This window comes from Zingiber officinale, chromosome 4A (assembly GCF_018446385.1).
Source record: "Zingiber officinale cultivar Zhangliang chromosome 4A, Zo_v1.1, whole genome shotgun sequence".
In the NCBI taxonomy this organism is placed as follows: domain Eukaryota; kingdom Viridiplantae; phylum Streptophyta; class Magnoliopsida; order Zingiberales; family Zingiberaceae; genus Zingiber; species Zingiber officinale.
Window position 1 is genome coordinate 158,567,879 of NC_055992.1, and position 144,179 is coordinate 158,712,057.

Here is a 144,179-nt window from a genome sequence, read left to right on the forward strand (position 1 = left end):
TTCCCTCCAAGATTCTAGCTTAGTATTTACTCCTTCACGTGTCTCATCTACCAAAATAATATCATCTGCAAACAACATGCACCACGGTACTGTGTCTTGAATGTGCGCAGAGAGTTCGTCCATAATTAGTGTAAAAAGATAGAGACTTAGGGTTGATCCTTGATGTAACCCTATCTTTATTGGAAATGCTTCAGTTACTCCGCCTGAAGTCTTTACTCAGGTCGTTACATCCTCATATATATCCTTAATTAGTTCAATATATGTTACGCTAACACCTCTCTTTTCTAAATTTCTCCATATAAGTTCTCTTGAGACTCTATCATAAGCTTTTTCTAAGTTAATGAATACCATGTGTAGATCTTGTTTTTGCTCCTGATATTTTTCAATTAATTGTCTAAGGAGATGGATAGCTTCTATTGTCGACCTTCCGGGCGTGAACCCAAATTGATTTTCTGTCACTGTGGTCTCCTTCCTTAATCTTTTTTTATTACTTTTTCCCAAAGTTTTATAGTATAACTCATTAGTTTAATACCCTTATAGTTTGCACAATTTTGTATGTCTCCCTTGTTCTTATATAAGAGAACTAGAGTACTTATCCTCCATTGATCAGACATTCTTTTCGTTTTCAATATCATGTTAAATAATTTTGTAAGTCATTCAATACCTTGTTTCCCTAAGCACTTCCATACCTTTATCGGAATATCATCTGGTCCAACGGCTTTTCCATTGTGCATCTCATTTAAAGTTTGTTTCTTTAAGTTTAAATTAAAATTAAAATTTCTATGCTCATTTGACCTAATTAAATTACCTAAGTTAAGTTGGTCACCTAAACCTTCATTAAAAAGTTGATGAAAATACCTCTTCCACCGCTCTTTTATTTCTCTATCATTTACTAATACCCTATTATATTCATCTTTAATACATTTTATTTGGCTAAGATCTCTTGTTTTCCTTTCCCTCACTTTAGCTATTCTATAAATGTCTCTTTCCCCTTCTTTTGTATCCAATTTTTGATATAACCGTTCAAAAGTTTCATTTTTTGTTTCACTCACTACTTTCTTAGCTTCTTTCTTGGCTATTGTATATTTTTTTAAGTTTTTCTCGTTCTTACAAATATATAATTCCTTATAAACTATTCATTTTTCCTTCTCTTTCTCTTGTACTTTCTCATTCCACCACCAAGATTCTTTATTTAGTGGTGCATGCCCCTTTGACTCACCGAGAACACTCTTAGCTACTATTTCAACTTTGATATCATTTTATCCCATGTTGTATTAGAGTCATCGTATATTTCACTTAATCTTGTATTTCTACCTTCTCCTTAAATATATTTTATTTCTCATCCTTTAACTTCCACCACTTAATTCTAGGAATTGTATATATTTTCTTTCTATTGATACTATGTTTGAGGCGTATATCCAACACTACTACCCTATGTTGGGTAGTTAAGCTTTCTCCAGGGATGACTTTGCAATCTTTACAAATCTTTCTATCCTTTTTCCTAGCCATAAGAAAGTCAATTTGTGATTTATTATTCCCACTTTTGAATGTGATTAAGTGTTCTTCTCTTTTCTTAAAAAACGTATTAGCTAATATAAGGTCACATGCTATCGCAAAATCTAATATAGTTTTCCCTTCCTCATTCCTCATTCCAAACCCATAACTCCCATGTACTCTCTCATATTCCTGAGTTTTCACTCCGACATGCTCATTTAGATCACCTCCTATTAAAATCATTTCATTTGGTGAAATATTTTGTAATATTTCATCTAAGTCCTCCCAAAACCTTGATTTGGTAGCTTCATCTAATCCTACCTGTGGTGCATATACGCTAATTATGTTCATAGTTTCTTTCACCACTATTATCTTAAGGGCTATAATTCTATCCCCTTTTCTAACTACTCCTACAACTTCATCCTTTAACAAACTATCTACAATGATACCCACTCCATTTCTTGCTTTACTCTTTCCAGTGTACCATAACTTAAAACCCGAGTTCTCTATCATCTTTGCCTTCTCACCTGTCCATTTTGTCTCTTGTACACACAAAATACTAATTTTTCTCCTAATTATCATATCTACTACCTCCATTGATTTACCAGTGAGAGCTCCTATATTCCATGTTCCAAATCTTAGATTATTAGTTTTCCTGTCATATTTGTTCTTATCTAACCTATGGTGTGAGAACTTTTGCCTATTTAACACTACACCCAAGTTCTCATGGAGATGTAGCGGTCTTTGCTGAGATATTACAGTCGGACCTTGTAACGCGAACTCTTGCATATTTATCACTACACCCGAGTTCTGGAGATGTACTGGTCCTTGCCAAGACGTTACAATAGGACCCTGCAACGCGTTCCTTCCGGGGAACAACCTAGCATTAACATAATAGTTTAATGGATTCATTCATTGAATATTTGCCATTATTTGATGCTGGCTGGCAAACTAACGCAACCTCCCTCCTTTATCCAGGCTTGGGACCGTCTATGATCGGTCATCATGGGCGGAGTTAAGGGAAAATATTCTTAGACATATCAAATTTAAATCCTAAGACATAATAGTAACACCTTATATCTTAACTATTGTATCATCTCGAAGGGACATAAGTTGAATCAAAGTAACATCCCGATTGCTTAGTTGTAATAATAAAATAATTGTCACAATTGTGGCTAGGTTAGGGGATTGCTTAGTTGTAATAATAGATAATATAACTAGCGAAATACTTGGAGGGAAAATTTGCTTGTATTCTATCAGAACTTAACTTTTGCATGCATTCCTCCATCATAACTTAACTTTTGTATGAGTAATTTAAATTTACAGAATGAGAAAATATTACTTGGGTTAGGTATGACGTAATCAGCCTAGTAGGAACTGACACATAGATCATGTCCTAAACCAAGTGAGTATAAAACGAGTGAAAGGGACGAGACAAGACTAACTGTAACTGTTGAAGGGTTCACTTATGATCAATCCATAATTAAGGGTTATTATGGACGACCAACATAACTGAAAACTTATAAAGTCACACATACTACGAGTTTATTTAAGAGACATAAAACGAGTTTGAGAATTAAGTTCTCAAATCGAGAGAGAGACAAATTTTGGTTGGACCAAATAAAAGACATATGGAAAGATATTTATCGGAACGGAAGCACGGATAAGTCATGACTATTGTAGGATATATGAATTTATTGTGATTTGATAATAAACCAAAAAGGATTTGGTTTATTTATGAAAAAAATTGGTTTAATAATAAATCAAAAAAAGTTTGGTTTAATTATAAATCAAGATGATTTAGTTATGAATCAAACTTAATCTTAATAGTAATGGATCGAGTTAGCTTTACTTATTAGGTTTGGGAGATGACTTGCTCCCAAAGTCATGTAAAGGTGTGTAAATATTCCTCCATGAGGAGAAGAGATAAGTAATTTTATTCTTTGAGAGAAAACTCTAATTTGATTAGGGCACACAACTTCTTCTCATCCACTTTTCCCTCTCCCTCTCTCTAGCTGCCGCTCAAGCTTTTGTCGTCCAAAAGTTACCACCGGCCATCTCCAGCCACCAAAATTTGGTGCCGACGAATTCGGTGCTGATGATTTCGGTGTTGACGATTTCGGTGCCGACGAGTTCGGTGCTGACGAATTCGGTATTGATGATTTCGATGCTACTGACAACATGTTGCTATCGCCCATCGAATCGTACCGTGATCACTCTCTCAGACCGTTCCGTCTCCCCACTTTGGTTAGTACCGAAGCGGAGACGCAACTTGAGTTTTGGAAGTCGTCTTGATGATAGACCCGACCCCGGGCCGGGTCTGGCCCGGACCCGGCCCGGGCCCGTAACCGGGTTGACGGGCCGGTTGCTCGTTGACCCGGTTCGCCGGGTCGAACCGGAACTGGGCCGGTTCCGGTTCATGGGGTGTAAAAACCGGCGAACCGCCGGGTTGAACCGACGGTTCAGCTGCAAATTTTTTTTTTTTTTTTAAACGGCTTGAACCGCCGGTTAACCGGCGGTTCATAGCCATTGGAACCGCCGGTAACCAGCGGTTCGTAGCCGTTGGGAGGATTTTTTAGGTATTTTTTTTCAACGGTTAGGATCATTTGATCGTTTTTTGATCAATGGCTATGATTTAGTGTCCGTTACTATCAAAACTCTATAAATAGAGAGCTTATTTCATTATTTTTCACACACATCTTCTCTACTCTTAATCTCATTTTCGTATTCTCTAATCTCTACACGCTTTCGTTTTCAATTTTCAATTACAATGGAAGGAGGCCGCGGAGGTGCATCATCTCGAGCTCGGAAGGGAAAGCAAATAATGAATCCGCGGGAGGAGGACCCCAACATTCAATCCACCGATGATGAGATCGAGCATCTTCCGAATCCGACACCCGACACACAAGGAAGTACCGATGCAATTACTTCTAAGGTTCGGGAACTTCCTCCTCTAAAGTCTTCTATTTTTACTAAACATTTTGAGAAGGTCACTCTTCCGTCGGGAGAAATGCGTGCAAAATGTAAGCACTGCAATGCTTCCTACAAATTCCGCGGCGGCTATGGGTCGTTGAAACGACATGTAGAAACGAAGCACCCGACGGATATGGGCTCGACCGTTCTCAAACACAATTATCAAGATTTTCTTCAACTAGCGGTAGTACCGATTCCGGTTTATTTTTATATTCGGATAATAAATTAAGAGAATCATTAGCTAAATTTGTTTCCGTAGAACATCTTTCTTTTAGTTTTGGATCTAAATGCACATTTGAAGATTTTTGTAAAGAATCTCTTAATCCATGTGCTAAACGTGTTCCTAGGACTACACTTACTCGTACAATTAAAAAATTAGTAAAACAAGGAAAAAAGAATTTAATTGATGAATTTAGTAAATTAGATAATAAAGTTTCTTTATGTTTCGATATTTGGAGTGATCATTGGCAAACACATTCGTATATGGGTGTGACTTGCCATTGGATCGATAACTCTTGGAACCTCCAAAAAAGATTATTAGCTTATAGAGTTTTTGATGAATCACATAATGCTCATAATATCGCACAATTATTATGTTTAATTTTAGAAGAATATGGTTTAACTCATAAAATATTTTCAATATCATTAGATAATGCTAGTTCTAATACCGCTTGTATAGATGATCTAAAATTTGTTTGTCAACCTATTATTGGAGGTTTGTTTTTTCATATTCGTTATGTATGTCATGTTTTAAATTTATGTGTTCAAGATGGTTTAAAAATTTTAGAAAGTTATATTAAACCAATTAGAATTGTAATTTCTTATTTATGGTCTCATCCATCTATAATGAAACAATGGGGTAGGTTTTGTAAAATTAATGAAATGAGACCTAAAAAATTTTCACGTGATGTACCAACACGTTGGAATTCAACATACCAATTATTACAAGATTCATTTCAATATAAAGAATTATTATGTTCATTTTTTGCACAAAACACTAATACTAATATATATTTATTTTCATAACAATGGAATATTTGTAGTAGTATTTGTGAAATTTTAAAAGTATTTAATGATGCAACCGAACAACTTTCCGGTGTTTATTATCCCACTGCTCAATTAGTTTTAGAAAATTTTTCTAATATAGTATTAGTTTTAAATGAACATATTAATAATGAATCTTTATCTCCTTGCATCTTAGCTATGAAAACTAAATGGGAAAAATATTTTTATTTAATTCCTAAAATTTATTTAATTGCATTTGCTTTAGATCCTAGATTTAAATTAGAAGTTTTACAAGAAATGTTAACTTTATATTATGATGCTTTAATTCCAATTAAAGATTCTTCTTCCCCTGATCCAGCTAATATTATATATAATGTTAGAATTTATTTATATGATATTTATAATCAATATTATGCAAAATATGGAACACAAATTAATATTTCTGAAATTCAACAAACTACTAGTAGTAATTTAAAACTTACAAAAGCACAACTCTTATTAAAAGAACGGACAAAACGTCCACGGGGATCCTCAAGTTCCACACAGGAACTTGAGAATTATTTTACGACTTCTTTTGATTTTAATGAAGCAGATAGCGAAAACTTCGATATCTTAAAGTGGTGGTCACAGAAGGCTCAAAGCTTTCCCGTTCTCTCCGTAAAAGAAATTTTAGCTTGTCCAGTGTCAACTGTTGCTGTGGAGCAGACGTTCAGTGCCGGCGGCAACATATTAGATGAACGACGATCAACTTTGTCTCCCGACTCATTGGAAGCCCAAGCATTACTGGACGATTGGACCAGAGCGGAGAAAAGAATCCAAGGAATGCAACTTTCAGATGATGAAGTTGAAGATTTTGATACAAATACGACAGGAACAGGAAATGGAAGTGAATGAAAATGTAAAAGGATAAAAATGTAAAAGAACTACGTGAGCTTTGATTCCCCTAAAGGGATACGTAGGCAACTTAAATAAGTGCAAGCCCTTTTTTTAATAAATTTTAATTTCTAATTTTTAATGTTTAATGTTTAATTTTTAATTTTTAATTTTTTTAACATATTAATCTTGAACCGTGACGAACCGTGAACCGGCGGTTCTGAACAATGAACCGTAACCGTCTTGGGCGGTTAAGGTTAAGGGTTGACCTGCCTGGAACCGTCGAACCGGCGGTTCCGAACCGTCGGTTCCGAACCGTGGTCAGGTCTACTTGATGAAAGCTCGACGTGGATACGAATAGAGACGAGACTTCCGAGTGTTGCTTGGTTGATTCAATTCCACTCCTCATCGATCGACCACTTCCTCGTTAATTCCGAATGAGGCTTGCCTTGCGAGGCTAGCAAACGTTCTCTACAAGGTTTGTTAACGAATCTTTAAGGTCTGCTTAGCGTAAATTTACTTTTCGTAAATTTTATATTACGATCATGTCTGCATAAGATGTATTTTATATGCGTATAGTATGTATGCTATAATAATTATGAATTATTATTGTTTATGCCTTCAGCTGTGTATGTTTACGAAACGTGTTTTAGCATGTAACCATATTGGACATTCCCCAACATGTGGTGAACTGAGAGGTACTCAATTGTTATCATGAGCAAACTACTGAGCGAAAATGTACGATGGAGAGAAGATTTGGGGGAACGTAGATGGAGGAAAATATTTGCTACTAGCTTTCGCTAAAAACCAAAACAAAACTTCTTTTGCTCAAGATCTAATCTCCTTATATAAGAGTGTCTCCCCTTTGGCTGTGTTGAATGACCGATTAAAGGTCATTTATTTCCATTACCATTCAGATCAAAACACCAGTCATTTCTCCTGAGGCATTACAAATATGCCATTAACCTTAATTAATGCATCCATTATTCACTTGAGCAGGTAGCAAAAATGTATTCGTATGGCAAAATGTTGGTTGTTCCACTTGGACAAATTTGCCTGTCTGGCATTCGATGCGCGCAAGTCATGCTTGTACATGAGTCAATTTGGTTCAGTGTAAATACGGAGTTAGATTTACACCCCGTCCTACGCACCCATGTGTGAGAGAGAGTCTCTCCTCATACATTTGTTCATAGCTACAGTTCTTGTGAATCAATATAAATCAAATAATATGCCTTAAAACTCCTAATATGAGACTAAAATCTCATTCACAATGGAGTCTTTTTCCTCTCTACATTTTTTCCATTCATATATGTCCAATAATCCCTACATGAATAGAAACATTGTATATGATAGCATTCAACAGTTGACTCTAGTATATAATAAGTAGTTTTAGCATTTGAACTTTCCCTTGTGAAGATTTGTTTACTTACTAGCTTTCAGTAGACATGATGTTCTTATACTATTCTATCGTTTGTATAAATATTGACATATTTCACCCATGATTCTTCCTGATACAACTCATTTCTCATGGGTGTGTTCGTTCTTGGCCATGAATACGTTTGGTTCTATGAGAAGTTTTAAGAATTGTACCTCCAATTCTCTTCGAAATGACCTCACTTCTTTTTCACATAGATGATCTCTTAAGCGTATTCCACATTACTTTACTGAATCATTAAAAATTATGTACTTAACCTCTATTCTTCACTGATCTATTGGGTTATTCCCCTATATTGAGCAACTTTGCCATTGCAATTAGGTTGTCCCATTGAACTTATTTTTTGGGATCTCCAGTCTATATATGTTGGGTTTCCTTTGTACTAAAATTTCTCATCTCAAGCTTATCTCTCTTAATGAGCTTACAACTAACTCTCTGTTTAACCCTTTAATTAGCGGATATGCTAGGTTATCCTTTGACTCACATAGTCAATAGTGATAACTCTCGTTAAAAGTAGTTGTCTAATAGTATTATATTTACGATGTATATATATCTAGACTTATCATTATATAGATGACTCAGTGCTTGATCAATTTTTGATTGACTATCACAATATATACAAATTGCCAACATTAATTTCGATCATCTAGTAGCTTCTTCTAAAAATTGTCATAACCATTCAATTTCTTCATTATATTTGTCAAGAGTTACAAACTTAGATTCTATCATAAATCTGATTATTATGGTTCACTTAGAAGATTTTTATGAAATTATTGTACTTCAAAGTGAATATATATCCATTTGTAGGCTTCAAGTCCCTCATGTCAAATATCTAGTTTACATCATTATATCCTTCGATCACAATAGGATATTTCGTATAATACTGTCCATATTCACCAGTACATCTCAATATACTTGTTATCCCTTTTTTAGTGCTTAGCATCGGGATTACTCATGTATCTACTCAGTTTACTTACTACATAAGCTAAGTCTAATCGTGTATAACTTATCAGGTACATTAGACTTCCAATTACTTGAGAGTACTATATCTGAGAGATACTTTCTCCTTAATTTTTCAGTAAATGTTAACTTGTATCTATCGACGTTCATGCAAATGTAGTATCACCATTGGTAAATTTCTTAAGAATATTATTTTTAATGAGACTGATTAAGAACAAATCCTTCTGTTATTTTAAAAATTTTGATTCCTAGAATTACATCAGCTAGATTCATATCTTTCATATTAAATCTTGATTTTAACATGTCTTTAGTGGATTTGATTATCTTATCACTACTCCCAATGATAAATATATTATCTACATATAGACAAAAGATGATATAATCTGTGATTTTGATGTAAACACATTTATCACATTCATTGATTTTGAATCTACATTCCTTCATGACATTATTAAATTTCTCATGTTACTACTTTGGTGATTGTTTCAAGTCATATAATGACTTTATCAATATGCAAACCTTGTTTTCCTGCCTTGGAATGGAAAACCCTTCAAGTTGTTCCATGTAGATTTTTTTTCTTCTATATCTTCATTTAGAAAGATTATCTTTACATCCATCTGTTATATTTTCAGATTTCATAGAGTAGTAATAGTCAATAATACTTTAATGAAAGTTATTCTCGATACCAGAGAATACATATCAAAGTAATTAAAGTCTTCTCGTTGTCAGTAACCTTTAATTATCAATTTGGCATTATACTTATCAATTATACCATCTGACTTCATTTTCTTTTTGAAGATCCACTTGCACCCTAGTGGTTTATTCCCGGAGGAAAATCCATAAGTTTCTAGTGTAAGTTTATAAGATAGTGTCTATCTCATATGCAATTGTCTCTTTCCAGTGAGGTCCATAAAAAGACTTACATCTTCTAAGTAACTTTGGGGCTCACTTTCCAATATGAAAGTAATAAAATCCATTCTGTAAGATTTTTCTACCTAGGTTCTTTTACTTCGTTTGAGCTCAACCTCCTCTGATTCATTATTTTCTTCTTCCTCTTGTGTTTCAAATACATGTTTAGAGGAACTTGCTTCCTCTCGGTTCTTATCAGAAACACATGCTTGAAAAATGAAGCATTTCTTAATTCTATTATCGAGTTCTTATGTATATCCAGTTTTTTTTTACCCATACATAAAAAATTGATGTGCACTATTATTATGTGCATATATAATAAATATACAATCAACAGTTTTTTATTTTAGCTTAATCCTTTTGAAATCATATACTAAAAATTTGGCAAGACACCCCCACATTCACAAATATTTATAGGACAGTTATTTTCTATTCCATAACTTATAATGACTTTTATCTATTTTCTTTTGGGGTACCTTATTTAAAAATAATTAGCTGTTAACATAGCTTACCCCACATGAACTTTGGCAATCCAAAGTTCAATAGAAGTGCATTCACCATCTCCTTTAGAGTGTGTTTTTTTCGCTCAACAACTTCATTTCATTGAGAAGTATACAGAGTTGTTGTCTCATGTCTGATCTCATGTTCAAAATACAACTCAGCGAATGATGATACATATTCACTGTTTTAACCACTTCAAACCACCTTAATTTTTTTATTAAGATGGTTCTCAACCTCATTCTTATATAAAATAATATTCTCTATAGTTTCATCTTTATTTTTAAGAAGATGCACATAATAATATTTTGTGTTATCATCTAAAAAATGATGAAGTATTTATTCCCATCACGTATCGATGTTCCTTTTAGGTCACACACATTGGTGTAAATTAGGCTGAGTGGTTCATTGCTTCTTTCAACATGTTGAAAAGATGATCTTGTTAATTTTACTTCAACACAAATCCTCACATTTGTGTTTCAAGTCAAGGTGAAAAGGTAGGTATGTTTTGCATGCTAATAATCTATGCAATACATCATAGTTAAAATGTCCTAGTCTACTATGCCACAAACATGGAACTCAAGCATGTAAATGAAAGGGTTTGTAATTTTATTAATTGTAATAGCATTATATTAAGCTTAAACAGCTCGTCGATTACATAACTCTTTCCTAAAAATACTCTAATTTTAGACAGAATAACTCTGTCTGACTCTAACATAATGCAGAAGTCATGCTTACTTAACAGTGATCCAGATACTAGATTTCTTTGAATCTCTGAAACATATAGTACATTATTGATAGTCAACTCCTTATCCGAGGTTAGCTTCAACACTACTTTTCTTTGGCCAATGATGTCCAAGGTTGTTGAGTTCTGTATAAATAATTTCTCTCCATCTTTGATTTTTTTTTTAAAGTTGTAGATTATAGTAGATATGTCTGGTGACACACCAATATCGATCCACCATTATTGCGGGTTTGACTCATCAGGTTCAGTTCAAAGACTATAGTGCAAAGGTTATCTATTTCTCATCCCTCATTCAAGTTGACCTCTTGCTTCTTTTTTAGCTTTTTGCATTCCGAAGATTTATGCCCGATTCGGTCATAATTGAAACACTTCCCTAAGAATTTTTCCTTACTTATGCCTCCTCTGGGTCCTATCTTAAAAGTTTTGAGATTCTTCCATTTCGAGTTTTTACCGTGCTCAACTACATTAACTTTTATAGTAGCATGAGAGAACAAATTTCTCTCTTAATTTTTATTGACTTCTTCGATACGAATTCTAACAACAAGTTCCTCCACATTCATCTCCTTCCCCTTGTGCTTCAAGTAATTTTTAAAGTCTTTTCAATCAGGAGGTAACTTTTTAATGATTCTTGCCACCTGGAAGGTTTCACTCAGAATCATACCTTTTGAGTAGATCTCGTACAAGATCACCTGAAACTCCTAAACATGGCTCAGGCCCGGCTCAAGGCATAGACCATTAAGACCTATGCCTAGGGCCCCAATATTACTGGGGCCCATTGATTAAATAATTAAGTAGACATTAAAAAAATTAAATTGGGTCATTAATATTAATTAATGATAGTATACACATTAATAAATATCATGCTAACTCATTAATTGCATCTTATCAATTAATTCATTATTCCTATTTATACTTACACGTATCCTTATTTCCTCATCATTACAATTAGCTAAGATTTTATTTTATTTAATCTTATTTCCTCATAATTGCACTTAGCCAAGATTTTATTCTATTTAATTATATATCTTATAAAACTAATAAACTCTTTCCTTCTCAATATCTCTAAAAAATCCTAATTATTCTCTCACCAGTGTTCCGTGCCTATTCCTTTTCTAATCATTAATTTTATATGTTTATGCTCTCGTCGGTATTTTTTTTCTTTTCTCATCAGTAATTCTGTAAGTTTATGCTCTCTCGTCGATGATACTCTCAGAACGCTCTTCTCCTCCCTCGCCGATAATATTTCTTTCTTACTCTTTCTTTTTCTTCCTCGATAATAACATGAATCAGAGATTTTTTTTTATCCAGACAACGTAAAATAAAATGCTTCATTAGAAAAAAAAATTAAAATTAATAAAGTTTTCTTTACGTTCAACGATGTCTCAAAAAGATTAAATAATTTAACAATGTTAAAAAAAAAATCTAAATATTAGCGAGAAAACTAAATTTTATATAAAAATAATATTTTATTTTTTAAACTGGTCATTCTTAATCCCAAATTCAAATGAAAAAAACTTGAGCAAAAAATTTAAAAATATATTAAAGGGATTTTATTATTATTATTATTATTATTATTATTGCCTAGGGCCTCGGGCAATCTTGAGATGACCCTGACTTGGCTGATCACTATCTTGGAGTTAACCATCTTGTAATTCAGGAATTGACCCACGATGAACTTCTTGATCCCCGCCTCCTCCATTTTATACTTCTTGTCCAAGGATTCCCACAGGTCCTTTGTCGTTCTCTTTGTCCTATACACAACATATAATGAGTCAGCAAGATAGTCTAGAATGTAGTTTTAACATAAGAATTCAGAATGAGTCCATGTCTCTATTGCACTTATGGTCTTGACATCAGTATCATTCTCAGCATGCTTGGGAGGGTCGTCGGTCAAGAATCGAGCTAGATTGAGCGTGGTCAAGTAGTATATCATCTTCTACTGTCACCTATTAAAGTTCAACCTAATGAACTTCTCTGGCCTTTCTCCATAGTTGATTTGAACATTTCCAAGTAGGGCAGAGGGGGCTATCACGTGTTGAGTCTGTTGCATCTCAACCTTTTCCATGGTCATCTCAACAAATCCAATCTATTTTAAGATTGCTAGGCAATCTTACCGAAGATAGAGGGAGAATGTTCTAAATTTATAAAACAAAATTTAGACTTATCTATTTAATAATTTGAACTAATAATTTTATACTGCCAAACAGGGAAGGAGGAGCTGATTGGGATGACTTATTTGATTAAAAATTGGTGTGCCTTGTGTGGCTGACTACCATCTGTCGAATGTTGACTGCTGAATGCACTACCTAGTGCTGAGTGTCGAACCCGAGTGCCAACTCTAAGTCATCGAATGCTGACTCTTAGTCACTAACTACCAACTTTGAGTCACTGAATACAAAGTCGCTGGTTGTTGACTCCAAGTCACCAAATGCCGAGTCGTCGACTACCAACTCCAAATCACCAAATGCCAACTCTGACTCATCGACTGTAGACTACCGATTCTGAGTCACCGAATTAGAAGAAAGAGTTGTTAAGACCTACGTGATATAGTTTCCTTAAAATAGATGTATCCTCCTCTGGCTATGCTTTGAGATTATGATGAATATTTATTTCCCAAGATGTAACGATAAAACCATGTACACAACCAAACGTTGATTGTTCGTGGTAAATTGAGAGTTACTCGGTGGAGAGAAGATTTGGGGGGACGAAGGTGGAAGAAAATCTTTGCTACTAGCTCTCGCTAAAAACCAAAAAAGTCTCTTTTTACTCAAGATCTAGCCTCCTTATATAGAAGCATCTCCCCTCTGACTGCATTAAATGGCCGATTAAAGACCATTTACTACTATTACCGTCCAGATCAAAACATAAATCATTTCACCCTAGAGGTTACGGATACACTAGCAACCTTAGTTAATACATTCGTTATTCACTCGAGCATGTAGCAAAAATGTATTAATGTGGCAAAATATTAGTGTTCTACTTGGGTAAATTTTATCTCGACTGGTTTGGCATTCGACGCGCATAAGTCATGCTGTACACAAGTCAATTTAGTTTAGTACAAATTCGGGTCCTAGATTTACACCCCCTCTTGCACACTTACATATGAGAGAGTGTCTCACCCCATGTATTTATTCACAACTACAATGCTCGTGAGTCAATATAAACCAACCAATATATCTTGAAACTTTCACCGTGGGACTAAAGTCTCATTCAGAATAGAGCATATCGCCTCTCCACCTTTTTTCATTCACATATATCTAACATATGCAACCTTTGGTCCAACATAGAAGTGTTATGAAAGAACAAATCCTATGTTGTATGAATTCTAAGAGCTGAATAATAATTCAAATAGGAAATATAACAATAAGTGATCAATTGACAGATCTTGTTTCTACGAATCATGGAATTACAAAATAATGTAAACTACAATGACAAGGAACCTGCATGTAGCAAAATAGCCTTGTCATGTAGCATCATCATAGTATCCAACATCCCTAAGGAAGAAGAAGAAACAAAAACAAACAAGGGGAGCTCTTCTGAGAGAATTAGGGATGACGACGTCGCACAAACTCTTGTCAATGGGAATGAGTATTCTGTTAAGATACCTAATCTATTAGGGATCTCTTCATTGTATAGTAAACTTATCTATTATCAACCCATAGATCATAACGGATCTCGCTAAAGGGCTCTACACATCGAATTCATATTTGATGACCCAAAACCCAATGAACTCAAGTTTGATCACTTAAATAAGTTCAGTTTGTATTCATATGTACAACTTACAAATAAGCCCACACTTAGACTATGTGTGAATTGTAAATGAAATACATATATAACTTTAGTTGATATCAAACTTTATGGGTACAGAATATCCCTATAAACAATCTAGTTCATTAACTTTATTGGTATAAGACTAAAGAAGTTATATCTACTATATATACCTATAACAAGCCTCAACAGTAATCACAATACTAATGTCATTAACGACATAGATCAAGATATGAATGTGTAGAGTGAAAATTATATGAAATGTGATCAATACATGTCAATTTCCAACTGGTCCAAAATGACCCAAAAATGTCTGATCATATTTGCAAATACCTTATGCTAAACTGTAATTGCAAAGCATGATCCAAACTTTATAATTTCAAAAGGAATCTGTATTATATTTATAAATATCAAATGCTAAACAACAGTAGTAAATCATGATACCATATGTGTTAAACAAACATATAAATTTCTATTAATATTTTAAACTTTAAGTACGTACAATAATTAAAATAAAATACTTATCTTTATTAACATAGAGCAATAAATAAATACTCATTCCAACTAAATGAATTCTTCTTTTATCAGAAAAACTCTTATATCCACAATATGTGCATGAATCACCTTAGGCACCAAGCCCTTAGTGAGTGGATCTACTAACATGAAATCTGTGTTGATATACTCTATCATAATTTGACGACTCTAAACTCTTTCTTTAACTTCTAGAAACTTGATGTCGATATTCTTGGACTTCGATGAACTGTGGTTGTTCTTGACAAATAATTTTGCAGTTTTATTATCACAGTTAATCATTAGTGGTCTATCAATGTCATCAACGATATGTAACGTTGTGATGAAGTTCTATAGCCAAATCCCATGATAGAATGCTTCATAACATGCTATCAACTCTGCCTTCATAGTAGAAGTAGTTATTAGTGTCTGCTTGATGCTCTTTCAAAATATAGTGTCTCCAATTAGCATGAAAATATAGCTTGAAGTGGACCTTCTGATATCCAAGCATCCAGTAAATCAGAGTCTGAATATCTAATCACCTCCAAGTGATCTAACCTCTGATACGTGAGCATATGTCCTTTAGTTTTCTAGAAATACTGCTTTACTCTCTTTACAGCTTTCCAGTGCGATGGTCTTGATTACTAATATATTTGCCTAACATCCTCACTATAAATGTTATATCGAGTTGAGACTTCAAACATGAGACTTCCCACTGCCGATGCATATGGGAATTGTTTCATCTTCTTTATTTCAAGTTCAAGTCGTTAATACTACTACAAACTGAATCTGTCGCCTTTAGACTTTGGTGTGTCACCGGGTGCATAATTCTGTATGTCATACCTTATAAGCGCCTAATATAGGACAGTTGTGAAAGTCTAAGAATGTCTCTTGAACGATCATGATATATCTGTATGCCTAAAACAAAAGACACTACAACAATATCTTTCATTTCGAAATTACTAGATAGAAATGACTTGGTATCATATAGCAGACTTTTATTATTGCTCGCAAGTAATATGTTATCTACATATAGAACAAGCATTTTCTATAAATGAACTTGACATATATGTACCGATCAACAGGATTTTCTCTAAATCTAAATGAGATGATCACTTAATCAAATTTTTTGTACCATTGATGGGACACATATTTCAAACTATAAATGAACTTCTTTAATTTACATACTAGGTTCTTAGATTACACCATATATATATTCCTCTATATCTCCATTGAGGAATGCAATCTTTATATTTGGTGTAGCTTCAAATCAAAATAAGCTACAAGTGTCATGATTACTCTAAGGGAGTCTTTTATCGACGTAGATGAGAAAGTCTCTTTATAATCAATGTTTTTCTTCTGAGTGAATCCTTTGGCAATAAACTGAGTCTTATACTTTTCGACATTGCCTCTTGAATCTCGCTTAGTTTTAAATATTCATTTACAACCTACGGATTTTATACCTTCAGATAATTCGACAAATTCCCAAACGTCATTATTTGTCATAGACTTCAATTCTTCTTTTATGGCGATAATCCACTTTTCAGGGTTAGAATATTGTTTGACCTCTTGAAAAGATATAGGATCACTTTCCAACCTAATATTAAACTCATGCTCTTGAAGATAAATATAAATCACGAGAAATTATGGATCTCCTATCTCTTGTGGATCGCCTCAAAGACACTTATGCTTGAGGCGGTTAAGGTATTTGTTCATCAATATGAGACAATATCTCACTTTGAGTGATAGGTTCCTCCAATTGTATTAGAGATGTCACAAAAATATCTTGGTTCACTACACTCACTAGATGTGCGATATACATAATGTGCGGTATGACAACTACACCGCTACTGATCGCACTAGTACTGACCATAAGAGGATCGTCAATGCTTTCCTTAAAAGATATTTTCCTGACCTATAAATTTGGCATATTCTATTTCAATGAAAGAATTATTAGAGGAATCATAAAATTTATACCCTCTTCACTTTTTAGAGTAACCTACAAAATTGCAACTAACAATCCTTGAGTTTAGTTTCCTTCCATTAGGTCTATAAGATCTAGCTTTAGCCAGACAAGGCCCAACATGTAAATGCCTAATTCTAGGTTGTCTACTCGTCCACATCTTGAATGCGGTTTTAATTACTGTTTTACTAGATACTATATTGAGTAGGTTAACTACAATCTTGAGTGTTTCACCCCACAAAGACTCCATTGGAGAAGTGAAAATCATCATACTTCTTATTGTATCTTTTAGGGTATGATTACGACGTTTAGTTACACCATTTTGAATAGGAGTACCAGGCATGGTATACTGAAGTACATTCTCACACTCAGTAAAGTAATTCATAAAAGGTTCTAGACATTGTTCACCTGATCCATCATATCGACCGTAATATTCACCTTCATGGTCAAATCGAATGACTTTAATTTTCTTACCTAATTGAATTTCAACTTCAGCTTTAAAAATTTTAAACATGTCTAAATTTTACTACTTCTCATGAATAAGGTATAGATAGTTAAATCTGAAGTAGTTGTTTATGAAGCTAATAAAATATATATGTCCATTCCAAATTAATGCCTTATGGAATATCCCACAAATGTCTGTATATATTAACTCCAAAACATCACTGCAACAGTTAGCCCCTTTATTCCTTTTGTTAATAATCTTTCCCTTAACACACTCTATGCAGACATTAAAGTATGACATGTCAAGAGAATCGAGAATTTCATATGACATTAACCTTTCTAGGCGTTATTTGGATATATATCATAAATGTCTATGCCATAATATAGAAGAATTCTTGTCGATCAATTTACGTTTCATACCTATACTATGCATTATTATGTTGTCAACTATAGGAGTTATAGTGTTCAATTTATAAAGTTTATCAACCAAGAAACCATTACCAATCAATACTAAATTTAAGAAAATACTGAAAATTGTATTCTAAATGAACAAGAATAACTTGATTTGTCAAAATAAGAAATTGAAATTAAATTTCATCAAAAAGATGGTATAATGAATGTATTTTCTAAATCAAAATAGACATAAAGTTTTTAAACAAAGTCTAAAAATACTAATTAACTTGACTTTAGCATTATTTTTATTCCCCATATAGATGTATCTTTCACCATCATGCGGAAGATGACTCATAAGATAATCTTGCATAGTGATTCTTCTATGAGTAGTAGCACCAGTATTTATTCATCAAGTATCTGTGGGTATAATAACCAAATTAACTTCTGAATTAATAAAGTTGAGAAATTTATCTTTCTTTACACGTCAGTTGGCGTATTTTGGACCGTCTTTCTTCATATAACCTTTCTTCTTATAGAAGAAATAAGTGAGCTCCTTATCGTATTTCTTTTGCACCTTATAGTCATAGCCCCCATAATCTAAAATTTGCTTTTTTTCCCCCTTTATCGATCCTTTTCCTTTTATTGCTCGAATCTTGGGATCCAGATGTTAAGTGAGCACTTATATGTGTCTCCCTTATGTTTCCTTTGCCATTATACCGCATGGTTTCCAACTTCAAAAGAAGTGTGATAGTTTCAACCTTTTTTGTTTGCTACGAAATGATATGTTAATTGGCTAAAGAAACTCCTAACATCCTATCCCCCAGTTATTGCGTCTTTAAGTTGTGCCAGTATAGAAAACCTCATGATACTTAGACACATGCAATTTTTCTCTCCTATAGTTGAAATTCAGCCCTCTGCTCTATAGTGTTAGCACTGGTTAGGGGTACGGGACAATCATTCCTTAATGAATAGACTGAGTCCATGTTGCCTAAGACTATTATCACGTATTCTTTCCACTCAATAAAATTCGAGTCTGTTAGTGTGGAGATGTTATTAAAACTAGCAGTTGTTGATTGCATTAAAATAATAAAAGTGAGAAATTTATTTAAGCTCACGATTTAATTAAAGCCAAGAACATATAAATATATAATAACATAAGATTATGTAAATAAAATAAAATTTAAATGTGTATAATAGACTCATTATGAGATACAAAATACAACATTGTATTTTTATTTGTGGACTAAAATATAATTTGTTAGTCATATTTTTTTTATATCACTCAAACTTTAATTGGTTACATAATGTGTCTTCTTTTAAGTCAATATATTGTGCGCATAATATAATATAATATTTTATATGAGTTATATTATGGTTCATAGCTCTCAATAACCTTAATCAGCCATATAATATGTCTTCCTTTGGACCGACATATTTTTGTGCATGATCTGAATAAAATAAAATTTTATTACATAGTTGTAAGCTATTTTGAGTATATATTTGACATAAAAGTAACTTTCCTTTTTCTTTGGGCTGATTACTTTTAGCATATATATACGTCTATCAACACAAAATGCACTAAACCTACCTAAGATATCTTCCTTTGGGCCGACACAATAACTCAACTTAGTAGCATGTTGTGTAGATAGACCCAAGAAAATATTAGAAACTTTATCCGAACAAATAATCACTTAATCGGTCTTAATAACTCCAAATTAAGCTTATCAATTGATTGATACCTTATGACAATCGATTGATTTTACCCGATTGATTATCACAATCGATTTGAAATCCTATTGTATGCGACTACATGATCATATATAAAACTCACCCTTAAGAAGCTAAAGTTGTAAATCCTGTGTAAACTGGCTAGAGGAGGGTGAATAGCCCTGCAATTAAATTAACACTTCTCTGGCTATTGAACTTAGCAAGGACACACTTTAGTTAATTAAAAACTAAACATAAAATAAAGTAAGAAGCGAGGAGTTATTTGGTTATAACCTAGGTGATTCTTAATCCAAGACAAATGTAAGCTCACTAAAAATGACTCCTTCGACGAAGGCGGAGTAACCTCTTACAAACGTTGAAAGCACTAACAATTGAACCGAAGATTACAGAAGTTAAAACAAATGTGTTGTTTATAAACTTTGAGGGCCAAGGCTCTATTTATACCCTACTAGTTGAAGTTAGTCATTAGCTGACGTGGCAGCTCCCAGACACCTAGACCCAGTATGGGCGCCTGGACATGGCCGCCACAATCCACTTAACAACTACTCTTCATCAACGACGTATTGGTTCCCGGGCACCTGGATCTAGTTCGGGTGCTTAGAGTTGGCTGTCATGGACTCCAGTTCTAATCCTCGTCGTAACGACTCAAACTCGCTGACTGGGCCAGGACTACTCCGGGCGTATGGACCTGGTCAGGCACCTGGACCTTGTCCAAGCGCCTGGACAAAGTCAACTTAGCGTTGATTTTTGTCTGGTCGCTTAGGTGATGTTCCAGACATCTAGAGTTGAATTCACTCAAACCTTACTCTAGTGTTCTCCTCGAGCAGCGCACATCATTCTCGTCTGCCGATGTACTCTTCTGCAGCTTCTTGTCCTTTGGATGCACTGAGCCCGTCGACTCGCTTCTCGTGCTATCCTTCTCGCTTGCTGCATTTTCCGCTCGACTTTTTGTATTCCTAAGTCCCTACACACTTAGGCATAAGATATCAAAAAATATGAAGTCTAACTTAACTCAGTTGATCACATCAAAATTAACCCAGGGTACTTATAAAAAACTTCCTTCAAGTTCTATAATTTAATCATTATAATTCAAATTAATCCAATCTTTTAATGAAATAATATTTAATGGCATCTAGTATCATACATGCAAATCCTAATCAATTAAAAGTTGTGAAAAAGTTTAATCGATTAGAAATATTTTAATCAATTACAAACTTTTAATCGATTAGAAAACTCTTAATCGATTAGAAACTAGTGAAATTGACCAATAAAGTTTTCAATCGATTAAAAACAAACTTAATCGATTAAAAACAGTCTTAATCAATTAAATAACAATTCTAATTGATTAAAAACTGATTCAATCAGTGGTTAATCGATTGGACTTCAATCTTAATCGATTGAATTAATTAATTAATTAAGCTAATCGATTCCAATTGATTTTATCATAATTTTTTTTCTATTAATCGATTGGAAACTGTTCCTGATCGATTGAAGGCATCAATCGATTAAGCTAATCGATTTCAATTGATTAAGCTAATGGATTTCAATCAATTTTATCACGATTTTGAGCTGGTATCATCTAATTGATTGACCTGATCGTTTAAAAAAATCTCGTATTTGATCCATCGTCCCAATCGATTTGTCAAATTCACTAATTGATTGATATTAATTGAATCGATCAATTCCCATCAATTCTCTTAGTAATCGATTGGTCGACCAAATTTTAGATCAAACATAACAGTTTTCAATAAAAAAGTAGTAGTTCGCTCGCTGTTATTCATGTTTCTATTACAGTAATTCAATGATCAAATTGCTAGAATAAAAGTGTTGGTGTAATATCCCTAGATCAAGGTTGATCAGGTTGACTGAGCTTGAGTTAATTCAAGCTTGAGTCTTGATGTTTAGGTTTCGATATTTGACAATGTATGGAGATTAGAGGAGCAATCATCCGATTGGAGAGATTGTTTGAGCAATTCTCCTCGGGTCAAGGTTTGACCAGTCTAATGTGAAGAAGAGTCAAGTAGGCCAAAGAGTTGACTGGATACTTGACTGGGAAAGTCCTAACTAGAGGTTAGACAGTTGGAAATCCTGGTGAGTGAAGCCAAGTGAAAGACCTAGTGAGTGAAACTAGGCAGTTGGGAAATCCTGGTGAGTGAAGCAGGTGAAAGACCTAGTGAGAGAAACTAGGCAGGTTAAAGCCCCGGTGAGTGAAGCCGGGCAGTGGGAAAATCCTAGTGAGTGAAGCTAGGTGAAAACCCTGGTGAGTGAAGCCAGGCAGATGGAATGTCTTGGTGAGTGAAGCCAGGTAGATGAAAAGTCTTAGTGAGTGAAGCTAGGCAGATGTAAAGACTTGGTGAGTGAAGCCAGACATGTGGAGATCTAGGTGGGTCAAGGTTGACCGAACACCTAGTGTTGGGAAGCCCAAGTAGGTCAAAAGATTGACCGGATACTTGACACGAGAAAATTCAGATGGGTCAAGGATGACTGGACATCTGGTGGAATTCTAAGTAGGTCATGGAGGATTGGACACTTGGCACGAGACGGTAAGTCCAAGTGGGTCAAGGTTGATCGGACACTTGGCACAAGGAGAAAAGTCCAAGTGGGTCAAAGGATTGATTGGACACTTGGTGAAGAAGTTCCAGCAGATCAAGGTTGATTGAATGCTAGGCACGAGAAGTTCCAACAGGTCATAGTTGGTCGGATGTTGGATTTGGGGACCCTTAAGCTTGAGTTAAGTAAGTCAAGGGTGGTCAATCGATCAGTTGATATATTGGACCAAAGCCCAATTGATCAACCGATTGATTGGGAGAATGTTGCCATAAACATCACCCTAATCGATCGGGCAATCGATTGGAGGTGTTTATCATGCAAACAGAAGCCTCTCCAATCGATCAGTCGATCTATTGGGGGTTGGAAATTGTGTGTGACGTGGAAAGTTGAATCGATTGATCGATCGATTCAGACTTTTCCATCAAAGAGTACAGAGGCGCTCTGAATCGATCAATCGATCAATTCAAGCCTCCCCAATCGATTGACCAATGGATTGGGATACGACCGTTGCGTAGGAAGCAGATTTTAGACGATCGAGATTGCTGGGATCTGACGTAGCAATCAATTGGGAGGAGCCCCAATCGATTGGAAGCCCTAAAAGGGCAGATATAAAGGCGACAAAGCATTCAAATGTGGAAATCCTTCTTCCCAATCTTCATGTGATCTTCTCCGACACTTCTGGCCAGTTCTTGGAAGCTTTTGGGGACAAGTGCTGGTGCACTTCCAAGGTTCAAGAGGCAACTACAAGTAACAAGTGAGCAAGAAGAGAGTTTTTCATTTATATTCATTGTATTTTTCTTCTTGCGTTGAGTTGTTGTATGAGGTTTCTCCACCTCCGGTAGTTACCGAGAAGGAGAGTTTTATTAGTGGAGTTAGCGTCGTGTGTAAATCCTTGGATTAGTCACCTCTTCTTAAGGTGGATACTAAGTAAATCCTCTTGTTAACGTTGTGAGTGTTTGCTTCGAGTTCTTTTCTGTTACACATCATCACGAAGCATCAAGACAATGAACGCGATGAGTTATTCACCTCCCCTTAGCTACAAATCGATCATAACAAAAAGATCGACGAAAAACCCTAACTTTAAACTATGAAATTCGAAGAAACATAGCTGTGACTCTGGTACCAATTAAAAGAACTTGAAATCTTATGTTGTATGAATTCTAAGAGCCGAATAAGAATTCAAATAGAAAATACAACAACAAGAGACTAATTAACAAATCTTATTTCTACAAATCATGGCATAATAAAATAATGTAAACTGTAAAGACAAGGAACCTAAATGTAGTGACATAGTCGTCCTATAACGTCGTCACAGTATCCAACATCCTTGAGAAAGAAGAAGAAGTGGAAGCAAACAAGGGGAGCTCTTTCGAGGGAATTAAGGATGATGGTGCAGTATAAACTTTCGTCAATGGGGAATGAGGGTTCTATAAAGATACCTAATCCATTGAGGACCCTTCCATTATATAGTAAATTAATCTGATCACACATCGAATCTACATCCGATAACCCGAAATCTAATGAACTCAAATTTGATCACTTAAACGGGTTCAGTTCATATTCATATGCACAACTTACAAATAAATACACCTAAAGGAAATATCTAACATGTTAAACTATATGTCGCACCCCTTATGTTGCACACCTTATGAACACCTATTCTTTTTCGTTCCTAATTTTTTTTTGCTTAATATAATAACTCAACTTCACAAAATCTGATTACCTAATTGGGAGTTCAAAAAAATAAAATAAAAATTAATGATACACCAGGCTTGCACAGCAGCAGCGACCAATATATATATATATAAACTAGTGATCGTGTACATGCATTGCGTGAGCTATATCTTTATACCAGGTGGAGTAATACAGTGAGAGATCTAAGGGAAGAAGAATTGACCTATAAAAATAGTTTTAATTTTTGAGAATTGTCCCTATTTTTATTTTTTATAATGAGGTAAAATTCTAATATTTTTATAATTTTATATACCTCTAGGGGTATTTATAAAAAATTACGTGTGGGTAACCGACTTTTCTTTATAAAAAATTAATTTAATTTTTTATATCAGATATTAAACTGTTAGAAATAAATACTACACTGTATGAAAATTAACTTAATTTAACTAAAAAGTCGAGAAAAGTATGCTTTCTAATCTCGTCGGATCCAAAGTATTTAAGCTTCTCTGCTCGCAGTGTTACCAATTCTAAGATGTGGGACTAAAAAAAAACTCTAGATTTCTAATTGATTAATGAAAAAAATAATAATATGCTGCAGCTGAATCTCGAACTTTAGATTTCTGTTTGATTAATGAGAAAAATTTCTAATAATACGCCTCAATTAAGTCCCGAACTTTAGATATGTGCATTTATAGAAATTACTAATAAATTTTAAAATTATTTTGTGAATAAAAAAAAGACATTAATGTAAATTTATTTTAGGTTTTACCAAAATTAATTAGTAGAAGGATAGATTCTTAATAAAATAACAAAAATAGTAAGATATATATAATTAATCATATCCGGTGACAACAAATGAAATCGTCGCCCCTTCAAGACTGTCGCAAATATTATGAAAGGGAATAAATCATAAACAAGGACATCCAATAACTTAAAGTAGTATTTATATCTATCAGAAATTAAATTATACCTAGTTGATGATAAGCACTACTTAAATACCAACTCGACTACACTGCCGAGCAAGTGTTAAACCATATGGATCTCTATAAGATGGTCGCGATAATTTTCCGGTATAATGAAAAAAAAAACTCGAAAACGCCTTATAGCTATCGAATATATAAGTAGCATTATACTTATATATGTAATAATTTATATCGCTATCTTTATTATGTCCAATCTCCCGTTGTTACGTCGATGCTTCTTCCCAGCACTTAAAAGTCTTCTTAAAGTATTTCGCATAATTTATTATAATAATCCAGATATTTGACCCCTTAATAAGATCAACCAGATATTTCGCATAATTTATTATAATAATCCAGATATTTAGTCTGATATTTTTAGATCAACCTCTATTAAATAAAATTTACCCCTTAATAAGATCCATCAGAGTAAAAGTCTTCTGGATCATTGCATAAGTTCATTATATATATATATATATATATATATAAATTAACATTATTATATAAATAATTTAAATGTTTTTAATGAAATAGTATTTTGAACAAATTAGAATTTAAAATTATGAACCAATTTTGATTCCTTCTGAATCAATTCTTGAGCCCAATTTAAATCTATGAATCTAAATTCCACCATAAAATTCAAGAATAATATTTATAAAAAATTTAAAATATTAGAATGATTCCAATGTATTTAAAAGGGATAAATATTGTTTTAAAATTAAAAAATAGAAAATTAAGAAGCGATAAAGATATTATAACTAAAAGTGTTTGAAAGTAGATTTTTTTTTTATGAATTAGAATTTTCAACCAAAAAATAGTAAATAAATAAATATAAAAATCAAATAAAATAAAAGGAAGTTAAAAAAAAAAGAATTAAACTTTGGCGGGCCGGCAGCTTTGCTAGCTAGCCTTATTGCCGCGCACGTTAGCGTGTGGGTATGGAGGACCTATGGCCTTCCGACACGTCATCGGTACGACCTTCCTCCGACACTGCCGCCTCGGCGCTATTTCGAGAAAAAAAATTGAAAAAAAAAAGAGAAAAGGAAGAGAAATTTTGTCTTCGCTTTGGCTTCGAATCCGATCCCAGGCGATTGCTTCGATTTCTTCTGCCTCGACGCCCCCCCTACTGGAGAGACGCGGCACTGCTGATTTCGCCTGAGGGTGTTCCTTTCTCTCCTCGCGCCGAACGAAGCTTCGCTGCGGCGAGATGGCGGCGACCGACGGCGACGGGATGGTTCCGTTGGCGGTGCTGCTGAGGCGGGAGATGTCTTGGGAGCGAATCGAGAATCCGGACATCATCTACGGTGAGGCGAGCGAGAGCAAGAAGGGGGAGGACTTCACACTCGTCATGACTGAGTGCCAGCGAGTTCCCCAGCGGCCCGACACCACATTCTCAGTCTTTGCGGTAATGCCTCTCCCTTACCAATCTCAGAGTTTGGATAAACCTTATTTCTATCTAGGAACCAACTGCCAGTTCTTTGTTTTGGCCAATGCATAGAAAAGGTTGCATTTTTTGCCCAGTGGATGGCTGCTTCGTGCATACTTATTTGAGTGTTTGTAGAACTGATCTATTCCTTGAAAGGATTCCGGATTCTGATATTTGTGCGAGTGAGTGAAATTTAGTTTAATTATATCATGTGTTCTTCTAAAGGAGAAGAGGAACCATAATGTAGATCGCGAATGAGGAAATCCTCGAATTGAAGCTTGTATTTAGCAGTAACGTCCAGGAATCGTGAAATTTAAGAGCACATCATCCTCATATCAACAACAAGAAAAGTCTTAGTCGTCTAGAGAATGAGAAGAAAAATTAATTGGTATTAGGGAATACAGACACCACATGGTGATAGGTCTAGACATGCCGCTTGATACTGCAAAGGAGGTAGGACCCTCAAGGGTGGGGTTGAAGTCAAGAAAGTTGACTGAGGTGGCAATCAAAGTCAAAGAGGAGTTAACACTCGAGGTTGAAATGGGCGTACGGCTTGGCCGAATATTCCAACCGATTGGACCTTTGGTCCGATTGGACTCCCAAGTCCGCCTGGCTCGACGGAATCCCCAACCGAGTCCTCAAAAGTGTCGTCGATCGGACCTTTTCCCGATTGAATCCTGAGTCCGCCCGGCTTGATGGGAATCCCAAGTCGAGTCCCCAGAAGGGCCGCCGATCGGGCCTTTAGTCTAATCGGATCCCTAGTCCACTCGACTGACGGGAATCCTGAGCCAAGTCCCCAGAAGGACTGTCGGTCGGACCTTTTTCCTAATTGGATCCCAAATTTGCCTGGCTCGATGGGAATCTCGAGTCGAGTCCTTGGAAGGACCGTCGATCGGACCTTTTTCCCAATCGGATCCCGAGTCTGCCTGGCTCGACGGGAATCCCGAGTCAAGTCCCCAGAAGGGCCGAGTCCTCGAGATGATCATCACTGCTTAGCCGACCCGACCCCGTTCGAGAACAAGACCCAAATGAACGTTAAAGGGAACTCGGTCGGCCTACCAGCAAAGCACACTAAGGGCCTCTCAGATCTGTACACAGGAAACTTCTACGGTCCTACCCTGCAAAGTGTAAGAATTGTGGGTCTATTCTAGGAAAGGTGTTAAAATGTCAGAATGGTCGGTCTATTTTGGTAATGCATCGAGATTAATGCAGAGAGGAAAAGTAATACTATATAAGGGGGTCTCCACCTACAGGCGCAGGTACGCGAAACTTCGCTATCGAAGATCATTTCCTATTCGTTACTGTTCATCTTCTCCACCATCGTTTGCCTGACCTTAGCCGATCTTGTGATCGAGATACAGAGCCTGGAGCTAGAAGAAACTTGAAAAATTTTCGTGGACAGGTCAATCACTCGGCAAGGCAGTGGAGTCGGGATTCTTATGATATTACCTTGTGAAGACAGAATGCAATTGTTCGTTCGGTTGGATTATCGAACCACTAATAACGAAGCCGAATACGAAGCATTGATAGCCGGTTTGCAAGCCACGAAGCATGTGAGGGTCGTCTGAGTCTTAATCTACTCGGATTCCTAGTTGGCGGTTCAACAATTTTCAGGCAACTTCGAGATCAACAGTGAACGGCTAAAGTTGTATGCGGAGGCCTTTGAGAAGTTAAAAGTGGAATTTCAAGAAGTGACCTTACAGAAAATTCCCCGAGCGGAGAGCCAGAAAGCAGATGAGCTGACCAAGTTAGCCAGGGCCTTAGTCCCTTAGGCATTAGACAGGCCGGTGGAGCAAACACTTTTAATATCCCACATTGAGTGGCAAGCCGAGCTAGAATTACAGTGCGACTGGAGAGCGCCATTAATTTCGTTCCTCCGGTAAAGAATTTTACCCTCCGATCGGGAGCAAGTGCGCATGATCAAGAAGAGGGTCGGGCGATTCACCTTAGAGATCACTTGTACAAGAGGGCTTTCTCTCGCCCCTTGCTTATGTGTGTCAGTCCAGGGGATGTACAGTATATTCTACAAGAGGTTCACCAGGGCTCCTGTGGGAGTCATACAAGCAGCCGGTCACTCACTTGGAAGATTTTGTTAGTCGGGTTTTTTTTAGCCCACTTTGCAGGCCGATTCGGACCGGCTGGTAGCAACTTGTTTATCGTGTCAGAAGCACCAAAACATCCTGCACCACCCCACAGAATTGTTAAAGACCTCGATTATTTCATGCCCGTTCGACCAATGGAGTATGGATCTTGTAGGGCCCTTTCCGATGGCACTTGCTCAGAAAAAATTCCTTTTAGTGGTCATGGATTATTTTTCCAAGTAGGTGGAAGCGGAGAGGCAAAGATAACCGAGCAAAAGGTTATCAAGTTCATGTAACAGAATATCATCTATTGGTTCGGAATTCCCTATAAGCTCGTTCTCAGACAATAGAGGTAGTTTTAGGGCCGGAAAATCAGGGAGTGGTGCTAAGTTATGGTATCTTACAAGCTTTTACCTCTGTGTGGCTTATTTTAGAGTAATGGTCATGCGGAAGTCATCAACCGGGAAATCATCAGAGGACTCAAAACCAAGTTGGACCATATTGGAGGAAGTTGAATGGATGAACTGTCCAGTGCATTATGGGCTTATCGCACTACGCTTTGAGAGGCTATGGGTATAACCCCTTTTCATCTGGTTTATAGTGGAGAAGCAGTTGTCCCAGTAGAGGTTGACATGTATTTCGATTGGAGACAATTGTACGACGAAGATAATGCCGGTTGGTGCCTCATGGAGCTTGATCTGGTGGACGAGGTCAGAGATAAAACAGCAACTCGGCTGATGACATACCGTCAACGGATGAAGCAAAACTACAACCGGAGAGTTATCCCAAGAATTTTTCATGTGGGTGACTTGGTCCGGAGGCGGATCAAGTCAGTCGATGATATCAGCAAGTTGGAGTCACAGTGGGATGGACAGTACAAAGTGGTATAAAAGCTCGCCTCGGGCTTCTATTATCTTCATGATGCGGAAGGAAAGAATTTGGATTGGTAGTGGAGCATAAATCATCTATAGCCCTATCACACTTGAGAGGATGCCTATAATGAGTTAATATAGCTCGATAAATATTTATGCTTAATGAATGTAGGCAAGCTCAACTCAAGAAGCCCAAATCCCAAACTCGTGTGCCGATCGATCGAGTTATAAGCGTGCTTGCTCATGCGCTTATGTTCCAAACTCTCGTGCCGATCAACCAAGTTATAAGTGTGCTTGCTCATGCGCCTATGCCCCAAACTCTCATACTGATCGACCGAGTTATAAGCATGCTTGCTCACATACCTATGTTCCAGACTTTTGTGTCGATCGATCGAGTTATAAGCGTGCTTGCTCACGCGCTTATGTCCCAGACTCTCGTATCGATCGACTAAGTTATAAGTGTGCATGCTCATGCACCTATGTCCCCGACTCTCATGTCAATCGATCAAATTATAAGCATGCCTGCTCACTCGCTTATGTCCTAGACTCTCATGTCGATCGGCCGAGTTATAAGCATGTCTGCTCACGCACCTATATCCCAGACTCTCGTGTTTAACAGTCGATTTATAAGCGTGCTCGCTCACGCACCTATGTCCTAGACTCTCGTGACGATCGACCGATTTATAAGCATGCTTGCTCATGCGCCTGTTCCAGATTTTCGTGCCGATCGATCGAGTTATAAGCGTGCTCGCTTACACACCTATGCCCCATACTCTTGTGCCGATCAACAGAGTTATAAGCGTGCTTGCTCATGTGCCTATGTCCCATAGGGTCGAGTTATAAGCATGCCCGCTCACATGCCTATATCCCAGACTCTCGTGCCAATCGACCGATTTATAAGTGTGCTTGCTCACGCGCCTATGTTCAGACTCTCGTGCCAATTAGCCGAGTTATAAGCGTGCTTGTTCACGCGCCTATGTCCCTGACTCTCGGGTCGATTGACTGAGTTATAAGTGTGCTTGCTCAATGCCTATGTGCGAATTCTCGTGCCAATCGACCGAGTTATAAGCGTGTTTGCTCACGTGCCTATGTCCCAGATTCTCGTGCCGATCGATCGAGTTATAAGCGTGCTTGCTTGCACCCACGTTCCACATTCTCGTGCCCTAACGTCGAGCCATACATGAGGCTACTTGTGCATTACTTAGCCGCTCGCTCGGCACTGTCCTGCCACTTGCTTGACACTACTCACAAGTGTCATAAGCATAGGTCGAATGGACGGTCGCGCCTATGCCTCGCTGGGAGCTATCAGCAAGAGGTGTTTAAGTATTTTGCAACTATCCTGCTAGCATCAACTCATGCACGAAATTAAGTACAACACGAACAGAAGAATACAAGGTTCTAATAATATCAAGAGATATTTACATTAAAATATCAAGGAAAGCATCATCCGGAATATCTTCTAAAATCTTTTGGCGGCTAATGAAGTTCTTGGGGAGGTCCACTTAGATGGCTAGTGCTTTATGGCCCATTCCGCATTCATTAGAGATGGGAGGCGGTAATCAGGATTATGGTCAAAAGACATAATAACTGCACTAGGCATTAATGGCGAAAGACGTATCCTGCTCTTGTGGTATAATCAAGTAGTAGAGTGACGTCAACTCAAGCTTAGCGACTGGTCAAGGATTAAACGTCTGATCAGGAAAGGAGAAACACTAAAAAATATAAGTGTTCAGTCAGTCGAGCTTACAACCTCCTTCGACTAGACTTTAAGAGGAGACTTGTGATACGACGAAGGAGGTAGGGCTCCCAAGTTCGGGGTCAAAGTCAAGAAAGCTGGTTGAGGTGGCTATCAAAGTTAAGGAGGAGTCAACACTCAATGTCGGTATGGGCGTACAACTCTGTTGAATATTCCAATTGATCGTACCTCCGATTAGACTCCCAAGTTCATCCGACTTGACAAAATCCCGAGCTGAGTGCTTAGAAGGGCCGCTGATTGGACCTTTTCCCCGATCGAATCCCGAGTCGGTCCGGCTCGACGGGAATCGTGAGCCGAGTCCCCAGAAGGGCCACTGATCTGACCTTTTTCTCGATCGGATCCTAAGTCCATTTGGCTCGACAGGAATCTCGAGCCAAGTCCCTAGAAGGACCACCGATCAGACCTTTTTCCCGATCAAATCCTGAGTCCGCTCGGCTCGTCGGGAATCCTAAGCCGAGTCCTCAAAAGGGTCGATTCCTTGAGATCATCATCACTGCTTAGCCGACCCGACCCCATTCGAGAACAAGGCCTAAATGGACGTTAAAGGGAACTCAATCAGTCTGCTAGCAAAGGGTACTAAGGGCCCCTTAGATCAATGGCCTAATATTCCTTTTTATCATCTTGCGAATATTCCCCATGCAAGTTATACACAAGAAGCTTCTACGTTGCAAAGCGCAGGAATTGCAAGCCTATTCTAGGAAAGGTATCAGAATGCCATAATGGTCGTCTCTATTTTGGTAATGCATTGAGATTTGTGTAGAGAGGAAAAGTAATATTTAGGGCTGTAAATGAACCAAACGTTCGTGAACAAGCTTAGTGTTCGACTTGATAAGAGCTTGTTTATATTCGTTCAATATACATAAGATCAATTAAATAAACAAGCTTGAACATTTCGTTAAACTAAACAAACAAATTTGAACACATATGTGTTCAACTTGTTAATGTTCGTGAACAACGTTTGTAAATAATGTTCGTGAACAACGTTTGTGAACAGTGTTCACAAACCATGTTCATTAATAAAACTCATATCAACATATTAAATAAACAATAAAATAAAATAAAATAAATAAATAAGTTTGAATTTATAGCTCAATAACCAATCAAAAAACAATCAAACAAGCTTGAATTGAGAGCCCGATAACATCTAAACGAACTAAGCTTGAATCAAGCTTAAGCCAAGCTTGAATTGGGAGCTCGATAACATCTAAACGAACCGAGCTCAAGCTAAGCTTCAAACAAGCTCAAGCTCATAAAAAATAAACCAAGCCAAACTTGAACAATCATTTCAAAGGTTTGATTCATTTTAAGCTCGGCTCGGCTTGGCACGATTACCTTATCAAACAAGCTTGAACACCCAAAAGTTCGGCTCGGCTCGGTTTGTTTATAGCCCTAGTAATACTATATAAGGGGGTCTCTACCTAGAGGCGTAGGTACGTGAAACTTTGCTATCAAAGATCATTTCTTCTTTATTACTATTCATCTTCTCCACCACCGTTTGCCTAACTTGAGCGTCAGAGTGTCTGTGTCGGGGACCCCTCCCTGGCCCTGTGACTGACGTTTTTTTGCCTCTAATTCTTCTATGTGGTACACAAGTCCTATAGTGGTACTAGGTTACGATTTCTTGGAGTCTCCGCATGGTCAGCATCAACGCCACGTAACCAATGCACCATCTTCCCTGATTCCAGACATGATCACTGCTCAAGTAATATACCAAATTTGTCTGTTATAGTTGAGCTATCTTTTACATTTAGGCTGTCATCTAGAATGAATTTGGTAATCACAAGTCCACCTTTGAATTTTGTGTGTCTTCATTCATGAAAATGCCTTTGAGGTTGATATCCATCTTCACAAGTAGGAAAATTGGCAAATTGTCCAACATGATCACAAAATGCTCCTATAGATTCAGGGATGATACAAGATCATTTTGTCCTGTAAGTATAATATTACCGAAGCAATAAGAAAATGCAAGAGAATGAGGAAACAATTCACAAGTTCAGAAATGATGGTGGTAGCTGATTCCGTTTATCACTCCACATGGTCATGAATGGGAGGGCCATAAAAGGGAGGGTTAAAAAGGGTTGGAAAACCTTGGCATACTATCTCGGCTTCTTTGGTGTTCCGAGTGCAGAGAGAAGTAACGAATGCACAAGTGGAGAAATGTGATAGTAATTGATTATATTAGTGGCTCTGTAGGGGTCATGAAAGGGCAGGACAACATTTCCATGCCATCCTAGCTTCTTTAACAATCCAAGTGGATAACTTGTTTGCTCATCTCATTTTATTCTCTCAATCAATGATACATGTTGCAAGAGAGTTCTATAATGACTCAATGGACTTGATGAAAGACATGAACAAAGAACTCAGTATTAGAAGATATATAGAGAATTTAACAAGAAAAGACCTAGATGATTCATATAGCTTAGGAGACTCAAGTGACATCGTTGGGCCATATGATCCCCTTAAAATGATGGAAATGATGAAAGCTAGTCAATTATATAACCAAGGAATGATTGGTTCGATCAACAACAAATAAATACAATCTTGGTCAATGACATAAACACCAAATAGGCATATCAAACAATTAGTTGATGGCTAATTCAGAGATTGAAACTCATACCTTGAGAAGCCCATTCATTCTGCTGGCCTGAAATGATGTCAAGATAATCAGAAATATTGGGGACATTGGAGGTTTTGACAAGAGTATGAATTGCCATCATAGGCAGAAACATGGAGATGAAGCAAATAACTGAGTGAGGAGCATACAATCTTTATCTAGAGGAAAATTCAATGGCATTGGAGGCTTCAATTAGAGAAGAAATCAGTGCATGGATAATCTTAGTCATTGGCCTCTATCTCTTCCTCCTCCTTTGCTACCTTTTCCTACCCCCTCCTCACCTCATGATTAATGACGACTAGCGCCATCTAGTATCAATATACATCATGGTGATATTTGACACTATCTCCTTCTATTTAAACACCAAGATGTTTATAAAGATTTAGATTTTTAACCTTGCACCAATTAGCCATCTTAGTTTGCCCTTCTTAATTCAAATCATGTGTTGAAGGAGATTGATTCCTCCATAGCAAGGTATAAAGTATCATTTTTGGGATTTTTGTATTCAATTGGAATAGTACGATTTCAGTGCAATGTCCTGCCGGCGCATGATAAACTTTGGAAAACTTTAAAGAGTGTTGAGATCAATATAAAGAATTTTAATCTCTAATTCTTTCTATTTGGCTTGTTTACTTCCAAATATAAACATATAAAAATTTAAAACTGAATTAAATTAGAATTCTGGAGATGCAAATTTAGAAAATATAATAAGGATCTTGATTAATGATGTTATATTGTATTAATACCAATTGAATGTCATGCATTAGACAAGAGCGTGAATTGGATAAGAGTATAGGTTCTTGTAGCATCCTAGTGTTTAACTACTCAGAACTTTGTTCAAATCAAGTGTTGAAGGAGATTGATTCCTCCATAGCAAGGTATAAAGTATCATTTTTGGGATTTTTGTATTCAATTGGAATAGTACGATCTCAGTGCAATGTCCTGCCAGCACATGATAAACTTTGGAAAACTTTAAAGAGTGTTGAGATCAATATAAAGAATTTTAATCTCTAATTCTTTCTATTTAGCTTGTTTACTTCCAAATATAAACATATAAAAAATTTAAAACTGAATTAAATTAGAATTCTGGGGATGCAAATTTAGAAAATATAATAAGGATCTTGATTAATGATGTTATATTGTATTAATACCAATTGAATGTCATGCATTAGACAAGAGCGTGCATTGGATAAGAGTATAGGTTCTTGTAACATCCTAGTGTTTAACTACTCAGAACTTTGTTTGGTACAATTGGATTGGAACATATACTAGTGCTCCAACCAACTGGTTCTTCTTTTCTTCTCCTCCCTTCTCTTTGATAGTGTTCTGTTGATGGATTGAAATTTTTAGTCGAGTTAGGCGCCATGGCCAAAAACATTTCTACTGAATAGTTGGCATACTAAACAGGGAGACACGTGGTTAATTCAGTGTGTCACTTGTACCTGAACAATGTCACCCATGCAAAATAGGTTGAGCAATACAATTATTGATCTTAGTTGACATAGACACAACAAATTGAATATGTTCAGATTTGACCTGCAAAGTTGTGAATGGGTTGTAGATTAGAGGGATGAGGAAGAGGAAATGAGAAAGATTATAAATGAACTCAAATTGAAAAGAATGCATATTTGATCAGTCGGAGAAGAATCAAAGCTATCCTAACGACATCTACGGTGGTGGTCGTTCGACAACAGCTATTTGATATAGATGACATCGACGGCAATAAAGGATGCATAAATTGCCAAAGTGGATTCACAAGATCAAAGGGGTTGTTGGCCTTTCGGTTTAGTGACTGAGTCATGAAGGGGCTGCAATTGCATACAATTATGTGGAATCTTATTTTTTATTTTATCTTTTAATTTTTTTTTGGCAAAATTCTTCTACCATCTTAGATATAAGTGATTATACTAAAAGCTAGATAATGAAGAGATATTTTGTTATTTTTATTGTGTTTTCCATTTTTCTAAAAAAAATCAATTTTATGAGAGACTTTCATGAATTTGTTATCCTAGTATGCCACTATGATATAATTTCTGTAACAAATAGCCAAAAATAAATTATTTGACAACCTAAATCCTAGTAGAGCAATTATTGCATCGCAAAGTTCTTGCTTCTCATTAAGATGGCTTGAAATGTCATCCACTAGATATTGAGACATAATGTTCGAATCTCGGCAAAGCCGAGGTAAATGCCTCTCTTATGTGCTAGTCACTATTCCAAAGGCTAGTAGCCATCCGTGATTTACTTCCTTCGTGTTGGCCCTAGGACGGGTTGGTGGGGGAGCTGGGGGCGAGCGTATTCGCCTTTTGCCAACATAATGTCTCATCAAACTCCGTTTCTAATTAGTTGTATGAATTACCCATAGCTTTGGAAGTATGAATTTATCTTTATATTTTCTCTCTCTCTATCCCTAGTTCCTATTTGGTTATTGCTCATGTATTTTGTTTAGATATTAATAATTTTTAAAAAAATTCTGAATATTGATTTTTTGATATTACAAAGCACCTCTATTGAAAAATAGCGACCAAATTAGTAATCTTGTTTTTCCGTATTAAATTATAACTATTTAACTTCCTTTTTGTATTAGCTCGTAGCTCATTTAATTTACAATAAAAAAACATAAGAATCAGTTGGATTCATTCATTTTTCTCCTCTACTAATCACAGCTAACTGGCGCTTCAAATGTAGGATCACCTCTGCTTGCTGACCTTGTTCATTTGATTTCCTCCATGCAGCTTTTTGATGGGCATAATGGCTCTGCAGCTGCTATATACTCCAAAGAGAATCTCTTGAACAATGTCTTAAGTTCCATTCCTTCAGAATTTAGCAGGAATGAATGGGTTCAAGCATTACCAAGAGCTTTGGTTGCAGGATTTATCAAGACTGATAAGGATTTCAAAGAAATGGGTACAATACTATGCAAATTTTGTATTGGCTTGCGGGATCTTATGTACTTCATAATTATTAGACCATGTCATATCATTTAAGTTTAGTTTATCTAATCTTTGTTTATTTTTGTTGGATCATTTCACATAATTTTTATGTGATTCTAATTTTTTTTTACCAGATGTACATTTGCCTTTTTATTCATTCAAGAATATAACAAACTATGTTTATGCTGTTATAATTGCTCGACTCTATTGATGTTAGTGATTTTCTTATTGGTTGCAACTTTTTCAGTTTCAATGGTAACTAAATGTTGTTTTTTACTACCTAATCAACGGCTTCATAGCTAGGTAACTTCGAGAACATTTATCTCCTGTAGGGTATTTCTAAAAAAATGCAAATGATTATTCATTCAGGAGTAGGTAGAATAAAGTAAAGAATGTAGCTAGAAACAATGTGGGACTTTTTAGAAAGACATGACATGTGGAATAGGAAACAATTTTTTTTCTCTTCCTTTATACATTACCTAATACTTTTCACTTGTACAAGAACAAGAGGCCATTTTTACTAATTAATTGGGATTGACTGAATGGATCACCTCCCATTGATCTCTATGTAATGCCATTTCAGTTGTACTGTAGACCACTTTTCATTATATTAACTTGAATTTTCAGTTGTCTCTGTCATATCTTCAACGCCAATTGATTCAACTTGCATAATTATGAATTTTGGAAGTTGTCTTAATATCTCCGTGCCATCTTAACTTATTTTGTCATTTTATAATCAAATTAGAATTACACCTAAAAAGTCTGATACAAGATAATATTCATATTGCCAACCCAAAATAGTTGTAATAGATGACTAGTTAGTGTTGTCACTGATGGTGTTGTTGATGATGACAATGATATGAACTCTATTATTCATGAATTTAGTTCTATTCCCATGTTAGCAACCAAAGAATGGACCTTGTATTGTGAATTTACTCTGTTAATGACAGTTAATGTTTGGAAGTTTGATTGGTGTGGCCACTTTTTAGTTTTTGAATTAATAGTACAGAGGATAATTGTGAAAATCTTAGATCTGGTTTCCCGTCTCAGTGACTTCCAGACTTTCAAGGATTCTGTCTATTTTTCTACCTTGATTAGCTGTAGCTCCACAGATTCAACACTTCACCTAAAAGAATATAATTTCATTCTGAGAAACTGATACCTGATTTTGTTTCCTTAGCCAGGGTTTCTGGAACAACTGTAACATTTGTGATAATTGATGGATGGGTTGTCACTGTGGCATCAGTTGGTGACTCGCGCTGTGTACTTGAATCTGCTGAAGGTTCAGTTTATTTTTTGTCAACGGACCATCGTTTGGAAGACAATGAGGAAGAGTATGTTCTCATGCTTTTTGTGTTTCCTACAGAGTTTAATTTCTCTCTTAAAAATGTCTCCTTGACAATGTTCACTCCCTTAAGAAGGTCAGTTTTGTCATAGGGTGGAACGCATAACAACTCATGGTGGAGAAGTTGGAAGAATGAATGTTGCTGGTGGGGCTGAGGTATTTTTGTTGGCCTTCATCGTATAGTTCAAGACCTAAGTTTAGGCTTGAAAATGAGCTATATTGGTTCCTTGCATATGTAATGGAATGTAATGTATTATGCTTGCTCCCCTCACCATGTCATACTTCATATTGTCGGCCATAGTTTCCTTGATTGTTTAATTAAACATGCTTTCTAGAAACAAAGTATATTTCTATAGGATCATATTATTTGGTCATGCAGTAGTGAAAGGCATGGGCGATTGATCAAAATAGAATGTCTGGCATTCTATTTGGTATCTGAAGGCACAAAATCACCTTCCTTTTCCTTTATTTTTTTTTCTTGTTTTCCACCTTTTATCTTTCTAATATATTTTTTCTTCAGGACCAGGTGTACCGTTTGTCTTAATGAATAAGAACATTTTTATGGTATGCCCATAAAAATACATAATGGAGAACTTGCTAACATGTTTATCAATTTAAAACAAAAAACTTCTATATCCATTTGTTTATATACATTGATGCACTTCACATCGAACATTATCTATTCACCCATGGACATATGCTTCCCATAGTTGAAGCTATTATTGTTAATGAGCTGTTTATATGAATCATTATAGTGTGTATTCCATACACGATCATACATTCTTGATGAGACCATTCTGTGAGCATTGACCCAGACCACGTTGGCCATGGATTTGAGGTATTGTTCATCAACGGGGATCCCATGAATTTGTTCATTTTCAAAAAGCACCTCCAAGTATTATGCCATCTTTTGAGCATTGTAAGACATGAGGCTTGTCACTCCGTACCATTGTGGGACTATGCCCTCCTAATCGCTTCTCCAAAATTCTAAAACTATAGACATATATATGAAATATGTCCTTAGTCCTTGTAAATTGTCATGCTTCTTGTTTCCTAAATAATGTACTTGGATAAGGTTTGCTGCCTCACCTTGTTCGGTTCATGTTGGATGTGTTTCCATACAAAACCTTGATGAACCTTTGCATCAAAAGGGCAAGTGGGTGGTGCTTCACGTTCATTTACCTCATGCTTTCCTTGTTAAACTACATAGAAGCGAAATTCACATATGCAGAGTAAAATATGACTTGTGGAATTTTTCTTGCCTTCCTCTGTTGCTCTTTTTTTAACAAGAACTTTTGTCAGTTTGGCCCCCTTAGGTGCTGGCCAGGTGGCTTGTGCTTGTCAAGATCAATTGGTGACCAGGATGTTGGCGAATTTATTCTTCCTATTCCACATGTGAAGCAAGTGAAGGTGTGTAAGTAATTTTAAGTTTTCTAGTTCCCTGAGATAATTTTTTCTGAGTTCTCATGTATAGTTGTGTTTTTAGTCTCCAATCAAAGAGGCTTAACATTATTGTCTGTGGCAGATTCACTTTTGCATCTAGATTTACATAGGGCAATGACATTTTATGCATTACCATTCGATGACAATGCAATCTCAGAAGGGAAAAAAGATCAACTACATATGGAGATGTTACAGTATGAATGATTAAGTTGACTAATAGTTCACAAAACAGAAAAAGTAATGTTTCTTTTCTATTCTTACTCATAGTATCTCACATCTCTACATTACCTAGATGTTCCATTCGTCCAATGTACTATGACCATTTAGTAAGACAGTTTGTAATTTATCTGTATTGTTGTCACCTCACATGTACCGTAGGCAAGCAATCCATGTTTGCGTTTCTCTGCATTTCCTTGTTGATTTAAGTTGAACACTTGAACTGAATCAACATTTATCAGAACAAGAACGCCAAAGTGCAATTTTGTTTTACATATCTTCTTTCATTTCACAGGCATTTTTATTGACAAATGATGTTTCTAATTGCTTCAGCTATCAAATGCTGGTGGACGTCTTGTGATTTCAAGTGATGGTGTCTGGGATGCTTTGTCAGCAGAAAAGGTGCTTAGTTGTTGTCGTGGATTGCCAGCAGAAGCTGCAGCTTTCAGAATTGTTAAGGTAAGTACATGACGTATCATGCAAAAGTGCTTAAATATACACGTTTACTGTGGCTCGGATATAGTTTTAAGTTTATTTTTCAGGAAGCTGTGCAGCCAAAGGGAATTCGAGATGATACTACATGCATCGTTGTCGATATATTACCACCAGAGAAAATTTCGCCTTCATTTCCTAATTTTAAGAGATCTGGAAAAGGCATGTTCAAGAGCATGTTCCGAAGAAGATCTTCTGAGTCATCATTATTTTCAGATCGAGATTACTCTGAAGCAGATATGGTAGAAGAAATCTTTGAAGATGGATCTCCAGTTCTAGCCCACAGGTTAGTATAGTGCAACTATACCTGACAAAATTATTTACAAGTTCCCTCACATGGTGAATGTTTAATTACCACAATAGTTTTCAGAATTTAAATGAAGCTTTATTTGTTCTAACTATTTAGAATCCCTTACATACATTCTATCATATATAAAACTATACAAATTAATTAATTGTATCATATTGAAAAATATTTTCTTTATCTGCCTTAGATTAAAGCCCTTAATTATAAAATTTATTACTTGTCTTTGAACGTGGGTATACCATTTTAATATATTCTCCCTCCTTTTCATATTAGATATATGCCCATTTCTCATGAATCTTAATATTTAATATTTTTTATCTTATCTTTTCTAATAATACTACGAGTCTATGTTAGTATTTAGTTATTTATTCATGTTGAAGGTTGTCTGAGTTATTTAATCATCACCTTGGGCATGCTAAATTACACTCAGTCATCCAAAAAAAGAGAAATTTACCTTCAATACTGATTAATTAGACCCAAAATGACAAACACAAACCCTGCCAACCAGGATATTTCAACCTTATTTGGACTTGGAACCATCAATTCACTTTCCTTACGAGACATACAAGTCAAACAATATGGTTGAAGGCCTTGGTATTTTCTTCCAGCAACTATATCTTACCATTCAGAGTCTGCTTTATTTTTAAACAATAACAACCACAATTAAATTTTTATTTCATTAAGTGGAGTTTAGATCTTCCTACGCCAGCTCGATCTTCTTTTATATCATTATCTATATTTTTATTCTATTTTATCATTTCTAATCAAATTTTCTTTCATCTCCTTTTTCTCATAAGAAAATGACAAGTTAGACAATAGATTAAATAAGTAGATTCGAGGATAAAAAATCGGAAGAAATATAGATGTTTCATTATGGATATTCACATAATGAATTAGTAGATTTTAAAGTTTGCATCCTCTCAATTGATTCAGTGGAGGAAGGGATGAGGATGGATATTCACATAAATGGGAAACTATATCTCACCCCCTGAAATTTATTTGTTTTTTTAAAATGTTAAGCCTATGTTTGGATGGGGTGAGGGGAGGTTTATTAATGAAACGGGAAGAGAGGGGAAGGAAAGGAAAGAGAGGGTAACTTCCTTACACCCTAATTTGGCGTGTAAGAAAATAGGCCATTTGAGGGGTAAGAGAGGGTAAAAGTTCCCCTCGCCTCTCGTCACCTCCTTCCCTCACCTTCTTCCCAAATAAGGGTAAAAGATACCTTTCTATTACTTACCCTTCCCTCACCTCCTTTCAAACAGACCTCTAGAGTTTTAAGATTCTTAAAAATATCTCCTTAGGGTTTGAAAAGAGGTCATTTTTCTCCTCGACTATAATAAGAATGAAATTACAGCTTCTACCTCTAACAAAATGAGAGAAATGAGGTCAGTCATGTGATTATTCTATTAAGTCACTTAAAAGTGTCAACAGTTGTCTTGAAACTTAATGTCAAGTTCTTGCATCCAAATCGTGCCATTATCATGGTGATTCTGCCTCCAGTATATGCGTAAAGCAAAAGCTTGATGTAATGCCATTCATGATCTTCTTGTTTTTCTGTGAAAGTTGAACTGACTGTAACAATCGCCTAATGGCAGGTTAGATCCAGAGTATTCAGCATGCCCCATGTTCAGGCCATTCAACTGTGCTATTTGCCAACTGGAGATGAAACCAGGCGAAGGCATTTCTCTACATGATAACTCAACCAAACATGGAACGATCAATCCCTGGGATGGTCCCTTCCTTTGCGCAGCCTGCAACACCAAGAAGGAAGCCATGGAAGGAAGAAGATAATCTTATGGAGGTAATGTCTATCATTATTCCCCACACCTCTTTTACAATGTAATCACTTATTTTGTGATATAGTTTTGTCTCTTTATCCACAGATTGTACCTGAAGATACAATCACTAAAAGTGTTGTGGTGCAGTGGCAATCTCTACATTATATAAAATAGAAGTTGATGCATATTTAGGTTTCTTGTCTGTGCTTTCTTTTTTGTTGAGGTAAATTCTTTCCCCTTAATTATATTGATCTTAGGAAATATTGTGTTCATTGATTGCTACAGTCATCTTAATTTTTTGATTCATTAAATTTATATTGCCATTCTATTTGTTCAACGAACGATCTTCTTTCCATATGTTGATGTAGTTCACACAAACATTTCTTCTAGCTAAAAGAGAATTCAAGCAATTGAACAATGTTTAACCAGTGCTTTGTTATGCTATTTGTTGTGCATTTAGCATACAATGAATAAACAATCTTCAACAAGACAACTAGCCACTTTTAGCAGAAGAAGAATATGCAATTGAAAATTTTGATTCATCCACAAATTGAACACAGCACCAAAAAAGAACTTGGTAAGTAGCACAGGTTGCAGACTAACAGGAGACAACAGTGCAACATCCTCTATTCTTTCATTTCACTCCGAATGCAAAGGATAACTTAGGTCGAGACTTGTTCTTGCCTAATAGCTTCATCTGATTTGCCTTTTCTTCTTCCTCCTCCATCTTCTTTCTCCGCATTGCTTCTTCCTTTTCTCTCTGTATTCGCTCCAGCTCGAGATACCGCTCCAGCTCTTTTTGCTGCTGCTCCAAAGCTTCTCTCCTTTGAGACTCCTCCACTTTTCTTTGGTTTTCCTCGAGCATCTTCTCCAACTCCTCCCTCTCCCTTCGCTCTCGTTCCTGCAAAGCCAATGGAGTAAACCACTTTGAACAATGAAGCAAATCAAGTAGTCCATTTTTTGCATTTCCAATCAATATTTAAATAATTATCTATCATTAACAAAACATATTTTGAAAAAAAAATAATTGTGACCAAGAAATAAGAATCTGGACTAGCAAAACTAAATAATTAGTCAAACAAATGATCAAAAAAAGTAAAGCATGGATTATTGTTTGATGCGGATATCTTAAAGAGTATGCTTACTGCTTTCTCTCTTGCCTCAACAAGAGCTTCTTCCTTTTCTTTCTCAAGTTGAGCAGCAACCTCAACAAGCAACTTTTTATGGCCTTCTTCAATTCGTCTTTGTATTTCCTGTTTAATCTCCTCAGAATTTAGAGACTCCTCGACCTTCTTATTGATAGCTTCCTCAATCCGCATAGCAGTTTCTTCTCCTATAAGGTTCAATTCTGCTTCCTTTTGTCGCCTGTTGGTGGAATTAGGATGTTAACAAGAGAACCATTCTTCACATACAAAATGTTGAGTTGGAGATATTCTCCTAAACAGGATGAACAGCCTTGAACTAGATCACCAAACAGCATGATAAGCTAGATTAATCATGACTTTCAAGCCTTCTTTTTCATCCTTATTATTCATTAAATACAAGATTATGTTTTTTAGGCATACCTCTAAAGAATCCAGATCCAAACAAATGAATTATCAAACTGGTGAACAGTAGATAAAGCAGGCACCAATTGCATCATCAAATATAACAAGTGGAACTATACCAGTAGCTTCCTTCAGAATAGCCTGTGGAAGAAAATGTCAAGCAACCTGTACAGGTTTAAAACTAATCACTTAAACACAACAATTTCTCCATCATTAATACACAGCCGCCACACTATAGAAGTTCTCATTTTTACAATGCGGAAAGGCAGTGACAGTGCAATTTGCCATGTTTTTTATTACTTAGAAATGGAAGGAAAATTATCGGTGCTTATCAAAATCCAATGAGCAAACACAAAGCAAAAGCAACTGACTACAATGTTTTTAAACCGGGACCCTCACTTGGCTGCTCAAGGCATTAGTAATAGCTCCCCTGGTCCAGGTCGCCATGAGGAGGTTTGACGAATTCTCGACAAGTTGAGTGATGCATGATTGATATAGGGCTCCAAATCACTGAATTTGACACCAGTTCATGGTTGACTTAATCAAACTGGCCAGTCCAGTCCCTTTGAAGAACACTAGCTGATAGAAAAGTAACTTCATATATTCAGGAAATCAATGGAACTTTAGTTCTCAACTGCTTTGAAGGAATGATTGTCAAAGCAGTCGATACAAATGACTTTTCAAGGGTAATGTCAGTTGAAACTATGCTATATCCATCTTTCTTATTTACAGGTAATGTCAGTTGAAACTTCAAACACATGCTTCGCGAATTAACTTGACCATTGGTTCCGGCTCGCCCTCGTGAAAAATGCACAGAAGAGCAGTATTGCAACTAAACTGAAGGCTCAAGATCCTCTCTAAAGTAGAGGAGGATAAACTCTTACCGTTTCTTCTCCTCTTCCAGTCTTTGCCTTTCATGCAAATCAAGACTAGGGCTTTCAGACTTGTGTATAGGTGAATTCAATATGCTCCTGCTCCTCTGCCTTTTGTGTCTTCTTGGTAGGGGAGATCGACTAGCTCTTCTCTGAGGGCTCGGGGAGCGACTCTTTCGCCATCTCGGAGAAGGAGAAGGAGAGCGACTTCTTCTGAAAAACAGAGAGGAGTTTCAGACAATTGCATGGATAATATTTGAAAATCATCAAAGAAAGGATCAAGCTTACATATTCCAGGATGCCAACAATTCACCCAACATGATACAAGCAATTAACTTAGCTATAGTTAGGGAAAACCATTATCCTCCAAATCCGACCTTAACCAGAAGGATATATAAAACCAGGCAAACGAGAGTTCATAGGGATTGAAGTAGATCACCTATACGAATAAGGGGATCGACTGCGTTCTCTTCTGCTCCTCCTCCTGCTGTATCGAGGAGATGGAGAGCGTCTTCTCCTATAAGGAGATCGAGATACCGTACGAGGCATCTTTTTAACACGCTATAATCAATCTGGCAAGAGAGGATCCAAGTTAGAATAAATAAACAATCATTTAGAGCGTCATCAATAAAAAAAAATATATCTTCACCGATCTTTCATCCAAGAACCGGAAGAAAAGACTTAATGGTAAAATCGAACGCAAATATTAGCTGTAAACTAGGAACAGAAAAGGTGAGTGTGAGGGAAAACAGAAGGGATTACCGCGGCCAAACGAGGCGATTGCTAGACGGGAAGCGATTTGGAGGCAGTAGACGAGGGAGGAAGATATAGCTGAAGCAGACGAGATTAGGGATTGGGAGGCGAATAAACGCACTAATACACCGAGAAGGCCTTGAACTGGGCTAAATTGGGTCGGCCCATTATAATTTATGTCGGCCCAATTTTGGCATTCACGGGAAGAATACAAATCATGCCGTAATTGGATTCGATTGAACTTTGATTCACAAAGATTTGAGATTCAAAGCTGACCCTACTGTTAGCTATAAGTTGACTCTATGTAATTAAATTTTTTTATATAACTCAATAATATATTGTGAGAAATACTTAAAATCATCTTTGCTACAATAATAAAGATTTGAAATTCTATTGATGAAACAGAAAATTTTAATTACTTAGACTACGTTGGTGGGGTGTAATGTAATCTAATTTATAAAATAATTAAATTTGTAATATAATGTAATGTAATTTTGATTATATTACTACGTTTGATAATGTAATGTATGTAATATTTGATTACAAGGGTGATTACATTCTTTTGTTTGGTGTCTATTATTTTTTTATAAGGAATGTAATTCGTATTATTATAAAATGATAAAAATATCCTGGGACTTCTATTGACGATCGCCGCACCTTTGCCGGAGCTTGCAGTAACTAGCGGCCGCCGCCGTTGGCCTCCTCCGTCTCCACCGGTAATCGTCGGCCGTCGCCGGCAACCGGCGACGACGACCGGCGGCGGCAGATAGCGACCGGCGGTGGCCGATGGCGATGGGCGGCGACCAACGGCAGTGGGCGGCGACCGCGATGGATTAGGGGTATATTGATTAAATGGCGACCTCATAATGTAATCGAATTACATAGTATTTGTTTTGTAATCCAGATTACAAAACTTCACTACTTTTTGTAATCCAGATTATATTACATTACAAGTTTAAAATTAAATCAAATAAAATAATCAACCTTATAAGTAATCCTGATTACATTACAAGGTAAATTACATCCTACCAAATGTAACCTTAATGTTGTGGTAGTCTTTTTGTATATAGGATTCTTAAGGTTTAATGATGTTGTTGTCTTTTGTATATAATGGTACCAAAGATTTTTAATCACAACTTAAAGAGTTGCAACTAAGATTCGTAGGATCATTTTCATGTGAGGTGAGTGCTAAGCAAAAGAAAGATTAAGAAAAGAATTAAGATAGAACATGATATTTTACTTGGTTCGAAACCTTCAGCAACTTTTACTCTAAGACTCATACCCTTTGTACCTTTCCGATAGATAATCCACTAACAATCGTAAAATTAAAATAAAGAAAATGTAATAACCTACACTTTCTTAAACAATAAATAACTTAATTAAATAGTTACCCAACATGGAGATAGAGAAATGATTGAGCTCGGGTGTCGTTATTGGTCCGTCTGTAGTAGTTGAGCGTAGTAGTGTCGCAACACAATAGTAGTACGAAGTCAGAGTAGTCGGATGATTGAGAAATCACATAGAAAAGTTGTTGAGAAACTCCTAGCCAACCCCTCCTTTTAAACACGGTTGGAGGTGCCTCTAACAGTTTAGGTCGCCTCCAATAGTGCTTATATGATATGAAAACTTCGGTCTTTATCTGCTCTAAGGCACCTCTATCATCTATAAGGCACCTCCAATGCACTTCGAGGCACCTCTAGTCCGCTTCGAGGTGCCTCCCCGAAGAGAAACTTCATCTTTGAACTATATTCATGCGAGGGCGCCTCTAGCCTGCTCAAGGTGTTAGGACCAAAAGGAATTTAGATATCTCCATAATGATATGATATTGTCCACTTTGGGTTTGACCGCTCATGGTTTTTTTTGGACTCTATCCAAAAGACTTCATACCAATGGAGATATCTTTCCCATATAAATCTATGATCTTTCCCATGTATTTTTAATGTAGGACTTTGTTTACAATCTTGCAACCCAACAACCCCCCCCCCTCCCCTCTTAAACGAAGGATCACATGCTTCCCATGTCCGATCCTCGATCCACCAGGTCTTCCTACCCCTCGGTCCACTTGATCTACTAGGACTTCTTTGCCTAGCCGCAACTAGGACTACATGCCTAGTATCTAGTCCTCTTGATTCGGATATGGGAGCCCCTACTTCCTTTATTCTGTTAGTACCCCAAGATAGTTTTGATGTAATCAACCAAGTCAGGTTAGGTCCTGTTGATATTTAACCCCTGTGTCTAAGTGTGCAGGAACTTAAAAGCACATGAATTTGAGCGAAAGACACAACTAGCAAGAAGGATGACACGGGAGAGAGCCGACGGGCTCGGTGCGTCCGAGGGACGAGGTGGTGCGGAAGAGTATACTCGCAAACAAGAAGGAGGCACGTGACATTTTTGAAGGACGAGATGTTGGTGCAGGGTGCACCAGAATGGAACATAAGTTTTGATGTTATCAAAGGTTCAAGTTAAGTCTTGTTGTGATCTAACAAGTTGACCAAGTGTGCAGGTTGTTTACTCAACTGGGAAAGTCCTAGTTGGAGGCTAGGCAGGAAAGACTTAGCAGATCGTGGAAGTCAGGTGGAAAGACCAAGTGGGTCGAGAGGATTCGACACTTGGCGGAGAAGCTTGATAGGTTTGGAGGACCATAGATCGAGGGAAAGTCCTGGGTGGCCGATCCAATGCTAAGCGGTAAAGTCCAAACATGTCTGGAGGGTCATGTTTGGCAGGTAGGTTGAGGTAAGCAACTGAAGAAGCGACAGTGAGGTCGTGTTCCTGAAAGGAACAACCTAAGGTCACTGATCCAATTGAAGAATCCAGAAAGGTTTCTAAGTTGAGATCAAGACAGTTCTACTATCTAATACTACTCATGCATCAAATATAATATTATTGTGCTAATCTCTGTTTTGTAGGAATGTTCTGTATAACTTTGTTTTATAGGTCTGGCCTGATTGGTTGACCGAACAGGAGGATCGGTCGACCAAATAAGGCTAACTCGGATCATAGACAAGTTTAGACCAAAGCAGAGCAACATCTGATCAAGGCTTGATCGGTCGACCGAACCAATGATTGGTCGACCGAACCCTAATGATATGGTACCTATCAGATCAATCAGAAGCACATATGGAAGATTGGCTGATCAGTCAACCGAACCAGGGGATCGGTCGACCGAACGATCATCATATTAAAGGCGCATTAATGAAAAATCTCGACGAACGGGGAAAGCTCACCGATCGATTGAACCATTAAACATCATTAATGTCTGAGGATCGGATCTCAGCGAAGAAGGCAGGAAGAGGGTTCGGTTGACCGAACCCGAGGATCGGTCGACCGAACCCGAGGATCGGTCGACCGAACCCGAGGATCGATCGACTGAACGGTACCGGTTCTTATAAAAGTAGAGCTCAAGGTCTGAGGCTGAAACGAAGTTTTCTGTTCATCTCTATGGAAACTCTCTGTTCGTGCTACTGCTCTGCAACTCGTCTTCAAGCAAGCGTCTACTTTGTTCAAGTGTCGACTAAGCTTCATCTCCCATATAGTCAGTATACATTTACTTTAAAGCTTGCGTTGTACTTAAATTCACATAAGATAGTAAGTTGTTACTATCTTATATTCTTACATACTATACGCATTGCTTCTTTCCGAAGGTTTCGGAAAGAAGAATATTAGTGGATTGCCCAATGGTGCTATCAAGGATCGCAGGGTCTTGGAGGAGGAGTCGATGTAGGCTCCGAACCAAGTAACCACACGAGTTCTTTATTTTTCGTTACACTACTTCTATTTTTACAAGTAAAAGAAAAGTGTTTTTGATGAGCGATATTCACCCCCTCCTCTATCGCTTCATTACGATCCTACACAAGAAGCCGGAGCGGAAGACTGCTCGAAGGCCGGAAGTTGGGTTCGGGTGAGCCCTATTTTGGATGGCCGAGATCATCCAAATGAGCGGAGCCGGAGTAAAAGACCTGGACCAATGCGAGTGGAACTGGAGCAGAAGGCCAGGATAAAAAGTCAACAGAATGTTGACTTTATGAATCCGGGAGCCTGGAACCCTTTCGGGCGCCCAAAGCACGATTTTATCCGGAACGTGACGTGGTACGTTCCGTTTCGATAGGGATAAAAGTTTATCCTCCAGGCATCTGAAACCCTTCTAGGCGCCTGAAACCCTTCTAGGTGCCTCGACCAGGGCTATAAATACAACCCTGATCCCAGAAGCTTAAAGACAACAGTTGTAATTGATTTCTTTTCAGTCTTGTTTTGTAATTGAGTGCTTCAACTGTTGTAAGAGGTTTCTCTGCCTGAAAGAGACATTAGTGAGCTTTTCATCTTCCTTGGATTAACAACCTCTCCGGTTGTAACCAAGTAAACCTTTTGTGCCTCTTCCTTTCTTCATTTAGTTTCTTATTTTTTTTATACAAGTGTTGATTTTTATAAAACTATAAAGTATGAGGAAGATTCGTTTTCCATTGCAGGGCTATTGACCCCCCTTTAGTCGGCCGCCAAGGGTCTTACAAGTGGTATCAAAGCGGGTTCACTTCAGGAGCACTAACCGCCAAACGAAGCACATGAGATAGCCAGACTGAGCATCTACCCACCGAAGTTTGAGGGGGAATTCGTGAGCTGGAAGAAAAAGATGGAGGTATTCTTTAAGACAAATTTTTATTACTTTTAATAATGAAATTCAGTTTTGTAGCGTCTGAGGGTAAAGAATAATACCAATGGACGAAGAAGGAGCAAGCAGACTTTGTAGCAAACGGCAAAGCAGAGTTTCACCTGCTTAGCATTTTACCACCTCAAGAAGTCAACCGGATAGGAGCCTACAAGTCAGTCAAGGAGCTCTGGGAGAAATTCCTAGAACTACACGAAGGGACCTCGGAGGCAAAACTCACAAGATGGAATCTGCTCAGGAACCAAATCAGCAACATCAAGTTGGAAGAAGGAGAAACTGTTGCACACCTTCACTAAAGAATAAAGAAACTCATCACCGGACTCACGAATCTAGGGGAAAAGATAAGCAACCGAGATTCGCTAAGTTACTCGCTTAACACATTTCCTACGACTACTGAATGGACATCATTAGTAGATGCTTATTATATATCTAAGGATCTAGAATCAAGTACTTTAGAAGAAATGTTTTTAACTTTTGAAGTCCATGAAACAAGATATGCAGATATGAAGAAGAAGCCAAAACACAACATTACCTTAAAGGTAAAGATGGACGAATGAGATTCTAAATCTTCTCTCAATGACGATGAAACGACATTTATGGTAATTAGATTTAAAAAATTATTTAAATTTAAAAGATTTAATCAAATGCAGGGTGCAAACAGAAAAATAAAAGTAAGATGTTACCACTGCAATAAAGAAGGGCATGTGAAAGATAACTTCCCAAAATTGAAGAGCAAGGACAAGAACAAGGACAAGAAGAAGAACAAGAAGCCAACCCATACCAAGTATAGTCTAAAAGGGAAGTGGGATGAAACGTCGTCCGAATCAGAGATAGAAGCCCTCCCCGGACTTGCTCTAGTGGCAAGTCACCAAGAAGATGAAGATAAAGTAAGTTCGTCCGAAATAAGCATCGAGCATCAATGAAGGGGGAGCGACATCGGAAGAAAGTAACACTTCAGGGGGAGCTTTAGATTACGGGATTGACAAAATAAGTCAGGTACGGTCTCTTCCTCCTGATAAGTTATTTCAATTGGTAAAAATATTATCAAAAAATTACTGTAAGTTAGAAAAAGGAAATAAGGAATCAAAATCAACCTTAGCTGGTTCTTATCGATTAAAAGATTTCGACAAAGTAAAAAATAAAAATTAAAAATTAAAAATTAAAAAAGAAAATAGAAAATTTGAAAAATCATGCATGCTCACGTATTCAACATGTTAGAAAATACAATGTATTAAATTGATATTTTAAATACCATAAGGGTCAAATTAGGAAAATATCATAAAAATATATTCTTAAGAAATTTTTAATTAATCCTGTAAGAAGGAATCTATTTTGGGTTCAGATTGATTTTTTTAACCTAGGGCTTTTAGAGAGAAAATTAAATATTTAATTTCTTTAAAAGACTTTGTCTAGAAGTGGTTGTTGTTCCAATAACCAAGAAAGCCTAGTGTCTCGCCACTGCTTGGAAGTCAATTATTGAAATAAAATATTTAATTGACTAATTATGAAATATTTAATTAACTAATGCTTTAAACTGCTTGTTAAAATTTTTGTTAAGAATTATTCAGAACTTAATTTTTCCGATAAAGAAAATTTCTTCACTTATCTATAAAATTTATTTTCATTTTTAAGTAGAGTTTTTTTAAGCTTAAAACTCTCACATTTTTCATAACTTAAACCTTTTTTTTTAAAAAACGTCTTGATTTTATTCCTTAGACTTTGCATAGTTTATCCCATTTTAATGTGATCAAAGGGGGAGAACTGAAGATTAAGTCTAGGGGGAGAGTAATGTAACTTATTTAATTTTTTTTACACATTATTAATTTACCAATTTGATTATCATGTTATTAGTTGATTTTATTATTGCCCTAACTTAACTTGGGATTGTTCACATCAAAAAGGGGGAGATTGTTAGTACCTCAAGGTAGTTTGATGTGATCAACCAAGTCAAGTTAGATCTTGTTGGTATTTAACCCCTGTGTCTAAGTGTGCAAGAACTTAGGTGCACAGGAAGTCGAGCGAAAGACGCAACTAGCGAGAAGGATGACAGGGGAGAGAGCCGACGAACTCGGTGCATCCGAGAGATGAGGTGCTGTGGAAGAGTATGTTGGCAGACGAGAAGGAGGCACGCGATGTTTTTGAGGGACGAGAATCCAGAGCGGAAGACTGCTCGAAGGCTGGAAGTTGGGTTCGGGTGAGCTCTATTCCGGATGGCTGAGATCACCCAAGTGAGCAGAGCCGGAGCGGAAGACCCGGACTAATGCAAGCAGAATCGGAGTGGAAGGTCGAGACAAAAAGTCAACAAAATGTTGGCTTTCTAAATTCGGGCACCCGGAACCCTTCTGGGTGCCCAAAGCAGGATTTTATCCGGAATGCGACGTGGCGCATTTCGTTACGACGGAGATAAAAGTTTATCCCCCTAGGCGCCTGGAACCCTTCCAAGCACCCTGACCAGGATTATAAATATAATCCTGGTCCCAAAAGCTTAAAGACAACACTTGTAATTGATTTCTTTTCAATCTTATTCTGTAATTGAGTGCTTCAACTGCTGTAAGATGCTTCTTTGCCTGAAGGAGACATTAGTGACTTTTTCATCTTCCTTGGATTAACAACTTCCCCAGTTGTAACCATGTAAATCTTTTGTGCCTCTTCCTTTCTTTATTAGTCTCTTATTTCTTTTATGCAAATGTTGATTCTTATAAAGCTATAAAGTACGAGGTAGGTTCGTTTTCCTTTGCAGGGCTATTCACTTCCCTCTAGCCGACTGTCAAGGGTCCTACATATTTGTGGTTAATATTCTACTTACATGGCTCAATTAGACCATAACTATTGTGCACAATCGACGGTTAGACCTTCTGCCAATATGAGCTCTGATACCAATTGTTAGGACTAAAAGGAATTTAGATATCTCCACAATGACATGATATTGTCTACTTTGGGCTTAAGCCCTCATAATTTTATTTTTGGGCTCTAATTAGATCATGTCTTATCAAGACCAGTATCTAATCTTGATCTTAACCTAGACTTCTAAAATTGATCTAAGTTGAACTAGCACCTACAGCCCCACTGGGGCTCATCCTCACTGGATCTCTCTCCTCCAGTTGTTTACTTGACCTTACTTGTTAAACATCTGGTCCCCTAGACTGTTTGGACTTTCTTTTGTGTTGCTTAGTGTCTGATCAACCTGATCAACTAAAACTTTTCTACAACACCAAGTTAGCACAATAGATATAAAATATTAAAGTAAATCATTGTTAGTAGCTTTCAAGATTCGCTGGTCCAATGAACCATGTGAGGTCGATCGAAAACATTTGATCACACATGCTTGGAGTTTACTCTTCCAAGACTTATCGTTATCTAGGGTTACCTCCCCCTAGGATTTTCCACCGTCACTTAGCGTCACTCACTAGGGCTTAGCTTCACTCACTAAGATTTTGACTACCTGACTTCACTCACCAGGACTTTCATCACCTAACTTCACTCACTAGGGCCTAGCTTCACTTACTAGAGCTTGCATTGCCTGGTTTCACATACTAGGGCTTCCTCTTGCCTAACCTCTAGTTAGGACTAGTCACTTCGTAGACTTCTCACTTGCCTAACTTCTAGTTAGGACTTATCCTTGCAAGTCATCGAGTTCTTTATTCCAAACATCAAGTCATGTTTGGAACCACCCTTGATTAAATTGATCATACTTGGGTACATTGTCAAATATCGAAACCCTAGAGGCTGATTGCACCAATAAGATTGTGATTAAGTGATCCCTACTTAAGATTTTAACCATATTTTTTTTATAATCCAAATGTATGAACTTCTCCCAATTAATTCCGGAGATAGGCGATCTTCTCCTTAGTTTGCTTACTGGATAAATTTGAAGCACAATTGCCCCCCCTCGTGTGTCGATATGGTGCAACAACAAGACGTTTACTAGATTAACCAAGTGCTCATAGTTTGAATCCCAACTACCACGCACCATGGGTGCTTGATCTTCCGGACCTAAATTATCATAAAAAAAAAAGAATTGAAATTAGAAGAACACATTGTAAATAAAAGATGCACATCATGGGCACAAATGAAGTTTCCCAGAATTATGAAATTCACCCTAAAAGTCCATTACTTAAAGTTTTGCAACTACTCATAAGAGGGCAAAGGGCGAGATGATTTAACCATAATTTAATATCAATGACACCCTAGATTCGTAGCTTTTTATCGAACCTAGATAAATTTTTGAAATACCTAAATCATGTACTATAGTATTAAAATTATCAAAGTGTGTACCCACTTTCTGTTTTACCCTTGTCCTCAAATCAATTAGACTGTAAAAAATTCAGCCGACTGATTTTTTCTAGTTGAATTGATTTCTTTTTCGAAAAATCCAGCAATCGATTTTGACAAAAAATGGTTGATGGAACTAGAAAAACTAGACAAATACATAGGAACTTGTTTCATGCCATTCCAAGGTCTCTATGTCCATAAGTCGATTTTGGCCGAAATCAACTGATGGACCTAGAGACTTTGGAATAACATGAAATTAGTTCTTATGTATTCGTCTAATTCTCCTGATTGTAAAAATATTATTCAACATTAATTTGATCCAATATATTGAGATCAGTGATTTTTAGAACATGAATGTGTCTAAAAAATTAATTCATGTTTAAAAAATTATCGCTCTCAATATATTGGATCAAATTGATATTTGATAGTATTTTTATAATCAACATAACTAGACAAACATATAAGAACTGATTTTATGTCATTTCAAGATATCTAGGTCCATCAACCGATTTTAGCCGAAACCGATTGATGGATTTTTCGAATAGAAAGAAATCGATTCAACTGGAAATAAAATCAGTCGACTAATTTTTTTTCCAGTTGAATTGATTTAAAGATGAGGGTAAAATAGAAAATGGGTACGCGATTTAATAATTCTAAAATTAGAGTATATAATTTAGGTATTTTGGAAACTTATCTATTAGGTTAGGTAAAAAACTCCTAGATTAGCAAAGGAAGGACCCCAAGGCAAGCAAAGAATCCTACCTCTTTATCAAAGTTCGTTAAGTATTTGGAATGCCAAACAATCCACCATGTAGCCTTTGCTCTCAAACAAATTATTTTGCCCATGTTTATGAGATATTAAACATCAATATATATTAAACAAAAATTTAGATCATACTTCATTTAAATGATTGGTAAATTAGTTTCTAAATAGTTTATCACTTTTATCTATTTATTTGTATTTTCAAATACATATATTTTTACATTATGAAAGGGAGCTTTTGACACAACAATACAATTATTATCGTATAAGTTTATAATCATGAATTTGAGTTGTAAAATAGATTTTTATAATACGAGATAAGACTATATAAATAGATTCAATGCGATTTTATCCTATTCTAGAGCTCTAAATTATTATTTTTTCCAGATTTTCTATTGAATGAAATTTACCATGTTGATTGATAGATTTGATATTGTATTAAAATATCCCAGAAAGAAAAGGAACAAAGAAGAAGATAAGTGTGCCACAAGCTTTGAAGGTATTGGAAAGGCTTCAAATCTAGCAAAAAGAAAAGAGAAAAAAAACAGCAAAATAAAAGATTAACCAAGCATTCATTCATAGTTCCAATCTTAATTACAATGCATTGTTAGACATTTTTCTTAAGTGGAAAAAATTTGAGATGTTGACAGTAGGGCGAGGAGCCGCTATAAATCTTTTAGATTTGGCCGGTGGCAAATAAAGGAAGACCTAGTGGGCTCATGGGGAAGACCAGCCACAAGCTTCTCAAGTAAATGAGGGCTTTGGCCATGTTTAGGAGAGGCAGCATGGGCGCCGTTCCAGCTAAGCGCTACGTGCTGGCTCGCTGCAAAAATGCATGCATCTCTCCAACCCAACTGGTCCCCACTCCCTGACAGAATCCAAAGCTGGAACCTGCTTCCTTACTTCTTCCCTCGATGCCTTGCATGAAACGGATGAGTGACCATAATGCTGCGAAGTGTATCGAATGATTTTTAGCAATGGACCAAGTTCTTTTCACTTTTCACAGAGAAAGGAAGGAAAGCACTAAAACAGATTGTCAACTCCTTCAAATCTTACCAGTTACCACTACTTCACTGTTTTGATTGTCTTAGAAGGAGTGAAACAAGCATGGAACCGCTTTGGATGAACAAATTTGCTGAGCATGGTCTTCTTGGCCATCATCTTTCCATAGCAAAGCAGTAAGATCTGCTAAAAACAACCAACCCAGCATTGCAATGAGTACGTGTTTACTCGAAAGCAGTGAGATATATTTCTTTTCCTACTTTTCCTTTTTCAAGTGAATATAATATTAATTCTATGGAAATAAAAAGTACAGAGCAAACATGGTTCGCTGGATCAACCATGTTCTGTATTCTCACTTGTTGAGGGCAAAAGTCTTTTGCAGGCACCAGCTATCCTTATTCCTTCCTGCAGCTGATCACTTGTTTGATACTACAGTCAGGTTGATTGCTGCTCAAGCCAAAAACATTGATTCCTATAATATAAATAAACAAACAAACAAATAAATAAAATAAACTGACCTCGAGTATGCCTTGAATGAGGAAGGAAACCTTCTACCCTTATGTCTGTCATCTATAAATTTGCTATCCTTCTTCTCACTTAAGACTGGACTATCACCATTATATTTCCATGGGGAAGAGTAGTGCAATTCACTCCCCTGGCTCCAATCACAGCCTAAGCATGGGCAGTAGCAGGAAGAGGCAGTACAAGGGAGTGAGGAGGAGAAGCTGGGGATCCTGGGTCTCGGAGATCAGAGCACCCCATCAGAAGACGAGGATATGGCTTGGCTCTTATTCGTCGCCGGAGGCTGCGGCGAGGGCCTATGATGCAGCTCTTCTCTGCATCAAAGGCTCGTCAGCCAGTCTCAACTTCCCAGCCTCCCTCCCACCACACCACCTTCCTTCAGCTGCCATGTCCCCAAAGTCAATCCAAAGAATCGCTGCTGCAGCCGCTGCCAATGCCACCGTTGTAGGATCATTTGCATCTCCTCCTCCTCCTTCGCCTTCTCAATCCATGGATGCCAATGAAGACCATCATCCTATAATGACAAGTTCAACTACTTCAACAGCAGACGAAAAGATGGATGATGAATCTTGGATTGAAGTTGGAACCTTTCAATCACCAAAGTTCATGGATCAGATGATCAACCCACTAATCTATTCCTGGGAGGAGTGTGAGGAGATTGGTGACTTCAACCTATGGAGCTTCTTCTAAGAAAATAGCTGTAGGTTTAGAATTTTTACTACTGTCATCTTATGAACACCACATTTGTTTTAGCTAATCTATCTACTAGATTTGATCTGTTAATTTTCCACAAGTTATTCTATGAAAAGATTGCAGGCAGCTGTATAACTTTGTTCTTAATGTATTCTACTGTAATTTCTGCAATAAGGACTGAAGGAAAAAAGGCTAAGCTATCAGGTACCTCTCTTATGAACTGAAACTTGAGATAAAAGATTTTAGCTGTAAGTCGTTGATGACAGGAATGATCTCTTTCTTGTAAGGAGGTTATAGATCAAAGCAACTGTTTCTCAAATATTAGAATCTCATATCTCTGTTAACCCACATTAAATGCCCATCATATTTCAATTGAACATCTCAACTTCAAACAATGCAACAAACATGGCTTATGCTAACTAGTAGAAATGAACTTAAACATAGGAGATAAGGAGACTACAAGAGATCAGGGAAAATAAAAGATTCAGTCAAAAAGAAGTCATCTATGCAGGCACACTCACCCACTCATATCCACACTAACCTCCTTCCCTGAAAGCATGAAGTTTTCACTAAAAAAAAAATCCTCCCTACACTAATCAACTATAGTTTCTTGATTTATCTCCTCACAGATGGTCATGGGATCGATCGTGTGAAGCCGCTGGGGTGGCGGATTCCACCTTTTGTTACCATGAAGTTTTTTCACATTGCCCCCACGGGCATAGCTGAGGTGATAAGTGGATGGTTGTTTGCCACATGAGGTTTTGTGGTCGAATCTCGGAGCTGGCAAGACGTAAATCCCTGCACCCCGTGTCACTCACCCCCTTATCCACTTGTCTCCTCAGCCACCATGATTTACCTCTTCCGTGTTGATCTTGGGACAGGCTCAGGCCCGGCCCAGAGGCCGGGCGGTCCTGGGCGTCTGCCCAGGGCCCAATATTTTGGGGGGCCCAAATTTATAGATAAATATGTATTTAATAATTAGGTTAAATGTTATTTTCTTTTGTTTTTTTTTACATCCGCAGGCTGCTGTTTATTTTCAGTTTGCTTTTTGGCTTTTGCATCCGCCGACAGCTGCCAACGTTCCTTTTGCTTTTTGGCTTTTGCATCCGCCGGTTATTTCTCAGTGCTTACTTTCCTTTTACTTTTCGCATCCTTCCTTTTTGCCTTTTGCATCCGTGCTTTTTGCATCCGCCGGGCGCCGACTACTGCTCCACGAAATCCATCGTCGGCGCTGCTCCTTTGGCGAAATCGCTCCGTTCGGCTGCGCCGCTGCGAGACTGCGTACTCTCCTTCACCTCCGTCGGCCGACGACTGCTGCTCCGAGCGCATCGAAGGGCCGCGCGATAGAGAGGGACAGCAGGGACCCTCTCCGCCAGTACTCCGCTCTCCCCCGCGCGACCGCGCCACTGCCGGAAACACACTGCCCCCGACGCACGACTGCACGAGGCGTACTACTCGGCGCACCGAGCGGCATCGGAGGACGGAGGAGCTGAACTGCAGAAGAAGAAAACGCCGCTTCCCTACCGCTGCCAGGGCCTGTTCGGCTGTTCTGTTCAGCTGCTCTCCTGCTCCTCTGGCTTTGAGTCCTCGAATCGCTCCGCCTCTGCTCTACACGGCTGCTCCGCTCTGTTGCGACTTGCGAGCCGACGATTGCAAGTCTACAGACTCTACACGGTGCTGTACTAGGATTTTTTTTTTTTGTTAATTAGCTAATTGTTCATAGAATATGAATTTTTTGTTAATTAATTAATTGTAAATTTGGAATTTAATGTTGACTTAATTATTAAATTAATAACAGGTGTTTTACTACAGTCGACCGTGTCCGAGGCGAGGTGCTTAAGCTGCTAAGTGCTAAGCCTACAAATAATTTCAATCCAGGTGCTATTATTCCTTTTATACTCAGATTAAGTTGATTTAAATTATAGCTTTTTAATTGTGATTTTGTAAATTATAATATGTTACCTAAAAAACATATTTCTGGATGTGAAAAAAGAAAAAAAAGAAAAAGATTAGAACAATTAACTGAATCACAAAGAGGCGCTCTTAATAAATTCTTTGTTAAAAGTACAAGTTCTAATGAAAATATAGAAATTTTAAATAGGGATAATGTAAATGAGTCTAAAGAAATACATGATGTTAGCGAGGAGTCTAATGAAATTCATGATGTTAATGATGAATCTAATGAAATTCATGATGTTAATGAAGATAAAAATAATTTAAGAGAGCATGAAAATGTTACTAATGTAATAGATAATGAGAATAATAATATTGATAAACAATTTATTCCTCCACTTGATATATATGACCCAAGAAATTGGGATAATCTTGATAACAATGCACGTGATATTTTAGTTGAAAAGGGGCCTATAAGAGAAATAAATCTCACATTTCCTTTTGATCACTACTCTAGACATTTTTCAAGTACTTATTATTTTAAAAAGTTAAGTAATGGAGAGGAAAGAGATCGAAAGTGGTTGGTATATAGTAAACATGTAGATAAAGTTTATTGTTTTTGTTGCAAGTTATTTAAATCTGAAAACAATAGAAGTTCTTTAGCGAATGATGGGTTTAGAGATTGGAAACATATCAGTGAACGACTTAAAGAACATGAAAATTCTATTGAACATATTACTAATATGAACTCTTGGAAGGAATTAAAAATGAGATTAGATAAAAATGAAACAATTGATAAAGATCTACAACGAGAAATTTCTAAAGAAAGAGAGCGTTGGAGACAAGTTCTTACAAGAATATTAGCAATTGTAAAATGTCTTTCTAAACGTTGTTTAGCTTTTCGGGGATCTAATGAGAAACTATATCAAGAAAGTAATGGAAACTTTTTAGGGTTGATTGAAATGATTGCTGAATTTGACGTTGTGATGCAAGATCATATTAGACGCATTCAAAATAATGAAATTCATCATCATTATCTTGGTCATAAAATTCAGAATGAGTTGATTTCTGTTTTAGCCGATAATGTTAGAAGTATTATCATTAAGAAAATTAAGGAGGCAAAATATTTTTCAATAATTCTTGATTGTACTCCGGATATTAGTCATCAAGAACAAATGACTTTCATAGTACGATGTGTTAATATGTCATCTAGCAATGTGAAAATAGAAGAGTATTTTTTAGAGTTTCTAAAAGTTAATGATACGACTGGTCTTGGACTTTTTAATGAATTAAAAAATGTTTTGAAATCACTTGATCTTAGTATTGAAAATATTAGAGGTCAAGGTTACGATAATGGTTCTAATATGAAAGGAAAACACCAAGGAGTTCAAAAGAGATTGCTTGAAATAAATCCAAGAGCATTATACATGCCATGTGCTTGTCATAGTCTTAATTTGACTCTTAGTGATATGGCACATTCTTGTGTTAAAGCCGTTTCTTTTTTTGGAGTAGTTCAGCGCATATATACATTGTTTTCAAGTTCTCCTAAAAGATGGAAAGTTTTACTTGATAATGTGAAAGGATTAACTGTCAAATCTTTTTCAAACACGCGCTGGGAAAGTCGTATTAAAAGTGTTCAAGCTATTAGGTTTCAAGCTCCTGAAGTGCGAAGTGCTTTATTAGAGTTATATGACATTTGTGATGATGCAAAGTCTAAGAGTGAAGCTGAAAGTATAGTTAACTCAATTGAAAGTTTTGAATTTTTACTTGGTATGGTTATTTGGTATGATATTTTATTTGCTATAAACATGATAAGTAAGAAGTTACAATCAAAATCTATGTGCATTGATTCTGCTATGAAACAATTAGATGGTATAATATCATATTTTGAAAAATATAGGAATGATGGTTTTGCAACAAGTTTGACTATTGCTAAAAGTCTTGCATCTGATATGAATATAGAGCCAGTATTTTCAACGAAACGTCGTATTTTTAGAAAAAAACAATTTGATGAGAAAGAAGATGATGAAATTTCACTATCACCTGAAGAATCTTTTAGAATTAATTATTTTGTGATTATTGTAGATATGACAATTTCTTCTTTGAAAAGTAGATTTGATGAAATGAAAACATTTGAAAATATATTTGGTTTTTGTTTGATTCGAAAACATTAAAATCATTAGATAATGATGAGTTGAGAAAATGTTGTGTTAATCTGACATCCACTTTTACGCATGATAATTCATTAGATGTTGAGTTAGATGATTTGTTTACAGAATTAAAAATACTACAACTAACTTTACCAAATGAGATAATGTCGGCAATTGATATTCTTAATTTTGTAAAAAATATAGATTGTTATCCAAATGTTGCAATTGCTTATAGAATATTGTTGACTATGCCTGTTACTGTAGGATCAGCTGAAAGAAGTTTCTCAAAATTAAAATTACTGAAAACATACATGAGATCAACGATGTCGCAAGAGAGATTGAATGGATTAGCAATTTTATCTATTGAAAAGGAGATTTTAGATAATCTTGAAATTAATAATATTATAGATGATTTTGCTTCTAGGAAAGTTAGAAGAAGTCATTGTAAATAAATTTTACTTTATTAAAAAAATTAGGGCCTATTTTATCATTTTGCCCAGAGCCTCCTGAATGTTAGGACCGGGGCTGGACAGGCTAGTGGGGGCGCTGAGGGCTTTGCCTTTTTCATGTGTTGCCACATGAAGTTTTCACATGGATTTAAAGGTCCCCGTTTGCATGTACTGAAATACGTAGCAGAAAACGATCCAAGCTAATAATAAATGCCATAGATACCACCAAACATTTACATCTTATGGTATTTCAAGTAAACCAATCAATCTTTTCATAAAGCAAGATATAGCATCTTCACAAGTTATTGCATCTTGATTGGAAGGATACTAGAGGGAGAAGGGAAAGGGAAGTAATGCAAAAATAATATATATGAGTGATTTTACCATCCATGTGCAATGTTTGACCCCTTTCCGCTCCTATCTTTCCATCCAAGTAAACCAAAACGTATCACTGAGGATGCTTATCATCAACCAGTTAAATTGACCAGTGTTTTGCTGCAGAAAGCACAAGGCTTGATATCCATCTATGAAGAAGAATGGTACAAAGTTTGCATATGCCACAGTTGATATTTAAGAACAGAGACATCTTCATTTCTTCAAACCTTGTGCTAAATTTGACAGAAAAAGTAAGCAAAATGCTGGAATCATTGTATCTTGTAGTATATGAACCGTCCTTAATGGGCAGCCGTCCTGAGAATATTGACTGTCACGATGGGCCTCCATGTGCACTTCTCCAATTTATCCAGGTGGCCGGTGGAAAATTTCCGTGGGCTGGGTCGATCACCCTGGTTCGACGTTATCTGACCTGGTTAATCATTTTTTTTTGTAGTATATGAACCGAAGGAAGTTGTTTAAGTTGCAAATTGTTTTTCCCCCAAGGAAAAGTAGAAAACTACTTGCAAGGAGAAGTTGGTAAAATATGGTCATTAATAAAAAATCATTAATTTACAACAATAATGACAACCAAGTTTTATTTTACTAGGTAGGGTCGGCTATATGGATCCTCCTACGTCATTGGATTCTATCCCTTACTATATCATCATCTATATTTAAATAAATTTTATCATTACTAATCAAATCTTTTTTTAGTCTCTCTCTAAGACATCTTTCTCGTTTAATGTGTATATTTATCATAATTTCATATCACCTAACTAGAGCATTTATTGGTTATCTAAGTACATGTCTATATCATTTTAAACGCGTCCCTCGGAGTTTTCCTCAATGGACGCAAACCTAACTTACTTTATAATGTTCTCATTTTTTATCATGTCTATCCTAGTACCTCTGCATATTCATTTCAACATTCTTATCTCTGTGACTCTTATCTTCTGCTCATGTATTCAAGTCATTGCCCAACATTCAGTTCCATATAACATAACAAATCTATAAGTTGTTTTGTAGAACTTCCATTTAAAATAGTAGAACATAATGTGCAATATATGAATACACAAAAGAATATGCATCAAAACCCGTTTAAACAACATGAGTATAAAGATGACAAAAAATAAACTCCTTGGATGGATAATACAGTGAAATAAAGTAAAGTAATATCACATTAAGCATAGAAAGTACTTCAACTCTTGCATCTAGCAATCTGTGGTCCAAATCAAACCTAAAATTGATTTTAGTCAGTGTGCCAAGGGTTCTGCAATGGGAAGCAAAATAGAGCAGTTATTGTCAGCTAAGTAAGATACTTAAATTGTCAAATACATCAAACTTCACTGTATCATTTAAAGCAGATTAACATTTCTGGAGTAATTATTTGAACATGGCACGGAACCTGAACAACGAAAATCAGAAGGTAAAAATGGCAATTCATAAGACAAACTTAGTTGGTCCAGAAGGTTATACAAGTAGCTGCACATTCTTAAATGTGTCAACATAATTTAGTTTTTAAAAGATAATAGTTTTACAAGTAGTTGCACATTCTTATCCATTTATTAAATCTGATAAAGGCATTTGCAGATACCAGATAAACCTATATCATTTTATGCCATTGCAATTCCACTTAGTGAGTTTTCTTCTTTCAGTTTCAGGTAATCTTTATGCCACTCATCAAAATTCTGCAGTAAAATGGATGATTCAGAAAAGAAATTAGCTTGTGAGACATTTCAGATTGAAAGGAACTTCATTACCTAGTGATTGTTTCAAAATTATGTTGCAAACTGATTTGTAAACTAGCTTGCGAGCCATTTTGTATAATTTCTAACTATACAAGTTATTTTGTAAATCAATTTGTGGAGATAAAACTAAATTGATACAAAATTAAGCTGTGAAGTATTTCAAATTGATCATGCTAAATTGGAAGATACTTAAGAAATCTATTTTTTCATAAATTCGAGTTAATTTGTAAATCAACTTGCAGTTTGAAATTGAACGTGAAAGTTGAAAATCAAGAGTAATCATGAAGAAGAAATAAAATTGAGGTGTGGTATGGTAAGAAAAAAACAATATAGGAATGTATTTGCTTTTAAGAACGATGAACATTAGAAAAGTTAAAAAAAAGAAAAGAAAATGTGGCGTACCGGCGTCCATGCTTCTTTGCTGTATCCCGCCACCGCCGCGATTGAGCCATCACAACGTAGTTGCCTCCGTGGTGGAAGAGGAGGCGGCGGAGGCTGCGGTAGCAGTCTTGAGTCTTTGCTTAGCCTCCTTATACGCCTTGAGGTGGAAGTCGATGAAGAGGGCGAGGAGGGAGGCGTTGAACGCCGCATTGAAGAGCCAGCCCCGCATCCCCTCGCACCCGCCGCCGGCGAAGTGGTACCAGAGGAAGACGCCGGAGACAAGGAAGCTGAAGACGAACTGTGCGATCTGAAGCTCCGTCACGGCCCGCTTCCACCGCGGGGACCATCGCCAGCCCGCGCTACTGGAAAGGTAGTAGGCGTACATGACGACGTGGACGGATGCGTTCGTGACGAGGGCGACGGGCATCAGGGACTGCGCGGTGGCGAGCCAGACGTAGCACATGACGACGACGACGGCGTGGTGGTAGACGTGGAGGAACGTGAGGCGGCGCCGTGGGGAGAGGAGGATGAGGAGTGTGTCGGCGAGCTCGTAGAGCTTGGAGAGGTAGAATACATGGGCCCAGAAGAAGAGGGGGCCGGATCGAGTGGTGTAGGAGGGCGGGAAGCAGAAGTACCAGCGGGGGGAGGGGAGGCGGGCGGCGGCAGAGAGGGAGCAGCCGGCGGCCATGGTGGCGGAGAGAAGGAGGAGGAAAAGGTTGTGGGCAAAGGAGAGACGGCGGAGGAGGGAGGGCGAGGGCCGGGAGAAGGGAAGGGTCCCGCGGGCGAGGAGGACGAGGGTGAGATAGGAGGCGACGGCGGTGGCGACGAAAGGGGCGGAGGCGCCGAAGGTCTCGTCGGGTCTCCATTCGAAGGATTCAACTGTCGGGTGTTCCACCAGCCACCGTCGGAGATGTCCGTACGCCGATGACGCTGACATTATCCTTCGCCGCTTCCTTCGCCCTCTGCCTCGCAACTTGATGATCGGTCAGCAATCAGGCGCAAGTAGGCGGAGGACAATTACCTAAACCCCCCTCTTATTTTGCCATTTTTCACTTTAGGTGAGAAAAAGGAATTTTATTTTGCTCGTTTTATAGTTTAAAATGTTCCTATACTTTCAAAATTATCATTTTACCTCCGTAACTTTTTTGTGCGTGTATTTTAAATTTTAAAAATTATTAAACTATCACTCAATCTATTTTTTTTTATCTAAAATAATCCACTTGGAGCGATTCTATTCGGCATCCACCGTGTCAGGGCCAGGTCCACCTCACGCGCCGAGAAGCTTCGCGAGATCAAAGCGTACAAAATGGGGCCTCGTCCCTAGCAGCGTGGGAGAACACCAGCCTGAGCCTGAGCCTGAGCCTGAGGGGACATGGCGTACGTTGAGAACGGTATTCGATTTCTTCCCCTTCCAGTCCTTTTTTTACGAAATTTCTTCGGACGTTAGAGTTGTGAATTAGGGTTTTCATCGTTATTCGCTTTCCCTTTTAGGCAAATCTGATCATCTTGGGCCTGTTATGCTAGGTTTTCAATCGATCAACTTATAGCGCATCCATCTATCCTGTTTTACGAGCGATCTGTAGCTGTTGTATTGATTATAAGGGTCAGCTGTTGATTTTATTCCTTTTGTATGTTTATATAGGTTTTTAGTATCGATAGACGTTCTTAAAATTATTATTATTATAGAAATTTAAGTGTGTGGCAGTGAGGGAGGGACGCTTTAGATGAATGACTGATGAGACCTGAGATAGATTGCTGTTATCGCAATTGTTGTTGGGAACGGTTCCAGTGAGGGAGCTTGACCTTTGAGACATCGGGAAGGAGGAAAATAGGTAATAGATTTAAGTGGATCGAATCGAAAACTGCAGAATTAGAAGATACTACCATCCTTCAAACGGAGGAACAAAGTATACCTTAGCTGTTTCTTTTCTCATAGCTTTAACAGGATCATACACATCCATTGAAATCTATTGTTGAGATCAGTATACCTTAGTTGCTTGTTTGTTTTCTCATAAGTAACTATAACTTATACAGGCTTACATTCATGAGCAATATGTTGAGATCAGGACACATCTATAATTTAAACCCAGAAAACATCAATAGATCGCTTCTCTGACGGTCTGACCTAGCATTTAGCCTGTTGATGTAAACCATGCTATGCTTTCTCATATACACCTTATGCAACTCTTGAGTATATTTGTTGTCATTTATAGATTTACTTATCATTGAAGCTTATATCTTTGATGTAGCATCCGGAACAATCTCGCACAAATAAATTCACAAAGTGGGAAAGTCTTATTAAATTGACAAATGAATTACATGAGGGATACAAATCGCTTCTGTAAAACAAAAATACAGGTCAATTCCTCTGAAGAAGTCTAACTTACACTAAAAATTATAATAAACTTTTAAAAACTTAAACAACTTTAAAATTTTGCCAAACTTGTAAAATTTATACACAAAGTCTTTGAAGGAGCCTTGAATTATATTGTTAAAATTCTTCCCAACTACAGATCACTCATTTGTCACCAATTTTCTTCACTTATCATTTGTAAACATAAGTACGATGGGTTCACTTGTTGAACATGGTTTCTTTATTTTCTTTTTTCATTCAATCTTTTAAATGAGCAAGGAACAGTTTCGTTCTCGTTTTGATTTTGAAGAATTAAGTTTTGATTTTTTTTTCATTATTTTTGGTCACTCTTTATAATAAGTAAGGAATGCTACAACTAATCAAGAGATGGATATGGTATTTGTGGGTCTTCTTTGTCAGAATTAACATAAACAAAAGTTTAGATGCCTACTAGTAAATTAGCATAATTTTTAATTTATAATTCGAACTAATGTTTGATTAAGTTTGTAAGATAAACAATTCATTAATTTTTCTATAAGATTTGCTAGGATGATAGTAATTTTTTTTTAAAGAAGTTATTATGAGGTTTTTTTCTAAATAATAAATGCATATGTGTGCTCTACATGGCTGTATTTAAGTGTATGTGGTACATCAAGATCTTTTCTAAATAATCATTGCTTAACTCATTTTTTCTCACTAGCAATTTGTGTCTGTCTCATGCCTCACTTTGGTGAATAAAAGTAGGCAAAGAAAACAAATGAATATACTGATGAGCTTTAAACTCAGAAATGACTATAAACTCAGAAATGGCTGTAGCATATAACCATAAATGTCTTATTAAAACTATTATAATCAATTTTATCAGTTTTTGTTCCTATCTTGTCCTTTATTTTTATAATTTAATTGATTCTTTTGTGTCCATAAGATAGTGATAGTGTGATAATTATAAACTTGATAGAGTGATCCAAAATGTGGTGAGTTGTCACAGTTTTTTAGAAGGCTTGAGTAAAGTAAGTTATTTTTTTGAAGGTTTGAGGAAAGGTTTGTCTGGGGCTGATTAGGAGGTATCATTAATGGTTCATCATTTTTGGGACATTGTCACTTAAGTGTTAAAAATTCTACTAGATATGTTGTGTTTGGTGCATTTAGAAGGGAGTAGTTTGCAAGGAGAATCTTTTCTAGAGTTCATCAATTTAAAGCGTGAGTCTTTCTTTTACACTTCTTGCCACCATGGTGAGGGTTTTAATTTTATTAAGCTACATAAGAGGTGCATGTTTAAGAATATGGATATATTGAATACTGATTATTGGAAAGTGCCTATTAAAATAGTTGATTCTATTTTTGCATTCATAAAACCAAATAGTCACATAAAAATTCCTCTAAGAGCCTTCTCACTTTGTTTAGCATGCCAACTTAAACAAGGGTTTAAATTTCAAGATGGAGGATTCACTATCTCACAGGGAGATATGGAACTCCAGTCTGTGTGTTGTTTTTTTTTTCCACAAGTTATATTACGTGTATATTGGTGCTCTCACTCCCATCCAAAGCACAATAATTTTTGATGCCATGACTGTAGTAGAGAGATGGACAACGCATTAGAATGCAGCTTTGTTAGAATGACAGCTTCGTTAGGAAGACATGGAGGTGGATGCTGTGGTGCTTGTGGAGATATCAAGATTTATCAGACTAAAATAGGATACTGAATGCTAATACTCTAATAATATTTATATTAAAAAAAAAGATATAACCATTAATTATGTTGTTGTTTAGTAGTAACTCAATGTTTATGAAGTTAATTACATTATCTACTGTTAGATACATAAGTTAGTTACGTGAGATTACTTATATATATATATATATATATATAATCATTTTTTCATATATTAATTGTTAAGTAATAAAATAATTAATATTTTGTACCTGTTAAACTATTAAGGTTTTAATTTACTATGTAAATCAAGGATCATTTATTAACTGATAAACACTATTTAGATTTAACTCGGGCAAGCACCTAGCACGTTAGACAATGGGACTTTGGTGTCCTAGAGCTTCCTTGTTGTTACGCCTTTAATAACATCGAAGATGTTGATAGAAGACAGTTATTGCCTTAGGCAGAAGAGGTAACCAGACTGCTCAAAGAGAAATTTGGAAGCATGAACTGCAGTAATTCCTTGTCGAGTTGAGTGGGCTAAAGTAGCGCCATTAGGCACAAGGAAGTTAGGAAAGAAAAGTCGCACCACTGAGCCTAAGGGAGTTATGCCAGTTGGTGATATTGCTTTTAGTAACTGATTTTGCTAGCTATCTTGATTGAGTTTATGCCATCTTCGAAGTTCATTTAATTACATATTTTGGATATCGAATCAAGAACATAGGATTTACTTCAGTGCTGGTTGCAGGCGTTTTGAAGTCAAAACGAACAATATGGCGACTGAGTATAATATCTGATTTCTTCCTGGCCATCATAAACTTTATCAAAGTATTCTTCGGGACATTGTTCTCGGTATGGCCTACATGATGTATCATGTTCATTTTAATTCATTTTGCATGCCTCATATCCAAGTCATCACATTTTATAAAGTTGGAAAGACCTATGCCAATTAACCGTGTTTTTCAGGTTGAAAAATCAGATCAGTATAAGAAATCTGGCAAAAAATGGGATGGTGGTCCTGGTGGAGGTTCCGGAGGAGGTCCATATGGTGGTGGCGGTGGTCCTGGTGGCCCCAGGCCACGTACATTGAGTGATCTACGTGCAGACCATAGTAAGTTGGAACTCGAAACCATCTATGATATGTATGAATCATAGTATTATAGAGATAACCAATGTAGCAACTTGTATTGCAGATGCACTTCCTGCTTGCGGTTCTTGCTGCGGTGGAGGTTAAGAATGACAGCATGTGCATCGGTTATGGCTCTTGACTATCGATATGTACTATGAAAGTTGAACTGTTACTTATTATCTTTACGATACTTGATCTACTTGAAACACTAGTTTCTAAATAATGCTCAAGTGTTCCATTCGAAAGCATCACGGTCCTGTATTTGTTGTGGCATTGTAGTGGATTTTCCAAGCTTGCTGGTGTCTCAAAGCAGTTGTCATCTAAGCAATATTTGAACTCCTTTTGTCAGGAAAGCTATTGTCTCGATACATTTGGCATGTTTACTGATCTCAAGCTAACGGAATGTTACGTAGGGATGTAAATGAATTAAATGGTTCGTGAGTTATTCGAAGTTTGGTTTGATAAAAAATTCGTTCGTTTATCTTATTGAGTCGAGCTTGACAGTTTTTATCGAGTCGAGTTCGAGTCTAAGGATATTTGGCTCTTGAACTCGTGAACATATTTATTTGTAGGCTCACGAGTAAAAAAAAATGAGTCTTAAAACGAGTCTTAAATTGAGCAAAAAAATGAGCTCTAAAACAAGTCAAAAAATGAATCTTAAAACAAACTTTAAAACAAGTAAAAAAAAACGAGCTCTAAAATGAGTCCGAAAACGAGTTCGAATTTGTTTAACGAATTAAGTTCATTAACTATGATAATTGAGCTAATAACGAGTCGAGTTTGAACTGTTCGCGAGCTTGATAATTTCAAAACGAGTCGAGTTTGAGCCTTGTAATAAAAGTTTGATTCGAGCTGAGCTTGAGCCCAAATATAATTTAAATCAGTCGAGCTCGAGCCTAATACTGTTCGGCTCGATTTGACTCGTTTACATTCCTAATGCTACGTGTTTGATTGAAACTGCTGACTTGTATGCTATTTTTGCCCACTAGATAAAACTCACTTAAAATTTTGGGTTATAAGACAATATTGGGATGGTCGAGGAATCAAAGAGAATAAGTTCATACTTGTAAATAAATTAAAAAAGAAAAAGAATGTTGAATCAGCTAAGGTGATTGGTCAGTAAATTAGGAAGTATTTACAATTGAGAAGTTACGAATGTAGGCAAGTGATCAGACATTTTGCTTATTAAATGTGTCTTATTAAACTTTATAATTTGATTGGTTTAAAATTTGGTTAGAAATATATAATTAACATATTTAATATTTTTTCTTAACAATTATGAATAGCCATTCTATTTATTAAACACGTAAGCATTGTTGTATGAGACAATTCTCTAGTATTTACCTTTTTATTTTTTAATATTTTGTTATAAAAACATTATTTAAATTTAAAACTTATTTTATTAAAAATATTACGTATCAAAAATACAATATTAAATATTTATGTTCATTTAATTTTTTAAAAACAAACCTCCATCAAAAGTTGCACGACTCTTGATGCGTGATATCCGACATAACGGGCAGATTGCAATTGCAAGCAGCTAAGGAAGTCGTGATATTCCGCCTATTTTTGAACAAAACTCCGTCTTCCCACTTCCACCGTCGCACTCGATCGGGATGGCGGTCGCCCCCTTCCGCATCTTCGCCGGCCGGTAGCCTGCTCGGAGATATGCCGTCCAGCCCCTTCGCCCATGGATCGGAAGGCTGACCTTCCGCCACCTGCGGCTTCCAACCACCTGATCCGTTCTCGCGGCATCGATTCAAACCTCACCTCCTCCTCTTCTTCTTCTTCTTCTTCCTCCTCCTTACCACCCCCTGATTTCCTTCACCAGGCTATTGCTGCCTACAAGCGCCACAGACCTTTCGGTGAGTTTGACATTCCGTTCGGCTTCTCTTCTATCTGCCCTAGATCCCTTCATTTTCGTAGTCTGCAGTCAAGTTTGTTGGTGCCTTCTAAAAATTGACAATGATTAATGCTTTACTTTCGTTCAAGGGTGTTATCGCTTCTTTTTTAATCAAAGAATTTGACTTTTAGGGCGTATCGGGGGTGCTGAAGTGGTCGTGTTCTCCTTGGTTTATTGTTCCTTTCTTGACTAGCTATCTTGAATGCTCTTCAGGTGGCATGCATGGCAATATCAAACGGGCGACCCGAGTCTTGGTTCCTCAAACTGACTTACAGAAGGGCATCAACTCATCGTCTTCAGTGACTTATAACGAGCCTGGAAAGGCATTTCCTCTGACAAGAGCAGTTTTAGAGAGTAGAAAATTTGTGAGTGAGACAAATGATCATGCTGAGAATCGTGCAACTGTAGTTGCAGAACTCCAGGAGGATGCCTCAATCACACCGCCTTCTGTTGGTGGGACTTTAACTGCCATCGGGGATAATAAAGAAAGCAATTTTGAATTGCAGAAGGTCAACATCGACCTGCTAGCTGATCAAAAGAAGTCATCTATAGCAGTTTCGTCATATCAGGTGCCATCTTTGGTTGCACTGAGGGAGGACGAGATAAAGAAGGAAAATTCAACTTCACAGAGTAAGTTAAAATGTTGAAATCATTAGCGGTGAATGATATATTAAGATTTGAATAAGATAGAATGGTAATTTTTATTATTTTCTGCCCGCTTCAATCTCTCTCTTTATGCGTGCTTAGGTACACTCATGACAACTGATAGTAAAATGGAGAACATCTCTTCTTACTTGCATTCTCTTGCATTGACAGAGCCGGAGGGGTATTTGGGAACTCAGCTTGAGATAAAAGATCCAAAGCTTCAAGGTCATGGAAATATAGAAGCGTTTGGAACAAGCATGAAGTATGGAGGCACTATTTTATCTGAGAATAGAAAAGAACCTAATCATGATCAGTGTTATAGGGAATCAGTAACAAGATATTCTGTTGTTGGTTCTTCATCTGCCACTGCATTGTCAGTTAACACGGGTCCAACAATTCAATCTACACATGCTCACCCGACTGCACAGATGTCTTTTACAACTCAAGTCTCTTCTCTTGCTAGAGAGATGCCATCAGGCAGTAAGGTTCTGGTTTCCTCAGGAGAACAAGTGGCTGTCAGAAATGACCCTGATTGGCAAATTGATAACAGACACAATGTTCATTTGGCTGAAAAAGTTAATAAGGAGTTACATGATGATGCCAATTGCCCACCTCAGCCTCCATTGCCAAATAATCTGTCTTCAGGTATTGAAGCAAGCCATCCTCAGCCAAGCAAAGTTGAGAAGTCTCGTCAGAAAAAGAAGTATGATCCAAATGTATTTTTCAAAGTTAACGGGAAGCTTTATCAAAAGCTTGGCAAAATAGGAAGTGGAGGAAGTAGTGAAGTGCACAAAGTAATATCATCAGATTGCACTATATATGCCTTAAAAAAGATAAAGCTTAAAGGACGAGACTACCCCACTGCTTGTGGATTTTGTCAAGAGATTGAGTATTTGAAAAAGTTGAAGGGCAAGAGCAATATTATTCAACTTATTGATTACGAGGTAAAAAGTCACAAAGCAATGAAGTTGTTGAAATGTATACGTGTGTTCTTTTTTGAAGAGATTGTGGACTATATTTTGTGTCAATAATGCTTGGATAATTGTTATGCTGCCCTCTAGTTGGTTAATTTTGATTCCTAGTAACTGACTCTGCTATGTGAACTAGACATGAATATATATGCATTCTTATTGTATGACTGCCTCTGAATTTTTTCAAGAGATTAGGTATCTAGTTGATGTGATAAAGCAACAATATTCATTCTATTGTTTATGAGGTAAAAGTCACAAAATTATCATTTTGAAATAAGATTTAGGAAAAGAGCAAGAGATGATCCTCTACTTAATAACTTAGACATGACTGCGCTGTTGATATACTGCCCTTTAATCAATTGATTTGGATTCATTAGTTAAGTCACTTATCATATATGCTGTATATAGGGATGTATATGCATTCTTATTGTCCCACCTATAAATACTAGAATTTCACTATGCTACAGTAGTTACGATGTTGGATGCTTGCATGCCCAACCAATTGAGTATCTTCTTGAAACTTTTTTCTCATTATCATGTGACACGTTTTGAGCTTCTCAGTTTTTTCATTGTTATAGAATCTGAAACTCCAGGTGAGTTTCATACCTGGTTTTCCGCAAGATATTCAATGAATTTTGCACACCTGCACCAATGATTGTTATTTACCAACTTTAGAGGTGGTTTACCTTTGATGCAAAAAAAAAGGCCAATTCCTTAATTGCTTTTGTCCAAATTTCATTCCAAGCACAAGATTCACTGGAAAAACAGGGAAAATTATAGTTTGCCCACTTGAGAGATATTCTGATATTAAATTTGCTACCTGTAAGTTTTTCTTTATAATCATAACACTTTGCCCACATGATTAATAGATTTATCACATCAGTATCATCATCACTTATAATTAAAAAACATAGTAGATATTTTTATGCTTAAGATACCAATCTGTCTTTAAAATAATATTAGTAGCCATATGGGGGAAAATTGACAAAACATGGAATCACATGACTCAGTTCTGAGGTAATTAGAGAGAGTGACCATGGGGTGCATAAAAGTCTAAACTTTGCTTACACCTGAGTGAAGTGCTATAAAAATCTCAGGCGGCAAGATGAAATGGGTTGTATAACAAAGAATTACTTGCGAATGATTTGGATCATTGTTGTTTTGCTTAACTAGAGGCTAGCCATGGGCATATTTGCTTTTTTTTGTTTAATTTTACAGCTTCCCAATAAATGGTAGAAATCTGAAATGATTTTTTTTTTCTTTTCAAACATTACAGTGTCATTGAATTTATTTTAAAGATGAAAAGGTGTGAAATATATGGTTGGAAACAGAGTTAATTGAAAACAAAAATATAAAAAGGAAAAAAAAACTCAGAAATGCAAACTATAAAGTAATGCACATTTGGTTCAAAACCAACAGGATAGGGACTTCTCCTTATTGTTGTTGAACAACTAACATATCAGGTATCCGAATCCAAAGTGAAGGTTTAAGCATCAATTTCTTTCCAAGCATTAGAACTTTATACAACTAAAGAAAGAAATAAGGGCGAGTTACAATAAAACACTAGGACCAAGGAAGGGAGGTAGTTATCCAGTGATCCGTTACATAAGCAGAATCAAATGATATATCGTAGTGCAGTTGAAGATTGGCTACAATACAACTTTTCCTAATTCTAGCTGATCTTTATATCTGCTTTTGGGGATTCATTTTCAGGATGATTAATTTACTTTCAGTTTATAGTTATGACTTTTACATTAGCGATACCATAGATGCTGAAAAAAAGTAAATTAAATTTATTGTTTAGGTGACTCCAAGGACTGTTATTTTATGACAGTTGATTAAGCCTAAAATTTTTGGCATGAAAAACAATTGTCTTGTTCTACATGGGACTGCTCAGTATTAGGCTTCTCTATATCATATGTTTGGTGTGGCAAGTAGGTTTTGGCTGGCCTTTCAATCTTCAAATGAACTATTTTGATCTATTTCTAAATTTAGATTCTAAAATAGATAAAGACCTAGTGAACCATATCATTAGATTGCCACTGTAATGGTTGTTGATGTTTTACAGGTGACAGATAAAATTTTGTTCCAAGCAGTTGCAAATGACTTGGGGAATATTAAGGACAAAAGAATCAAGGATGATGAATTCATCTACATGGTGCTTGAATATGGAGAAATAGATCTAGCTCACATGCTTTCACAGAAGTGGAAGGAGATTGGTACTCCAGGATGGAGAATAGATGAGAATTGGCTACGATTTTATTGGCAGGTACATCATTTTACTATAGTTGACTTTATAACATTAAAAGATAATACAAGCTTTTGTGTAAATATCAAGTTTGCATCAACTTCACTTGGTTTGGTCAATGGCAGGAAAATTTAGATATGGAGGAGAATGAACAAAATGCTTAACACTAACTTTATCAAATTGTTGTTCTTATCATTGGTTGTTTGATGAATTTTTAAATTGTAAATTGTTAGATTTTAAATAAAATTCTAAAATAGTTATAATTTAGAATAGTGTTACATTCTAACATATAGAATAAAATATCAAAAGTAGTAGAATAAATGCATAATATTATTAATAGAGCAAGACAATATTGATTTATAACACAAATATTTTGTTTCACAAGGTAAAATATCACAATGTATAAGTTATTGATTATTTCATTATAATTTTTGGAAATCCTAACTTTGAATGGAGCTTTGCTACCATGTTGAATTTTTTGAGTAGGAAAATAGTATTGCTCTCTTGAAGATGAGATAACCATGAGTGTATATAGACTCATAAAATTCTAAATCTAGCACTATTGATATGAGACTAAACCTGCTAGACCAAAATATATCAATCTAGTACCTCTTAACAGAACAAAGAAGCTTAAATGCCAAAATTAAAGATGACCTAAATGATTTGAATGTTCTGTATATAAAGCTCAATTGTTGGATATGATTCATATAGTTAATCCCCAAAAGTTAGGAGTTAAGACATAGATCTTCTTCATTTTGTGGTAGAATTCTCATACCAGTAACCTCACATACTGTTAAGATGGAGTCTTCACTAAAATTTTGAGTTTGGCGCTTCATTTGATACATTTTATATGGAAGTTTGCTGAGTCTTTCATTAGAATTGAACATCTGTTTGATGCATTCATTAATAAAAGTTGTCTATCTATATTCGCTGCTCACTTCATGAATATTAATTCTCAAATAATGCAGCAAATGCTTGAAGCTGTTAATACAATACATGAGGAACGTATTGTGCACTCAGATCTTAAACCTGCCAACTTCTTGCTGGTCAGGGGCTCACTCAAGCTTATCGACTTTGGTATCGCTAAAGCTATAATGTGTGATACCACAAACATACAGCGAGATGCTCAGGTACAGAAGAAATCTTGGTTTTGCTATTTTCATCTGAGCACTTACAAAAAGAGCACCTTATACTGAAATATGTCCAAACTGGACCACCTATGTTTAGTTTAGGTCTCTCTCTCTTTGTTTTCTTTTACTAATTTACCTTCCATTGTTTGAACCAAGGTATTTGATGAAACAACCTGAACAATTGCAAACAACTGTTTTTTGAAAAAATAAGAGTAAAACAACCATTAAATTTTTTTAATTTATAAAAAAAATATCTAGTCAAGATGTTTGATGGAACAACTTGGCCATTGAATCAGTTAAATTAATCTCTTTTTTTTTCAGAAAACAGATACCAAATTTGAATTATTATTATTTTAAATAGAGGGACTCATATATGAAATTGATGGACTAAAATAATTCAAATGCCTATTTAATTTTATAGGCAAATATTTTTGAAAGTAAAAGGGTAATATTAATCAGTTTAATGCTATTAAGTGAAACAACTTGGTAGATTGGAACCAAAAAATAAAATAAAATATAACATATATTTTTTAAATCCTAATATCAATTAAGCTAACATATATCTATTTATTTAAACTTCGATGGACAATTTTCTTCTATTTCCTTTTTTTTTTTGAATTATTTTAGTTAGGATTTGGGCACATATCAATATCAAACGCTCTATTTTACTAATTGCTCCTTTTCATTTTTCACACAAGACCACAGAGATTGGAATGTTGATGATTGACTGCAGGTTGGAACCCTGAACTACATGTCCCCTGAAGCATTCAGGTGCAACGAAAGTGATGCAAACGGAAATACTTTCAAGTGCGGGCGCCCCTCCGACATCTGGTCTCTTGGCTGCATTCTTTACCAAATGGTGTATGGAAGCACACCCTTTGCACAGTACAAGACATTTTGGGCCAAGTTCAAAGTTGTCACCGATAAGTGCCATCAGATTGGATATGAGCCTGTCTCCAACCCCTGGCTTATTGATCTTATGCAAAGATGTCTTGCGTGGGACCGCAATGAAAGATGGAGAATCCCACAACTCCTGCAGCACCCATTTCTAGTACCAAGAGTGCCTAAAGAGCTAGTTCTCTTTGCTGATCAACACCCATCTAAATTGATAGTAGAGAGGATTAGTACTTACTGGAATGATCCCGATGTGTCTAGGCTGTGTTCGCAACTCCATGAAGTCATAGAGAAGCTCGAGAAAGAACATAAGGATCCTACTAATGTACCCGTGGACTCAAATGTTTCCTGATGGTGATACTGTATTTCAAAGATATCTACTCCGGGTGGCTGTTTCAGGTGCATCCTTTCCTTTTTTGGTATATGTTCATTTAGTGTAATATTGCTCTTCTGATATAGTGAGTTTGAATCTTTTATTGAATGGGTCATTTCCATGTTTGCTGGAGTCCTCGTCTTCTTTGCTGTGTAGTGAGGATCGTTAATATTTTGATGCGACAAGTGTGGCCTATCACCAAATATTGAATTCTCACATTTATTACATTGCTGTATTATGTAGTTAGATTAGCTATAATTTCGGTCTGTCATAGGTAGAGCTGATTTGGTATGGTATATTGTATTGTACTAAAATATCATACCTTATATCATGCTAAAAACTTTGGCATATAAAATACTTTATCGAAATTTCGATATATTCAGCATCGTATAAATTCTATACCATTTTTACATATTGATGCTGTATTGAAAATTTAAATATTCTAGATTTTTAATATAATTTGATATGATATATGTGATATATTAAAATTTTTGATATTTTTTTAAAATCCTAATAATAGTGATCTCAATTTTGTTATATACTCAATTGAAATGCTATTGTTCTCCATCTAGTTGTTTTTGTTTCTTCTCCGTTTGCATCAATTCAAATTATTAAATATTAATCAAAATTTGGTTCTATGTTAATTTCTCTCCATATGTAATGTTAGAGATGAATTTAGTATTGATAGTGCCATTATTATTATTTGTGGTCCCTTAAAGATTTACAGTTCATTATTCTTGTTTTTGGTATTTAACTGATGGAAAGATTTAGAAGGAATTAGAGGATTAAGGATATTTTACGATTTTTATATAAAATCATGCCTATAGATCAGGCTTACATTGCTTTTATATTAATATTTTTAATAAAATCATAAACTCTTTGAATAAACTTTGTATTCAGATATTTTTTTATACCTTTGCTTTGAAGTTATTATATTTGTTTGAACTATATTAATAAACTAAAATATATTGTAACAAATCTTAAATTAACAAAATTATTATAACAAATCCATTTTTTTATATTAAGGCTCAAATGAAAATTTGATAAATTTGAGAGGATAAAATGGAAAACTTGTACGAACTTTAATATCCTAAAGCGGTCGCCGTTCTCTGTCATCGCCTCGGCTGGGTACGGGTTGGGAAATACGAACGAAAGCACCGCCAGCTAACGCCACCGCGCTGCCCAGCCGTCGCCGTCGTTCTCCCGATATCTACCCTCGTCACCATCCCCACCTTCTCTTCTCTCTTTTCCCCCTTTCAGATAGATCAGATACATGCTCATATGAATACCTTCTGCTGCACCGCCCCCGACCCAGTGTCACCCGCCGCCCCCGCTACTCTGCTCTCTGCGCCGCCTCCCATCCCTCCCATGATCCCTCCCCATCCGCCTCTACCTCCTTCATCCGCCTCTGCGCCGGGCAGCAGCGGTGACTCTTCTCCTCTCCACCGCGCCAACCAGAACGGCGGCACCACCCGATGGCCCTCTGCTTCTGCCAGCGACCACGGTGTCTCCCACCGTTCCGCTCCCTCTGAGCCCTCCGCTCCCGCCTCCCTGCGCCCGTCCTTCTATGACGCCCTCGACCACCACGGGGTAAGCCTCAACAACATCGTCGGAAATGGGATCTCGGGACTGCTTCACAAGTGGGTCAACTACGGAAAGGGATGGAGGCCCCGGTGGTTCGTGCTCCAGGACGGCGTTCTCTCTTACTATAAGGTCCATGGTCCCCACCGCATCGAGGTAAGCCAGGAGCTCGACAAAGGGGCGAAGGTCATCGGAGAGGACTCTCGTCGTATGTCCCGGCGCAGGAGCCGTCACTACTTTCCCCCTCGCAAGCCTGTCGGCGAAGTTCACCTTAAGGTTGTCGTCACCCTACTACGCAGAACCAAGTTGGTGATCTTTTTTTTTTTTCAGTTTCTCTTGATCAAAATCTTTCTTTTTTAGGTTTCTTCTATCCGTCAGAGCAGATCGGACGATAAGAGGTTCTCCATCTTCACGGGAACGAAGAGACTCCACTTGAGGGCAGAGACGCGGGATGATCGATTGGCATGGATGGAGGCGCTGCGAGCGATGAAGGACATGTACCCGAGGATTTCAACCAGCGAGCTCATGACGCCGGTAGATAACGTTGTGGCGTCTACTGAGAAGTTACGAAATAGGCTAGAGGAAGAAAACGTGAGCAACACGGTGATACAGGACTGCGAGCAGATCATGAAAGGCGAGTTTGTTGCGCTGCAGAACCAGCTTGTTCTTCTTAATCAGAAGCAGGCCGTCTTGGTTGACACCCTCCGTCAATTAGAGGTATCAAATAGATCCCTTTTCCATTTTCACTGCTCCTTTGAGTTTATGCGGTATTAGATTGTAAGTTTACTCGTCCATTTCATCTCACTAATGTATAAGTTCCAACTATAATTAGTCTTGCAGGAGGAGAGCCTGTATGAGCAGTAGTTTTTCTTCGATCGTCATCCTAGCAAGTATCATGGCTATTTTTACATAATCTGCAAGTATTAGTTGTTTTGCCCAGTTCCACGAGCACTTTGATACCAAAATAGTTACTTGTGTCTTCATTTGCATTTTACCTGAAGAGTAACCCTGCCCTTAGATCAATAAAGAAAACCATAGAATAACTAGACAATAAAAGAAAATAAAGTAAAAGAAGAGCTAAGAGTGAGGCAGAAATATTTTTTTCATCCTAACGAACAAAAAATTGGTCTTTTGCACCAGGATAATCTGGATCTATCTCCATATACTATTATAGCAAGTACTTGTGCCAACAAAGACACTTGCTATAGGTACCCATTATCATGGTACAAATGGATGGTAGGGCAAGTTCAACTTAGATGACGTTGATATATGCTATAAGTGTCTAGGTATCAAAGTAGTCAAAACCCTTTTGTCGAAAACCTTGATCAACCAAATGTGCCTAATACTATTTTACCATTCCATCATTTCAAATCTTTTTATTGAAGATTCATTTACAACTTATTGTTCTTGATCCTGTCCGAATCAGAAGTCAAAGGACGCTGGGGACGTGGCGCTCCCTGCTGGATCCTCGAGTGCTCCGGCGAACCTGCAACAAAACCGAGCTGGGAGGGGTGTCCCGGCGACGGCCCTCCGACGCTCAAGTCAGGCGAGGAATAACGAAGAGGTGGCTTCAGAGATTCAGACCAGCGTACCTCCGGTGAAGAAATGGAGACCTTATATAGACCTCTCGAAGGAGCCTGGGCGCGCCAATCAAAGCAATCACCTGCTTTCGACCATGCCCAGGTATGAGTTTGTCAGAAGGGCATCCATAAGGCCATACCGCTACTGTATCAACCTCTCCATGATGTGACGGCGAGATCCTCCATCGTGCAATCTTGTGTACGGCATAATCATCAGACATGCCTTTGCTGACATCCCATATCCCGAGCCGAACGAATAGGCCGTTCGGCTAACCTTTGTGTCCTCGCCTTTATCCTGGCCGAACGGACCACCCGCTCGGCCCTTCGGTCCCAACCGGGCAGACACCCGCTCGGCCCTTCAGTCCTCCCGCCTTGGCGTCGGAAACCCAAGCCCATGGCTGGGTTATCTCTGGCTCCGCTCGGACCTGCTCAACTGCTCGACGCGGCCATTACCCGCTTAGTCAACCCTCCATCCGTCCTCAGGCTGGGACCCTTCAGGAAGTGGGTCCCCCATTCTTACCGCCGGATCACTTGCCTTCCCTTCAAGTCTAGTCGAAGGAGGCAGTGAGTCCGACTGACTGGACTATGTGTCCGAGCGGGCGGTCGTCGCCTTACCGTCGCTTATAATATCCCTTGAGCCGTTCGGCCCTTATGTCAAATTCAGCCGCTCGGCTCTTCGTTTTGGATGTCTTGGCGCTCAACGTGGATGTTTGCTTGTCTAAATCTTCTCGAAGATCACGCAAATCCTTTTCATTAAGTCGAAGCATCCGCGGTATGGGCGCATTAATTGCGCCTGGTGACAGAGCGCCACGTGGCTCTTCTCGCGTGGCGGTGATGATCCGTACGATGGGACGCCGATTATTTTGAAATGGACGGTTAGATGATGACCTCGTCTCTCGTGACCTGTATCCGACGGACGAGGCCGACCAGCCTCGTTCGCATAAAGCCTTCGTCTTCGCCTTTACGGTGCATTCTCTGTTTCATTCCGCTTCCTCCGTCGAAGGTGCCCGCGGCTGCCGCATTCCGGCTGTCCTAGTTCTTGCCTCCTGGTGGTTTTCGGCTTTCTGGTGATCCTCTCCGTTCATCTTCCCTCAGTAAGCTTCTCCCTTCCTTTCGTTCGGCCTTTCCCTTTCGCGGGGGACTCCTTTCGTTCCCTTGCTTGCGAACTCTTATCTGTCCTCCGTTTCCGAGTTTCTTTCGGCTTCCTTCTTTCTTTTTCTTGGTACTTTAGTCATGGCAAGCACTTCCATACCCACTGTTGATGTTCATGGTCCTTGGTATATGACCATGGAGAGTCGGTTTGATGAAGAGGGCGCTCGGCGTCTTGTTCGGACGTACGGGATCCCGGACGACCATGAAATAGTTGTAGCCGACCCGATCGACCGGCCCCATAACCCGCTGATCGGTACCATTTGTTTTTTTTCTGGAGGCGGCCTTAGATTTCCCACCCATCCTTTTGTTTTGGAAGTTTGTAATTATTTTCGCATCCCGCTCGGCCAACTTGTGCCGAATTCCTTTAGGCTGCTGAGCGTTTAGGCTGCACAATATCCCACTCGACCCCAAATATTCCACTACTTCTTCTACCCCAAACAATCCGAGTTGGGTACTTTTATTTTCCAAGTAGAATAGGCTTCAAATTTTTGAGAATACGACCTCCAACAACCGGAAGGAGTTCTTATATCGACTTCCGAGCGCCGATTCGAACAAATGGCGGACCATTGACTCGGCGAGCTCGGCAAATTCGTAGCAATCCACCTACCTTAAACTGGTTGTCCGGTCGGTGACAAAATCGACCGATTGCTTCTCAAGGTGTTGTACATTTTGGATTATCTCCCGTTCGCCAATCTCCCCTACCGCATGGGTAGGATTCTTTACTCCCTTCGCCTTTTTATCTAATTGATTTTAATTTTTCCACCTGAAGTCGTGTGGCGCCTCAAGGCTACCGATCATCCGAAATGAAGGCGGTGGAAATTGAGGCTACTAAAAATAACTCGCCGAGCGGGTCTCATCCCAGCCCAGATCGAGGAGAGGGGGCGCATCACCAAAGCAGTTGCCCATCCGCCAACGGAGGTTGAGGCGGATCTGCTTCCTCTGCTCACCGAGCCGAGTCCCCAGTGCCGGATTCACCACTGGAAGTTCGGCGAAAACGTCGAAGAGGCTCCAGCCTTCCGCCGACCCAAGAGGTCGAACCACAGGCGTCGATCGAGATCGCTTCTCCAGATCGCACGCCGTCGCAGATTAGGACCCCCGTGGCCTCGCCCACCGTACAACCCTCTGGCTCTCCTCCACGGACTCGTCGTCGCTTACGACGGTTGGGCGAAACTTCAACCATAGGGGAGTGCGGCTGAGGAAGTGCCGGCCGGCCTCCCACCATCAAGACTACCCTTCGATTCCCATCGGAGGAATATTTATTGTCTGCCGATCGGCCATCGAGCCCGTTCATGAAATAACCTTGACGGGTCCGCTCGGCCTCATGACGCCCAAGCAGCTCGGCGATAATCATATGCAGCAAGCCACTCAGGTAGGTTCGTTTTTCTTCCTGTGTCATGCTACTGTTCAGTTCCTGATTTTGTTATTTCTCTTACAGCATTGGGCGGAGCAAATCGCCACTAGCCATCGGCTGGCCGAGCTGGAGGACCTCATGGAAAAACTTCAAGTCTCGGGGGGTCCATCGGCCGAGCGGGAGAAACAAGCCCGTGAGGCCGAACAGAAGAAGGCCGCCGACCTGGCTACAGAGGTGGCTCGACTTGAAGGCCTGGTGAAGAAGCGCGACGAAGACGTGAAAGCGGGCGATCGCTGATATGGACAAAATGAAAGTTGAAGTCTGAGCCCTAGATCAGCGATCTAAGGAGCTGGAAGCCCAACTAACTGCCGAACGGGATGGGCGCTCAGCTGAACGCACGAAAGCGGAGGTGGATCAGAAAGTCCTCCACGATTCACTGATTACCTCCCGGGCGGAGCTCAAAAACTACAAGGAAGGGGAGCCGAGTCGTCTAGCTGCTGCACGTCAAGATTACCTCCGCTCGGAGAGGTTTGGCACGAAATTTGGCGGCAGCGTCTCTTCGACCTTTGCCGAGGCCGTTAAGGTCACTGTGGCCTACTTGAAGAAGGGTGGCCACCTTCCTGCGGGAATGCACATTCCCGCCTCCGATCTGGCGGCCATGATAGACGACATTCCGGACGGCTTCTTCAACTTCGAAGACCCTGAGTGAGGAGTGTTCCTTGTCTGTACCTTGTTTTTACGTTTCCTAAGCCCAGCGCAACTTTTTGTACTTGTCGTTCGGCATGCTTCCTTTTTAATGTGATTATGTCTTTGCTTGTGTCTTCCTATCCATAATATTCTTCTGTTTGCTTAACGTTTATGCTTAAAGTTAGTCATGCTCTTAAGCGTTCTCCGTCACGCGGCCGGTCAGCTTAACCCATTAAACAAAATCCGAGCAGGAGGGCCTACTCGCTCTACTCGTATCTAGCCAGTGTGAACTCAACAAACGCCAAGTATCGAAGGACCAACGCCCGAGCGGGCCTAAATGTTTTAATACTTGTGGTTTCCGCGGTTTCTTATTCTCTGATATTCATTCGTCCGCCCGGGGTATTTATAGTCGCCGGACCGACTCTCGATTTTTAACGACGGAGCTCGTCGATCTTCTGCTCGGGGATTTATAGACGCCGGCTCGTCTATACGGTTTAACACCTGGGCTAGACGGTCTTCCGCTCGGATATTTATAGCCGGTCGGCGCGGCTCTCGATCTTTAACGACGGAGCTCGTCGGTCTTCCGCTCGGACGTTTATAGACGCCGGCTCGTCTCTCGATCTTTAACGTCGGAGCTCGTCGGCGCGGATATTTATAGCCGGTCGGCGCGGCTCTCGATCTTTAACGACGGAGCTCGTCGGCGCGGATATTTATAGCCGGTCGGCGCGGCTCTCGATCTTTAACGACGGAGCTCGTCGGCGCGGATATTTATAGCCGGTCGGCGCGGCTCTCGATCTTTAACGACGGAGCTCGTCGGCGCGGATATTTATAGCCGGTCGCGGCTCTCGATCTTTAACGACGGAGCTCGTCGGTCTTCGCTCGGACCGTTTAGACGCCGGCTCGTCTCGATCTTTAACGTCGGAGCTCGGGCGCGGATATTTATAGCCGGCGCGGCTCTCGATCTTTAACGATTGAGCTCGTCGGGCGGATATTTATAGCCGCGGCTCTCGATCTTTAACGAAGGAGCTCGTCGGTCTTCCGCTCGGGCGTTCGCCGGCTCGTCTCGATCTTTAACGTCGGAGCTCGTCGGCGCGGATATTTATAGCCGGTCGGCGCGGCTCTCGATCTTTAACGACGGAGCTCGTCGGTCTTCCGCTCGGACGTTTATAGACGCCGGCTCGTCTCTCGATCTTTAACGACGGAGCTCGTCGGCGCGGATATTTATAGCCGGTCGGCGCGGCTCTCGATCTTTAACGACGGAGCTCGTCGGCGCGGATATTTATAGCCGGTCGGCGCGGCTCTCGATCTTTAACGACGGAGCTCGTCGGCGCGGATATTTATAGCCGGTCGGCGCGGCTCTCGATCTTTAACGACGGAGCTCGTCGGTCTTCCGCTCGGAGGGTTTATAGACGCCGGCTCGTCTCTTGATCTTTAACGACGGAGCTCGTCGGCCTTCCGCTCGGAGGGTTTATAGACGCCGGCTCATCTCTTTCGGCAGTTTTTTCACGCTCAGTTCTTTATAAGGGAGTAGCTCGGCCGATTTCTCGGCTTTATAGCAGGACCGTCTCCGCTTCCGGCCGGAGGGTTTATAGACGCCGGACCGTCTCCCGGTTTCCCGGCCGGAGGGTTTATAGACGCCGGACCGTCTCCCGGTTTCCCGGCCGGAGGGTTTATAGACGCCGGACCGTCTCCCGGTTTCCCGGCCGGAGGGTTTATAGACGCCGGACCGTCTCCCGATCTTTAACTGAGCTTGCATATATAAACCTCCCGGTCGGGCGGCTCGGGGACCTTCGGATAACCAGCCGTTCGGCTATGAACACAGAATGCCTTGGGAATAATTTGTTTCCTGCGACAAAAGGAGTACAGCTATTTTGAATTTACACAAAATAGAGCAACAGCGCGCCTCTCACCCAGCTCTATATGGCTGAAGGTGATTTGCACTCCAGGGCCGGTCCAACATCCGACCTTCCGCATCCTTGAGGTAATAAGCGCCCGAACGGAGCTTCTCGATGTTGCGCTCGCTCAGCTTGTGCTTTCTCCTTTTGCTGCGCCACTATCTTGGCTGCCCTCGCCTCGACTATAGCGTCCAACTCTTCTTGTGAGAGTGCCACGGTATGTGGTCTTCCAGCCTCGTCCATTGCTTCTGCTCGGATGCAGGTGCGTTCCCACAGACGGCGCCAAATTGATCCTGTCCGAATCAGAAGTCAAAGGACGCTGGGGACGTGGCGCTCCCTGCACAGCAAAACCGAGCCGGGAGGGGTGTCCCGGCGACGGCCCTCCGACGCTCAAGTCAGGCGAGGAATAACGAAGAGGTGGCTTCAGAGATTCAGACCAGCGTACCTCCGGTGAAGAAATGGAGACCTTATATAGACCTCTCGAAGGAGCCTGGGCGCGCCAATCAAAGCAATCACATGCTTTCGACCATGCCTAGGTATGGGTTTGTCAGAAGGGCATCCATAAGGCCATACCGCTACTGTATCAACCTCTCCATGATGTGACGGCGAGATCCTCCATCGTGCAATCTTATGTACGGCATAATCATCAGACATGCCTTTGCTGACATCCCATATCCCGAGCCGAACGAATAGGCCGCTCGGCTAACCTTTGTGTCCTCGCCCTTATCCTGGCCGAACGGACCACCCGCTCGGCCCTTCGGTCCCAGCCGGGCAGACACCCGCTCGGCCCTTCAGTCCTCCCGCCTTGGCGTCGGAAACCCAAGCCCATGGCTGGGTTATCTCTGGCTCCGCTCGGACCTGCTCAACTGCTCGACGCGGCCATTACCCGCTTAGTCAACCCTCCATCCGTCCTCAGGCTGGGACCCTTCAGGAAGTGGGTCCCCCATTCTTACCGCCGGATCAGTTCTATTAAGAGATTAGTCACAATTTGACGCTGGACAGGATAACGGTTATCCTGCAAGCTGACGAGAAGAGGAGAATTGAGGAGAAGACAAGAATCGATAAGGGTTGTCCTCCCGATTTTTCCGTAAAAAGGAATATTATTCAATAATAGAGGATTAATTCCTCAACCAACTATATATATATATATATATATATACTCTCCCTATAAAAGGAAAGAAATCCCTATATAAGAATTATAATTCCTATCTTATAAAGAAAAGAAAAATTATTAAACACTCACAATCCTAAATTCCTAAACGAACTCAAAATATAAAAAGATAAAAATTACTAAAAAATTACCTTAAATATTAAAAAATGACTTAAATATAAAAAATATGAAAATGATCAAAAATAATAATAAAAATTTGCGGAGGCTACTTTAGTTACCCTGGGTTGAAAGAACTTGTCCTGGAGTTTAGAGTAGTTTCATGTGGTAGCCGGAAGATCATCTTACACCTAATTGACAATTATTTGTTGGATGGTGAAGCGGATCACATCGAAGTTTTAAGCCATGAACAATAGTTTTTTCACCTTGTGCTGAACGATTATTTGTTGGATTGTAAAGAAGCAATCCCTAGTTGACAAAGTGTAGTGCACACATTTGGGTATGGTTCCATCATTGAATAGGAGCTTTCTGATGAGATCGAAATTATGGGAACCGACGGCGCCACTGATTGGTCTGCCGTAGATGGCTCGTGAGTCGTGCCACCGCGTGGAACTCACCACATGCATGGTCGGACCCAGTTGAGATGCATGAACCTTGCCTTCAAATCCCTAGTCAAACCTCCCAATCCGCCCATCTCGCCGAGGGCCCCTCGCACATCCTCTAAAAGTTTTCTTGTCTGCACGAGCATTTCGTCAATTTCTCATTCCAATTCTAGTGCTTTGACTTGGTTGTTGGTCATCTTTGCCTCTTTGGACTCCTACACCTTGGAAAACTTCTTTGGCCTCGACTTATCGTTCAATAAAGTTTCTTAGCCGAGGAGACTACCTCCCTTGCATTGGTGCTGTTGGCACCAATGATCAAACCTGAGTTTGATGAATGACAAGTGGATTAAAGTTAGATGTGTTGTTGATCTAATCTTGTTACCGAGTGCGCAAGGTTGACTTACTTGACGGGTCAAGAGTGTCAGACACTAGGGGATGTGCGATTCTCGATTGGCGAAGTTCAGATGTGGGATTCTTGCAGGAGGTTGGGATGTTTGATTCTCGATAGGTTGAAGTCTGGATGTGCGATTCCGATAGAAGGTCAGGATGTTCGATTCCCGATAGGTAAGGTCTGGATGTGCGATTCTGGTAGAAAGACCTGGTGGGTCAGATTGGACGTCAAGAAGGTAACTTGACACTTGGTTAGTAGAAGTAAGTTACTGGAGGAGAATGACAGGACGCTTTCCGATTGAGGGGACAGTACGCGTCGGTCTAAGTTAGGTCCATTTCAGAAATCTAAATTGAGACCTTGACTAGTTCCTGGTCTTGGAAAGACAGGAACTAATTATTAATGCTTATTTTTATTGTGCTAACTTTGTCTTGCAGGGTATATTTTATTTATGTTGGACTAACACATTTTGCAAGGCAAAAGAGTACAAAATGTTTTGGATGAATTGTACCCGAGGTGCCTTCCAGGCGACGGAAGGCACCTTGAGTACTGTTTATGAAAGGCGCTTTTGGGAGCTTGGAAGGCGCTTTCAGTCAGATAATTCTGAAGACTTCGGCGATGATAAAACACTGGTTTTGCAGGATAAACTTTGCCTATGGAACGCGCCTTCAGTGCTGTGGAAGGCGCCTTCAATCCTCTTTAAAAGAGGTATTCGCCCAAGGCTTTGTAATAACTGATTTACAAGCTTCTACGCGTTTATTCGACGTTCCGAGTGCTCCGACTTCCTGCTGCTCTGCTACGTTGTTGCGCCCGACCACTGGTGAGGAGTTGTCCAACATCGAGCCCGATTCGATCATCTACGAAGGTGTTGGGTAACAAACTTTAATATTGTACTTAAATTATTGTATAAAGGAAAATGTAGCGTGTTACACTTTTCTGATTTTTTTATTGTACTCGATCCCCTCTTCTAACGGTTTTGGAAGAGGTATTAGTGGATTACCTGTCGATAGGTCCGTGGGACCTAGGTCTTGGAGTAGGAGTCACCAAAAGCTCCGAACCAAGTAAAATCGAACGTGTGCCTTTTTACTTGTTTTGTTTTCGTGTTTTCCTACTGCGTACTTATTTTATAAAACTGAAAAAATTAGTTTTTAAAACCACGTGAGTCACCCCTCTTCTTATGTACGTCTCGATTCAACACCTTGTACTTGCAAAGCCTCTCGCCCTTGTCAAACCTGTAGAGCCTAGCGATCATCTGCTCTTCGTCGAAGACCAGATTTTTGGCATCCTCGTTCGGATTTTCCCAATCCAAGCTGATGTTCTGCCACCTATTGTTGATCATGAGGAAATCACAGCGAAATTCCACAGTTTACAAAGTCCTCTGTGCCACACCCTGATCTCCTCCCTTAGCCAGAATGTGCCGAGGCGACCCCTAGCAGCGGCGTAGGCTTCCCGCATCAAGGCGAAGGGGTTGTTGCCAACATGGGCATACGCCAGAGCTTTGAAGGAGTCAGAACTCCTAAAGAGCCGCTCTCCTCGCAGAGCATAACGTGGTCATTGTCGCTTGGAAAGATGGATGATAGGAAGTTGCCCACGAGCAAGGGCAGGAGGAGGACATAGGTGCCCACCTCAGGGACCTCGAAGAGCACCCATTGAGTCTCCATTTGCAGGTCCAAGTCGCAGCTCCCGACCCACATGGTCGACCACCATGTCTTGAACCGGAAGAGGTTGATTGCTACGACTCATTTGATTCTCCTTTGTGAAGTAGCGCCTCTAGTATTTTCGCCTTCTCCTTATCCACAACTAGTCCTTTCAACTCCCTAACTTCGTAAGGCAACGTGGGGAGTCCCAAATTGGTGACTGGTTGCTTCTCCAATCTGCTGTAGATTTGTTCGAATTCCTCCATCCCCTCCGTAAGATCCTTAATTTCACGGAAGAGACCAGTGGCTACATTGATGGCCTCCGACAACTTTTTCATCGCTTTCTTAAAAGTTAGCATATGTTCGTCAAATTCTGAAAGATCATTACCTTGTCGTTTGTCGCTAGGCAATATAATAAAATCCAAGTCATTGAGCATGTTGTTCGTCATATTACCTTTAAAGCGGCATAACCAGTCTTCTAGGAATTTGTTGCTAATCTTCTTGTTGAAGTTGTTGAGTTTTAAGTTTCCAAAATCTTGAAGAATTTTTCATAGTTGCAACATTATAGCTTTTTCATTGTGAAACTCCCAATCTTGGTGCTGCCGCTACGAGAGGCTCTGGATGATATGATATATTCTTTTGTTAAGGAGACCCACAAAGTATGTTGTGATTTCGGTTTGTGGATTCTCAGCGAATAAGGGGATGCATGTTTTGCGCTTCTGAGCTATCATCTGAATAGAGGTCATATCCTCAACGTCCCAACAAACATTGGATCTTTGACATGAAGCACTTTGTCCGTTCCATAATCGTCATAAACTAATCGTCATAACGGGATCATTAATCGTCTTAGTCTCGTCTTCAATTTGAGATCAAGATTCCTCTTCAATTTCTTCTGGGTCAAATTTCTCACGAATGATTAAAGTCTCGGAGCCATCACCATAAAGTACCTTGTCATCAAGGTCTTCCTCCTCGTCATCTTCGAATCCGTCAAGATCATCTTGGGTGTCGAAGTTGTCGTTCTCCATGGCTAGATCTAATCGTCTTTGGAATTAAGTTTGAATTTAACCAAAGGGAAGAAATTGACCTTTCTTCTTCTTTTTCATCTTCTCTCAATTCTTGATTTTGGTCTTGCCTTGTCGGTCTCGTGAGCGTCGCGAGTACCCCCACCATGACGATGCTAGATCTCTGGGTCTAAAGGCAACCAATTTCACCTTCATCGAATTCGGAACTTGCTTATAGGCAAAGAACTGCTCCACTTTATTTATCCAATCAACAATATTCTCTGTTTGTGATGTACCATAAAATTCAGGTAGATCAACTTGAAATCTGAGGTCTCCATATTGATCCTCTCAACCACGTACCTCACGATCTTTGAGTTTTCACATAGCCACTGTTACACGCTGGGTTAAATCTGTGACTTATCTCTATAAATCGTCAATCCTCAATTGTCTTTCATGGTGTTCGTCTTTCTCCATCAGAACTTGTTGGCACCTGCCTACCGCGACCATGAGCACGATGACCTTCTATTGGATCTGCACCTTGCTCTGATACCAACTGACGTCGGACAGGATAGCAATTATCCTGCGGTGGATGAGAAGAGGGGAATTCAAGAGATGGTAAGAAGAGATAATCGTTGTCCTTCATATTTTTCCGTAAAAATTTAGGTGTTCGTCTTTCTCCATCGAACTTGTCGACACCTGCCTACCGCGACCATGAGCACGATGACCTTCTATTGGATCTGCACCTTGCTCTGATACCAACTGACGTCGGACAGGATAGCAATTATCCTGCGGTGGATGAGAAGAGGGGAATTCAAGAGATGGTAAGAAGAGATAATCGTTGTCCTTCATATTTTTCCGTAAAAAAAATATTATTCAATAATAGACGATTAATTCCTCAACCAGCTACACATATAGACTCTCCCCATGAAAGGAAAGAAATCCCTATATATGAACTATAATTCATATCTTATAAAGAAAGGAAAGAAATTCTAAAACAAATTAAAAATTATTAAACATTGTTCGTTCTTTTTATCAAACTGTTAGTCACAGCGGAATATAATAAAAACTTAAAGGAAAGAATACTCATGGGATTTACTTGGTTCCCAACCTCCCAGGGTCAGTACATCCAAGGCCTAATCACGGGAGGCGTCCGTCCACTAGTGGTCTCTTTTCCGGAGGCGGAGAAACCCGTCTTACAGTTTGCAATACAAGCACAAATAATAATAAACTAAGTGCAACTTGTAATAAACAAACCAAACAAAAGATGGCGGTTGATCTGGAAGTCCTCAGCGCAACGTACCCCCGGAGCTTCCTCAGTCGCAGAGCTTCGCAGCGTAGCTTTCTGCGTGCAGAGATGAAGAGTAGGATGAAGAATCGATGTCTTGAACGTAAAACCTTCATCTCATTTTATAGAATTGGGTCAGATTCTTATTTAGATCAACTCTTATATGGATGAAACTATATCTGGATGAAGCCTTATCTCTATTCACATCATCTAGCTTATCCTCATTTTGATCTAAATCATAAAAATGATCTTTTGCCACATCATCTTCGATGTCAACATTTCTAACAACTCAGCAATCTAGATTAAACCTAGTCGGTCTACTGAACCGCTGGTCCAATCTTCCGAATTGGTTTGGCGTCGGTTTGACCTGAGTCAAGTCTGGTTCACCTATTTGCATTTGTCTACTCTCTGTTTTGCTTCCAGCTCCAAGTTCTTGCAAAACAACCATTCAAACACAAACAAGTAACCTAACTTATATCTGTAAGTTTACTTGACCTACTAGGCTTACCTTTTACTTGGAGGTTCTCCTCCAAGTTTACCACTTAAGGATCAATCCCATAGGATCAAGCCGCACTCCTGTAAGTCTACCTGACCTACTAGGTTTCATGCTTGGATAATATCCAAGACTTTACCATTATCTATGGTTACCTTTTCTTAGGATTTTCATTGCCTAGCTTCACTTTCACTGTCTAGCTTCACTCACTAGGACTTCCACCACTTAAGGTTACCTCTCTCTATGATTTTCACCACCTAGCTTCACTCACTAAGGCCTAGCTTCAACTTATGGTTACCTTTTCTTAGGATTTTCATTGCCTAGCTTCACTTTCACTGTCTAGCTTCACTCACTAGGACTTCCACCACTTAAGGTTACCTCTCTCTATGATTTTCACCACCTAGCTTCACTCACTAAGGCCTAGCTTCACTCACTAGGACTTCCATCACCTAAGGTTACCTCCCCTAGGATTTCCACTGTCTATCCTTCGGTTAGGATTTTTCCTTGCTAGTCATCTAGTCTTGACTAACTTCCAAACATCAAATTCTATTAGGATCAATCCTTGGTCAAACTGACCAGACTTAGGTATATTGTTAAACATCGAAACCCTAGAGGTTGATTACTATTATCTGGTGTTCCCTACATCAACAATTTTTTCCTTTTTGATGTTTGATAATAATCTTAAGTTAGGTATTGGTCTTTAGGGTTTTATACCATAGTTGGGAGATTCAAAATATTTCTAACTTAAGGTCACTCTCCTCCTTTGACATACATCAAAAAAAATATTAATCACCTTAAGGTCCATTAGGTCTTGCACCAACAATAAATCAACTAGACTTTTATCTTCCAAACATTAAGTCCTGTTTAGATCAACCCTTGGTCAAATTGACCAAATTTAGATTTGTTGTTAAACATCAAAACTCTAGAAGTTGATTGCTATTATCTGGTACTCCCTGCATCAACAAAAATAACTTAAATATCAAAAATATGAAAAATATGAAAAATTATAATAATAATCCACAGATCCTCCTACATGACAATTCAAGTGCTGATGCTTTGTAGTTTCTTTCAGAAAAGAAGCATCAGATTCTTGAAAAGCTCCTAAATGTTTTACGTTTATAGCTTTCTTTTTTCGTCTAGGTTTCTAAGTAACTAAAGTACCAGATTGATCAAGGAAAGTAGGAGACAATCTTGATGAGAACTAGAGGAAAAATTAGGCTTTGGCGTAGAAAGTCTAGATTTGAAAGGAAAATTGTTTGTCAAGAAAATTGCATCTCTCGAGTCTGTCAATCTATTGTTTGAGATGTTTGAGATTGTAGAATTTATGACAAGAAACCTATTTATACTACTACCAAAGGAATAATCTATTAAAACAACAATTATAGTTTTAGGGGCCAACTTAACTCTTTTTAGCGAAGAACATTATATTGATTAGACATCTTCACATTCTAAAGTAATCTAATTCAGACTTGTAAGCTTTCCAATTTTGATGGACGTATGCTCGTCCTTCGTTAGTACTCGATTTAAAATGTAGCCAGCAAATGGTTCCCACTACAAGTTATGGGGAGCAATAAAACTAATTAGCATTGTCGTATCTAATAATGCCTTATTCTTTATATTAGGGGAGTAAGCAATAACTTCATGAATTATCCGATGCTCTTTATAGAAAAGGGAATGTTAGTTTGAGGTACATTCTCCTCCCCTATTAGATCTAAATACTTTTATCCTTTTCTCAAATTGTTTTTGAACTTCAGTTTTATAAAATTTAAATTTTAGGAATATTTCATCTATGGTCTTCAAGAAATTGGTACAATAATAAATCAAAGGGGTCACGGTGGATTAATTCTAATAGTTATGTGTCAAAAAAAGGAATAAGTTTAAATAGTTCCGTAGATTGTTTAGATTGTACACATAGTTCACATTTAAAATTAGGATTATAAGAGAGCTTAGGAATTAACTCAAGATTGGTCATTATCAACATGGACTTAAAGTTGATATGACCTAATTTACTATGTAAGACACCACTAGATTTAGAATTTAATAAGACTTTGGCATCAAAAGGATCTTTAGTAGATGATAAGGATAAAACTATGAGTTTAGCAGACCATGAAAAAAAATCTCCTTTAGAGAGAACAATTTTGACATTCTTTAATCTTTTAAGAATTAGGATTTGGTGCAACGAAATGCATACAAAATAATTTGTGCCTAAAGAACAAATGTGTAAGTTATTTATTGATAGATATATGTCAATATAGAAAAAAATTCTAATTCAGTGATAATACCAGGTTTAAGCAGAATATCATATGATCCAACAAATATTTAAATTAAAACAACAAAATAGCTATTATCGGCTCAATCAAATTCTGACACAAAGGTGTTATCATGTTATTAATTTACAAAATGCAATTGCAGCATACTTTTGTAGTGTATGAGAAGAGCCTATATGAGTAGTAGTACCTGGGTGCATGGTGAATGTGTGAAATGCTATGTTGAATATAATTTTTCTGAGATGTTAATTGGTTTTGCCAGTTTTATTATGAACTAATATACCACTATATATGTGTTTCTTAATCAAGCATAGAGCAATTATATAGTCTGTAGATACATCTGTGAGCTTTGGCATGGCTTTGGATGGCAATATTCCATGCTGCTCTCCCTGGCTGATACACTTATGCATGAGTCCATCTACCCAACTGAGTGAAAAGTGCAGAAATATCTGTTTTGAATGGTCAAATCTTCAATTACTTTTAGTATCCTTATTATTTTTTTTAAAACAAAGAATGGAGCTGTGCAAAATATCAAGGCCTAGTGGAAAGGGTTTTCTCTGCCGCCTTTGCTTTTGTGAATCCAACTGGTTCGCCGCACTTCCTAGCTAGTGCTTTCTGGAAGTGAGGGGGATGGCGCAATACTGATATGCTGGTGGCAATATGGACAGGCCATTCTTCATTCTAGTAAAAGAACCTTACTTCTAACATTATATTTTCATCAGACACTTTGTGTAACTTGACATCTGGCATATGGATTCACATTTATCATCCTGATTACTTCATATTTTAAAATAATGTTAAACAATCCATTGAAAGGCACGTACTGTCTGTTCAGTTATCTTGGACAGTTGGACGTATATTAAATTGTGTTCTTATTTCTTAGCATATTGACTGAATAATTTGTCATGTTCTTTTTATAGTCAGAAAAGGTTGATTTGGAGAATACCCTTGTCGACGAGAGCCAAAGAGGGATTGCTTCTAGATCAAGACAAGAGAAATATAGTGGTATGATGCATAATAGAATGACTTGTGATAACATGCTAGTTTTCACCATACTAATTTATTGGGCTATCTTTCCTTTCTATTCAGTTGTTGATGTATCCTGATTTAGAAAGACTCAACATCATTTAAATTTTGAAGCTTTTATTAGCACAATTATCTTACCTTACAATTAAATGTAATGAATTAATCTGTGGTCAAAGTTTAGGTATTATGTTGTATACCATTTCTTAGAATGATAAGAATATTTGTTTCATGTTGGACTATAAATGGTCCAATGTCGTATCTCTTTTATGTGTAAATTCATAATTTGGCTGATGAAAATGTGCCTTGCTATTGTTGGATATATTTTAACTAGGACTCCAAGGTTGAGTGACAAATTCACATCACTTGGGGACTAACAAATCTACCTAATAGTGAGCTTCTTTGTTCATCCGTAGTTTCATTACCTCTCAAGCATTTGCTTAGTTTCTTTATGTTTTCCCTACATGTGAAAACTTGAACACTAACGTGTAATTTCTAAAATAACTATTTTTGTTAGATTCTTCCTTTGGCTAATTCTTCATTCTTGTGATTGTTTACAATTGTGACTAGCAGTTTTGCTTGTTTGTTATTTGCATATTTTATTTTGATCTTTTATACATGGAAACCTGTCATCAGACTTTGCTTCCTTCTACAAAATCACTCATGGTTCACTATTGGTACATATTTGACTGCTATCCTTTTCCCTCAGTTGTTTATATTGTCAATACTTGTAATGTATCATTCTTGCTAATTAACTTCTTGTTAATTGCTTCAAGTTACATTATCTGTCTTATCTTACCCATTAAATATTTTTCTAGAAGGGAGTGCAAGTGAATCTGATTATGACAATGAACGTCCTGATGCTGTTGAAGAAGAAACAGATGAAGAAGATAATGCCTTTTTTGATACACGAGATTTTCTATCATCAATCTCTTTTAAGAGCACAGAATCTGATTTCTATAGATCTGAAATTGATTCTGATGATGAGGATGATTATGGTGTCTGTTTTGGAGATGCTAGTGATTCTTCTATGAAATCTGTGGGATTTAGCTATCCCTATGTGAGGAGACGTAAAAAATTACCTGATCCTGTTGAAAAGGAAAAGGGAGTGAGCCTCTGGTCAATGATCAAAGACAATATTGGAAAGGATCTTACTAAAGTTTGCCTTCCAGTGTATTTTAACGAACCAATTTCATCACTGCAGAAATGTTTTGAGGATCTGGAATACTCGTACCTTATTGATCGAGCATATGAGTGGGGGAAAAAGGTAATATAAATACTTAAATATTTGGAAGAATCAGGTTTGCTTACAATACTAATAGTTCTCTTTGCCTTGTCAATAGATTTTGACTGAAATACATGTTTACCATCCTCTATTTTCAATTATGTTTGAAATTTAGCATGTTTGGTAAAGAGAGCATCAACATGATTTAGTGTATCAAGATTTGCATTAATTTTTTATCATAGTAAATATGTGTAATGGTGACACAACTCATAAAGGTGATACTTGTAGAGTTTGATTTTTGTTTTACTGACACTTGGCATCATTGTCATTGCTGACTATTTCATTTCCATTCTATGTATAACAAAATCATCTTGACATACACATAATGGGGTTTAAATTGTCACCAAAAGGGGGATAATAATATTTATGCTGTATTTCACAATAGTTTACCCCTTATCTATACTTTAGATTCTGTTTGAAAATAGAGCTAAGTTGATTTAATCCCAAATGCTAGAATCACTTCAAGAGGCATCTTTATATAAAACCAACCATGACTGACCACTGCAGTTGTACATGAGGATCATGGCTTACAAATGTGACTGTTGGCTTTGATGCCATGTTTGACAACACGAAAAGGCTATTCCTCTTTAAATGACTTGCAAAGGAAGTGTCCCGTATTATAAAGACACTTTCTGGACCACTATGCTTGTCTAAGTGGCCTCTGGGACTGGTGGAGTCTCCCACCTTTTAACATTTCCATAAGCGCACCATATTGCAATGTGACATCACCAACACTTGAACAGAGTTTGTAATATGGTTCTAGTTTGGTGACGCCCTATCACTTTAAAGTTTTGAATATTCTACCTTATCAATGGCTCAATGGCCTTTTCTGCTGCATCTTAAGAGATTATGCAAAAGGTGCTAATGATCTAGGTTAGCTGGTGTATTTGGAGAAAGAGTATATTCTATTTCATTGATTAAGGTATCTATTGCAATGAGTATATATACGGCTCATAAAAAACTCTAAATCTAGAAGAACCAATGTAGGATTAAACTAACTGCACTTAGTAACCCTATTAACTTTAATACTTTGTAAAACTGTTGATGGAACACACAAGTAATGATTGTTTCAACTTCAGATAGAAAATAAAGAGAGAAAATATGAAATCAAACCCAGATGTAAAGAAATCCGAGGAATAAAGCTAACAAGTGGGCTTCTCCTAGACGCGCCCATACAACAATAGACTATAACTAGTTTAAAATCTCATTCCTTGTTGGAGGTTTGGCCTCCAATTGAAATGGTATGTTTTGGTATTATGTTGTGTTGCTCGGAATGTACCCATACACTCCAAAGTTTGCTGAGAAAAATTCAAATTAACTTTAAATTTTGGTCCTCTAACCGTCTTTTGCTTGTTGTCTGCTTGTTGCATTTACTTCCTAATATAAATATATGTCAATCAAAAAGTTCACCATATTAAAATTTTAACATAATAAGGTACAAACTATAGCAAAAAGTTCACTACTTAGGGTTTAGGCAATAGGCATACACCTATATATATATATATATATATATATATAAAGTGGCCTTGAGGTTCGATTTGTAAAAACCTCTTGCAAAATGCAAAGTAAGGTTCCGTTCAACATACCCAATATGGTCCGACCCTTCCCAAGACCCCACACTGGCGGGAGCTTCATACACCGAGCTACCTTTTTTTTTAATCATTCAAACTAAGATTACAATAAAAATAAATGTCATAAATTAATAAATTAATAAATAACATTAAATATATAACAACAATTAAATGTTTATATTTGCAACTAAGAAAGCTAAGGAAGGAGACCCGGTGACCGAAAATCAATTTAGATTTATGCTTGGGAGGTCGACAATAGAAGTTATACATCTTCTAAGACAACTAATTAAAAAGTACTAAGAACAGAAGCAAGACTTATACATGGTATTTGTCGACCTAGAAAAGGCTTATTATATAGTCGCAAGAGAAATTATATGGAGAACGCTAGAAAAGAGAGTTGTTAGCATAGTGTATATTGAATTAATTAAAAATATGTATGAAGACGTAATTACAAGAGTGAAGACTTCAAGTGAATTAACGGAAGTCTTTCCCATAAAGATAGGTTACATCAAGGATCAACTCTAAGTCTCTATCTTTTGACACTAATCATGAATGAACTCACCGGACACATCCAAGATACATTATCGCGATGCATTTGCAGATGATATTGTTTTGGTAGATGAGACATGTGAATGAGTAAATGCTAAACTCTAATCTTGGCCGAAAACACTAGAAGTGAAAGGTTGCTTAGTAGAGTAAAGACAGAATATATGAAATTTAAGTTTAGTAATCTTAGACATAATGAGATAATTGTTAAGATGGGAGATGACGATTATTTATAACTGAGAGTTTTAAGTATTTATGATTATTTTTGTAAAATGATAGAGGGATTAAGAGAGATATCTTACATAGAATACAAGTGGGATGGTTGAAATGGAGGAAAGTACCTTTAAGACTTAAAGGAAAGTTTTACAAAATGACAGATAGATCTGCTATTTTATATGAAGTTGATTGTTGAGCTATGACGTGAGTACATGAGCAGAAAATGAGCGTTACAGAAATTAGGATGTTAAGGTGGATGTGCGGACATATAAGGATGGACAAGATAAGAAATGAAAACATTAGAGAGAAAGTTGGGTTGCACCTATTAAGGAAAAACTCCGGAGACGTGTTTATGATGTACAGACATGTACTCAGTTAGGCGATGTGAAACTATGACAAATGTTCATATCAAATGAGGAAGAGAAAGATCAAAAAACACTTGGTTAGTCACAATAAAATAAGATAAAATTTATTTAAATATAAATAATGATATAATAGGGGATAGAGTTCAATGGCGTAGAAGGATCCATATAGCCGACTCTATCTAGTGGGATAATGCTTGGTTGCTGCTGCTGCTGCTGCTGCTATTGTTTTTGCAACTAAGCAAGCAAAATTCACAACAATATATAAAATTCAATAATTCATAGTCAGAAATCTAAATTGTAACAAAATGCAAGCTTGTAATTAGTATAATTTTACACTATTAATAACATGTTCATACTGATGCTATTTTACTTTCTAATGTTATCAAATTTAGCTTCTCTTTTTTTAATACTTGATTTTCTACCTAATTTCCAGGGCAATGGTCTTATGAGGATGCTTAATGTTGCTGCATTTGCTGTTTCTGGATACGCTTCAACTGATGGCAGAATATGCAAGCCATTTAATCCACTTCTTGGTGAAACCTATGAGGCTGACTATCCAGATAAAGGCCTTAGATTCATTTCAGAAAAGGTGAGTGATTGGTCTCACAAATACAATTACTTGCAGTTTTCTGGTTAAATTGGGCCTCAGTTTCGACCTTCATGTTCCCCATCCATATTAACCGTTTTTTTTTTTTAATATAATACTTACACATGGATATTTTGTCTTTATATTGAATCTTTTATGAAGGGCAGTAAAATTTCTTGAAGGGCTGTGAACTGTGAACTCTTAATTTTTGTCTGAGCATGGAATATTTTTTGCTTGGTTTTCTTGGTATTAGTGGTAACATTTGATAGATATGGCAACCATAGATGGTGTTATCCTTTTGGGCCTTTTGGCTAAAATGGGCATTTTTCATGAACATGGTTACCAACTCAGTAAAGGGGAAGACTTCTTATAACACTAATAATGCCTAGATTATTTCACTAAGAGGTTGGGATACATTTTTAAAAGATGGTAAGAAATTCCTACTAGTTTTGGCACATGAGATTCTATTGATTGATGGTGTTCTCAGAGGTTTTCATTTATTGTTTATCATGATTAATGCCTAAAAAGTCAATGATAGAAGCTATACATCTTCTTAGACAACCGATTGAAAATTTTCAAGAAAAGAAGCAAAATGTATCCAAGGTATTCATTGACTTGGAAAAAATTTATGATAAAATCCCGAAGGAAATTATATTGAAAATTCTAAAAACAGAGTGTTACGTAACATATATTAAGGCAATTAAAGTTATGTATAATGATATAATGACAAAAGTGAAGATTCCATGCTAAATAACCGAAGGGATTCGGGATTCCTATAAAAATAGGGTTACCCCAGGACAAACAAAACAAACAACCGTCAACTTGGTGTTTTGATTAGAAATGTGTATTCTGCTACACTTCATGTTCCTTTTATTAATCGGCTGATCTTGGATGGTTGATATGATTTGAAAGTTGATACAAGTCACACGCACCTGATATCTGTGCTGATTTGTAGCTCTTTTTTTTTTCCTTCTTTGTATCACAACAGGTTGGATGAATTACTTATACTCATATTCTTTGCAACTTATGTAGGTCAGTCATCACCCTATGATTGTTGCATGCCATTGTGAGGGTAAGGGATGGAAGTTTTGGGGAGATAGTAATTTGAAAAGCAAATTTTGGGGTCGCTCAATTCAGCTTGATCCTGTTGGTGTACTCACCCTTGAATTTGATGATGGCGAAGTTTTTCAGTGGAGCAAGGTATTAGGCATTGCATCAATTGTTTAAAAATTTGGTTTTGGTTATAAGTATAGATATTGAGCTTTGCTATTTCAGGTAACAACTTCCATTTACAATCTTATATTGGGGAAACTCTATTGTGATCATTATGGTACTATGCGCATACAAGGAAATTGTGAATATTCATGCAAGCTAAAATTCAAGGAGCAATCAATAATTGATCGGAACCCGCATCAGGTACCTAGTTCTTTTTTCTTTGTTCTTTTTGTGTGTTGTGATGTTGGTGACGTGGTAGCTACTATGTCCCCCATCCTTTTCCTCACTTAAGTTTTTGTTGCATTCTGTTGTCACATATTTTTCTTCTATTCTCGGGCTAGTTGATCAAGGTTCCTTAATTTAGTTGCAATATCATCAGAGTGGATCACAAATTTGCTATGGTATTTCAAACAGAGAAAACTAAGGATTTCCTAGAGAAAAGCACAATTTCAGGAGCACTATTCAATTATACATTATAATGTTTGTGCCTAGCCAGTAAATATAAAGTCAATGGTTCTTCAAGTTCTTCCTTTTCTCTCTCCAAATTGTGTTACTCAAGAAAGATTGCCATCTGTCATTTAAGATCCTTGCTGAATTTTACTCTTAAGAGTATGTTTCATATGACGGAAGGAATGCTGGATGGAAATAAGGAGACAAAAATTTCCCTCGCGACACTTCAGTGATTTTAGTGATTTGTTTATGAATTTGAAGATTATCTAATGCTACACCTTAATAAGTATTTACAATCATCAAGAGAAAACAAGAGTGCCCTAGAATGAAAAAGAAGTGTGTAAAGAAATAGTTACTTGATTGATTTAGAATAAGAAGGGTATCTTTACAAACACTAATACACTATACATGTTTTCATGTTCTCCTTAGCATTAGAAACTTAAATATTATTTGCATTTGTTAATTCTTTTTATGAATTTTGTATTAGAATTTCTTAAGAATCATTCTATTTTATCAATATATGATATTAAATATCATAGCTCACTCACATAACATATTCGTTCATGCATAATGTATATGCCTTGTGTGGTGATCCTTGTGCATCTTCTCCATGCTATTTTAGCACCTTGATTTCTTATTTAAAACTCTAATAGAGGTTTGCCGTTAACTTATTAGGTATATGTAATGATTTGTTTGCTTTTCAGCCACTAGAATAGTAATCACCATGCGCAATAGGTGTAATATACATTTTCACTCACATTCTATGCCCTATGTGGTGATCCAGACACATCTTGCTTGCATGTGATTTTCGACACATTCATTTATCATTAAAACTCTTTTTAAATCTCACTGTTAACTTTGTTGATATATGTAATAATTTGTTTTCTTTTCTGCCAAGAGAATAGTGGTGACCATGTGCAATCTATTTGTAGGTGCAAGGCATAGTTCAGGATCGCAGTGGCAAAACTGCAGCAACACTTATTGGAAAATGGGATGAAAGCATGCATTATATGGATGGAGATATCTCTGGAAAAGGCAAAGGATCTGAATCATTGTCTGAAGCCCAATTATTGTGGAAACGTAGCAAACCCCCTAAATTCCTCACTAGATACAATCTCACACGTTTTGCAATAACAGTAAATGAGCTGACCCTGGGATTAAAGGTTACAATTTGTGTTCTACTTATTATCCATGCATCCTTTGTTTTAAGTTTCAATTTATTTCTTTACTTCTTATCCTCAATCTTGAGCAGGAAAAATTGCCACCGACAGATTCAAGGTTGAGGCCTGATCAGAGGTGCTTGGAGAATGGGGAGTATGAGATGGCAAATGCTGAGAAGTTGAGACTGGAACAGAGACAACGCCAGGTTAGGTTTTGAATATTGTTTTACGATTGGTAATTGGTGCTGAAGTCATTGCTCCTATGTAGCCTTGCTTCCATATTGCTTTTTATATATTTGGGCAATCGATAGGGACATTTTTTTAAATCTTATGATCATTCATTGAACTGCCTATTATAAACTTTTTCAGTCATCCAAAACTAACTGAAATCTGAAGTTTCATGAAGCCATTGCACAAGGATATCCCTAGGATCCTAACATGTCCATAAGAAAAATTGAATTAAGGTCATCAAAAATAAGAGGTTAACACATATAAATGCTTGGTGAATGGTGAGAATTTAGTGTTGTAAATTTGTTCAGTGACATTGCTAAAAAAATTGAGTTGTCTTCACAGTTAGATTTCTAAATGTCTAATTTATTGTTTGCTGTTTTTTTGTAAATGCTATTCCCTGAGTACTTCCTTTGATGTTTTGGTCACCATGTGTTGCAGGCGAGAAAGATGCAGGAAAGTGGTTGGAAACCGCAGTGGTTTGTGAAAGATAAAGGGAGCGAGACATACCGGTACATAGGAGGATACTGGGAGGCCAGAGAAGACAGCAAGTGGGATGGATGCCTTGATATCTTTGGCCAAGTCCCCAGCGATCCAATGACTGATTAACTTGCAGTTTAGACAGAAACCAAGGTTCTTCTCTTGCAGCTTTTACGGACTATTTTCTTTTCTGTTTCTTATCTGCTTTGGTTTCTTGTTGACTGCTCACAATTTTTGAGCAGCCAAAATGAATTTTAGGGTGTAAAGAGAAGAATAAACAAGTATAGTGCCAACTTTTATAAGAATAAACACAAAAAGTCGCAATCTTCCAATTCTTCCAGTTCATCAAGATAACCGAGTCGTTCTTGTCACCCTTGAGTTTCATCTCAGGTTGCTTAGTTTTCCAAGTGCGAGTGCAACATAACCGACTTGTGTGCACGTGATCGGAGAATTTCAGAACCGGCTGAACTTGTTCAAAACCTATCGGAATCGATGGAACCTAGTGCTTCAAAATTTCTCTTTATTTTTGCATATTATCATTATATTCATGTAGTATACGTGTTTTGGAAGATTCATCATCCACCTCTGTCAAGTCGTGCAGGAGCACGGAGTTGGATATCCTATACTGTGCTTGTGCACAAAATCAAGTTAACCTGGGAAGAAATGTATGGCCTCCTATTGCGTTTTATGGCAACTTCTTCATTGTGGCATTTGGCTAAGTACACGGTAGTAGAATAAACCAAATGCAGCTAGTAAAAGAAAGATCTTGTGCAACCAAGGAATAAGTAATTGTAGTTAATTTTCTAATTTGATCTTAAGTCGAGATTATTGAGTAGAGAATTTTTCTTAATTGACTCAAGTGTTTAGTCGATTAGGAATTGACCAAAGGTAATATGTTCGTTAAGAAAACGCTCTATTTTGGGAAAATTCATGAAGGTATTTACCGCTTTACTCGTGTAAAATCCAATTCACGTGCAAAATGCATAAATGCAGCAACGTAAAACCCTAATGAGGTCGATCTCTTGTGATTTGTGAGCTCCGCGACCCCATGTAATCTCCCTCTCGCAACATCTTACCCTCCGCAACCTCCCACGACCTCTGACGATGTCTGAACACAATCGTCCGAAGCTTCGAGCAGCATGTTGTCGATGACCCAAGGCTCCTACTCTGACGACGACGGCTAGCTCCAAGGTCTCGCCCTACCCTCGACCCTCGACGGCTCAAGCTTCGAGCTCCGCCCTCATTAGGACTAATTTTCAAGTACTATTTTGCCTTAATTTTGGTCATTGCCCTAATTATGGCCTCGTCGGATCATGCTCTTTTCTTTGAATTTAGGATCAAAAGATGACTCAAAAGTTTTCTATCTTTTCATGAAAGAAGTGTTGGACAATCTGTTGCCGGAGATATTGGGGAATTAACCAAATTTAAACATATCAAATTAAATTCAACTTATCTATTGAGATGACCTGAGCTGATAATCTCAGACTTTCAGTGAGGTTGGTTTTGCCAAGCTTCCAGTGGTCCGAGTCACGGAGTCGATGCGGTACGTAGCAGAATCGAGAGTCAATCGCGAGTCAGAAAGAGAATTCACCGAGTAAGATGTTGAGGCCCGCGCTCAATGTAGTTTTCTTGAAACAGATTCACCCCACCTCCGGCTATGCTTCGAGGTTCTCTCGGGTCATTTGTTTCCCAGGATACAACGGCAAAACCACTAACACAACCAAGTACTGGTTGTTCGTGGCGAATTGAGAATGCACATGAGTGCTATCACGAGTAGTTCAGTTGAGCGGATGCATGACTGAGAGAGTTTTGTGGGAGAACACGGGTGGACAAAGGTTTGCTCCTTGCTCTTCCTCTTGCTTTCTCTTTCATTGATTTTCCGCTTTACTCTCTGCTCAAGATTCAACCTCCTTATATAGGAGCTCTCACCTATGCGATAAATGATCAAATTATGGTCATTTAATGTTTTGGGTTTAATGTCGTCATTAATGAGCTTAATGTCTTCATTAATGTCGAGACGTTACGAAATCATTATTAATGAGTTCAATGTCGCCATTAATAATGAGATGTTACGAAATCACCATTAATGAGTTTAATGTCGCTATTAATATTGAGACGTTACGGAATCACTATAATTTCACATTAATGCTTCCGTTACACTCTTGAGCATATAGCAAAAAGAGATTCAAGTGGTAATATGTTGGTTTATTCTTTTGGGTAAATTTTGCTTCGACCGGTCCGACATTCGACATGCATAGGTCGTGCTCGCACACGAATCAACCTTGGTTTAGTACAATCCGGGCTCTGGATTTGCACCCACCCCTGTGCACTCATGCGTGAGATAGTCTCTCCCTATGCATATGTTTATAACATTAATGCATGTGTCATAATTTAAACCAACAATAAAGCCAAGAGACTTCTAATATGAGACTAAACCCATGCATAATAGAGTCTCTTCGTCTCCACCTCTTTATTCCATTAACATTTCCAACAATCTCCCACATGAATGAAAAATAGGGTATATGCTAGCATTCAACAGTTAAGTCAAATATAGGATAGATAGGTTTTACCCTTTGAACCTTTCCTTGTGAAGATTTGTTTGCTTACTGGCTGATAGTAGATGCAATGTCCTTGAACTATTCTGCCGTTTGTGAAAGCATTGACATATCTCACCCAAAACTCTTCTTGATACAACTCAGTTCTCATTAGTGTATTCGTTCTTGGCTATGAACACGCCTGGTTCTGTGAGAAACTATAAGAATTGTGCCTCCAATTCTTTTCGAAGCGGCCCTACTTCTTTCTCACATAGGTGATCCCTCGAGAGTAGCCATCTACTCTTCTTGATCATTAAAAGTCGTGTGCTTAACCTCCATCCTTCACTGATTCATTGGGTCATTCCCCCACAGTGTGTCTAGTCAGTGCAAATTAGTTATCCCTTTGAATTTAGTTCTTGGGATCTCCAATCAGCATAGGTTGGGTGTCCTCTGCACTGATCACTGACAACGACATCAAGTCATTCCTCGTAATGAGCTCGCAACTAACTCTCGATTTAACCCTTTGGTTAGCGGATCAACTAGGTTATCCTTTGACTTCACAAAGTCAATAGTGATAACTCCCATTGAGAGTAGTTGTCTCATGGTATTATGTCTATGACGTATATGCCTAGACTTACCATTATACAGATGGCTTTGTGTCCGGCCAATTGCTAATAGACTATCACAATGTATGCAAATTGTCAGCACCGATTTTGGTCATCTCAGAATATCTTCTAAGAATTGTTGTAGTCATTCAGCCTCTTCACCACATTTGTCAAGAGCTACAAAGTCAGATTCCATCATTGATCTAGTTATTACAGTTTGCTTAGAAGATTTTCAAGAAATGGCTGCATCTCCTAGAGTGAATACATATACACTCATAGACTTGGAGTCTCTTATGTCAGATATCCAACTCGCATCGTTGTATCATTCGATCACAATGGAATATCTAGTATAGTACAGTTCATATTCATGAGTATACCTTAAGTACCTCAGTATTCTTGTTATCCCTTTCCAGTGCTCAAAACTGGGATTACTCATGTATTTACTTAGTTTACTTACTATGTAGGCCAAGTCTAGTCATGTACAACTCATCAAGTACATCAAACTTCCAATCATTCGAGAGTACTTTATCTAAGAGATACTTTCACTTCGATTTTTTAATAGATGTTGACTCGTATATATCGGCGTTCGTGCCAACGCAGTATCATCGTAGGTGAATTTCTCAAGAATCTTGTCCACGTAATGGGATCGACTAAGAACAGCCCTTCTATCATTCTAAGAATTTTGATTCCTAGAATCACATCAGCTAGGTACATGTCTTTCATGTCAAATCTTGAGTTCAACATATCTTTAGTGGATTTGATTATCTTATCATTACTCCCAATGATAAATATGTCATCTATATAGGATCGAAAAGAATTTAGATATCTCCACAATGGCATAATATTGCTCACTTTGGGCCTAAGCCCTCATAGATTTTGCTCTTGGGCTCTCTCCAAAAGGCCTCATGCCAATGGAGATATCTTTTTTCTTATAAACCTATGATCTTTCCCATGTGTTTTCAATGTGGGACTATGCTTACAACCTTGCAATCTCAATAATCTACATATAAACACAAGATGACGTAGTCATTCTCTGTGACTTTTATATAGACACATTTATCATATTCATTAATCTTGAATCCACATTCCTTCATGGCATTATCAAATTTCTAATGCCACTACTTTAGTGCTTGTTTCAAGCCATATAATGACTTTACCAATCTATAAACTTTATTTTTCTGTCCTGGCACAGGAAACCCCTCAGGTTGCTCCATGTAGATTTTCTCTTCTAAATTCTCGTTTAGAAAGGTCGTCTTTACATCCATCTGATGTATTTTGAGATTTCATAGAGCGGCAATAGCCAACAATACTCTAATGAAAGTTATTCTCGACACCGGAGAATATGTATCAAAGTAATCAAGACATTCTCGTTGTCGGTATCCTTTGATTACCAATCTGACCTTGTATTTATCAATTGTGTCATCTGACTTCATTTTCTTCTTGAAGATCCACTTGCAACCTAGTGGTTTACTTCCCGGAGGAAGATCCACAAGTTCCCAAGTGTGATTTTGCAAGATAGATTCTATTTCAGATGTAATTGTCTCTCTCCAGTGAGGTCCATCAGAAGAGTCTACAACTTCTGAGTAACTTCGGGGATCTCTTTTCAACATGAAAGTGATAAAATCTGATCCACAGGATTTTCCTACTCGAGCTCTTTTACTCCGTCTAAGCTCAACTTCGACTGGGTTCATCATCTTTTTCTTCGCCTTATATTTCATATGCCTGTTTTGAGGGGCTAGCATCCTCTCGGGTTTTATATGGAAACATATACTCGAAGAACGAGACATTTTTCGATTCGATTATTGAGTTTTTGTGTATCTCCAGTATGTGTGACTCATACACACAAAAATGATGCACAGTGTTGTTATGTGCATACCCAATGAATATGCAATCAACAATCTTTGGTCCGATCTTAATCCTTTTCGGATCAGGCACCAAAATTTTGGCAAAGCACCCCCACATTTGTAAATATTTGTAGGATGATTGTCTTCCATTCCACAACTCATAAAGTCTCTTATCTATTTTCTTTCGGAGCACCTTATTTAAAAGGTAATTGTTGGAACCCCAAGGTTATTTTGATGTGATCAAATAAGTTAAGTTAGGTCCTATTTGGTTTAACCCCTGTGTCTAAGTGTGCAGGAGCACAGGAAGTCGAGCGGGAGACACAGCTAGCGAGAAGGACAGCACGGGAGAGAGCCGACGGGCTCGGTGCGTCCGAGGGACGAGGTGTCGCGAAAGAGTAAATCGGTGGACTAGAAAAACGTACGCGACGTTCGAGAGACGAGAAGCCAGGGAGGAAGATTGCTAGAGGAGAAGGTCGGAAATTAGGTTCGGGTGAGCCTTATTTCGAATGACCGAGATCACCCAAGTAAGCGGAATCGGAGTGGAAGACCCGGATTGAGGCGAACAGAACCGGAGCAGAGGGCCCGGACCAAAAAAGTCAACATGGTTGACTTTTATGGGTTCGAGCGCCCAAAGCAATTTCGGGTGCCTGGAGTTCGGGCGCCCGAAACCCTTCCAGGCGCCCGGAAGTCAACTCTTATCAGATTCGACGTGTCCGTTGACCGATGCGTCGGGGATAGAATTCTATCCCACTCTAGGCACCCGGAATAGTGCTATAAATATAGCTCTGTTTTCAGTAGTTTAGACAACAACCTGTAATTTATTTCTTTCTATTCTACTTTTATTTGTGAGCTGTTAACGTTGTAAAAGGCTACTCCGCCCGAAGGAGATCATCATAAAAGTGCACTTTATTTTCCTTGGATTAGCAATCTTCTGATTGCAAACCAAGTAAAACTCCTTGTGTTTCTGTCTCAGTAATTAGTCTCTTAGTTTTTTATTACAAGTGTTCTTTATTAAGCTATAAGTCGAGAAAGGGTTGAGTTTATTTTTGCAAGGCAATTCACCCCTCCCCTCATGCCGGCCACCAAGGGACCAACAGTAATTAGCTGTTAACACAGCTTCCCCCCACATGAACTCTAGCAATCCAGATCTCAATAGAAGAGCATTCATCATCTCCTTTAGAGTTCGATTCTTTCGCTTAACAACTCCATTTTGCTGAGGAGTATAAGGAGCTGTAATTTCATATATGGTCCCATGTTCAACACAGAACTCAGTGAACGGTGATACATATTCACCACCTCGGTCACTTCGAACCACCTTAATCTTCCTATTAAGCTGGTTTTCAACCTCATTATTATAGAGAGTAAATTTCTCTATAGCTTCATCCTTACTTTTGAGAAAATACACATAATAGTATTTTGTATTATCATCTACAAAAGTGATGAAGTATTTATTCTCACCACGTGTTAGTGTACCTTTGAGGTCGCACACGTCAGTGTGAATTAGCCCGAGTAGTTCGTTGCTTCTTTCAATATGTTGAAAGAATAACCTTGTCATTTTTATTTCAACACAAATCTCACACTTGTGTTTTGGGTCAAGATGAAATGTAGGTATGCTTTGCATGTTTATTAATCTACACAACACATCGTAGTTAACATGTTCTTTGGCTATGGATGATTCGGTCTATGGAGCATAACTAGGAAAGCGACAGATTAAAATGAATAGATTCTAGCTAAAAAGGAAAATTAAGATTAATTTACATCTGTGACATTTATTACTGTTACCAGTTACATTTTTTGTTCAGTACATAAAATGTAATTGTGAATAATTTGTTTAATTGGAGATGTTGTACATGCTCTTGATATATAGTCAATATGAGGGATTAGAGATGTTCATAATGATGTAAATAATTTAATTTGGGGTAAAGGCAAGTCATTGATGTCTCTGATTCGTTCTAAAGAGCAGTTATGTAAGGTGTAGCAATCTTCTTAGTAATAAATGCTCAATATGCTTGTTGTCGCACGAATCATTTTCCCTAATGTATGAAATGGATGTTCTTATTTGGTCTTTGTGACTAATTAATTTTACTCTGGTCTTCGTGACTTGATCGTCAAATAGTCTATGTGACTTATTTGGTCTTTGTGACCAATTAATGTTTGGCTTTAGCATTATGACATGATCACCTTGTAGTCTATGTGACTGACATGGTCTATGTGACCAGAAAACCTTTTTGGATTGATTTGGATGAGTGGGAGATGTTGGACGTTGCATCAGTTGCAACGTCAGGAAGATGAAGGGGTGCTCATTCACCTTCATCTTCCTCCATTGAAAGTCATCAAAGCATCGGTTAGTAACTGATGTTTTGCTTCCTATTTAAAATGACGTCCAAGAGTAATCGGTGTATTAGGCAAGAAAAAAAGGGGAGAGGCGACGGTAATCAGTGTTGGTCGAGCAAAGGAGAACGTTCGAGAGGTTGGGGATTTGGCTTGTGAACCTTGAAGCACTTTCTGGTTACCCGTGATCGTGCTTTCGACAGCAGCGACGTCCGGCGACTTCTTCGATTTCTTCGGGAGATCACTGTGAGTTATTTACAATTTAATTTATGTTCTTTGTTTCATGCTCTCAAAGATACAACAGACCTGCTGCAGAGGCCGCAAGCTCTTGCGCTTGACGCTCGGCCAGCGCCTATTGTTGATGTTGTTCGACTATCTTCACCTCTCGGGCTTGTATCAGCGTGTCAAGCTCTTCTTACATCAGTGTCACCGTTGTGAATCGTCCAACGTCTTCCATCTTCTCGTTCGGATGCAGATTACGTTTCCACATACGACGCTAAAATGTTCCTATCTGAAAGCATGAAGCTAAAAAGTCGGGGATGTGGCGGCTCTACCGACTGGATGAAGACCTCGCTCCTCTCTGCAAAACAAAACCAAACCAGGGAAGGGATCCCCGACGTTGGCCCTCCGATGCTCAAGTTAGAAATAGAAGAAGAAGAGAAAGTGAAAGTACTAGGGATAGAGATTAATCTTTCCTTTCTTCATACCTATCATACTCTTTTATACCTGTCTTAGTGACCTTTCATATTCCCCTATTTAATGATATTAATTTACAGACAGAAGACATCTTTGTCTTGACTTCTCTACATTCAATGATAGATGGAGTGTTCTCTTTTATTTTCTCTTTCCCTTATTTAGTATCCGATTTTTCCTCTTTTATTATATTAGTTCATTATTCACTATCAATGGCATTCCCCGAGCCGGACGGATGTCCCACTCGGCCCACTCTTCTGTCGATCGGCCTATGTATCCCCATCTCACTCGGGCTACGCGGTTGAGCCACGTTGACCGTCTTGACTTTAACATCCACTGAGACCATTAACCCGTGCCATGTGGGCTCGTCCTTATCGTCGTATCAAAGGATGTGACTTTTTCTTATGGTATGACCCAGAACCGTCAGAGAGAAATAAGGCAATTATTAATGAGTTGAAGAGAAATAATAAAAAAAAATTAAAATAGGAGATTAGTGAATTAAAGAAATATGCTAGTTATGAGAGTGCAATTGAATATAATGATGTTCTAGATGATGGGAACAACAATCATGTAACTATGCAATTGAGTGATGAAATATGTTCATTGAATAGGAAATTTAGAGTTGCTATAGTTATAGTTGTATGTACTTGGATTGTGATGATGGGGATGTAGTTGATGTAACTTGTTTTGTGATATAACTTGACATTGTGATATAACTCTTAGTGATATAACATGCTTTGTGCTTACGACTTATAGGTCGAATCCAGTAGTGTTTAAGTTTGATGAAATTTCATGCGCTGAAAGTAGATTTGGTCTTGCCTCTTCATGTGATTGCCATCTACGGCATTGTCGGAATTAGTAGACCACACTTGCTCAATTGGTCTTCAATCATTTCTATGGGAGAGATCAAAAGGAGGTTTCCCTAAAGTAATGTTCTCCTTTCCCTAAAGTAATGTTGACAACTGGGAGATCGTCCTAAATGAAATGCTAGCTCTGGAAGGCAAACTCTAGCACTCATCCAATCTTGTCGAGTCTCATGATAAATTACCATCACTTGAACTACCTGAAAGTAGTGCTCTTCCGTGTTGCCTTTTAATACTGTTCTTTAGGCTCTTATAACATGGATAAGTTCCTTCGATGAAATTGCAGAAAAGTTACATGATCATCGAACCAATTCATGCATGATGTATCTATGAATTTTTTTGAACTATGATTGCCATGTTTCAACAGCAAATGATGTAATACCTCATAAGGAGCAAGATTACTGACAGGAATTATGATGCACATCTAAATATATTAAAGTGTGGTTCCCCTCCAACCATTGAGATAGTTATGCAAGCCGAACTAGAACTTGAAATCCAAACATCATACAAGAGAGGGAAACTGATTTAACATAGCAAAGAGTTAGCAAGAAGATGAACAATTCTGCAATTTTTCAACTACTAGTCAACGCATGTCTTACCATTTTAAGACCAACGAAGAACTTATAACTCTTGAATTTATGAAAGAATAAAGGAACTATTCATAATCTTATTTCAATCATCTATGTTCAAATCCTTATTTGATCATCTTTAAATTTTCTTACCTCAATAACTTTACATCGAAAAGTTGATGCAAGACGACACTGAAAAAAAAAATGAATCACTAGATTCACAAGTAACTCCACCAATATCCATTCAAACACTAGGGCACTGCAGTTATAGGAAGAAAAACATTGCAACTCTAAGTGATACACAATACCCATCTAGTACACAGATTCCCCAACAAGGAAAAGAATAAATATTTAAATATACAAGATAATTGAAACTTTAAACAACAATCTAAATTAGTCTCCTCAACAGTTTCACAAAATTTCACTTTTGGGTCCCCAATACCTACCTTTTGTAGCATTATTCCAAGTAATTTGTCGGAAAATAATCAAGATGAGATGGTTAATGCAACTATAACATAGCAGTAAAGCATTATCAAGTATATACTCAATAGTAAACTATTAAAAAATAAGCTAAATGACTAAATGATGTAATTTTTATGAAAAATAAATATTAGTAGTAAACTAGGCCATCTAATAAAAAATTATGAATTTGTATAAAAAATAAATACCTGAGAAAGTTGTGATGTCAATAATGATGGAAATTGAGTCTTAGTCATACTCAAACTATCAACAGAGCTACCAATTATTGACACATAATTTATAGGTTAAACCAAGAAAATAAAATACAGTCTTAGATAGTTATCATAAATTATCTTAGATTAACATAAATAAAACAAATGTCAACTTGATGATTGATCCTGTCACATTGTACGCTAGGTATATTAGAAATAGTTTGATCTACACTCTGTGTTATACAAAAAAAAATTAGAATTATTTAAGTTGTTCAAATTTAATAACAAATAATATCAAATAAAAAAATTGGAAGTTATGGAGTAGAAATTATTACAATTGTTGAAGTTTGGTTTGTTTTCCTCGTTGCTTTTCTTTTCCTTGAAATCTTCTCTAACCCACCTTTCAACCTCTTATATGAGACTATTTTCTTCTTTGTTTTAATACCTTTCACTCTAGTAGAGTTCCATTCATTATAATCAAATTCCCAGGATTCTTGGTTCACTTTTAATTATTGGGCATTTGATTCATTAACTTGTACCTTATCATCCACAATCTTACACAAGCTCAACATAGCATCTTTAACAACCTAGTAAGTGTCATCCCATTTTGCTGCTTTGGTAACCAATCAAATATTCAACCCACACAGCTCTTTGTATCTCATGTTTTGAAGTATTTTTGGATCGAAACTAGCATTGTTGGCCATTGAACATTAACTCCAAAATATCCTATTTTTGCTTTTCTTGTCTACCTTTTCAATACATATTCGCTTGGGATCTTCATGATATTTTCTACGTATTCAGAATATGAGAATACAAAATTCCAACAAATTTATATTTTCTATAACTACACTTAATTTTTTCAAATTTCTTATCAAGTGTAACTATATAATGGTTTTTTTTAGGAGGAGTAACTTTATATTTTGTAAATGTATCAACATTCTCATAAATTTCTAGATTAGAATTATGAGATAAGCACCACTCCTGTTGAAAACACTTGTATGACTCAGGAGTATAAATTTCATTAGCATGCTTTAAAATCTCAATTGGAAGCATTAAATATGGAATAGTTGTACTTGATTTGAAATAAGCTTTTAATTTCTCATATCGACGATCATCAAGGAGTCTTTGGAAGTGATTGAAGAAGTCTAAAAACTTGTGTTTATAAGTGATGTACTTTTTCACAATACTATTCATGATTTCACTTCTTTGGATTGTAGTCATATCCACGCAAAATATTTGTTGTTCATATACTAAAACTTATTTTTCCTTTATGTTGTACATGTGCCTCAACCAATCATTGTCTTCAAGTGCATACTTGGCCAACATCATGTTTCATGTTGAAATAAAATCTTCTTATTCATCAAAATCATATACACATGAGGTAAAATCTTTAGCAAAGTCTCTAAACTGAGAAAAAACTCCACTCAAATGTATGGCGACATTTTAACAAATGTGTCAAATGCATAAATGATGATGTGTTTCAGGCCATCTGGAAGCTAGCGCCTTTGCCATTGCTACATCTTGATCTGTAAGAATAGTAGTTGATTTTTTTCTCACCCATAGCTCTAGTTAATGTATCAAACAACCACTCACAAGTCAAACTGGTTTCATCATATAATAAAGTTGTACCAAAAAGTATAGATTGTTTATGATGATTAATACCTACAAATAATGTAATTGGGTGACCTTCATTGTTATTTCTGTAGGTTATGTCAAAGCAAATAACATATCCAAAATTAGTATAATAAGTTCTCATCTTAGCATCAAACCAAAAAATATTAGTAATCAAATCATCTTCATCAACTTGAATAGTATAAAAAAATTAGGATCATCAAACTGCATTTTCTGCAAATACTCCAATATACCCCTTATATCCCCAACTTTCATATTTATTGATCTTTTATATTGCAAGTAGTTTTTGTAATCCTTAAGAATAAATACTAAATTCTAACTCTCACCTACTTGCCTCACCATAAGATCATAAAATGCTTTTGGAGGATTCCTACATCACTTGTCATCTCAATCTGTATCGCTGAAGAAGAAGATATATTCCTATGACTTCTATAGAGGTGTTTTGTTTAGACTTGAGAGATAATGATTATGCTCTTTAATAAATTACACCATATTAAGCTTGCCTTTTTTTCCGATTACTAATCTTCATTTTAGCCTCACAAATAAATCTTGTTCACTACGACTTGTTTTGATATAAAGATCTCGTTTGTCTTTTCCTTTTTTACCTTGGACACAATAATAAAAAAACCTTATCAAGTAATTTACCCGATTTATCATTGTGGATTTTACCTCTCCTTACACCAAATCCAACCTTTTTAGCATATGCCAAATAAAATTGATATGCATTTTCTTTTGTCTCAAATTCTAGCTCCATTTGTGGTGTATCTAAATTTGTTTCAATGTTCAAGCCTATAAATCAAACAAACAAAGCAAAATGGCTAAAAATAAAAAAATTGATATACTAAAGCTTAATACATTCGCAATCTGAATCTTATTACCTTCATCAATAACATCAAAGTTACCTTCCCGACTATCTTCATTTCCTTCAAAATTCAAAGGACGATAACTCATAGATTCACCTTTCATGATAATTACTTTGATCCTGCAGAAAAAAATAACGAATTTAGGGCTAAAAAAATAGCGACAAAAGAAGCATATAAAAACATCAAATTTATGTTAAATTTCTGCATGTCCAACTTCTCTTTAGTTATCAAATCTTCGGATCCTCCCAAGAACAGCAATTAACTAAGAAGAAGACCTTTTGTCTCCCAAGAATAGCAGTGTAGAGCTCAGAGCTTGGGTCGTCGAGGGTCGATGGCAGGGCAGAGCCTTAGAGCTGGTTGTCCTCATAGGAGTCGGAGCCTTGGGTCGTCAAAGGCGTGCTGCTAGGAGCTTCGGACGGTTGTATTCAGACGTTGCCGGAGGTTGCAGGAGGTCGCAGAGGGTCGGAGGTCGCAAGAGGGAGATCACAGGAGGTCATAGAGGTTGCGGGAGGCCGCTCGAGGTCACTGATCGCGAGAGGTCGACCTCATTAGGGTTTTGCATGTTGCGTTTCTGCATGCACGTGTTTTGCATGTGAACTGGATTTTATATGAGTTATGTGGTCCAAGGGGATAAGAGGATGCGGTCTAAAGGATCCGCGCTGGTTAAGAAATGGGCTATGCCTAGTTTGGATCATGTTGCAAGCAACTCGACTTGTTTGACAACTCTAATATCGACCGGAAATTTTTCATTCCTTTGAACTCATAGATTTGTAGACTAAATGCTTGTGCTTGTTTGATCCTCCAATATAAGAAAATTTGATCCAACTTTGAAACAAAACAATCCTGTCCAATTTTTATTATTTACTATTTTTTTTTTTAAATTTTGTGGCCTCGGCCACTAACACCCATCTCAAATGTTTTAACCTCATCATCAGCACACTCGCAATGATACCCTAAAACCCTTTCCGGTAACCCTAAAACCCATTCCTGTAACCCTACAACCCTAACCCCGTTCCTCCACCAAGCGAATAATCGTCTCCAGTGGCAGGCCAGAAAAAAAGCCTGTGACGAAGATCTCCAACAATATATGCCCGATTCAATTTGTCTCCTCGTTGCTGTTCCATGTGTCGCAGCGCCGTTCGTTGAATATCAACTATTAAGATACTGCAACATGAATAACATGCAGTTTTCGAAGATATCGGCGACAGATGTTGATGCATGGGAGCGTGGCTTCCTGCCCAAAGGCGTCACTTTTGCTTCAAAGAGGGGCATCCATATATTTCCCACTACTACTACTACTACTTCTTCTTCTCTCTGTCTCTCTTTTGCTTTCCTTTTCATTGCTTTTTAGTTTAATTATGAGAAAATTGGAAGCTGAATGAGAAGAAGACAAGCGAATTAACAGTATGAGAGGAAGAGAGTCCTAGCAGTGGCGGGCGAGTGCGGACGGAGGAACGAACAGGAAAGAATATCATCATATCGCATTCCATTTATCGAGAACAGCTAAGTTTGATGCCTCTTTTTCTTTTACTTTTTTTTTCTTTTCAAAATCAAAACCGAATGAATTCAATAAATTGCAAACGGTGATTTTGCTCGCTCGAATATATTTCATCGTCGGTCCCACGCACACTAAGTTAAAGAAAGATAAATTATGGTACCGAACGTCAAGAAAATGAATCTACAAGAATCGACCATTGCCTAATGAAATAATTTACTATCCGAATATCAACTTGTCTATTCCTATGGGAGTAAATCAAATGTATTAAAAAATGATGATAAAAGATGATTCATTCATCTCCAAAACCTCCGTCAGTCGTCCTCAAGTCAATACAGAAGACGTCCTTAAGTCAATACAAAAGAAGTAAATTATGAATGTCTATTCGTCTTGAGCAGTTGAATAATGCATAGAAGAGAGCAAACACCCAGCTACTAGTTAAGATTTGACCCTAAATCTTATGATGACATCTAACTGTCCATCCTAAACGGACAAAAATAAAGATTATCTTTCTCAGGAATGTTTAAAATGATACGATGAGTGGTGATTTAATTAATTGATACAATTAAACTACTAATCTAGAATTTTTTAAAAAATAATAAAAAAAATGAAAATCATTTTAAACAATATATATATATATATATATATATATATATGATCCGGTGATAATTCAGGAGGGCCCACCTCCAGGGAAGTTCAACGTTTTGGTGGTCGCCAAAATCAAGAGATAGTCAATTATTAAACTAGCCGATCGGAAGGACCTTCGCCCCAGGTCGGGCAGAAGAATTCGGAGGGGGTTGGCCGAGCCTACGACACACCGAGGCAAAGGGCACTCAAGCCGATCGGACTAGACATAGGCATAGGAGGTCAAAGAGATGGCCGGTCGGACCGATCAAAGGGAGTACAGTTGGACCAATAGCCGATAAATGAGACGGGAGATACGTGCCAACATCCTTTTGGGAGTCGGTGCCGCCGACTGACGGCGCGGATGGACAGGAGATCGTACAGAAGAAGATCCCGCCGCTTAGGCAGAGATACGTTTGCCCTGTTATGATAAGATGTCAGGGACCCTTATTCGATGTTAACTTTTTGAGAAAGTTTGGGGATGTACATCCACTCGAAAAGCGCGTAGTCTGCCCGTCAAAGCCCTATAGAAGGAGAGGAGCAGTCATCCGCGAAGGTACGCATACACGTCTTCTGGAACCACTATTCATTGCTTCATCTTTGCCTTCTCGGTTTTCCTTGCTTGCCGGTGTATGACTTGAACGTCGGAAGGCCGTCGCCGGAAGCTCACTCCCGGCTTGGCACAACGACTTATGGTTGCAGGAACGGAGGAGCCACAGTGAAGATGAAGAACCACCTTAGTGTTACTTCCCGGTTGTCATCTACTCAGTTTCAGGACATGATCAAAATATATATATATATATATATATATATATATATATATATATATATATATATATATATTTTGAATACTTTTTGTAAGTGTCATTATCTAGCGTGACCTACAAGTGATAGTCCTAAGCCTAACATAAGATACCTTCAAATCCCATGGGATGTGACATAAGTCATTGTGAATCTTTTTATTCATTTCTATAACAAAATTGAAAGTGATATAGACTTGTGATTCCTGCATCATTATCTGCAGGTCCGGCTTTAAAAAGACAGGAATAATATATAATTTTTATATAATTTTAGCATCGTTAATCAACTGCTTTTCCGCCTGAGATATAATTTTTAATTCACGTCATACAAAGTTAGTTATACTAATTAAAGTGACATAGTGCCCAGAAAACTAAAAGGTTCTAATGAAATCGTTGGAGAATGGAACATAAAACACTCCATCTAGAAATTATTATTTTATTAGGTCATGAAAATTAATTAGCTAGCTAACTAACAATTAGTGGAATATTTAAACAAAGCGATCGATAGGGATTTCCCAAAAGGGAAATCCCTGATTCTGAAAGGATCATCCCACTTTTGGCAACATCAATCATCGCTCATTTACCCTTTTTAATAAATTTATTTATGTTCCCTTTCGTGTCCGTACGCCCATGGCCGCAGCTATAATTCTTCTCTTGTGAGATCGATGATCGATCTCATCGTCGTCTGCTTAATTACGTATTAATGGCGCATTAACAGATAGACCGCCGCAGCGCGTCGCCAATCATCACCTGGAGCGTAACGTGACCTCACACGCCGCTCGCTGACGCCATGCATGCCCGGCCGCCTGCATGCTGCGATCGATCATCGCTGGCACGGACACTTGCAGCCTCGATCAGCGTCGCCACCGCTTCGATCGGCTCCCACTCCCCCTCGTTGTCTCCATCTGGAGCCAAGCCTCCCATGAGCCAAGGGCGTTGGCGAGTAGATGATCAGCCATAGGGATGAATATTATTAAGGGCAACCTCTACATTTGTTTAAAAAAAAAAAAAAAAAAAAAAACGTAAGAGAAAGCTGGATGATGACGTTGATGTCGACCAGGCCGTATCAAGATTTCCCGAGACCTAGATAAAAATAAATTTAAAAAAATTAATATATTTTTAAAAAACATTTCAAAATTTTTTCATTTGAATTTGGCATTGAGAATGACGATTTATAAAAAATGATTTATTTTTTTAAAAAATAAAATATTATTTTTATAAAAAATTTAGTTTTCTCGTTAATATTTAGATAATTTTTTTTAACACTGTTAAAGTATCTAATCTTTTTGAAATATGGGAGGTAAATAAAACTTTATTAATTTTAATTATGAATTTTTTTTATGAAGCATTTTACTTTATGTTGTATAAGATAAAAAAAAAATCTTTGATTAATGAGCAGAAAAGAAAAAAGACACGAAACATTAGTGAAAGAACAATTAGGGTTTTTTTAGAGATATTGAGAAGGAAAGAGTTTATTAGTTTTATAAGATATATAATTAAATAGAATAAAATCTTGGCTAAGTGCAATTATGAGGAAATGAGATTAAATAAAATAAAATCTTGACTAATTGTAAATAAGAATAATGAATTAATTAATAAGATGTCATTAATGGTTAGCATGATATTTATTAATGTGTATGCTATCATTAATTAATATTAATGACTCAAATTAATTTTTTTTAATGTCTTTACTTAATTATTTAATCAATGGGCCCCAAGAATATTGGGGCCCTAGGCATATGCCTTAATGGCATATGCTTTGAGCCAGGCCGGATGTCGATGATCGGGGGCTGAGTTAATGAGTCATAGGGATGAATATTATTAAGGTCAATCTCTAAATTGGTATACATTGTACTTCCGATTTATCCCATAAACGAATTAGACAGGACATATAATTATTCCTGTTACATATAACTTGTATAAATAAATCTATTAACTTTTTAAATAATAATAATAATGATCCCGTCCGGAAGTTGAGTCGGATGAAGGCGGGCCGCGCTGTCGCTGGTGCTGACGAAAAGTCACTGCGAAGCCAGGTCGATCTGACACTCGCCGGGAGAGCTTACACGAGCGGATGACGGGGGGTGGTGACGAAGCAAGGGTCTTGCGCACACTCAAACGAGCCCACGAGTCATTAGAGATCAGAAACCAGGGAAAAAGCCCCCGAGTCAGGCCCTCCGACGCTCAAGTCAGGTACTTTTTCTCCAGAAGCACAGAGAAAGGACGAAAAGTGAAAGATGAGTGTGAAAAGACCAGTGAGCGTACCTGCGTAGGGACGAAGCTTCTCTTTTTATACTGCTGTGGATGTTTCTGGAGTCTGGCGAGTATCAGAGAATGTCGAGTGTCTGGCCTTGTTTGACGGTGATTGACACGGGGCATCCTCTTATAGGTCGAAGGAGGAATCTGGAGGTAACGAGCCCTAGACCGTTGGCATATTCCCTGACACGCTGTGATTATTCTCTGACGGGTGGTTACGATCCCTGCCTTGATTGTCGTGTAGTGTATGCTTGCCTCGACCTGTTAACCTTGGACTGGGTCTTCGTACTTGCCGACCCCGACCTGTGGGTATAGACCTATAGCTAACTTGTACTTGCCGTATCGTAAATCCAGATCTGCATATTCAACCATGTCCTACACGTCTTGTCTCGTGAACTACTGACCTGCCTTGTAAGCTACTGACCTGCCTTACATTGTATAACGACTTGTACACTTTAGTCTGGTTCCGATTATCCTGCCTCCAGACATGTATGCCTCAGTTTGATTCCAGTTATCCTGACTCCCGACCTGTACACCTTCGTCCGATTCCGTTTGTCGCGACCTGTATGCCTTGGTTGGCACATTCCGACCTGTACGCTTTGATCCATGTGTCCTGCGCCGTGAGGCTATAAGTCATGACCTGTATCCTTGGCTGGCACATCCTGACTTGTATGCTTTGATCCATGTGTCCTGCGTCGTGAAGCTATAAGTCCTGACCTGTATCCTTTGCTGGCATATCCCAACCTGTACGCTTTTGTTCCATGTGTCCTGCGCCGCAAGACTATAAGTCCTGACCTGTATCCTTGGCTGACACATCCCAACCTGCATGTTTTGATCCATGTGTCCTGTGCCGCAAGGCTATAAGTCCTGACCTGTATCCTTGGCTGACACATCCCTACATGTACGCTTTTGTTCCATGTGTCTTGCGCCTCAAGGCTATAAGTCCTGACCTATATCCTTGGCTGGCACATCCCGACCTGCACGTTTTGATCCATGTGTCCTGTGTCACAAAGCTATAAGTCCTGACCTATATCCTTAGCTGGCATATCCCGACCTGCCCGTTTTGGTGCCTGTGTCCTGTGCCTCAAGGCTATAAGTCCTGACCTGTATCCTTGGCTGGCACATCCCGACCTGCCCGTTTTGGTGTCTGCGTTCTGTGTCGCAAGGCTATAAGTCCTAACCTGTATCCTTAGCTGGCACATCCCGATCTGTACGCTTTTGTCCATGTGTCCTGCGCCGTAAGGCTATAAGCTCTGACCTATATCCTTGCTTCCGAGTTCCTACTCGACGCGTAGGCCTAACCTCAGATTAACACTTGTGCTTGACCGGGACCATCTTATAACCCGACCCTTCGATCTCCACGTAGGCCGGATTATTGACCTCCATGTAGGCCAGACTCTTGACCACCACGTAGGTCTGACTTTTGACCGCCCCGTGAGCTTGACTTCTGACCGCCACGCGAGTTTGACTTCAGACCTTCCGAAGGGCTTGACTTCCGACCACGTTATCTGCCTGATCCCATGATCATACATCGTATCAAATAATAATAATAATATTATGATCAAAAATTTTATTCTATAATGTATTTCTTTTCTCTATCAATTAATTTATGTATAATGTCATAGACAAATTTTTTTTCTTCCTAATTTTTTTTTTGAATTTTTTTTATAACGGCTACAGGAGTTTGTATATGCTAATTTAATATTATCGATTATAGTATGACAACCTCAGCAACTTCGGCGATTGTAATAGTAGTTTTTTTTACCTTTTATCAATAACTTTTTTCCTATCAATGCTAGTAACTTGGGCAACATCAATAGATTTGTTTGTTTTATTTTATTTTATTTTATTTTTGTTCGTTATTTGTTGTTTTGCTCGAGAGAGAGGAAAATGGAGAAAAAAAATGAAAAAGGAAAAACAAACAGAGAGGAGAAAAACAGAAGAAAAAAAATGAGAAAAAAAAATTGAGAAAACAACATAGGAAAAAATAGAAAAAAAAAATCTTCTTTCGATTCTATTGAGGTCTATTTGTCATTATAAAATACCTCTTTCTATATTTATATGATTTATTATTTTTCTGTTAAATTTGATCATAATAATTATTTATTATGAAAATTATAATTTCTTCCTTTACTTTATGTTCATGACTTACTTGGTCATGTTGATGATACTTCATTCTCACCTCGAAAAAATGATTCATCATATACAATTTTGTTTAAAAAGGATCAATTAGTTTTGACTTAGTTGATCTCATTAATTATTGAGTCTATACTTCCCATACTTGTTGGGCTCAACACCTCGCGTCAGGTTTGAGAATTTCTTGATCATTATTTTACATCTTACTCTCAAGTACATGTTCTCCAACTTCATCTACAATTATAGTCTGTGCAATGAGGAGATGCTTCTATCAAATCACTATATGCAATCAGTCAAGAGCATTGACAATAACCTAGCTACAATTGGGCATTCGGTCTCTGATCCAGAACTATTAATGCATGTTCTTGTAGGTTTAGGTCCTTAATATGATAGTTTTTATCCCAATGTGATGACTTGTGTAGGATCGAAAGAGTGCGATAGAGGGGGGAGTGAATATCGCTCTTTTAAAAACACTTTTCTTTTCAAAACAAAATAACACAGTGGAAATTAGAGACTCGATCGGTTACTTGATTCGGAGACTACGTTGACTCCTATTCCAAGACCTGCGATCCTTGATCATACCGTTGGACAATTCATTAAAACTCTTCTTTCCGAAATCTCAGAAAGAAGCTGTATGTACAATAAAATGAGTAAGATAGTAACAACCTGCTATCTTACTAGTAAATAAGTACAATGCAAGCTACTGATTACTTAGATAGAAGATGCAACTCTATCAGTACTTCTTGGATGGTACAACAGCTTTCTTGATGGATGCGTAGAAGAGTAATAGCACAAACAGCAACTTGCACATAGATGAACATCGAACAGATTAGATTTACTTGATTGGTTGATGAGCCTCGAACCTCGAGCTCTTTTTATAAGAGTGGCCAATGTTTGGTCGACCAATTCTTAGGTTCAGTCGGCTGAACCCACTCCCTTCCTTCTTCGCTGAGATCTTATGCTGATTTGATTTCGGACATTAATGGTTCAGTCGACCGATCCCATATTCGATCAACCGAACGGTAAGCTTTCCTCGTTTGTTGAGATTCTTCATTAATGCACTATTAATGTCTTTATTATTCGGTCAATAGATCCCCTGATTCGGTTGACCGATCCGGCAATCTTCCTTCTTTGCTTCAGCTCGAACTGAACTATGCCACATCATCAGTGTTCGGTCGACTGATCCTTTTATTCGGTCGACTGATCATGTCTTGATCAAACTTTTACTCTACTTAGGTCTGAACTTGTATCTGCTCTGAGTTAGTCTTGTTCAGTCGATCGATCCCCTATTCGGTTGACCGATCAGGCCGAACCTGCAAAACAATGTTAGACAATATACTCCTGCAAAACAGAGATTAGCACAATAATAATATATGATGCATGAGTAGTATTTAGATAGTAGCATTGTCTTGATCTCAACTTGAAAATCTTCCCCATTTCTTTAGTTGGATTAGCAACCTTAGGTTGTTCCTTTCAAGAACACGATCTCATTGTTGCTCCTCCAGTTGCTTACCTCAACCTACCTGCTAAACATGGTCCTCCAGACTTGTTTGGACTTTTTCTCTAATCACCTGATCCACTAAGACTTTTCCTACAATACTACATTAGCCAGCATCAATAATAGTAATACAGAATGCTATTGTAAAACTAAACTTAGAATCACCAAGATCCACTAGTCCGGTCGACTGCACGATTTTCTTCACCTGGCTTCACTCGCTAAGACTCTGTATTCCGCTACCAAGGATCAGGTCCTCCAAACCTATTAAATCCACATGGCTTTCACAATCTACCAAGATTTCCCTTGCCTAGCCTACAACTAGGACTTTTCATGCATAACCAAGACTCAGTATTCGTCTACCCAAGTATCAGGTCTCCGCCAAACCTATCGAATCCACCTGACTTCCACGATCTACCGAGTTTTCCCTTGTCTAGCCTACAACTAGGACTTTCCATGATCAAGCTCTATTAAACATACTTATACATATTTGTCGGACATTAAAACCTTGGAGGTTGATTGCACCAACAACTTGCATGGATAAAGTGTCACTAGAAACTCTTCATGGTATATTATTCTCTCATGAAAGGCTTCTACAAATACAATCTTAAAGGATGTCAGATTCTCTATCTTTATCGACACACATGATTAGCAAAGCTCCACAACCTGATCAACATAATCAGCCTTCTCCTCTAACATGGTCATCAAAATCAGATTGGAGGTTTCAGAGGTCGAGGCCAGGGTCGGGGCCAAGGTCGAGGTAGAGGTCGAGGACGCTGTTAGATTTGCTTCAATTATAGTTAGTATGCTCAAAATTATTATAAAAGATATGATTCAAATTTTTGAGGAGGGCTTGTATCATCACCTCGACACCCTCTCTTATCTTGACAATCTAGTACTGAATCATCTCATTCTAGAGCATTCTCACTCTTCATCCCTCCTAATACAACGTCATCAATTCCTGAAACCCCAGGATAAATCTGGATTATGGAACAACTCATCATGTTACACCGGAGTATAATATTCTTACAGAAGCTTCAGCTTATCTAGATCTGATACGGTACAGATAGGCAATGACTCAGGTTTACGAATTGCTCACATTAGAAACACATCATTTCATTCATATGGTTATACTTTTCACATGCGCAACACTCTTTATGTTCCTCCTATTACTAAAAATTTACTTTCCATACGTCAATTTGCTCTTGATAATAATATATTTTTTGAATTTCATCCTAATCATTGTCTCGTGAAGGATCTCGCGATAGAAACCATTTCTACTCCAAGGGGACACTAAAAATGGTCTTTATCATCTTCAACCCACCTCTATCAAAACCTTTGTTGAAGAACACACGGACAAATTCTCTTGGCATGCACATCTTGGTCATCCGTCTCTACATCTTATTATGAATATTATTAATCATTTTGGTTTACCAACTTCTTTAGCATCATCGTCTCATTTATGTGAAGCTTGTATAAAAGCAAAATCTTATAAACTATCTTTTGTATCCTCTATTGCAACTCTATTTTTTCTTTGAAAATTATTCACTCTAATGTTTAAGGTCTTGCTCCTATTTTTTCTAATCAGAGTTTTCTTTACTGTATTATTTTTATTGATAACTTTTGTAAGTTCACTTGAATCTTTTTTATAAAAAGAAAATATGATCTCTTCAATATTTTTTGTCATTTTTAAAAGCATGTTGAGGTCTATTTTTATCGTAAAATACTCTCCCTTCATTCTAATTTGGGAGGAGAGTATCAAGCGTTTCATCGTTATCTTACTTCTTTTGGTATCCTCCATCAAGTTCTTGCCCCCACACTCCTGAACAAAATGGATCCGCCGAGAGAAAACATCGTCATGTAGTTGAAACTGTCTTAGCTCTTCTTAATCATGTTTTAGTTCCACTTAAATTTTGGGATGATGTCATCCAAATCGTAGTCTACCTTATCAATCATTATTCACTCCACTACTTCAAAATAAGTGTCCCTTGGAAAGACTTTAATTGTCTTCTAGATTACTCTTTCTTCAATATCTTTGGTTGCACATGTTATCCTTGGCTACGATCTTACTCAAAACACAAGTTAAACCCTCGCTCTCAACAATATGTTTTCCTTGATTATAGTAATTTACATCATGGATACCGTTGCCTCCATATTTCGATTGGGCAGATGTATATTTCTCGACATGTTACTTTTGATGAATCTCTTTTTCCATTTACAATTGCTATCTCGGATCTTCCCTTAGATAATCAAGGCACCTTTCTAATATCACCGAGTAATATTACTAGAATCCTAATAGATTGCTTCATCAAGACATATTGAAAGTACAAGGAGAGATGACATCTTCGGTCCTGCTCCATCTCCACAAATTCTTATAGACTTAGCGGCTAGTGGTTATCCACTCGCTAGTTCTGATTCCCATCCATTTGACCACTCATCTCCGAGTAGCTCTGATGATAATACTCCTCAGTAAATGCTTCCTCTAAGCGATATTTATGCACGATGTCAACCAATTTCCGCTCGTTATCCTCTTCCGCATGCTCTTATTGCTTCTTCAAATTTTGTTGAACCTTCTAAATTTACACAGGAAATGAAAGATCCAAATTGGCATGCTATAATGACTACAGAGTTTGATGCTTTTCTTCGCAATGGAACCTAGAGCTTAGTTCCTCATACTCCATCTATGAATATTGTGGGTTCTAAATGGGTTTAACGAATTAAGTATCGTGTAAATGGATCTATTGAACGTTGCAAAGTTTACCTTGTTGCTAAAGACTTTAATCAACAATCATGTATTGACTTCAATGATACTTTTAGTCCAGTCGTCAAAAATACAACTATCAAATTGTTACTATCTATAACAGTTAGTTCCAATTGGCCAATATGATAATTAGATATTTCCAATACTTTCTTTCATGGACACCTTGAAGAGACTATTTTTATAGAGCAACCACCTGGATTCATCCACCCGCAACTTCCAACACATGTGTGTCAACATCAAAAATCTATATATGGTCTTCGACAAGCACCTTGTGCATGGTTTCATTGTCTATCTACCTGGCTTTATATTCAGAAATTTTCTAGTTCAAAAACTGACTCTTCTCTATTTTACAAATGTAATGAGGAATTTTCAATATTTATTCTGATTTATGTGGATGATATCTTAATAGCGGGTAATGATCAAAATGGCATTACTACTTTACTTCATCTTTGTTGGTGCAACCTTAGGTCAAGGTTGACCTGGGTGACCTGACTCGAGTTGACCTGACTCGAGGTATATTTTGATGTTTGACAAGAATAGAGAAGTTATATTTTGACGTTTGACAAGAATAGGAACTTGGGGGATTGTGGGTGCAACCTTTGGTCAAGGTTGACCTGGTTGACCCGACTTGAGTTGACCTGATTCGGGAAAAGTCCAAGTATGGAGACTTGGCACGGAAAAGTCCAAGCAGGGAGCTTGGCACGGGAAAAGTCCAAGCAGGGAGCTGGGCACGGGGAAAAGTCCAAGTATGGAAGCTTGGCATGGGAGGTCGGAGAGGGCTCGGTAGCTCGTTCTCTGGACTGGATGGAGTCAGAGAGGGCTCGGTAGCTCGTTCTCCGGACTAGGCCAGAGAGGGCTCGGTAGCTCGTTCTCTGGACTGGATGGAGTCGGAGAGGGCTCGGTAGCTCGTTCTCCGGACTAGGTCAGAGAGGGCTCGGTAGCTCGTTCTCTAGACTGGATGGAGTCGGAGAGGGCTCGGTAGCTCGTTCTCCGGACTAGGTCAGAGAGGGCTCGGTAGCTCGTTCTCTAGATCAGGAAGGTTTTAGGGTTTAAGGCTGGGATTGGATCGGTCTGCTGATCGATCCAGTGATACTATGGGTATCTGGATCGGTCTGCTGACCAATCCAGTGATACACTGATTCTCACTGTGATTCATCTGATCGGTCTGGTGACCGATCAGTAACCAAACAGAATGGAGAAGGAATAGGAGGGATCGGTCTGTGGACCGATCCACCTATGGCCTGATCGATCCACAGACCGATCAGGATCGCAACCAACTCTCTGTGAGAGTTGGGATCGGTCTGGGGACCGATCAGCGTAGGGCCTGATCGGTCCCCTGACCGATCAGATCCATCCTGGACCGATCAGGGTGGAGCCTGATCGATCCAGGCCTAGCCGTTGAGACACAACGGCTAGATTTCTGTGTCTTCTTCTTCGCAGGTTCATATAAAACAAGAGGTGGAGCTTTGTTGAGCTGTTGGAAAAAAAAAGGTTGTTGTTTTGATCTTCTTCTTGCTCCTGCGATCTGAGCTTTGTTGAGCTCTCCACTGCTGAAGCTTCGTGTGAGCTTCCCTCGGCTGGACTCCAACTGATCAGTTGCTGCTGTGGTTGGCATCCGTGAAGTTGCTGCTTCATCAACAGTCGACGAGAAGGCAAGCAAACCAGTGTTTTTACATTCATATTGTTCTTGGCTTCTTGTTGTATTTCTTATACTCTGATCTTGCTGTTGTAAGAGAGATTGTGGCGAGGTTTCTCCACCTAGAAGGAGTTTTCATTAGCCAGTTTTTCGGGGTCTCATCCACCGACGGATTGATAGGATTCGTCCACCTTACGGACATGCCGAGGAGTAGGAGTATCATCTCCGAACCTCGTTATATCGTCATGTTTGAGGTTTGATCTTCTCCATTTTCGTTTCTACTTTTTATTTCCGCTGCGCTAACTCAAATTGTAGGAAGAAACGTGTATTTGGGGTCGGCTATTCACACCCCCCCTCTCTAGCCGCGTCCGAAGGTCCTAACAATCTTCTTCATCAAGAGTTTCCTATTCAGGATTTTGGCAACGCTCATTTTTTCCTTGACATAGAGTTTCTTTCACATTCTGAATGTTGTCTTCTGTCAGAGCAAATATATTGCTGGACTTCTACAACGAGCTAAAATGAATGGTGCATATCCCATATCGACACCAATCATTGAAGGTGGTTTCACTGCAATTTCATCCTCCTCTTCAATGGCTAATCCCCAGATCTACTGAAGCATTGTTAGTGTTCTACAATATGTTACTATTACACAACCTGATATTACTTTCGCTGTCAATCGTGTCTGTCAATTTATGCATACTCCTACTGAACACCATTGGAAAAGTATTAAGAGAATTCTTCGATATCTCAAAGGCACTATTCTATATGTGCTTCTTTTATATCATTAGTTCTTACAAGAGTTGATTGCCTATAGTGATACATATTGGGCTGGATCTTCTGAAGCTAGATGTTCTACTAGTAAATATGTCATATTTCTAATTAGATAAAAACTTGTTTTCTGACTTTCAAAGAAGCAACCTACAGTCTCTCACTCAAGCACTGAAGCTACATATAAAGCTATAACTAAAGCAACGCCAAAAATTATTTGGCTACAATCTCTTCTTTCGAAATTACACTTAGGCTCAATCTCCCCAAGCGGGAGTTTTTAAAGAGATTTGCCCTTAAAGAGGTTCAACCTCTCCGAGCGGGAGTTTCAAATAAATTCCCCCATAAAGAGCCTCAAGCTCATCGAGCGGGAGCTTTCAAAGAGATTTGCCCTTAAAGAGGCTCAACCTCTCCGAGCCAGAGCTTTTAAAGAGATTCACCTTTAAAGAGACTCAACCTCCTTGAGCTGGAGCCATCAAAGAGATTCGCCCTTAAAGAGGCTTAACCTCCCTGAGTGGGAGCCATCAAAGAATTGCCCTTAAAGAGGCGCATACTCCCCGAGAGGGAGCTATCAAAACACTGATGGATCAAGTTTCAAGACTCTCATGCCGACCGATCGAGTTATAAGTGAGCATGCTCTCATGTCCAAGCCCTAGATTCTTGTGTCGATCGAACAAATTACAAGTGGGTTTCCACGTGTATTTCAACCATCTAGTCATACAATCACTTGACCAATATTACCCAAATAGGTTGTCACAAATAGTGTCGAACGGAAGATAATCGAGTCAAGCACTATGTGAATACACTAATGCAGAGAAGCACAAAAACACATGAATGTCTAGTCAGTCAAGCTTGCAGTCTCCGTCGACTAGACTTGAAGGAGATGCTTGTGATACGACAAATAATGTAGAGCCGGATACCTAGTCTTCAAGAGGCCAAGTCCTCAAGATGTCCAATTCTCTTTGGCCAACCGAACTCGAGGTTCAAGCTGATCGACCCCAAAGTTGGTCGAATCTATGACAATTTCCCATTTTCCCTAGGCTTGGCTCCCTGCTTGAGCAGACCTTATGTCGACCAAACTCCCTGGTTGGGATGAGAGCTCCTACCGATTGGGACAAAGTCTCTCAAGCAGTCATATCTTATATGTAGTGGGTCCCATTAGGACTGGGCATTAATGGTCATTAGTTGATTCCATCTGGAAGCTGAGTAGACGGAGGGGCCAGTAATGTGGTTGGAAATTTTTATGGAGAAGAGACATCGAGCTAGGAGCTGCGGACCTTGAGCTGGGAGTTGTGGACCTGGAGCTGGGAGTTTTGGACCTACGTATACCATAGATAGAGTCAATGGGAATGTTAGAGCGAGAACCGGGGAGGGGGTCCCTAGCACAAGCACTTCAATGCTCATGTCAGAATAGTAGTCGAGCAAAATGGAGAAGAAGGTGAATAATAGAACAGTAGAACAATGGAATTTGGGTACCTTTTGATGCGTTCACATACTTGGCCAACAGAGAGGATCCCCTTTTATATTGTCTCTCATAACCTTCGTAATAATGAAGCAGCAGAGAATGTCTGGTATCAGAATATGTCGGGTGATGAAGTATGTACAGAAATTCTCCTCTGGGCATAGCGAGGTTCAATTGCGTATATATGCCAGAATAAGGGAATATTCTCTGATGAGTAAATGTTATTTTCTGACAAGTTGTTACGATTCCTTGACAATGTTGTCAACTTGAGGAGATCCAACTAACTCTGGGTCCGGGTGGATGTATGCTGAGAGACTTTCATAGGAGAAGTAGGGAGTTAAGCCTCATATGTCCGGCCGACTCTAGGGCTCAACCAGCTGTATGCTGAGAGACTTGCATAATAGAAACAGGGAGCTAAGCCTCGTTCATAGGAGAAGTGGGGAGTTAGGGCCCGTGTATCCAGCCATCTCTAGGGCCTGGCCGGTAGTATGCTGAGAGACTTGTACAGGAGAGTGGGGAGTTGAGCCCTTGTCCGGTCGGCTATAGGGCCACCTAGGTTTATGCTGAGAACCTTACATTGAAAGAGTGGGTAGTTGGGCCCCGTAAGTCCCGCCGATTTTGTTGACACCCAGGTTTATGCTAAAAACCCTGCTTTTAAAAGGTGGTTCATTTGAATACGTATACCCGAACTTTGATTGTCACCTCACCTTAACTTTGACCATCATATTATTTTGACTATCAACCCTATATTACCTTTAGGGCCACTCACAACATGTATCATTAGTCATTAATGATAATCGTCATTGTTAGTGTACAAAATATTGAAGAAAGGAAAGAGGACAAGATGACAGAAGCAATTACAAAGGAGAATATTCCATATGTATTTAATACAGTCTCATTGAATGTAAAAAAACCAAAACAAAGATAGCTTCTGGTTGCAATTAAAGTAGTATCATCAAATAAGAGAAGATGAAAGACCATGAAAAAGGTATAAAATGATAGGTCAAGTGCAAAGGAGGTAAGTTCAGATATCATCTTGAGATTCCCCTCTACTTTAATTCCTCTTCTTACCACTGCTTCTGACTTGAGTGTAGAGTGAAAACGTTGGACGAATCCCTGGCACCCTTCTAACCCTCCGAGTTTGTTTTTGTTTATCTTCAGGATCTGAAGGTGTGGTCAATGTGGTTACCAGCTCACTGATGAGTTATCTTCGAAAGTCTTGGCACAGGATCATTAATATTATGCAGCTTTCCCCTCGAATTTCCACACATGTCCTAACATTTTTTTGTTGTTTGTTTTAAGTCCTTCTAAGGATTGAACTTTAATAACATTTGGTTACATGAATTTTGTAGACATAAATGATTTTATTTAAATAATTGATTTTACGATCAGTCTCACAACTATCTATATCTATGAGGAAGTAAATCAGAAAATTACAATTGACCACTACAAAAATGATATTCATCTTGATTTCATCCCAATTCGATCCCTTATCTAGTAATATATGTCCTGCAATAGCTAACTCAACAATGCCCTGAGACATTTTTGTTATTAGTTTATGAATTGTTAATTAATAAATGAATTGGCTAATAATTGTCAAATTGATATTATTATTAATTTTTTTATAAAAATCTTTAAATAAATTTCAAGAAAAAAATCTATGATAATATTTCATGGTTGAATCACGCATCTATCTTTAACCCCCTTTACTTAGGATTCGCCTTTGTTGTCGGTTGGACGTCATTCGCTTCCCATTTAACCTCAAGGCTAATACTTGAGGTTTCATGCTATCTGATATGGTGCATGATCCGGCGGTTAGAACGGGGGACCCCCATTCTAAGGGGTCCATGCCACGCTGGAGTCAAAAGGCCAAGTGGTCGACCGGATAGGCAGACCGACCGGCCTAGGCAGACCGACCGGTGAATAGCTGAGGCAATAGGCACCCCGACTAAAGTTGGGGTTCCGACGCTCAATGGAACAGTAGCAAAGAGCCGAGCGGAAGGCCTAAGAGAAGGTGATGTACTGCTAACAGTTCTTACATAGCACCCTACCGAAATTCTCCCCAGCATACCGCTGCAAATGGCAGTCCGGACGTGAGGAGAGTGCCGCTCGGACTGGCATGAGATGAGATCCGGCCGGCCGGCGCGTGAACTCCCCGTTCAGCCGGGCGGACAGACGTCCCGACCGGCGGTGGGTAAAGGAGAACAGGAACATCTTCTGACAGCCGTCAAGTCCTAGGGCTAGGCCATACTCCAAGTTTGACAACGAGGTGTTCTGCTGTCTCATCGAAGACGTGATTGGACTGTAGCAGTATGGCGTCAGGTAAGCGTTCTGACAGACACATACCGAAGTATGGGCTACGGACATGTATGTGCCTCGGTGGACGCACAGGAACCTTTTCACCATCCTATATAACGAGCCTCATACTTCGCCGGAGGTACGCGTTCAAGGCCTTTGGAGCTGCTTTTTCCACCACTTGCTTGCCTGACTTGAGCGTCGGAGGGTCGCCGCCGGGAACCCCTTCCCGGCCTGACTTCTGTGCAGGTTCGCCGGAGGTTCGTGCGACCAGTCGAAAATCCACGCCAGCGGCCGGAAGCGCCACGTGCCCAGCGTTCATTGATTCGGCATTCGGACAGGATCAATTTGGCGCCGTCTGTGGGAACGTTCCTGTATCCGAGCGAAAACAATGGACGAGGCTGGACGACAACACATGGTGACGCTTTCGAACGAGGAACTCGACGCTCTGATCGAGATAAGGGCCTCCAAGCTTGTGGAGCAAAAAATGAAAGCCACAGCCGAGCGGCCGGAGCAGCAAGCAACGTCAGCGTCTGGCGGTCAAGCGGAAGCACCGCCGGCCACCGTTGCATTTCATCGGGCCCTATTCCGCACTCCTGAAGCCGCAGCAGCTCATAGAGATCGGGGATCTTCTTCGGACGAAATGCCTAGACGAGATGACCGAAAAGGGAAAGCCCCCCGAGCGGACGCATCGCCCGAGAGGATTAATCGCCAATTTTCAGAGGCTATTCTACGAGATCCTCTGCCGAAGCACTATGTGCCTCCGATGATCGGCGAGTATAATGGGACAACCGACCCAGATGATCATCTGGGTAAGTTTGATAACACGGCAACCCTGCATCAATACACAGATGGGGTGAAGTGTCGGGTTTTGCTCACCACCCTCTCGGGATCGGCTCAACGGTGGTTTCGGAGGTTGCCGGACGGATCCATCACCAGCTTCAAGGACTTCCGAACGGCCTTCCTCCACCATTTTACGAGCAGTCGACGCTACCAGAAAACGAGCGTGAGCCTGTTCGCCATCAAGCAAGAAGCCCGTGAATCGCTTCGAGCTTACATCCAGCGGTTCAACAAAGTGGCGATGGACATTCCAACGGCCACCTTGGAAACCATGATGAATGCCTGCACACAAGGCCTAGTGGATGGGGATTTCTTCCGATCGCTCATCCGAAAGCCGCCCCGAGACTATGATCACATGCTACACCGGGCGAACGAATACATCAACGTGGAAGAAGCGCAAGAGGCTAGCAAAAAAGAAACTCCAACCGAGCGGGCTCCTCCTGCCGAACGGAAACCGCACGCCGCTCATCAGCCGCCCAGAGGACCAAGGGCCGAAGCAATCCGATCCCCCCACGCCAGGTCCCATGTGCAAGAGGTAGCTGCCGCCCGGCCCAAGCCAAGGAAGAAATGGACCCCGATATTCTGCTCCTTCCATCGGACGGATACACACAACACAAGGGATTGCCGAAGTCTTCCCTTCGTGACTCATCCCGTGCCCCGGAATGCCGGACGACGGTCTCCCTTAGTCGACAGGCGACAGAGAACTAATGAAGCCGATCGGACGCGAGCTGATAGGCGATAGCCACAGACTCCCGATCGGCATCGTTCTCCAAGGCAAGAGAATCGCCGAGCGTCCAGAGAACGGTCCCGACCGTCCGCTCGGGAAGAGGAAAATAGAAGCAATACTTCCCGAGGCGAGATCAACATCATAGCTGGTGGTCCGACCGGAGGAGACTCCAACCGAGCCAGAAAGGCGAGCGTCCGGCAGCTCCAGATCCATGCAGTCGGCTGTAGCCGAGAACGAGCGGAAGGACCCGAAATCAGTTTCGGGCCCGGGGACTTGGAAGGAGTTGAAGTGCCCCACGACGACGCTCTGCTCATCAAAGCGGTAATAGCCAACTACACTATTCACCGCGTATTTATTGACACAGGAAGCTCGGTCAACATCATATTTAAGAAGGCGTTCGATCAACTACAAATTGACCGAGCCGAGCTGCTGCCCATGACGACCCCGCTCTACGGGTTTACGGGCAATGAAGTCCTGCCGGTCGGGCAAATCCGACTGGCTATCTCGCTGGGAGAGGAGCCGCTCAGGAGGACGAGGACAGCGAACTTCGTGGTGGTCGACTCTCCTTCTTCCTACAACGTCATTTTAGGACGACCGGCGCTCAGCGAGTTCCGGGCGGCCGTCTCCACCTTCCACCAGAAGATCAAATTCCCCGTCGAAGACAAAGTGGGAGAGGTACGGGGAGACCAACTGGCAGCTCGGCGATGCTACATTGAAATAGTCCGAGTAGAAGCAAGTTCCGCTCGGAAATCGCCCCGGATCGAGGTAAACGCCATAACTAAAAGACCTCCCTCTTTAGTTTATGAAGAAAAAGAGGAAGTGCAGATACACCCGACCCGATCGGAGGCCACGACCTTCATCGCGTCCGATCTGGAGGAGAAGCAGAAAGAAGAGCTGATCCAATGCCTCCGAAGAAATCATGATGTCTTCGTCTGGTCGACACATGAGCTGCCCGGAATTTCGCCGAGCATAGCGCAGCACGAGTTACATGTCCGACCGGACGCTCGGCCGGTAAAGCAGAGAAAAAGAGATTTCAGCGCCGAGCAGAATGCCATCATCCGGGCGGAGGTGGAGAAGCTTCTGGAAGCCGGCCATATACGCGAGGTGCAGTTCCCGAGCTGGCTGGCGAACGTAGTATTGGTCTCCAAGCCGGGCAACAAATGGAGAGTATGCATAGATTTCAGGGATCTCAACAAAGCTTGCCCGAAAGACTTTTATCCCCTGCCCCGGATAGATCAGCTGGTGGACTCTACGGCCGGCTGCGAATTAATATGTATGCTCGACGCTTACCAAGGCTATCATCAAGTGCCGCTCGCAAGTCAGCTTCGTCACGGCCGACGGCACCTACTGCTATAATGTGATGCCGTTCGGGTTGAAGAATGTGGGAGCCACATATCAGCGCTTGATGAATAAAGTATTCAGAGAGCAGATTGGGCGAAATCTGGAAGTGTATGTGGACGACATTCTCATCAAATCCGTCCGAGCAGCCGATCTCTTCAAAGGCATGGAGGAAACCTTCCGAACGCTGCGCAAATATGGAGTCAAGCTAAATCCCCAGAAGTGCCTGTTCGGAGCAAAAGGAGGACGCTTTCTGGGGTACATAGTGACCGAGTGGGGAATCGAAGCAAATCCCAGCAAAGTGAAAGCTCTACAAAACATGCCGTCTCCAAGAAGTACAAGGGAAGTGCAGCGTTTGACTGGTCGGATAACTGCTTTGTCCAGATTCATCTCCAAAACGGCCGACCGGAGCCTCCCTTTCTTCAAAATCTTGCGCAAGGCCACTAAGTTTCACTGGGATGAAGAATGCGATCGGGCGTTCGAAGACTTGAAGGCATATCTGAACTCTCTCCCGGCATTAGCCAAGCCGACTGCGGGTGAGCCACTTTATATGTACTTGTCTTCAACCGAGCATGCAATCGGCTCGGCTTTAGTGAGGTCGAGCGGAGAAGAGCCTGTGTATTTCCTTAGTCACATTTTAAAAGATGCTGAATCTCGCTACACTGGGCTCGAGAAGCTGGCTTTCGCTCTGGTCCTCGCCGCTCGGCGCCTTCGTCCATACTTCCTGGCGCATACGATCATTGTCAAAACCAATAGCCCGCTCGGACGTGTTCTACTAAATCCAGAGGCATCCGGACGGCTCATCAAATGGACGACGGAGTTAAGTGAATTTGATATCCAATACCAGCCCCGCTCGGCGATCAAAGCGCAATCCTTGGCCGATTTTGTGACTGAGGTGCAAAGGCCGGAGCCGGAAGCTATGTGGAGAATATATGTGGATGGGTCGTCCACTCGGCTCGGAAGCGGGATTGGAATATTGTTACTCTCCCCTCAAGAAGAGAAGATGCACTTATCCGTCCGGCTGGATTATAAAGCTACCAACAATGAAGCAGAGTATGAGGCCCTCATAGCCGGCTTGCAGGCAGCTCGGCATGTGGGAGCCGGTCGGGTAACGCTTCACTCGGATTCGCAGTTGGCCGCTCAGCAGCTTTCTGGTACCTTCGAAATCAATAGTGCTCGGCTCAAGCTCTACGCTGAAGCCTTCGAGAAGCTCAAAGCCGATTTTAGAGAAGTTATTGTCCAGAAGATACCCAGAGCAGAAAATCAAGCAGCCGATGAGTTAGCCAAACTCGCGAGCTCAATAACGCCGGTCGCCATTCAGCAGCCAATTGAAAAAGTACTGTTGGTGGCGCACGTCGACCGGATGGAAGGCCTCACATTTCCAAGCGACTGGCGGACACCCATCATAGAGTTCCTCCGCTCGGGCGCCACACCATCCAATGAGTATGAAGCCCAGCTGCTAAGGAGGAGAGCCGGTCGGTTCACACTCATCGGCGATCAGCTTTCTCACGCCCGCTGTTGAAATGCGTGAGCTCGGAGGACTCAGCTTACATACTCCAAGAAGTACATCAAGGATCGTGCGGGGGGCATCCGGGCGGACGATCGTTGGCCAAGAAGATCCTCTTGGCCGGGTACTTTTGGCCAACCTTACAAGCAAACGCCGCTCGGACAGTATCTACGTGCCTTTCGTGCCAGAAGTATCACAAACTTCTCCCACCGACCGGCAGAGGAAATGAAGGCATCAACCGTTTCATGTCCGTTCGATCAATGGGGAATGGATATTATTGGTCCATTTCCGATGGCGACCGGGCAGAGGAAATTTTTGCTAGTGGCGGTCGACTATTTTTCCAAGTGAGTGGAGGCTGAGCCGCTAGCAAAGATCACCGAACAGATGGTCAAAAAATTCATCTGGCAACACATCATCTGTCGGTTCGGCATCCCCCGTCGACTTATCTCCGATAATGGGCGGCAATTCACGGGAAAGTTGCTCGAAGATTGGTGCAAAAGCTATGGCATCGAGCAACACTTCACGTTCGTAGCATACCCCCAAAGCAATGGTCAAGCTGAAGTAACTAATCGGGAAATTCTTCGTATTCTGCGCGCTCGGCTCGACCATTTGGGAGGAAGTTGGCCGGATGAAGTGCCGGGCGTCTTATGGGCCATCCGAACGACGCCGAAGGAAGGGATGGGCGTCACGCCGTTCCATTTGGTGTATGGCGGCGAGGCGGTCATTCCGGTTGAAGTCGGCGTTGAGTCCGTCCGGATCCAGAGCTATGATGATGGCAACGCCGAACGGAGGAACATGGAGCTGGATTTGGTCGACGAGGAGCGAGCCAAGGCGTCCGTTCGGTTGATGGCGTACCGGCAGCGGATGAAGCAAAATTACAACCGCCGCGTAATCCCCAGATCATTTCAGGTTGGCGATCTTGTCTGGAAGAAAGTCAAGCCGGTCGGCGACGTCAGCAAGCTAGAAGCTCCTTGGGCGGGTCCCTTCAAGGTTATTGAAAAACTCCGCTCGGGCGCTTACTACTTGGAGGATGAAGACGGGCGGCAACTGGATTGACCGTGGAGTGCGAATCATCTCCAGCCTTATCGAGTTGGATGAAAGGTGCACGAATGTAACTCATTTTTGTGTATATGCTAGTCGCCCGTGTCCTTGTAATGCAGGAAGCAAAATTAATTCAAAGGATGGCCAAGGGTTCCGCCGATCGGCAGTGTCGAAGTTAGCCGTAAAGGCCGTCGAGCTCCGACATTAAATATCGAGAGACGAGCCGGCGTCTATAAACGTCCGAGCGGAAGACCGTCGAGCTCCGACGTTAAATATCGAGAGACGAGCCGGCGTCTAATAATCGGAAGGAAGACCGTCGAGCTCCGGCGTTAAATATCGAGAGCCGGGCGTCTATAAACGTCCGGCGGAAGACCGCGTCGAGCTCCGGCGTTAAATATTGAGAGCGAGCGGTGTCTCGTCCGGCGGAACGGAAGTCGAGCTCCGACGTTAAATATCGAGAGACGAGCCGGCGTCTATAAACGTCCGAGCGGAAGACCGTCGAGCTCCGACGTTAAATATCGAGAGACGAGCCAGCGTCTATAAACGTCCGAGCGGAAGACCGTCGAGCTCCGACGTTAAATATCGAGAGACGAGCCGACGTCTATAAACATCCGAGCGGCTCGCATTGCGAAAATCTAGCGAAAACCCCTTTGAGGTAAGGCGCGAAGCAAAAGATGGTTAATCGGAATTAAAAATGCGAGCAAGTGAACGAGTGACGTTCGCGCGCCGAGCGGCTGCTTAATTGCGTGGCGAAAGACGGCGGCTTGGGTCCATGTTAGAGCGTCAAGCCGAGCGGAGGAGTTTTAAAGAACACTTCACACATGACGAAAGAAAATTTTCTTCCCAAAACGAAGGTGACAAGAACAGAAAGATGGTCTATTTACGCCAAATACTAGGCAAACAAAAGAGGTTACAGCGAAAATCAGTCTTGCCGAACGGCGAAGATACAAAAAAGTGGATAAAATACACTCCTCATGCGTCAAAATCAAAAAGGACATCAGGAATGGCGCCCATCACATTAGCCAGATCCTCTGGGGGGATGGTCAGCTCGGCAGGAAGGTGGCCTTTAGTCTTCAAATAATCTACCTCCGCCTTAATCGCTTCTTCGAAGGTGAGGGAAATCTTGTCGGTGAACTTCTCCCCGAAGTCGTCCGAGCGGACAAACGCCTGCCTCACTTCGTCAGAACGAGCCGACTCCCCATCCTGATACTCTTTAAGCGCGGCTTGGGAAGCATCGTTGGCGGCCTGGAGATCCTTTAAATCCCCTTCAAATTTGAGTAAATCGGCCGAGCGGCCCTCCTTCTCGGTGGCCAGAAGGGCATCCAGATCCTTGATGCGTTGCTCTAGCCCTCTGATCTCCACCTTCATTCGGTCCATGTCATCGATGGCCTGGCGCTTCCGGGTGGTCGCCGTCCTGATCTCCTTATCTCGTTGTTTGACCACCGCTTCAAACCGTGCGACCTCGCTCGCCAGATCGGAAGCTCGTTTCTGTTAGGCTTCCAGTAATTTCTTAGCCTTCTCCAGAGCGGCCGTCGACTGTCGGTTGTCCCTTGCGGCTTTAAGTTTTTTCAATTCATCCTCCAGCTCGGCCAACCAATTGCTAACAGCAATCTGCTCCACCCAGTTCTACGAGCAAAAGTGAACAGGTTAAAAACTTAATTCAAATACACGAACAAAGAAAAAGAGCATACCCCGGTGGCCTGTTGAAGGTTGCTGTTACCGGGCTGCCCGGGAGTCATCGCTTTTATTCGGCGCCGAGCGTCCTCCCAAGCTTTTGCAAGAGGGCCCGTCAAGGTGATCTGCTGCTCGGGGACCACTGGTCGATCAGCAGCAGCCATGTATTCCTCTGAGGGGAGGCGCAGGACGGTTTTAATTAAATTCTGGCCGCTCGGCTCGCTCTGAGAAGCATCGGCCTTACCGGATGGCCCACCGGTGGACGAGGAGGGAAGCTCGCCCAAACGCCTGATACGGCGCAGAGTTCTTGAAGGGCTGGACGGCGGCACCTCATAGCTTTCCCTTAGAGAGTCATGTGGAGTCGGGGTACTCTCTAGAGAAATGGTCCCCGATATCATCGGAGCATCCACGCTCCGCTCGGGCTGTGGCTCATCCAAGGCAGTTGATGCAGATGCCTGCTCTGGTCGTCTGCGCTTCCGAGTGAGCAGGGGAACATCATCGGCCGAACGGCCTTCCACCTCGGCTTGGGTAGAAGATTCTGTGCCGCTCGGTGCCTCGTCGTGGGAGGTAGCAGCTGTTGGTTGCTACTCGGAAAACCTATAGGTTCCACTGTACAAAAATTTTGTACAAAGGTCTGAACCTTTTCCTAGCTACCATGTGTTCTTTTAAATTAAATTTTGGATCGCCTGCGGAACTTAACACATTTGATCCAAAACTTAATCTATTTGTTCTTTTAGGTTTTGACTTGGATCTCCTGCGGAACTTTACACGTTCGACCCAAGTCTCCTTCAGTTATTAATTCCATTAAATATTAATTTCCATAATTGGTTCCCAGTACTGACGTGGCGAGGCACATGGCCTTCTTGGATATAGGAGCAACCACCACCGACTAGACAAAACCTTTTATAGAAAGCTAATATTTAATTTCCTAAAATAACTTTAGGTTAACCAAAGAGAACAATCAAATCACAAGGAAAAGAAAAAACAAAAGAACACAGCATCGAAAAAACATATTCGAAATTCTAGAACGTAAGCCTCTTGTATTTGGTATTATTTCCATAAATAACTAGTATGATGCGGAAATAAAAATTACTAGTTATACCTTGTAGAAAAACCTCTTGATCTTCTATCGTATTCCTCTTCTAACCTCGGACGTTGTGTGGGCAACGATCTACCGAGATGAGAAACCACCAACCACCTTCTTCTCCTCCAAGCAAGGTTCGGCCACAAAGGAAAAACTTCACCAAAGAAGAAAACCAAAATACTAACCAAGCTCCAAGAGATGCTAGCTTTCTCTCCTTCTTCTTCTTCTTCTCCAAGTAGTATCCGGCCACCACAAGAACTCCAAGAGGGATGAAGTATTCGGCCACCACAAGAGGAAGAGAGGGAGAGGATGATGGCCGGCCACAACACCAAGGAAAAGAGGGAGAGAAAATAATAGAGGTTGTGTCTCATGAAGGCACCCTCACCCCTTCTTTTATATTCCTTGGCCTAGGCAATTTAGGAAATTTAATTACAATAAAATTTCCTTAATTTTCCTTTACACGAATTAATTGAGAAAAATAAAATAAAATTTCCCAATCAACTTGTGATGGCCGGCCACAATCAAAAGAGCAAATTAGGAGAGTTTCAATCAACAAATTAAAACTTCCTAATTTGTTTCCGGAAATTTTAAAAAATAAAATTTCTCTTTAAAAATCTCTTCATGGTTAATAAAAAGAATTTTCTATAATTTTAATTTTATTATCATGTGAATAATTTTAAAGAGAAAATAAAATATCTCACCAATCTACAAATAAGGAAAGAGATCTAATCTCTTTCTTTAATTTTTTGTAGATCTTTTATAAGAGAGATATTTTTAATTTAAATTCTCTTTAATAAATTATTTCTTTCACATAATAAAAATTAAAATTAAAATTCCTTTTTAATTTAATTTGGCCGGCCCCTAGCTAGGGCTGGCCAGCCAAATTCATACCTAGGCCGGCCCTAGCTTGTTCCCAAGCTAGCTTGGCCGGCCCCAATTGGGTGGGTATAGAAGGTGGGTATAGAACTCTATAAATAAGAGGCTACGATAGGGACCGAGAGGAGGAATTGGTTTTGGTCTCCCGATAAAATTAAGCATCCCGTGTTCGCCCCGAACACACAACTTAATTCTATCAATGACAATTCATTTCACTAGAGAACTATCATTGAACTACCGCACCAATCCCAAATTACATTTTTGGGCTCCTTCTTATTATGAGTGTGTTAGTCTCCCTGTGTTTAAGATATCGAATGTCCACTAATTAAGTGAGTTACTGACAACTCATTTAATTAATATCTAAGTCCAAGAGTAGTACCACTCAACCTTATCATCATGTCGGACTAAGTCCACCTGCAGGGTTTAACATGATAATCCTTATGAGCTCCTCTTGAGGACATTATCAACCTAGTATCTCTAGGACACAGTTTCCTTTTATAATCAACAACACACACTATAAGTGATATCATTTCCCAATTTATCGGGCTTATTGATTTATCGAACTAAATCTCACCCATTGATAAATTAAAGAAATAAATATCAAATATATGTGCTTGTTATTATATTAGGATTAAGAGCACACACTTCCATAATAACCGAGGTCTTTGTTTCTTTATAAAGTCAGTACAAAAGAAACGACCTCAAATGGTCCTACTCAATACACTCTGAGTGTACTAGTGTAATTATACAGTCAAGATAAACTGATACCTAATTACACTACGACCTTCTAATGGTTTGTTCCTTTCCATTTTGATCGTGAGCTACTGTTTATAATTTATAAGGTACTGATAATATCATCTTTTGTATGTGACACCACATACTATATTATCTACAATATAAATTAATTGAACAACTACAACTAAATGTAGAAAATTTGACCAAATGTGATCCTTTATTCATAATGAATGTTTACAAAGCTTAGGCTTTCAGTATACACTCCAACAATCTCCCACTTATACTAATGACTAAGCTGCCATATCTTCTACCATACATCTGATTCCCATTCCCTCCACATGTCGATCGAAAGCTTTC

At 38.9% G+C, this 144,179-nt stretch overlaps 7 protein-coding genes across 15 annotated transcripts; 5 read left to right on the plus strand and 2 right to left on the minus strand.

Annotated features, from left to right (window-relative positions):
- Positions 1-25,897: 25,897 nt before the first annotated feature.
- LOC121971898 (probable protein phosphatase 2C 12) lies at positions 25,898-42,400 on the plus strand. Its single transcript, XM_042523403.1, has 9 exons — positions 25,898-26,286; positions 36,366-36,537; positions 37,744-37,897; positions 38,001-38,064; positions 39,211-39,318; positions 39,901-40,026; positions 40,110-40,345; positions 41,962-42,167; positions 42,250-42,400. The coding sequence occupies exons 1-8, from the start codon at positions 26,089-26,091 to the stop codon at positions 42,155-42,157; spliced, it is 1,254 nt and encodes a 417-aa protein (XP_042379337.1). The 5' UTR covers positions 25,898-26,088; the 3' UTR covers positions 42,158-42,167; positions 42,250-42,400.
- Positions 42,401-42,645: 245 nt separating this feature from the next.
- LOC121971899 (uncharacterized protein At1g10890-like) lies at positions 42,646-45,427 on the minus strand. 2 transcript variants are annotated; one of them, XM_042523404.1, is made up of 5 exons: positions 45,326-45,427; positions 45,003-45,135; positions 44,576-44,776; positions 43,290-43,509; positions 42,646-43,045 (listed from the first exon to the last, which is right to left on the minus strand). In XM_042523404.1, exons 2-5 carry the CDS (start codon positions 45,110-45,112, stop codon positions 42,779-42,781), a joined length of 798 nt encoding a protein of 265 aa, XP_042379338.1. In that variant the 5' UTR covers positions 45,113-45,135; positions 45,326-45,427; the 3' UTR covers positions 42,646-42,778. The 2 variants fall into 2 exon arrangements, with proteins under 2 accessions (XP_042379338.1, XP_042379340.1); XM_042523406.1 differs by lacking the exon at positions 45,326-45,427 and adding an exon at positions 44,852-44,903 and having other exon boundaries at positions 45,003-45,130.
- Positions 45,428-56,092: 10,665 nt separating this feature from the next.
- On the minus strand, positions 56,093-65,226 carry LOC121971900 (elongation of fatty acids protein 3-like). Of its 6 annotated transcripts, XM_042523410.1 has the most exons (6): positions 64,246-65,226; positions 62,323-63,783; positions 62,105-62,244; positions 56,532-57,049; positions 56,370-56,460; positions 56,093-56,196 (listed from the first exon to the last, which is right to left on the minus strand). In XM_042523410.1, exon 1 carries the CDS (start codon positions 65,159-65,161, stop codon positions 64,295-64,297), a length of 867 nt encoding a protein of 288 aa, XP_042379344.1. In that variant the 5' UTR covers positions 65,162-65,226; the 3' UTR covers positions 56,093-56,196; positions 56,370-56,460; positions 56,532-57,049; positions 62,105-62,244; positions 62,323-63,783; positions 64,246-64,294. The 6 variants fall into 6 exon arrangements, with proteins under 6 accessions (XP_042379344.1, XP_042379346.1, XP_042379343.1 ...); XM_042523412.1 differs by having other exon boundaries at positions 62,105-63,365; XM_042523409.1 differs by having other exon boundaries at positions 56,370-56,442; positions 62,105-63,783.
- Positions 56,641-57,393, plus strand: LOC121971901 (ethylene-responsive transcription factor ERF014-like). Its single transcript, XM_042523413.1, has one exon. It carries the CDS (start codon positions 56,641-56,643, stop codon positions 57,223-57,225), a length of 585 nt encoding a protein of 194 aa, XP_042379347.1. The 3' UTR covers positions 57,226-57,393.
- Positions 65,227-65,462: 236 nt separating the features above from the next.
- LOC121971902 (selenoprotein K) lies at positions 65,463-69,663 on the plus strand. The gene is made up of 4 exons (XM_042523414.1): positions 65,463-65,615; positions 68,974-69,077; positions 69,192-69,336; positions 69,419-69,663. The coding sequence occupies exons 1-4, from the start codon at positions 65,597-65,599 to the stop codon at positions 69,457-69,459; spliced, it is 309 nt and encodes a 102-aa protein (XP_042379348.1). The 5' UTR covers positions 65,463-65,596; the 3' UTR covers positions 69,460-69,663.
- A 1,214-nt stretch (positions 69,664-70,877) lies between these two features.
- LOC121971904 (serine/threonine-protein kinase MPS1) lies at positions 70,878-77,773 on the plus strand. Of its 2 annotated transcripts, none has more exons than XM_042523417.1 (6): positions 70,878-71,219; positions 71,471-71,887; positions 72,005-72,846; positions 74,942-75,142; positions 76,090-76,251; positions 76,985-77,773. In XM_042523417.1, exons 1-6 carry the CDS (start codon positions 71,045-71,047, stop codon positions 77,495-77,497), a joined length of 2,310 nt encoding a protein of 769 aa, XP_042379351.1. In that variant the 5' UTR covers positions 70,878-71,044; the 3' UTR covers positions 77,498-77,773. The 2 variants fall into 2 exon arrangements, with proteins under 2 accessions (XP_042379351.1, XP_042379352.1); XM_042523418.1 differs by having other exon boundaries at positions 72,074-72,846.
- An 815-nt stretch (positions 77,774-78,588) lies between these two features.
- LOC121971903 (oxysterol-binding protein-related protein 1C-like) lies at positions 78,589-104,004 on the plus strand. Of its 2 annotated transcripts, none has more exons than XM_042523415.1 (10): positions 78,589-79,375; positions 79,460-79,816; positions 95,466-95,550; positions 96,387-96,835; positions 99,985-100,140; positions 101,170-101,337; positions 101,413-101,553; positions 102,735-102,965; positions 103,055-103,168; positions 103,632-104,004. In XM_042523415.1, the coding sequence occupies exons 1-10, from the start codon at positions 78,800-78,802 to the stop codon at positions 103,797-103,799; spliced, it is 2,445 nt and encodes an 814-aa protein (XP_042379349.1). In that variant the 5' UTR covers positions 78,589-78,799; the 3' UTR covers positions 103,800-104,004. The 2 variants fall into 2 exon arrangements, with proteins under 2 accessions (XP_042379349.1, XP_042379350.1); XM_042523416.1 differs by having other exon boundaries at positions 96,390-96,835.
- The last annotated feature ends 40,175 nt before the right edge of the window (positions 104,005-144,179 follow it).

Coding starts and splice junctions, on each gene's coding strand:
- LOC121971898 (XM_042523403.1), top strand. CDS start 26,089: ATGGCGGCGACCGACGGCGACGGGATGGTTCCGTTGGCGGTGCTGCTG. Junction 39,319..39,900: donor CACATGTGAAGCAAGTGAAG/GTGTGTAAGTAA, acceptor TAATTGCTTCAG/CTATCAAATGCTGGTGGACG. Junction 40,346..41,961: donor TCTCCAGTTCTAGCCCACAG/GTTAGTATAGTG, acceptor GCCTAATGGCAG/GTTAGATCCAGAGTATTCAG.
- LOC121971899 (XM_042523404.1), bottom strand. CDS start 45,112: ATGCCTCGTACGGTATCTCGATCTCCTTATAGGAGAAGACGCTCTCCA. Junction 43,510..44,575: donor CTGGAAGAGGAGAAGAAACG/GTAAGAGTTTAT, acceptor TTCCACCAACAG/GCGACAAAAGGAAGCAGAAT. Junction 43,046..43,289: donor TTGAGGCAAGAGAGAAAGCA/GTAAGCATACTC, acceptor TTGGCTTTGCAG/GAACGAGAGCGAAGGGAGAG.
- LOC121971901 (XM_042523413.1), top strand. CDS start 56,641: ATGGGGAAGAGTAGTGCAATTCACTCCCCTGGCTCCAATCACAGCCTA.
- LOC121971900 (XM_042523412.1), bottom strand. CDS start 65,161: ATGTCAGCGTCATCGGCGTACGGACATCTCCGACGGTGGCTGGTGGAA.
- LOC121971902 (XM_042523414.1), top strand. Junction 69,078..69,191: donor TCTTCGGGACATTGTTCTCG/GTATGGCCTACA, acceptor CGTGTTTTTCAG/GTTGAAAAATCAGATCAGTA. Junction 69,337..69,418: donor TGATCTACGTGCAGACCATA/GTAAGTTGGAAC, acceptor CTTGTATTGCAG/ATGCACTTCCTGCTTGCGGT.
- LOC121971904 (XM_042523417.1), top strand. CDS start 71,045: ATGGATCGGAAGGCTGACCTTCCGCCACCTGCGGCTTCCAACCACCTG. Junction 71,220..71,470: donor CAAGCGCCACAGACCTTTCG/GTGAGTTTGACA, acceptor AATGCTCTTCAG/GTGGCATGCATGGCAATATC. Junction 76,252..76,984: donor ACATACAGCGAGATGCTCAG/GTACAGAAGAAA, acceptor GATTGACTGCAG/GTTGGAACCCTGAACTACAT.
- LOC121971903 (XM_042523415.1), top strand. CDS start 78,800: ATGAATACCTTCTGCTGCACCGCCCCCGACCCAGTGTCACCCGCCGCC. Junction 79,376..79,459: donor TCGGCGAAGTTCACCTTAAG/GTTGTCGTCACC, acceptor TTTCTTTTTTAG/GTTTCTTCTATCCGTCAGAG. Junction 101,554..102,734: donor TTGATCGGAACCCGCATCAG/GTACCTAGTTCT, acceptor ATCTATTTGTAG/GTGCAAGGCATAGTTCAGGA.